At 35.0% G+C, this 144,179-nt stretch overlaps 1 protein-coding gene and 1 pseudogene across 1 annotated transcript; one reads left to right on the top strand and one right to left on the bottom strand.

The window, feature by feature from the left end:
• Nucleotides 1–55,046: 55,046 nt before the first annotated feature.
• LOC145266847 (5S ribosomal RNA) lies at nt 55,047–55,163 on the bottom strand (annotated as a pseudogene).
• Nucleotides 55,164–67,692: 12,529 nt separating this feature from the next.
• LOC145266701 (hemocyanin G-type, units Oda to Odg-like) lies at nt 67,693–137,670 on the top strand. The gene is made up of 8 exons (XM_080122626.1): nt 67,693–67,736; nt 102,532–102,629; nt 105,403–105,615; nt 115,313–115,507; nt 120,462–120,803; nt 127,330–127,719; nt 131,213–131,659; nt 137,506–137,670. Exons 2-8 carry the CDS (start codon nt 102,560–102,562, stop codon nt 137,520–137,522), a joined length of 1,674 nt encoding a protein of 557 aa, XP_079978752.1. The 5' UTR covers nt 67,693–67,736; nt 102,532–102,559; the 3' UTR covers nt 137,523–137,670.
• Nucleotides 137,671–144,179: the final 6,509 nt, after the last annotated feature.

Below are 144,179 nucleotides of genomic sequence, written 5' to 3'. Positions count from 1 at the left end.
AGGCTGTCGTTATTAGACAATTGAGGAGATGAAAGAGGCTGTGATGAGGGGCATTGACACGCTCACACAAGAGGATTTCCATGGGGCCTTCCGGAAGTTGTTGAGTGATGTAACAATTACATTGCAGCCGGAGGAGATTACTTCAAAGCGGAGTAGAGTTTCATGTATGTACTATCAATAAAAGTGCCCATACAAAAAAAGTCTGGAAACTTATTGGAGGTACCTTGTACATTTAAACGCATCTGCTCTAGTATACTGAGCAATGTTTTTTTACTTTATACCGATGATACTGTATTATTTTACTATGATCCTCAGGCAACACCAAGTAGATTTTCTTGCGAAAAATAGTATTACAAAACATGTTTTGAATTTTACTCACCGCCCCCCCCCCCCACAATGTAAACACAGAATTTTTGTGAAATGTTAAACGGTACTTCCGCTCGGTAAATGTCAGCGCGTTACTCACGGAAAAACAGTTAATTAAACTGCAGAAGCACCTGTTAAACTATACAAGTCAACAAAAGTTATTTCCCTTGCATCAGCGCTGTCTATACTCCACATGAGAGTGCCAAAGACCCTTTTAAAATTCTATTTACCTAGGGATTTGTTTAAAATAACTCTTTGCAGCTCGGAAGTGGTTGATCATTTTACGTTCAATTATTATACGAAACTGATACCCGAATAAAATTCAAAACAATTGATATCTTTATTTCTTTATTTATTATTTTTAAATTTGTTATAAGTTTTTTTTAAAGCTGTTTACATGTAATCGCTTAAAAAAGTAACTGTTAATTTCGTTTATTAATATTTTTATTATTATTATTATTATTATTATTATTATTATTATTATTATTATTATTATTAAAACTTTGTTGCAAAAAAAAATAAGTCTTACTTTTCTTTCATAACATGTCCAATTCCTCTGCAGAATCGAATTTTCTTCTAGAAAGTGTTTTGATGTGATGTTTTGAATATAATAAACTAGTTATGACCAAAGTTTCATTTCATTCCGACAAAACACTAAGAAACGGGGCCTAATTATAGTTGGGGCCCGTTTGGGGGGGGGGGGTCACCCCGTATACAGACTGATCATCCCCGGATATCACCAGGGGCCGTAACTCCTGTGACACCAGAGGTTATCTCCCTTTATTGTTTAAGACATTACAGGGTGCAAGTGGTAAATAGTACACAAATACACAATAGCATTTTTTATTATTATTATTAAAAAGCAACTTTGTGTCTAAGTTTGCTAGAGAGGTGCGGGTGCGTAATACGTAATAATAAAAATTATTTTGAAAACAACTTATGGAAGGGAGATAAATCTGGAACTCATTTTGTTACCTCCCTTAGGCCATTCACAAAGTACGGGAAAACCGCGTTTGTAGTTCTTAGAAATGTTTACACCTACGAGCAGCTTTTGAAAATCAGCATTAAAAAATATTTTTGTTTTTTTTATCTTATGCTTGGCTTAGAACATCATCATTTTGTTCGGTGAAGAATTTGTGCTTCTATAGAATCACATCTAGTTGACAATTCTATGGAAGAGGCGAAAAAGGAATCCAAAGTATACAGTACAAACTCCCTTTGGGTTCCTTTCTGCACACATATTCTGTTAGAAACTCGTCCAATATGTCATATTTGATGGGTTTCCAACCGTATTTTGTATAGTTTTTTTAATTTATTTTTTAACTCTTTTTTTCCAAACTTACCGTGTTCAACAGAGAGTCGGGCGCCATTTTTAGTTTTCCAATATACCGGTAAACACTGAACTGAATAAACATGTTACATTAAATAAAAACATTAGAAAATTATCCAGTTAGGTAGAAAAGTAACTTATCTTGCCTTTGATAACATTTATTTGTTATATATTTGTTTTTTGAAAACTTTTTCAATCTGTGTCTATAGTAATACAAACACAGATTATTATTTATTTTTTTTTTTTTAGTCCAAATTATATTGGACAAACACAGATTTTCTTTTTAGTCCAATATATATTGGACAAACACAGGGGGTTTTTTTTATCCAAATTATATGGGACAAACACAGATTTTTTTTTTAATCCAAATTATATTGGACAAACACAGATTTTTTTTAATCCAAATTATATTGGACAAACACAGATTTTCTTTTTAATCCAAATTATATTGGACAAACACAGGGTTTTTTTTTTTAATCCAAATTATATTGGACAAACACAGATTTTTTTTAATCCAAATTATATTGGACAAACACAGATTTTTTTTAATCCAAATTATATTGGACAAACACAGATTTTTTTTTTTTTAATCCAAATTATATTGGACAAACACAGGGTTTTTTTTTTTTAATCCAAATTATAATGGACAAACAGTAAACACAGATATTTTTTATCCAAATTATATTGGACAAACACAGGGTTTTTTTAAATCCAAATTATATTGGACAAACACAGATTTTTTTTAATCCAAATTATATTGGACAAACAAACCACATTTATCAAAAAGTGAAGTTACGAAGTTGTAAAGTTATTTTTGGAGGAATTAAAAAAAACACTTTTTACTAAATTCATTAAAAATTATTACTTTAAAATGCAAGTTAAAATCAAGTAAATTTATATTTAATTACATTTTTTTTATATTTTTCGTTTGAATAATCTTTGTTTTGTTTGTCAATCATAATTTGGATTTAATTGTGTTCTTTTTTATTATTATTATTTAATGATTCCAACATGCTAAAAGTGTGATTCTCCATTTTTAGGCGATTACATGTAAACAGTCTGAAAAATGAAGTGGTAAAAAGAAAATAAAACAACAAAAGAATTTCACTCATAAATTTAACGTAAAATGATCACGTCTTCCGAACCAGACAGTTTTTTTAAGAACATGTAACAACATTTTGTTTTTGTTTCTTAATTTTTTAGGTGAGGATTTGCTATTCGTCTTTTTTTTTTTTTTTTTTTTTTTAATTCATCGGACTATTGTTCTCATTTTATCATTTTCACATTTCAGTTGATGTAATCTCCGACCTTCTTCATCGAACTCGTGAATGTTTCTATCAAACCTCGGGGATTTGGACCAATTTCGAACGAAATCCTTTATTTACTTCACGAGGGTAGCATGCTCTTGTTCTGTCAGCCTAAGTAATTAGTAATTGTAGAATCGAGCCTTCAACCTTCAGGAGAATATCACTTAATTTTTCCAAGTAATCTAACCATTGTACCACGGATCTTTGTGGGCAGTTCTAGCACGAATTTACATCTGAAGAAGGTCGGAGGTTACATCGACCAAAACCTTGTGAAAATTACATTAAAGATGAGAACAGTAGTCTGAAGAATCCAAACAATACAGCCATTTTGTTTGTTTGAAATCTTAGCCATGTTAATGTTCTCGAACTTTAATATAAAATATATCATTGTTAAAAGTCATTAATCACACGCCTCCTACTTACTACTAACCCTAAGTCCGGGTGGTAAATGTGAAAAACAAAAAGTTTACCAGTGTTTTTTTTTTTTGTTTGTTTGTTTTTTTTTTTTTTACTTTGCCGCTCTCACTTGGGGTTAGTGATAAAATTGTTAACTGCTTCAAAATATTGGAATGGCTCAGAAATAGGGCATGATTTAATGTTAAATTTATATGCGCAAAACTCCATGTAAATTCTAAATTAATTGTTTTTGTTTGTTTTTGTTTGTTTTTGTTTGTTTTGTCTGTTTTTTTTTGTTTTTTTTTTGTTTTTGTTTTTTTTTCAGTGTTTGCATATAATCGCTTAAAATAAAAGAATTTCAGGTTTTTTTTTTTTTTTTCGCGTAGGGGATACTTTTAAATGTAGATATAAAAGCCAAGTACGTCCAAGGATGGAGTACTGTTGTCATATCTGGGCAGGAGCTGCTAAAAACAGCCTATCCTGCCTTGACAGAGTACAAAATAGACTTTGTGGCTTAGTGGGGTATGCCCTTTTCTCTACTCTGCAACCTCTCTCCCACAGAAGAGACGTTGCGAGCCTATCCTTGTTTTATCGTTATTTCCATGGCAGATGCCCGTCTGAACTCCAATCTCTGGTCCCCCCCCTCGCCAATCTTTCACGAAAAACACCCGTCTAGCTGAATCCACTGTGAAAAATTCCCCCCACTCTATATCTGTGCCTAAATCAAAACGCGGATTCCATGAACAAAGCTTCTTTCTTAGAACTGCACGCCTGTGGAACTCTGTTCCGTCTGCCTGCTTCCCACAGGACTACAACTTGGATGTCTTCAAGTCCAATGTTAACAAATTCCTAATGAACCGCCCTCTTAAGTAAACACTTCATCAAATCTCTACACTAACGTCATGTACTTGCAATAACCCTTATCCTTGAGTGGCTTCCGGGCCTTGATAAGTGGTGATCACTGTGTAAAAAAAAAAAAAAAAAAAAAAGATATAAGGCGCTTATGTCAACAGAAACTCAAATCTAAGGGAGATAACCATCATACACATAGCAAAACTAAGCATATTTTCCAAGGTATAATTTGGGACGCTGAAATAATCCGTGAAACAATGAAAGAATGTTATACGAAAAAAAAAAAAAAAAAAAAAGATTACACGAATGCTATAGCAGAAACCCGGAAATTGCCGAAGCAGTTTACGTAAAGGAAACAAAATAACGAAACAAGTTAATTAAATAATTAATAATAAAACAATGGGACAATGAAAGAATGTTAGATGAAAAAAAATACGCGAATACTATAGCCAAGTCCCAGTAATTGCTGAAACAGTTTACGAAAAGGAAACAAGTTAGCGATGGCGATTAAACTATACTTGAATGAGGTTTGTCCCAGAAATTCCCGAAGCAGTATAAAAAACAAAACAAAAAAAAAAACCCGAATACTTTACCTGCAGTCTCTGAAATTTCTGAAGTTTTAAAAAAGAAAACAAGTCAATTAACGAACTTAAAATGAAATAATTTAAAGTAAAAAAGTAAAAAAAATAACTTATTTATTAACTTATTAATTAACGTATTAATTAACGTTATTACACAAAATAAAAGTAAACAACCTGTTACAATGAAACAATGTTAACAGGTTGTTTACTCAAATTTAATCAAAAAATTAAATAAACTGGTACTTGTACAGTTTAATCAAGACATTAAAAAATGAAAATATCGAAAAAAAAAAAAAAAAAGGTTATATTGTACGTATCCATTTTGGACTGAAGATCCCCGGAAAAAAATTAAATTTAATTTGATCGAATAGTTTTTTTTTTTTTTTTTTTTTTTACAGCGGAAAAACAAGTTTTTATGAGAGCGCGTTGAAGAAAGACATTATGAAATTTATTGAACACGTCACGGGGAGATAACTCCAGTTAAAGCACCAACACTCCCTCCTCATCTTTAATACTAACTTTTCTTCCTAAACATCGAACCTTTTGCTCGGTATCATAAAAAAAAAAAAATTTTTTCGCTGCAAAAAAAAACCTCAAAAAACTACTTGATGAAATTAAGTGAATTTTTTTTTTTTTTTTTTTTTTTTTTGTCGGAAAACTTCGTTCCATAACGGATATGTACAATTTAAACTTTTTTCGATATTTTCATTTTTTTAATGTCTTGATTAAACTGTACAAGTACCAAGAAATTTGTTAAAAATCACCCGAAAATTCATCTCGTGTAGTTTTTTGCGGCGGAAAAAGGAAGAGGGGTATGTGATATGATTTTTTTTTTCATTAATTAACAATTTTATTTAATTTTTCTTTTTGCTTATTTATCACCGTTTCGTTGTAATAGGTTGTTTACTTTTGTTTGGTTCACGTTAATTATTAAGCGTCCAAAATTATACCTTCGAAAATATCATTATTTTTTATTATGTCTTTGCTGATTATCTCCCTTAGATTTGAGTATCTGTTGACATAAGCGCCAGGTACGTAAGATAAAAAATTTTCCAAAATAAAACTGACTTTATTTTACACAGATAAAGCGGTAAAATGAATAAGAAATGTTTATATTAAAATTCTAATCTATAATATAAACGTCACCTGTCTGTTTAAATGTATGTATGTATGTATGTATGTATGTATGTATGTCCAAAACTTTCGTCAGAGGCGACGGATTCTCACGAAATCCTTATCGTTTTGCAGTCTACCCTTCGGATGACAAATATCAAATATGTGTAAGGTAGCAGCAATCTAAAAACAGTTATACACGCATTACGTACATACATGAATGATACTGCGTGTGTATGTATGTAAGTGTGTATGTTTGCAACTATTTATTTATGTATCTACATATGCGTTTCGTTTTTGTTTGTGTGTGTGTGTGTGATTCGTTTTTTGGCACAATTTTTAATAACAGTTTCAAACATATACGTCCTACTCTTTTCCATTTTACTTCCGGTTGATTTTTTTTTTTTCACTTCGATGAATTTTGCTGTTGCTTTGAGGAAAACTAATTTTTGTTAGGTGTTTTTTTTTTTTCAATTTTAGATTTTATTTTATTTTTCTTTATGATTTCTAAATGTTTATTTTCATTGTTGTTCTAAATATTTAGGTTGACAGAAGTTTTCATATGTAATTTTCTTTGATTTTTTATGAATGGACTTTGTCCAGGCGGCAACCCGTCATTATAACACGATCTGGTCTGCGGGGTCGAATGAGTTACCAACCACTGTGTGAGAGTATGGTGTCCACGCCTCTGATCAATATCCAATACGTGATATCCATCATCTGTAAAGAGTTCAACGGATGACTACACGAATGTTGTGGGGCCATAGGATATGCCCTGTGAAGGCCAACTCCAAAAGTTTGACCTTTTTCTCCGATGAATGCTGACGCTTAAACAGTAATCTCTTATTGACAATTATGATCTTCGTCAGGACCAAATATTACTCCTGCACCTGTTGCTTTCTCAATCAGGATTTCTGGACTTTCAATGGACTTCTAGGAAATAAATGCGCCAACCATGCAGCAATTCAAGGAGAAACCTAACAGGTTCTCTGCTACTGTAGCTGTTACAAGCAACCAAAGGAAAAAAAGAAATAAAAATCCGGGTCGGCATTTTTTCTTTTCTTTTTTTTTAACAAAAGTTTTTATTAGCGTTTCTTTCCCGTCTCAATCTCACCATCGTCAATCTCACCCGGTCGACACTTTTCTTCTTCCTCCGACTGCATGCAGGCCACAGCCGGCCCATTCTCGTCCTCGACTTTACACGTCCATTTTCTTCGACGTCGCACTTTTCTTCTCATCAGCACCTTGTGTATTTTTTCTCTTTTTTATTCTCGCACACACTTTCTAATTTGCATATGCACCTTTTTCAACTGCTGCTGCTGCTAATCTCTTTGCAAGCCAGCATCCTCCGCTGCTGCTGCTGCTATTTTCCCACGAACTCATATGCACTATGTTACAAACCCTCTTCTTTATAAATTTCGACTCTCTTTCTCTACATGACCACTGAAGCCTTGTTTGTTTGTTTTTGCCAAATTTGTTGAATTTAATTGAAATTTTTATTCACAACTTGTTTGGAAGTTTGTTTGGTTGTTTTGTTTTACGGCATATCAACCCTTTTGGGGTTATTTAATGCCGAATTCAATTATTTTGGAAATAGTATTCGTGTTGCATTCACTAATTTTGTAGAAGGTTTTTATTCTTCAAGCTCTTTGTATCTTTAATCGCTCGTTTGTAGTGTTTGGTTTGGTTTGGTTTCGTTTCGCTGTTTATAGTGGATTTTATTGTTTTTGTTTCCTACTCCGCAGCACATGAATGAGTTTTGCAATGGGAGAGGGAAAAGGTTTACATTAATGTTTGGTACATTTTAAGTTAGGAAACCAGTTAGGAAGTGGGTGGGGGAGATAGAAAGAGAAAGGGGAAGAAGGAAAAGGAGGGAAAGACAGGTTGTTGTTTTTGATTTTTCGTTTTGATTTTGCAGAACATAATTAATTTTTGCAGAACATAATTAATTTTTGCAGAACATAATTAAATTTTGCAGAACATGATTAAATTTTGCAGAACATAATTAATTTTTGCAGAACATAATTAAATGTTGCAGAACATAATTAAATTTTGCAGAACATAATTAAATTTTGCAGAACATGATTAAATTTTGCAGAACATAATTAAATTTTGCAGAACATGATTAAATTTTTGCAGAACATAATTAAATTTTGCAGAACATAATTAAATTTTGCAGAACATGATTAATTTTTGCAGAACATAATTAAATTTTGCAGAACATGATTAAATTTTGCAGAACATAATTAAATTTTTGCAGAACATAATTAAATTTTGCAGAACATAATTAAATTTTTGCAGAACATGATTAAATTTTTGCAGAACATAATTAAATTTTGCAGAACATGATTAAATTTTGCAGAACATAATTAAATTTTGCAGAACATAATTAAATTTTGCAGAACATAATAAAATTTTGCAGAACATAATTAAATTTTGCAAAAGGAAGAAAAACAAAAAGCATCAATGTTATGTGCATTTCATCTCAGGAAGCCAATATCTTCAGACAGCCAGATCTGGTAGCGCCAGATTTGAAGTTTGAAAAGTTTGCGAACATATATGCATTAACTGTTAGACCAACTCCTTTAACAAGCTTATTTATAATTGGATGTGTTTATTTATATGCCAGCAGGAAGACCCGGCGTTACTCGGGATTGAATAAAAATCATATTATTTTCTTTTGTTTTACTTCATTCCTCCTCCTCCTCCTCCTCCTCCTCCTCCTCCTCCTCCTCCTCCTCCTCGTCCTTATCCTCCGCCTCCCATCTTGCCTCCCAATATTGTTGGAAGAAGATGAAGTTTGGAAAACTGCCTTATGCCTACGGTTTAAACTTCATTAAAATCGGATGTAAATTTGAAGTTTCCGAGGGGTTTTAGTCCTTATTGGTTCCTTAGAGATGGGTGCACATAAAAATTTGGCGCAAAGAGGGTAACGTAGATTCAGAATCACATTTTTTTTCTTACATAGGCGTCATCACTTATCAAGGCCGAGAGGCAACTCAAGGATAAGGGTTAAAGAGTGAACAGTAGTCAAAAAGACAATATAGTAATCGATAGTAATGGAAATTCGGTAAATTTGTTAACTTAAGTGGAACGGCTCATCAGAAACTTGTTTACGTTGGACTTGAAGACAACCATATTATAGACAGCTGGAAAGCAGGAAAACGGGAGACAATTCCACAGGCGTGCAGTTCTAAGAAAGAAACTTTGTTCATGGAATCTACGTTTAGGTTTAGGCACAGATAAAGAGTGGGGGGAATTATTGATAGTGTTTTCAGCTAGACGGGTGTTTCTTGTGCAAGTTTGGCGAGGGGGGGGGGCCATAGATTGAAGCTCAGTCAAACAGTTTCCATGAAAATAACGATAAAGCAGAGACAAACTCGCAACATCTGTTCTCTGGGATAGATGTTGCAGGGAATAGAAAAGGACATCTCCCGCGAGGCCACAAAGTCTATTTTGAACCCTATCAAGGCAGGACAAGTCCTTTCTAGCAGCTCCTGCCCAGATGTGGCAACAGTATTCCATCCTTGGATGTACCTGGTTTTTCTATAGATAGAGAATTGCATCAGCAGTGAGATATCTACTGGATCTATAGAAGTATCCCACCATTTTTCCAGCGGCCTTGGCAACAGATTTGATGTACAAGTTCCATTTAAGGTCAGGAGTAAAGGTCAAGCCCAGAAGCTTGTCAAAACTTGAGGGCTCCCCAAGACGAGAGCCATTCATTTTAATTGATGCCAGATGGGGATCAGAACGTTGATGATGCAAAGATAGAAGCTTGGTTTTAGATACATTAAAAGTAACCAGCCACTCCTTTCCCCGTTGTAAAATGTGATCAAGATCAGAGGAGAGAGAATCGGAGAGAACTTAGTCGTTTACTGTCTTAGATGTGCTACCATAGATGGTAGTGTCATCAGCAAAAATGTCTACAAATGATGTAAGGATGTGATTTGGAAGATCATTAATGTAGACCAGGAAAAGAGTTGGACCCAGGATCGACCCCTGAGGGACTCCAGCATTAATACTGTGAGCTTCTGATTTTTGCCCATCAACTACTACTCTTATGAACCTATCAGAGAGAAATGATTTAATAATTGAGAAGACATTTCCAGCTATACCATAGCTGGAGATCTTGTGAAGTAAACCTTTATGCCATACCCTATCAAAGGCCTTTTACATGTCAAGAGCAATTGCCCTAGAAAGGTTGCCTCTGTCGAGAGATTCGCTAATCCTATGAGATATAACTGTAAGCCCATCTGCTGTAGATCTATCAGAACGGAAACCATATTGTGTGTCACTAAGAAGGTTATTTTTGCTGAGATGGTTGATTACTTCTCTCTTTAACACAGATTCCAGCAACTTACTCATGACGTACACGAGACTTATTGGACTGTACTGAGAGGGGGATGAACGATCACCTGAATTCTTAAATACGGAGCATACATGAAATTTTTCAGGGTGATGGGAAGCAATTCTCCTTAAGACAACGTTTAAACAGTTTTGTAAGTATGGGCGCTAGTTCTGGTTGAAGTTTTTTTAATACTATAATTGAAATACAGTCAGGGCCGGTTGCTTTACTTGAATCAAGGTTTTTGATTAGCTTGGCAACATCACATACAGATATTTGTATATCACATAGCGTGTTTTCTGATAGAGGAGGAAATATTGGGTGTTGCTGGCCTTGGTCGCAAATGTTAGAATTAGCTGCAAAGTTCTTGGCAAAGAGTTTGGCTTAGTCTGATGCTGACGAGATTAACTCTCTATTGTCTTTCCCCAGAAATGTAACACAGCGTAGACGTGCATATGCAAATGCATACGAAATGACGTCACCGGTAAAGAAAAAAGAACTAAAAAAAAACAAAAGAGAAAGAGAACGATCACGTTAGAGACGTGGAGCACGTTCAAAATCACGTCAGAGGCGTGAGTGACGTTCGAGAGAACGTGGGTGACATCACGTAATTATGACGAAATAAATGTTGTTACAAAGAAAAAGCAAGTCGAAGTTGTTTTTCTATTCTTTGTCTGTTTTGCGACTGAATACTACAACGTGTTGGTTCTGGGACAACGGGGCACGTTTCGTAACACGATAGTACTTTACTTTTTTTTTTCTTTTTACTGTCCTACTCCTCTCTTGTTAAAAAAAAAACACAACTGAAGCGATTAAGCCCTTTCTCTCACGACAGTTTAACTCGAACAGCAATCTTAGTAAATAAGCACATTAGAAAGAGATCAATTAAACACATGACAAAGGCTGCAAATGCAAGAAGAAGAAGAAGAAGAAGAAGAAGAAGAAGAAGAAGAAGAAGAAGAAGAAGAAGAAGAAGAAGACGCAAAGAAGAAGGGGAAAGAAGAAGAAGAAGAAGAAGAAGAAGAAGACAAGAAGAAGAAGAAGAAGAAGAAGAAGAAGAAGAAGAAGAAGAAGAAGACGGAAAGAAGAAGAGGAAAAAAGAAGAAGAAGAAGAAGAAGAAGAAGAAGACGGAAAGAAGAAGGGGAAAAAAGAAGAAGACGGAAAGAAGAAGGGGACAAAAAGAAGAAGAAGAAGAAGAAGAAGAAGGAGGAGGAGGAGGAGGAGGAGGAGGAAAATGGATTCGTTTTCTGGTTAAAAAAAAAAATAAACGAAAACAAGACAAAAAAAATCAATTGCGTTCGAAGATTCTAAAATATCAAAGTTCGTCTGTAACTTCCAATTCAATAGAGAAATCGAAAAGGAGAAAGGTTTTCACAGTTTGTGGACAATGGCGTATAACTCCAGTTCTGTTGTCAGGCAATCGGTTGTTCGATAGAAGATTGCTGAATTCACACTTTCCAATAAACGAGAAAGAAAAAAGTTAAAACGTTTTTGTTTTCTTCCTTAAACGTTTAAACAGTTTTGTAAGTACGGGCGCTAGTTCTGGAGTCCATTCTGGGCCCAACTCTTTTCCTGATCTACATTAAGTATCATGACCTTTAACTGAGTAATTCAATTGAAAAAGTAAAGTGAAATCATGGCTGTAGGACAGAATAAAGTTATTCGTTTATCTAAACCTGTATATACCCGGCGTTGCTAGGTAAAAAAAAAGAGCATATTGTTGGGCGGAGGGTTTAGTCGCATACTATTTAAGATACACCAAATATCCTAAGTTGTTACAATTTTCCTGGAAATTGACTATATTTTGGATTTTTGGAAGCTTCAAACAAAACTTCTTTCTTAGAACTGCACGCCTGTGGAACTCTGTTCCGTCTGCCTGCTTCCCACCTGACTACAACTTGGATGTCTTCAATTCCAACGTTAACAAATTCCTAATGAACCGCCCCCTTAAGTAAACACTTCATCAAATCTCCACACTAATGTACTGTACACGCAATAACCCTTATCCCTGAGTGGCTTCCGGGCCTTGATAAGTGGTGACCACCGTGTAAAAAAAAAAAAAAAAAAAGTCGTTTTCGTCTATGAAATTCAAACAGGGAAATCAAATCTCATAGCTTAAAGGGAAATAATCCAGGCTATTTACTTCCGTTTTTTAAATGCAGCTGATGTTGGGTATACTAATATTTTTTTTTAAATATTTAAATTAAATGTAAACTAAATTATAAATAAATCAAATAAATCAACTTTGTATAATATTTCTAAAGAGAATACTTAAAATAATCCTATTATTAGTGTTTATTAAAACATTTAGAGCTAATTATTAAAACAGCTTTTCTTTAATGAAATATGCAAATGAGATAACCTTAAATATTGAATCTCTTTAAATAAGTCGTATATAGAGAGAAATTATGCCGGGATAAAACTGTGTAAGAGCTCATTTTCAGTATTAAAATCTATTTGTAAATATATTGACCAAAGTGGGAACGAACAGACAGCAATGCAATTTTATTTAATAGATTATTATATTACACTTTATTATACTAGTAGGACGCCCGGCGTTGCCTGATCATAAAATACGCTTAAATATGATATTTTGATTAATGAAGATTTCGTATTTATTAATATATTATATTGGACCCAATACATAGGAATTATTTTAAAAGTTTTTAAAAAAAATGACCCGTGCCCCACCACCTAGAATCGAAACCAAAACGTTTAGCTTACGATTTACTTTTTTTCTTTGACTTTAATGCCTAAGCTATGTAAGACAGGTTTTCTGCAAGGCTAAAAATTAAAAAAAAAAAAGAACCAATAGCTATTACGTTACGCATGCATATTCGTAACGCCGTCGTTCGACCATCACCTGGCAAATTCCATTTTTTTAATTTTTACAATTTCGCACCGATTTTCCCTGGCTAAAAAAACAAATATAAAGTTTCGTATGGGTTCGAATATCGCATATATTAAGTTTCATGTCTGTAGACCAAAAACTTACAGAGGAGTTTGGTAGACACAATTTTTTAAATAAATATATATATGCATACATAAATATATATAGAAAGAGGTTTGTGTTTACTATAACATATGTTACGCAAATATTATGCAAGTATAAATCATGTAGAATATGTGCATGAATATAATTGCACGTAACAGTTAACTAAAGATGATCATCCCATAAGAAAAAAAAACTAATAAGGAATTAATTAAAATGAATGTTTTAAAGAATATGCAAGTTAGTTAGATCTTTTGTAGATGAATGCAATTCCCCGACTCATGTATAACAAAGTTGTATTTTCTTTTTATATAAATAGAAAAAAGGGTTTTAATATGAATATCAATACGCAAAAAAAAAAAAATTCAAATTTATCAGAGTATAGATGTTATATTATATATATATTGTCATTGTCGGCTCTTTACAAACAGACTTATTTCTCCAACTTTACAACATGTGAAGGGAGAAGAAAAGGGGGAAAAGAAACAAAACAACATACTGAGGATGGAGTATACCTCTGAAATATATTTGTGATAAATTTCAAGCAAGTAAAATATTTGTTTATTTTCCTTATATTACGTTGTGATTTGGCTTTTAAGCGCACTTGATGCGTATTTTATTTTATTCAAATAAAAACATGTTTGAACATTTTGAATACTCTTACTAAATACAAATGCTTTCATTAGTAAAGTCAGTCTTGTTTCTTCACAGTGTAGATTCATGAACTTAAAATAGGGTGATACTTAATCAGGAGTTCCTCTTATACTAGTGTGAAGACCGAGGCAGTTGGCAGAGCGTGTGACCCCGAGACTATTTTTGCTTTTCATTATATTGGGTATCAGGTGGGTTTAACCCCGCCTCCGATTCCCAAAATTTTATTTCACAATTCCCAGAAAAACAACTTCAGTCAATTTTTGAAATTTTCAAACTCTAAAAAATTTTCTTTTCTTCCTCAAATATGTATCTCTGACTGCCACTCTCAACAGGAGGGTCAATTACCTTCACCCTCCATTGGGTCTTTACCTTTCCCCATCACTCACGTGGGAGGGTACCTACTTTTCTTGCTTCATTTATTTGGAGTTTTTTTTTCTAAGTGCCATTTCGTATGAGTCATGAATAAAAAAAATAATAAATAGTTTGGTTATCTTTTTGGGGTGATCAAATGCGGTTAATAATTAATAGACACTTGAATTTGTACCATCATCTTGTTTTTTCTTTATCCAAGGAAACTTATTATATCTCGGCTAAAATTCGGGCGACCCAATAATACATTTTGACCAGTATGAATTTGGTTAATTGCTTTGCTTAACAGGGGTGGCCTGTTCAGATTAACTTGTCAAAGGGCGCCATTTCTGACATTTTTCGAGATATCTTTTATTGCAAACGTCAATGTTTTCAGCTAGTTTTTATGGCCGTTTATGTCAGCACACATTATCATGAAAGAAAACAGATTTCTTCTTTATCAATATCCACAAATAAGTGTGTGCGTATATTAAATCAATAACAACCTTTCTTAACAATGCCCTTTCTTTCCATCATCATCATCATCATCATCATCATCATCATCATCATCATCATCATCATCATCATCATCATCATCATCATCATCATCAGAAGCAGCATTACCCTCATGGCCATTACCATCATCAACATCACCACCGTTATCATCATCGTCATTATTGTTACATCCAACGACACTGTCACAGGAGAGATCAAGATTGGGTGGGTACCCGTTCGACAAATAGAATTGCTAATGGTTTGCACTAATAACAGAAGCAACCTTGAATCGCCGGAACGCCAGTTATCGGATCGTGGTGAACTTGTTGTGGAGAGCCGACCCAATCGACCCAAGGTGAATGCCACAACTATTATCATGACCATATCTTTATACAAGGTTCTGTAGCTAGTTTTTCCCTTTTTCGTCAGATGTCGATAGTGCGTTGCTTGAGCTTTCGTTTCAAAGCCTGAAATATATGCAAAAATATGAAAACTCCTCTAACTGGAGGCTTATTATGAGGGCTATGACAACAGCATATTCTTTTCCTTGCTTTGATTCTCAGGTATATATCTATTGCTATCTTATATGTTTTTATGTAGAGTGATGTGGTTCTCGGTTGATTAATTGTGTCTGTTTCGGATATATACTCGAGAGTCAAAACGATGAAAAGAATATGCTGTTGTCATAGTCCTACTTATTATACTTTGACGTTAGCATACTGACATAATCAAATACAGGATTTGAAGAATAAGGATATAAAACGATCTTTAGTAATCCTAGAAAGACGACATTTAAAAAGATGCAAAAACTGTTTGGGTTTTTTTTTTACAAAGAAGTCACCGCTTATCAAGGCTTGGAGGCCATTCGGGGATAAAGGTTATTGCGTGTACAGTAATCAATGGGACAATATCGTAGTAATCGCTAGTAATGGAGATCTGATAAAGTTTCTTACTTAAGGGGGCTGTTCATCAGGAACTTGTTTATGTTGGACTTGAAGACATCCAAGTTGTAGTCAGGTGGGAAACAGGCAAACGGAAGAGAGTTCCACAGGTGTGCACTTCTAAGAAAGAAACTTTGTTGTTTTTTGGCCAACCAAAAAATATATTTATCTACTGATCCGGCACACATTCACACTCATCATCAGATTAAATATTGTAAAGGGGTGAAGGTGGGGGTGGGGGATTATGTGCGCGATTTAAAAAGTAAAATGGCGTAGTGAAATAATGACAAATGTTATGTTAGGGAAAAGGGGGAAAGGAAGATTTTAATAACTCCAAATCAATTTTTGCTAGATATGGATTAACAAATGTGATTGACTTATGACTAGGGCTGTGACAACAGCATATTATTTTCATTGTTTTAGCTCTTGAGTATATATCCGTTAATATCTTATATGTTTTTATATAGACGGATGTGGTTCTCGGTTGATTAAGTGTGTCTATGTCGGATATATATCCGAGAGTCAAAAGAATGAAAAAAATATTCTGTTGTCACAGTCCTACTTATGACACTTGTGTAAACTGGCGCACATTCGACGCTATTTATAAGATGTTCGGCAATAGATGAGCCAGATATGTTAACTAAATGACTTAAATTGTGCAGTCAATAAGACGAATGTGGCTTCTTTTTAATTTCTATTACTAAAAAAGAAGGGGTGACCACGGTCAAGCGGTTAACGATACGAACTGACGATCCTAGGTGTCCCAAAATAGAATCCAGTTCGTTCCACAAAACTCACTTTCACTTAGGATGTTCGCAACCTTCACGTAGTCCATCCCGTAAGTATCTGATGTTCTGCTGGAAACAATTCTGACTAGAAAGTTATCGTGGAAACCGATGCCAACAATAGAATTCTTCGAATCCATGTGATAGTGACTAAAGAGGAATAGACTATAACAAGAGCAGAAATAAAGAATAATTAATTTGAACTTATTTATTTTTCTTTACCCCCATAGCAGGGGTCTCCAAACTACAGTCCGTCAAAATCTTTAGTCCGACCTGCAGAGCTTTTATGGAAAACGTAAAAATATTCATGAAAAATTTAAAAAATGAAAATGTGTGAAAATAGTGTGCTGCTAAAAATCAATTTAAAAAAAAAAAAAAAGCACAAAAGTTTCAATTTTAGTCATTTTAACCTGCGCTAGGGGCGCAACCGGGTTTTCCCGGAAAATCCGTTTTGTTACAGTTTTACTCATATTATGTTTAATATTTGTGCAAAATTTCAAAAAATTCCAAGGCGTAGTTATTGAGAAAACTGCGGACAGACGAACAGACGAACGGGTTTTGCTCAGTCAGTTAAAGTTTTTTGAGCCACATGTTTTTTTATATGTTTTTGTTCGTATGTACGCATGCGTGAACCATTTTAGAAGAAGTTGGTAAAATGCCATGTTTCGATTTGAAACGATTAACTGAATGACAAGAAGTATGATAGTTCTGGGTGATTATGTCGAAAAAGAATTAGTTTGAAGTTTTTTTTTTTTTTTTTTTTTTAATTCAATTTTCACCCCAAACAAGGCACAGTGCCACTTTGAAGCAGGGGGCTACTATTAGGGAATTAATTAGCGGGGTCATTATGAAGGGAGAAGAGTAGAAAGATGTTTGTTAACATTACACTTGAACTTCTGCATATCATTGCAGTTGGGAAAGCAGAGTCCCGGAAGGGAGTTCCAAAGACCCGCAGTTCTGGGGAAGAAACTATTGGAGTAAAAGGCTTTCTTGCACCTAGGGATCTCCACTGTAAAGGGATGAGACTTAGTAGCTTGTCGGGTTTGTCGGGGGTAGTTACGTCGGGGAGGTACAAGTGTTTGCAGTTCGTCAGAGCATTCACCGTTAAAGTATTTGTAGAACAGGCAGAGGGATGCAACATCTCGTCGATGGGACAGAGGTTGAAGCGCAGATGACAGTTCAGGACCTATCAGGTTTGCGACTCTTTTTTGAACCCTGTCCAGGAGCGAGAGACAAGCAGCAGATGCACCAGCCCAGATGTGACAACAGTACTCCATACATGGGCGAATGGTTGCCTTATAGAGGTATAGGATACTGGCAGGCGTAAGTAGTTTTCTAGCACGGTAGAGGGAGCCAACCTTCCTTGCAGCAGCCTTGGCAATGCTCTCAATGTATCTATTCCAGTTCATATTCCCTGTAAACGTTAGGCCGAGGAGTTTAAAAGAAGTACTTTCAGGCAATGTGTTCTTGGCCATTGCTATTGGTGGTAGAGAAGGTTTCTTGTAGTTATTGAAGGAAACAAGCTTAGTCTTAGCAGCATTGAATGAGACCAACCATTTTTGTCCCCATTCCACTACGGATTGGAGGTCATCCTCTAGTGTTTCTGCCATTTTCTTGGATATGTGTTCATTTGTTTTCCCCTCATATCTGTTATAGAGAGTGGTGTCATCGGCAAATATACCCATCTCCGAAACAATATTATCAGGGAGGTCGTTTATGAATATCAGGAACAATAGAGGTCCAAGGATAGACCCCTGAGGCACTCCCGCATTTATGTCATATTGTTTGGATGTACGTCCGTCGAGGACAACTTTGATTTTTCTATTACTTAAGAAGGATTTAATTAAGTTATGAATTCTTCCAGTGATTCCATATGATCTAATTTTCCTTAGAAGACCATCGTGCCATACCCTGTCAAAAGCCTTAGATATATCAAGGGCCACCGCTCTACCCTCCCCTGTTTTATCCAATGAACGGTATATACGTTCAGAAACTACAGTTAAGATATCTGCTGTTGAACGGGCTTGCCTGAATCCATATTGTTTGCCAGTCAAGAGTTTAGCAGCTGTTAGGTGCTGGACTAGGGCTTTATTAACTAAGGACTCAAATATTTTGGCGAAAAGCGGGAGGAGGCTAATGGGGCGATAATTTAGTGGGTCAGTTCTTTCACCAGAATTCTTGAAGACTGGTACCACAGAGGCGGTTTTCCAGCAGTCGGGAAAACAAGATTCGTTAAGGCATTTATTGTAAAGTTTGGACAGAACTGGAGCAACCTCGGCAGAGCATTTTTTTAATAGCACAGCCGGGATGAGATCTGGTCCACATGCTTTAGAGGTGTCAAGGTTTTTTATAATAGCATGTACCTGAGAAAGGGTGATTTTCAAGTCGTCAAGTGTGGCGTCTGTTCGCAGAGGAAAATCAGGGAGTGAGTGGTGTACCGAGTTCAGTGTGGAGTTTGAGGCAAACCGACTGGCAAGCAGATTAGCCTTGTCAGTTGCCGTGCAAGCAACCTCATGATTGTTTGTTAGTGGGGGAATAATTGACTGTCCATTATTAACTACGCTGTTGTAGATTTTCCAAAAATCCCGGGTTCCTAATTTCTGTGCTTCGATGCGCTTTCTGGTGGTTTCAGAGTAATCTGACTTAGCTGTGTCTATCACTCTCTTACAATTATTTCTAGCTTCTATAAACTTCTGTTTATTTGAGCTGGACTTATGTCGGTTGAATCTGCGGAACGCATGCTGCCTTTGACAAATGGCAGCTGCACAAGCAGAAGTAAACCATTGGGGGGAGTGGGGCTTGCTATAGTATTTCCGTGCGGGAACATGTGTTATAAAACATCGAAATCTTCTAAGAATTGGGGTTCACCATAGATGAAGAAGAACTTGCCTGTGCAAAGAAAGGAATATCATCAACGATCCTTTGGTGGATATAGATAGAACACTCTTCCCATCGCTTGCTTATCAAGCTCGGCTTAATCAAGCAATTTACCAAGGGTCTTGGCAAGGGTGGTGACTGCTTCACTTAATGTCTCAGGCTTTTCCAGGATTGACGACGAAGAAGTTGAAAGCTGGCATCTCTAATGATCCTCAGATCCGCCAGTTCATCAGACATCCAGAGTTCAAAAATTCAATGAACAAAGAAGAAAGTGGCAAGTGCTCGTCTGAGCTCCAATCTATGGTCTCCCCTCGCCAAACTTTCACGAGAAACACTCGTTCGGCTTTGAACACTACCAATAATTTCCCCCATTCTTTATCTGTGCACAAACCTAAACGTAGATTCCATGAACAAAGTTTCTTTCTTAGAGCTGCACACCTTTGGAACTGTCTTTCGTTTGCCAGTATTCCAGCTGACTACAATCTGATTGTCTTCAAGTCCAATGTAAACAAGTTCTTGATGAGCCATTCCACTTAGGTTAACAAATTTACCGAATTTCCATTACTAGCGATTACTATGTTGTCTAATTGAATACTGTACACTCTTTAAGCCTTGTCCTCGAGTGGCCTCCGGGCCTTGATAAGTGGTGATGCCTATGTAAAAAAAAAAAGAACTGGAAGTGGGAAATGCAGTTGTTCTGGTAGTAAATAACTTTTTTTTTTGCAATAATAAGGCTAGAAACTATGCAGAACAACATACTGATTGTTAGTAAAAACCTGGGCTGCAAGATGAGCGTCAAGATGCACTACGTGTTTTCACAACATTGACCGATTTCCTGAGAACCTTGGTTCAACGAGTGACGAGAATGGGGAGAAGTTACATCACGACTTGAAAGAGGTGAAGACCAGGTGTCAGAGTCGCTGGGACGCAGTCACGATAGCTGGCTACTGCTAGAATCTGAAGAGAGACCCCCCTGCCGCTGAACTTTCGAGGAGTTCAAAGTAACAGAAGTTCAATCCCTGAAGTTTGAACAATAGTGAAACAACATACAAATTATTTGCTTTATCAATATCCACCATTTAGTTTACAGTAATCGATATTTCTATCAGCTAATCAATATATGTTGTTGACAAAACATTTTTTTTTACAAACATGTTTTGACAAAAATCAACTGATAATACCACAAAAATGTAATTTATTTTGTCACAATATCCGGGTTTTTTTTTGTTTTTGTTTTTTTTTTTTTTGCTGTTTTTTTTTTCAAATCAACTTAGCACAAAAACTTAACTTGATGAAGAAAAACAAATGCTATTTTTTTTTTTTATTCAGCAGTGCAAAGATACCCTAAACCGGTTGTAGAGATCAACACAACATTCAAAAAGTAAAAAATGTTGCTCAGTGATTTAATGCAAAACAATTACAAACTGAATTATATTCAACCATCAACATCACGTGTACTCTAATAGTTTTCTTGAAAACAATTTGACCGATCTGACTGAGAATTTGTGTGAGCCTTTGTTATGATAAGGTACAGCGAACTTAGTATTATGGTATTCGTTCGATGCAAAGCTACGAATTAATAACGATTAGTTGCCAAAATATCAAATTTATTCTCGTAGTTTCTCGAAAAATACTTAGCAGATCTGACTGAAATTTTGCACCGACCGTTGTAATATTAGGGTGCAGCGAACTTGGTATTATGGTATTCTTTCGGCGCACGACTAGAAATTAATAACGATTAATCACCATAATATCAAATTTATTCTCGTAGTTTCTCGGAAACTACTTGACCGACCTGGCTGAAATTTTGTATTGACCATTTTCATGATAAGGTTCAGTGCACTAAATATTATGGTGTCGGTCCGATACACCGTTAGCAATTAATAGGGGTTAATATTTAATGCAAAAATACCACAAATTATTCATCTTCAACCAATTGTGCATAATCACTCATTCTAATTCAATGGGCCATAACTTTTTACATGTTTTTAACGAGCAAAATGTCTGATATCTACTATTATACTACCTCCAGTCGGAAATAGTTGGTGCAGAATTAAAACTGTCCGCGTTTTAGGTTTTGTCACGCACCATTTCAATGTTTTAGGTTGTAACTGGTAGTACTTTAGAGCGTGCTTAATTGAAAAAGAACAGTTTTCGTTCTAAAAGTCATTTAGAGTTTAATCTATGCACATTACTTTGTTGACTGTTATATAATCTATTTTTAAAAATACCCGCAGTGGCTATATAAATATGGAAAATGTAGTTGATGCCAATGTGGAAGTTAAAAACAGAAGTGATAAGAGAGAATTGACAAATTCAAGACGAACAGCAGTTCTGCCAGTGTTGCCACAAAGGTCTAAAGGGTGCATCCTAGAACGAGGTGCAATCAAAGATGGTGCCACAAAATTCGGTATAGGAAAAAATACTGTAGGCAGACTTTGGTCACGAGCACCAGACAGTTCGTCCGATATATCGGTGCCAATGGATTCTTTGAGCCGTAAGTCTCTCTGTGGCCGAAAAAAGAAGGACTATAGTTCACAGTTGGAAAAAAAACACACCATTCCCTTGAGAAAAAGAACCACTTTGAGGTCTACTGCTCAAGCATGTGGAATACCTAAGAAAACGTTGATTGCAAGGATGAAAGATGGCGAAATTCGGGCACATTCAAATGCTGTAAAACCGCTTCTCACGATAGAAAACATGAAATGTTGCGTTGATTTTTGCCATTCGCAGTTGGATTCAAATCAAGGAACTTTTAGAGAAATGTTTGATGTCATACATATTGATGAGAAATGGTTTTACATGACGCAAAATGCAAGGAAATTTTATTTAGGCAAAGATAAACATGACCCTTTAAGAACCTCTGAAAGCAAGTGTTTCATTACAAAGGTAACGTTTCTTGCTGTCGTGGCTCGACCCCGTTGGGATCCACATCGCAAATGTTACTTTGACGGGAAGATTGGAATTTGGCCATTTGTGAAACAAGAGGCGGCTAAACGTAACAGCAGAAACAAGCCTGTTGGATCAATGGTAACTAAAGTCATGGATACAATCACGAAAATTGAGATTTGTGAATTCCTTGTTGAAAAGGCCCTTGTTTTCCACACGAAACACATGGCCAAGTGGATCCATTGCACAACGAATCATAATTCAACAAGACTATGCTAAGCCACACGCACACCCAACGGACCCGGTGTTCAAACAAGAATCGGATAGATTAGGGCTGAACACTGAACTGGTTAACCAGCCTGCAAACAGTCCGGATCTGAATGTGCTTGACCTAGGTCACTTCAATCCAATCCATTCAACACCAAAAGGCTCCAAAGAATATTGATGAATTAATTGAAGCAGTTGAAACCAGCTTTCAAGAATTAGAAAAATCAAAGTTGAACAACATTTTCCTGACATTACAGGAGACAATGGAACAAATAATTTTGGCTGATGGTGGCAACAATTATAGGCTTCAGCATATGTCAAAAGCACAGCTAGAAAGAAAAGGAAAAATTCCAACTTCAATTTTGATATCAGAATTGAAAAGTAAATTAACACAATTGAATAAATAGATGTTTTAGCTTTTTGCATTATTTTTTGTATATTTATTTAATCATACATTGTAAGAATGTACGTACAATCAATTGTCAATTTAATTAAGTATAATTATTTGGTTAACCTTTATTTCCTTTCAAAAGTACTGTCTTATAAAACTGGAAACTTGCATGCACTAAGTATTTCCGACCAAACTGAAAAGTTTTGTGCACCAACTATTTCCGATCGGAGGTAGTATAAAACAAACTTTGTCTGTGCATGTGTATGAGTTTCACAAAAAAACACTCGTCTAGCTGAAACCACTGTCAATAATTTTCCCCACTCTTTATCCGTGCCTAAATCAAAACGTAGATTCCATGAACAAAGCTTCTTTCTTAGAACTGCACGGCTGTGGGACTCTCTGCCGCTTGCCAGTTCCCCCCCCCCCCCCGAATTCAACTTGAATGTCTTCAAGTCCAACACAAACAAATTCCTGATGAACCGCCCCCTTAAGTAATGACACCTATCAAATCCCCAATACTGACTATTACTACGATACTATCTCACTAATTAGTGTGCACACAATAACCCTTATCCCCGAGTGGCTCCTGGGCCTTGATAAGTGGTGACCCTCTTGTAAAAAAAAAAAAGTTTGTTTGACGCACTATATCTTAGTGCCCCGGTTTTTGGTGATTGTCAGGACCGTCCCCTTGCATGGTCGTGATTTGGCTGTAGGCGAAGGAATACACAGAAATGCATCCCATAATTCCCTTCCTTTTTTTTTTTTCTCTCTTTTTCGTCCCGACAGCATGGGGTAAGACGTATATTTTTATCTCTCTGTAAATGGGGAATGGGCATCCCCTCTCCCTCACCACTAGATTAGTTAGTTTTAAAGGTGTAATGATGAAAATCAATTGTATGATCTGTAAATTATATGTTAATATTGTACCTATTTACTATGCCTTCCCACGGGACAGAGTTAGACACCAGGGTCGTTTTTTAACGTGGAGAAAAGGTATAAAAATAAAAATTGTCTCAGTCGTTAAGGATTTCTCCTCCACCGAAAGAGAACAATAAATAGAAGTGCAGCATCTGAAGAACAGATACTACACTTTGATCTTGTCCCGAAGGCCAAGATTGTATTTATTTGCTCCCCCACCGAGCAAATTAGGCACAAGGCCGATTTTTAATGTGAGGAGTGAAGGGAAGGGGAAGGGAAAAAGGGGACCAGCTCCCGAGAGGTGGGAAATGGGAGCTGGTTAAAGGTCAGGCATGTGGGGTTGCCCCCACATCCGGTCTTTGCTTGCAGTATCTGCCGGAACAGATGGTATTTATTTGCTCCCCCACCGAGCAAATTAGGCACAAGGCCGATTTTTAAAGTGAGGAGTGAAGAGGAAATAGGGACCAACTCCCCGGGGAGTAGGGGAGCTGGATAGTGATAAATGGTATGAAGGGTTGCCCCTACATTGACCAAGGTCTTATATGTGGAGTTGCCCCCACATATGGTCTTTGCTTGCAGTATCTGCCGGAACAGATACTACACTTTGATCTTGGCCTGGAGGCCAAGATGTTAATATTGTAATATATATATATATATATATATATATATATATATATATATATATATATATATATATATATATATATATATATATATATTAGACATTAAGAGGAGATTATAGATAGATATATAAATACCCGTTCACATAGACCTTTCACGAACCCAGGCGAATGCAGGCGGATAGTTACTGCATACCAGCATAGATGTATAGACGCCGCGTTTCTTGTCACATCGTAGAATGTAGAACTGGATAAAAAATCGAGGCATAGCCAATAGATTGCGCCGTGGCCCATATGGTTAGGTCGTCAGTATTGCACACTTCATGAGTGCGACGACCTGGGTTCGCGCCTATGTGGGAGCACGTCACTGATGGATGCAGTACATCGAAAACCACTTTGGGTCTGGCGTTGTCCATTGTCGATGCAATTGCTCAATTCTATCTAATTCTGGGTTCCAGCTTTATCGTGAAAAGTGTATGTGAACGGATATATATATATATATATATATATATATATATATATATATGTGTGTGTGTGTGTGCTCCTTCAGTGTTTGACACATTATGGATACCCACGTAGAGGTGCCTGCGCGTGAAATTTTTGTGGCAGGAGATGGACAATCTTCAACCAATCCTCTCCTGAGTCGACATTGTTAAATATCAGTGGCAAGTGAAGTGTTTGCACCGGACGATTGGAAACAAATGCCGAGATAAGCGGAGAGCACATATAGCACCTAGAATTCCCAAATGGTCACCCATCCGGTACAAACCAGGCTCAACGTTGCTTAACTTTATATATATTGTATACATTTTGTAGAATAAATAGTTAATTATATTTCGCATATATTACGTACGTTTTTTGTCGTGCGTCGTTTTTTTTTTGTGTGTGTGTGTCTGCCATAAATGTCTGCATTAAAGAACGAAGCTGCCCTGAGGACAAGGAAGGTTCCAGCCAGAATGCCGTCAGAGATCAAGACGTTTTCCTAGGAGAAGTAGGAGCCACATACTCACATCCAACATCTTAGGTATGATTTTCCTCTTGATACTCAGATCCTATTGACTGGCCCATCGTCACATCATCAGGGGACCGTTTCTAGGACATTTAGTGTAACACGTAAATCGGTCACGCACTAGTAACCGGCTGGACTCGGAAATGACAGCTGATTTTTTTTTATTTTACATAATTTATTTGTGTCTGAGGGTGTTCTTACTTAAGGGTTTGTATCGAAATGCGTCCGAAAAGTTTTAAAAATCGATAATCGAAAAAATCCGATTAAAGAAGGAAATCCGATTTTGACCAAAGTAAACACTTTTATAGAACCATAACATCACAAGTGCATTCGAGAAGTTTTATCACTGCACAAGCAAAAAAAAGCCTGCCGTATAAGATCAACAGTGAGTTATACGACAGGGGTGCGTTTTAAATGCATGTTTATTTTTAGAGCACTACTGGACCATGATACTTGACTTTGGTACGTTTAACTTTAAGTGATTATGTAAAAAAAATAATTTAATAAAAATCAACAGTTGGTTCTTTGATAAGACAGGGGCGCGTTCGAAATCAACACTATTATACAGCCTAAAATCACAAGTACAGTTGAGAAGTTTTATCCTCCCACGAGAAAAATAGCCCAGCCTACAAAATAAACAGTTGGTTCTTTGATAAGACAGGGGCGCGTTTGAAATGTATGTTTCTTTTAAGAGCACAACTGAACCATGATACTTGAGTTTTTTTATGTTTAACGTTAATTCAAGTTATTACGTAAAAATAATTTCATGAAATGAACATTTTTTTTATTGCATTTTCACCCCAAACAAGGCACATTGCCACTTTGATGTAGGAGGCTACTATCAGGGACATAAGCATCAGGGGTACTATGTAGGGAGTTGGGCAGCAAGATGTCGGTTCACGTTCCACTTAAACTTCTGCATGTCAGTACAGTTGGGGAAGCAGGTACCCGGAAGGGAATTCCAAAGTCTTGCGGTTCTGGAAAAGAAACTACTGGAGCAGAAGACTCTCTTATATCTAGGGATCTCTACTGTGAAGGGGTGAGATTTAGCTGCTTGTCGGGTTGGTCGGTGGTATTTACGTCGAGGGGGTACAAGTGCTTGCAGTTCGTCAGAGCATTCACCGTTAAAGTACTTGTAGAAAAGGCAGAGAGATGCAACATTTCGTCAATGGGACAGAGGCTGAAGCTTAGATGACAGTTCAGGACCTATCAGATTGGCGACTCTCTTTTGAACCTTGTCCAGGAGCGATAGACTAGTGGCATATGCACCAGCCCAAATATGACAACAATACTCCATACATGGGCGAATGGTGGCCTTATAGAGGTACAGGATACTTTCGGGCATTAGTAGCTTTCTAGCACAATAGAGAGAACCTACCTTTTTCGCAGCTGTCCCGACAAAACTCTCAATGTAATTGTTCCAACTCATGTTTCGCTTTCATAAGACAACGCCCGTCCGAAGCAAAAGTTTCTGTTTAGAACACAAATGAACGATAATACTTGACTCTTGAATTTCAAACTGACGTGATTATTTACAGATAATTTTATAAAACCAACAGTAGATTCTCTACAGTGCAATGTAGACCACAATGTATTATGGACTGTCACTGCTGGGAGCTATGTGATGCTTCCCGATACACTGCAGAGGGATAAGTTCCTAACAAGAGCAGACAATAAATCGATTTGATTAAACAATAAAAGTACGGGAGGTTGGAACATTTGTTGATCCTCATCCAATCCCGGACAACGTCATGTTCCCCTGCTAGTTTGTATATAATATTACTTTAACTAATTCGAGTTGATCAGTGGTTTTCGTTTCTGAACGCGCTCTTGTCAGCTTCTAAATTAATCAGTTTCATCTGCGGTTCTTGGAGTGTTTTAAAGGTGAACTGCGATAAACAATCGAAGTGTCCTTCAATTGTCCTGAAAATCAGTAAATCTTGTGATGAATTCCTGTTTTTTAAAGCCATCAAAACCGGCCACAGTCTCATAATGCCTCTGCAACAGCTCGTGTTTTCAACGGAATAAACAAAAGTGCTCCTCGCTGCAGCTGCTCGCCAAAAAAAGCTTTATGCTTCGTTTAAAAGCCGTTCAATTCCCTGAGCGCAATCCATAAGCAAACGCCCCTTTTGTCTTATAGTTTTATGTTCGGCTTTTGTGTTGTGTACACAGGAAATGCAAAATGACAAACCCATTCGTCACTCATCAAATCCTTTGAAAGATCACAATACACAGTGTATTTTATATAGAAAAACGGCTTTGACGTCCATCTCGTTCTTTAGTAGTTTTCGCATGTTTAACCAGCAGACATTTATGTGCGGCTTCACTTGACTTATGCATCTCAACTATTATTCGGTATGTCACCATAGAAAAGATGACATGATTCCATTTCCGTTTGATGAAAACCGGTTTACTTTTCTTTTTCTTTTTTTTTTTTTTTTTTTGTCGCAGGACATCTACTAGTTTACTAGTTGTGTACAAATCCCAAGAGCGACAGGAGCCTTCTATTATGTCTGAAAGTGACAAAACGTTCAACGAGCGAGATTGGAGATGTGCCACTGTACAACTCATGCTCTCTACCGATCCAAGTTATGACAACACGACCGTTGCCTGCATCCTCAAGTACGAGCAGCATATAGCAGCTAACATAGGCGTATGACCAAGCCGGCTTTGCGATGTGACGTCACAACAGAGAAAAAAAGGATGCGCTAGGACAGAGAATGCGGTGTTCTGAATAGCATGTGTTTGAGATACGTGGGTGACGTCACAGCAGATATGGGAAGTCACGCGTGGCCGGAGATCAGTGAACGGTAACCAACTTAGCCCCCTGATCAGGATCAGGATGAGGGTAATGTTAGGTCATAGAAAGCGGGTGACTGATTAAACAGAAATAATTCAGTTCATGGTTTCGCATTTCATTGTGCTGAGCAAAAGATACCTCTGGATACAATGGTCAAGACTATCGCCCAGTATGGGCACTGCTCGGACAGAAAGAAACTGCAACCTACTGTCTGTACAACTGCAACGAAAGCTGTGGCAGTACGTCAGACTCTTTACAGCATGGATAGGGTTTTATATCAGAACACGTCACTCGGTAAGGATGAGCAACAATGAATTCATGAATGCCTTGAAAGAGATGGATAGAAGGCAGGATACCACTTGAATGAACTTACTCCCCACTGGTTACGGCTTATTAGCGTCTTTTATAGTCTGAGTAATCCATTCTCAGGGAGTATCAGGACCTTCCACTTTATCATTTTTCAGGAAAAAAATTGCTAGTAAACAACGACGCCACTTTTTTGTAAGCCTTAACTTCTTTTCTCCCCCCCCCACACCACTTTATCGTACGCATTCTGACAATTATAGTCCATGTTTTATTTGCATATAAAAACAATCAATTGACTTTGGCCAAACTCGCCTGTTCCTTCTTCCATCGGATTATTTCGATTATTATTCCGTTAAAAAAAAACTACCTAAGAACACTGACGGGCACGTAAATTATCTTTTTGTGAAATTTTATAAAAATCGGCTCAGCCGTTTTTGAGTCCATAGGGAACTCTCTCTCACACACACACACACACACACATACAAAAACGCACACATACATACACGCACATACATACCCACACATGCACACACATACACGCACATACACATACGCATAAACGCACACACATATAAACAGACACACATGCACACACATACACACACATACACTAACATACACGCGCTTAGACACACATATATACACACACATTGGTCAAACTTGCCTGTTTCTCCTTTCATCGAATTATTTCGATTATCGATTATCGATTATCGATTATCGATACTTATCGAAGACATTCCGATAGAAAACCTACCTAAGAACACTGACAGACACATAAATCATCTTTTTGTGAAATTTCATAAAATTCGGCTCAGCCGTTTTTGAGTCCGTAGGGAACTCTCTCTTCCTCTCCCCCTCTCTCTCTCTCTCTCTCTCTCTCTCTCTCACACACACACACACACACACACACACACACACACACACACAAAGTTACTTTCTGTAATAGTTGATTAGCGGGACCTTTGGAAACTTCACAAATCTATCCTTCATTTTTGTCTATTGATGTCTCGCTTAAAAGGAACCCATGATATATTTTCATCCCATGAACGTCTGGCATGAACGCAGACTCCTACCATATTATTGTACTAATTTTGTTCAAATCTTCATTTTTTAAAAGTTTACTTCCCCACACTAAAAAAAAAAAATATAGTGCCAGAATCACCTGGCGCCACACCAAATAGTTAAAAATGGTTGGAAGAAGATGGAAAGACCAATAAGCGATAGCAGAAACCAGACCTCCACTAGATGATGCGAAAATAAATGGGGCCTTGGAGAGGTTTATTGCCACCCAAATTCTAGTGATGATTAATGGTCATTGCCAGCAAGAAGCGAATGGCCAACGGTTGTTTCGATAATGCAAATTCATTTGCAAAGGTTATCGCAAGAGTTGGAGATTACTGGAAATCTGGGGAAACTTGTTGTCGCCCAGAGTCCAGAAAAGGAACACTACCGATTGTTGTCAGTGAGTAATCTCTGCTGATGACCTGTGTGAGAACTCCTAGTGAGTACAATAATAATAATAATAATAATAATAACAATAATAATAATAATAATGATGATGATGATGGTGATAATAATGATAATGATAATAATAATAATAATAATAATGATAATGATAATAATAATGATAATAATGATAATAATAATAATAATAATGATAATAATAATAATAATAATGATAATGATAATAATAATAATAATAATGATAATAATAATAATAATAATGATAATAATAATAATGATAATGATAATAATAATGATAATAATGATAATAATAATAATAATGATAATAATAATAATAATGATAATAATAATAATGATAATGATAATAATAATGATAATAATGATAATAATAATAATAATAATAATAATGATAATAATAATAATAATGATAATAATAATAATAATAATGATAATAATAATAATGATAATGATAATAATAATGATAATAATGATAATAATAATAATAATAATAATAATAATAATGATAATAATAATAATGATAATGATAATAATAATAATGATAATGATAATAATAATGATAATAATGATAATAATAATAATAATAATAATAATAATAATTCGGAAGGTTTATAAGGACTACAAAAGATAAGACTAACGAAAACACTTGGAAATAGCTACAAAAAGGAAACCTAAAAAGGGAAACTGAATCCCTATCATGCACACAAGATAACGCAATTAGAACCAACCACATCAAAGCAAGGATCGACAAGACACAATAAAACAGCAAATGCAGACTCTGCAGACATAGAGACGAAACAATAAACCACATAATAAGTGCATAATAATGCAGCAAACTAGCCGAAAAGAATATAAAAATAGACACAATCATGTGGAGAAGGTAATGCACTGGCAATTATGCAGACGATTGCATCTTTAACACGCAATCAAATGGTACAAACTGGCAGCAGTACTGGAAAATGAAAGTCACAAGATCCTATGGGACATGTATATACAAATGGATAAACCCATCCAGGCAAGAAGACCGGATATGATAATAGTTAACAAGAAGGAAAAGTCCTGCCAGATTGTAGATTTTGCCGTTCCAGCGAGCCACAGGATTAATATCAAAGAGACGGAGAAGCGAAGCAAATATATGGAACTGGCCAGATAGCTTAAAGGGATCTGGAAGATGAAGAAAGGCAAGATAACACCACTAATAGTAGGAGCACTAGGAACAATACTGAAAAACTTTGTAAAAAGACTGGGAAAGATTGGAATCAGAGGGATGGCTGATAAGATATAATGGATAACAATAATGAAAACTGCAGAAATATTAAGGAAAATCCTTGAATGTGGAAACTAACACACATGAAATACAGACACAAACTGGACACACAGAAATGGCTACGGACATAAAAGGCAAAGGAATATCACATAGAATGATGAAAACTGAAACTGTTTAATTGTAAGACCGAGGAGAGAAAACACTAACCAGACCTCCACTGGTTGAGTGCAAAGGGGACTGCGACCTTGGGGAGGCTTATTGCGACCCAAATTCCAGTGAAGACCAATAGTCGCTACTAAAACAAAAACAATGGTAAGCGGCTGTTGAGATAATGCAAATTCTTTTGCAAAGATTATCAAAAGTGGTGGAGAGTACTGGAAATCTAGGGAACCTTGTTGTCACTCAGACTCCAGGGAACACCATAATTTTTCTAAAAAATAAATCTTTTTTGATGGTCTGTGTGACTACTGATGAATAAAATAATAATAATAAGAAGAAGAAGAAGAAGAAGAAGAACCACATCCCATCATGAGAACTAAAGCTGTATAAGTTAGCCTAACTGCGCTCCCACTATTCACCATACCTTCCGCCCTGACTACCGCTTCTACCCCCAATTTTATTTAGTGTAATCATAAACTGGTGCTACACCAAATAAGTGATGAGGGGGGAGATGGAAAGGCTGAGGAGAGGAAGCACCAAACAGACCTCCACTGAATGAGTACGAAGAGGACTGAGACCTTGGGGAAGTTTCATTGCCACCCAAAGTCCAATGATGACTAATGATCGCTACTAACAAGGGATCAATGGTGAACGGCTATTGTAATAACGCAAACTAATTTGCAAAGTGGAGGATGCCCTTTTCTCTTCCCTGCAACCTCTCTCCCAAAGGAGAGACGTTGCGAGCCGGTCTTTGTTTTATCGTCATTTCCATGGCAAGTGATCGTCTGACCTCCGATCTCTGGTCCCTCCAGGCCAATCTTTCACGAAAAACACCCGTCTAGCTGAAACCACTGTCAAAAATTTTCCCCACTCTTTATCTGTGCCAAAACCAAAACGTAGATTCCATGAACAAAGCTTCTTTCTTAGAACTGCACGCCTGTGGAACTCTGTTCCGTTTGCCTGTTCCTCACCTGACTACAACCTTGATGTCTTCAAGTCCAACATAAACAAATTCCTGATGAACCGCTCCCTTAAGTAAGACATTTTATCAAATACTACCGTACCGTACACGCAATAACCCTAATCCCCGAGTGGCTTCCGGGCCTTGATAAGTAGTGACTACCTTGTAAAAAAAAAAAAAAAGAAGTGTTGAGTATTCGAAATCTGGGTAGACTTGTTGTCAGTCACACGCCAAGGAACATCCCAGGGAATTCTTTGATGATGGACTATGTGAAAACTCCTAGTGAATAATAATAATAATGATAATAATAAATAATAATAATAATAATAATAACAACAATAATAATAATAATAATAATAATAATAATAATAATAAATAATAATAACAATAACAATAATAATAATAATAATAATAATAATAATAACAACAATAACAAGAATAACAATAACAATAACAATAACAATAATAATAATAATAATAATAATAACAATAATAACAATAACAATAACAATAATAATAATAATAATAATAATAACAACAATAACAAGAATAACAATAACAATAATAATAATAATAATAATAATAATAATAATAACAACAACAATAACAAGAATAACAATAACAATAACAATAATAATAATAATAAAAAGAATAATAATAATAATAATAACAATAATAACAATAATAATAATAATAATAGTATTAGTAATAGCAACAATAATAATAGTAATAACAATAATAATAATAATAATAACAATAATAATAATAATAATAATAATAATAATAACAACAATAATAACAATAATAACAATAATAATAATAATAATAGTATTAGTAATAGCAACAATAATAATAGTAATAACAATAATAATAATAATAACAATAATAATAATAATAATAATAATAATAATAATAATAATAATAACAACAACAATAACAAGAATAACAATAACAATAACAATAATAATAATAATAAAAATAATAATAATAATAATAACAATAATAACAATAATAATAATAGTATTAGTAATAGCAACAATAATAATAGTAATAACAATAATAATAATAATAACAATAATAACAATAATAATTATAATAATAATAATAATAGTATTAATAATAACAACAATAATAATAGTAATAACAATAATAATAATAATAATAATAATAATAATAATAATAATAATAACAACAACAACAACAACAATAATAATAATAAAGAAGGAGAAAGAATTTAGCCATGGCATGGATCGATTACAAAAAAGCGTACGACAGGATCTCCCAAGCTGGATAATAGAATGCTTAAAAATGTATAAAATATCAAGTAGAATCACCAACGTAATAGAAAATGCAATGAACACATGGAGACTGGAATTGACAGCTGACGGACAACACATAACAGAAATTAACATACAAAAAGGCATCTTCCAAGGAGACTCACTATCACCTCTACTGTTCATCATAGCCATGATGCCTTTGAATAGTATTCTGAGAAAGTGCTTAGCCGGATACAGAGGAAAAAATGAACCACCTGATGTACATGGACGATTTGAAACTTTTTGAAAGGACTGAAAAGAAGCTAGAGACACTAATTAACACTACCAGGATCTTCAGCCAAGATATCCAATTGGAATTTGGTATGGAAAAGTGCGCACAACTAGTTATAAGAAAGGGAAAACTGGAGATAACAGATGGCATGAAACTACCCAAGAAAACGGAGATGAGGGAACTAGGGAAACAAGACGTCTATAAATACTTGGGGATTCTGGAAGCAGACACCATCAAAGCAATAGAAATGAAAGAGAGAATTGGAAAGGAATACCTCAGGAGAACAAGAAAACTCCTGGAAACAAAATTATATAGCAGAAACCTAATAAAAGGTATAAATACATGGACAGTGTCACTAGTGAGATACTCTGCACCGTTAATAGGGTGGACAAAAGAAGAACTGAGACAGCTCAATCAGAAGACAAGGAAACTCATGACCATGCATAATGCACTACACCCAAAGGACGATATTGACAGACTCTACGTGAAAAGGAAAGACGGTGGGAGGGGACTGGTCTGCATAGAAGACTGTATGAAGGACACAAAAAAAGAACTAGATAAATACATAATGCAAAACACTGAAAGGATAATTATGGCAGCGAGAGACACTGAAACAAACAAAACCAAAAACAGAGACAAATGACAAAACGAGAAAATAAAAATGGGAATAGAAACAACTCCACGGAAGGTTCATAAAAATGACAAAAGATGAGAATAACGAAAACACCTGGACATGGATGCGAAAAGGACATATAAATCGAAAAACTGAATCTCTAATAACTGCAGCAAAAGATAACCCGATGAGAACCAACCATATCAAAGCAAGGATCGATAAAACACAAGAAAACAGCAAATGCAGACTCTGTGGACAAAGAGCCGAAACGATAAACCATATAGTAAGTGAATGCAGCAAACGTGCCCAAAAGGAATACAAAAACAGGCCCGACCAAGTGGGGAGAGCGGTGCACTGGGAATTGTGCAAACGACTGCATTTTGAACGTACAAGCATAAACCCGCAACAGTACTCGAAAATGAGAACCACAAAATTCTATTGGACATGGACATACAGACAGACAGACCTATTTAAGCAAGAAGACCAGATGTCGTAATAATTAATAAGAAAGAAAAATCCTGTCAAATCCTAGATTTTGCTGTCCCAGCTGACCACAGGGTGAGTATGAAAGAAATGGAGAAACGAAGCAAATACACAGAGCTAGCCAGAGAGTTAAAAGGGATTTGGATGATGAAGAAAATCAAAATAGTACCGATAATAGTAGGAGCACTAGGAACAATTCCGAAAAACTTTGGAAAAAGAATGGGAGAAATTCGAATCAGAGGAATGGCTGCAAAAAACAAGACGTCTATAAATACTTGGAAGCAGACACCATTAAATCAACAAAAATGAAAGAGAGAATCTGAAAGGAATACCTCAGGAGAACAAGAAAACTTCTGGAAACAAAATTGTATAGCAAAAACCTAATAAAAAGTATAAACACATAGGCAGTATCACTAGTAAGATACTCCGGACCGTTCACAAGGAGGACTAAAGAACTGAGACAACTCGATCAGAAAACCAGGAAACTCATGACCATGCACAATGCATTACACCCAAAGGACGATGTTGACCGACTCTACGTGAAAAGGAAAGGTGGCGGGAGAGGACTAGTTTGTATAGAAAAGTGCGTGCATGGCACAAAAAGAAGAATTAGCAAAATACACAACGCAAAACACGGAAAGGATAATCATGACAGCGAGAGACACTTAAAAAATCGACAAAACAGAAATATAAAGGATAAGAAGAAAAGAAAATGGGAAGAAAAACAGCTACACGGAAGGTTCATAAGGATGACAAAAGATGAAAATAACGAAAACACTAAGACATCGATGGGAAAAGGACACATAAGCCGAGAAACTGACTCACTAATAACCGCAGCGCAAAATAATTCGATAAGAACCAACCACATCAAAGTAAAGATCGATAAAACACAAGAAAACAGCAAATGCAGATTCTGTGGACAAAGAGACGAAACGCTAAACCATATAGTTAGTGAATGCAGCAATTTGGCCCAAGAGGAATACAAAAACAGATCCGCTCAAGTGGGAAGGGCAGTACACTGGAAATTATGCAAACAACTGCATCTCGAATGCACAGACAAGTGGTACAAACATAAGCCAGCAACAGTACTTGAAAACGTGAATCAAAAAGTGCTATGGGACATGGATATATAAACTGATGAACTCATCCAAGCAAGAAGACCGGACGTCGTAATAATTAACAAGAAAGAAAAACTCTGTTAGATCGTAGACTTTGCTATTTCAGCTGACCACAAGGTGAATATCAAACAAAAGGAGAAATGGAGCAAATACACGGAGCTAACCAGAGAGTTGTAAGGGAGATGGGAGATGAAGAAAATCAAGATAATACCTATAATAGTAGGAGCACTAGGAACAATCTCGAAAAACTTTGAAAAAAGAATGGGAGAAATTCGAATCGGAGGAATGGCTGCAAAAATACACCGACTAACAATAATGAAAACAGCTGAAATATTAAGGAAAACTCTTGAATACGGAGATTAATACAAGTATACAATATAATGAAGAAGCGTTACAGGGAATGAAGAACACTGAAGTTGCATATATACAAGTTCTACACCCTCATCACCCATCCCCTTCCATTGTCTCACCAGCATCCCCCTCTAAAAAAAGGTGATACCAAAGATCTGAGAAGGGTCCAAGAAGATGGAAAGACCAAGAGAGCGCTGATCAGACCTCTGTTGGACAAGCGCGAAGAGAACTGGGATCTTGGGGAGGCTTAGTGCCACTCAAATTCCAATATAGACCAATAGCCACTGCCAGCGAGAAATCAATGGTAAGACGCTGTTGCGATGACACAAATTTATTTGCAAATGCTATTGAAGGAGGTGGAGATAGCTGGACATCTGGGGAAACTTATTATCACTCAGCTTCCAGAGAACACCACGAACAACAATAATGAAAACAGCTGAATATTAAGGAAACCCCTTGAAACACATGACTAACACACATGAGCGGGACCAGACACACTGGGATCAAGAACCTTGAAGCCGCATATCTATCTCCCCCCTTACTAAATAACTGCCCCCCCCCTAAAAAAGAGTGAGACCAAACAGCCAAGTAGAGTCAAGGAGGAAGGAAAGGCCGAGGAAAGTGTACTGACCAGATCTCCGCTGGATAAGTATGGGGAGAACTGGGACCTTGGGGAGACTTTTACACAGGCCATCAAAGATCTCTCAAATTCCAGTGAAGACCAATAGCCACTGAAAACGAGAAATCAATGGCAAGCAGCTGTTGCGATAATGCAAATTTATTTGCAAATACTATCGAGAGGTGGAGAGTACTGGAAATCTGAAGACTTGTTGTCACTCAGCTTCCAGGGAACACCATAGGCTGTTTTCAAGGAGAGATCTTTGATGGCCTGTGTGAAAGCTCCTTGTGCGCCAATAAGAATACAGAAAATTTGAGAAACCCAACGTTGACAAGTACTTCGGCTCGTTAATAATAAAAGAAAAAAATGTCTCGTCATGATTAGACAACCAGAATATAAATAATCTCCATTTTGTAAACGACATCACTTTGTCCACGCATCTGTTCGATATTCAAATCCGGACCAAGTTGGCAAACACCTGTGCAAAGAGAAAACAAAAACACTCACAAAACCATTAACTGTCGTTTGATTTCGTAGGAAAAAAATGGCGGGTGTCTATAAAAGAAATTTGCCAGACAAAAGCGTCATAAATAATCGCAGGGGGTTTTGGCATTTGCCAACGGTCGTTATACAATATGGACGGCGACAGTGATATTTTCGGCATCGACTTTCTCATATCTGCTAATCAAGGCTGTAAACTTTATTTCTTTATTTCAAATGTCATATCATGCCGAGAATTGCTAATATTGTTTATGTTCATCTATTTGTTGTCTGTTGAACCCTGCTGTAATACAGATGTACACCAGATGAGCACCTTCTTTTCAGTTTTGATAATTAAGTATTTCTACAATAATGGATGATGTATATATATATATATATATATATATATATATATATATATATATATATATATATATATATATATAGTACGTCCAAGGATGGAATACTGTTGCCATATCTGGGCAGGAGCTGCTAAAAACAGCCTATCCTGCCTTGACAGAGTACAAAATAGACTTAGTGGCTTAGTGGGGGATGCCCTTTTCTCTACCATGCAACCTCTCTCCCACAGAACAGACGTTGCGATCCTGTCCTTGTTTTATCGTTATTTCCATGGCAGATGCTCGTCTGAACTCCAATCTCTGGTCCCCCCTCGCCAATCTTTCACGAAAAACGCCCGTCTAGCTGAATCCATTGTGAAAAATTTCCCCCACTCTATATCTGTGCCTAAATCAAAACGCGGATTCCATGAACAAAGCTTCTTTCTTAGAACTGCACGCCTGTGGAACTCTGTTCCGTCTGCCTGCTTCCCTCCGGACTACAACTTGGATGTCTTCAAGTCCAATGTTAACAAATTCCTAATGAACCGCCCCCTTAAGTAAACACTTCAGCAAATCTCCTCACTAACGTAATGTACTTGCAATAACCCTTATCCCTGAGTGGCTTCCGGGCCTTGATAAGTGGTAATCACTGAGTATATATATATATATATATATATATATATATATATATATATATGATGAAAATAATGGAAATAGTATTCCGACAAAATAGAGACATAAAAAGGAACAAACCGTATTATGTGTTCATCAACGTTTCGTCTTTATTTCGAGACTTCCTCTGGATGGATGAGATTAAGAAACAAAAAATACCAGTACAAAATATTTGAAAATGTTTCACGTGCACAGTGTGATGCAGTTCTATTTCAGAAAAAAGGAAAAAGACGTTGGAAATTCAAAAAGGAGGGGGGGAAGGGTTTGGCGCTGTTAAAGAGAGGGAAAGTTTTAGTGACTCTATTTTAACGTTTATGTTCCTTATATATATATATATATATATATACACTTGTGCCCGATATTATTCATACCCCCCCTTGAAAATTGAGTTTATTAGGTGTAACTTTGTAAGAATTTATTGTTTACGTCCATATTGATACATATTCTTAATAAACCTCTTCTGATCATTTTCGTCATTTTAAAATCCCGGGATACTTGTAATAAAAGAAATATACAACTATTTACAAAATCTGCAATGTTCAAAAATAATCATACCCCCTTATTCTTTCAGTATTAATCGAGTTTCTGACTGTTTGTTTCCTGTTTGATTCTTATTTTGAATGCTTTTATACAACCTTTGATTAATTTCATTTCGTTTTTTGCATTTTTCAGAAATTAAAATGATATCAACTGAAAACCAATAAAAGAATAAAAATTATTAGAATGGGGAAGAAAAAAGAGCTTAGTAATGATCTTAGGACTAAAATTGTGAATTCACATAAGGATGGTTTAGGTTACAAGTCAATTTCCAAGAAATTTGAGGTCCCTACAGCAACAGCACAGAGCATCATCAAAAAATTCCAGAGCCACCACACAACAAACAACTTGATTGGTAGAGGAAGGAAAAGGAAACTGTCTGCTAGAGCCACCAGGAATATTGTAAGAAGTGTTAATGCAAATCCAACCACCACTACTAAGGACATTTTAGAAAATCTGGAGTCTTCTGGCATAAAAATATCAAGGCAAACATTGCAAAGGACTCTGCATGAAAATGGTCTGAAAGGAAGAAGACCAAGGAGGACTCCATTGCACACCGGAAAACACCTTGCAGCACGTCTAAAGTTTGCTAGGACCCATGTGAATTCTCCAGAGTCCGTTTTCTCAAGTATTTTGTGGACTGACGAAACAAAAATTGAAGTGTTTGGCCATATGGATGCTTCTTACGTTTGGAGGAAGAAAGGAGAAGCTTACAACCCAAAGAACACCATACCCAGGGTGAAAAATGGTTGTGGTAGCCTAATGTTTTGGGGCTTCTTTTCGGCTAGTGGTCCAGGTAGTTTGGTCAAGATAGATGGAACCATGAAGAAGGAGCAATATTTGGAGATACTCCAGAAAAACATTAGACAGGATGCGGAGAAGCTCCATTTAGGACCAAACTGGGTCCTTCAACAGGATAATGATCCAAAACATACTGCCAAAATAGTTAAGAAATGGTTTGAGGATAATCAAATTAATGTTTTCGAATGGCCTAGCCAGAGTCCTGACCTGAACCCTATCGAAAATCTCTGGCACATATTGAAAACTGAGGTTAAAAAGCGGAAACCTAGAAATTTGAGGGATTTGGAGAACTACTGCATTGAAGAATGGTCAAAAATCAGTGTTGATGCTTGTAAAAACCTTGTTGATAAATATCCAAAACGGTTACAGGCAGTTATTAAGAATAAAGGGCATGCTATTGACTATTAGTAAGAGAGGTATGAATAATTTTGAACTAGTGCCATTATTGTTTTTCTTTGTATAATGTTTCAAACTTGCATAATTTATTTATTTGTTGAGTTTAAATTAAATGCTTATGCTTGATTTATTGTTTGAAATCCCTTTAATATTGTCTACCTTCTGGTTTGAGCAATATTCTTATAGAAATCTCAAAGATCCAAGGGGTATGAATAATATCGGGCACAAGTGTATATATATATATATATATATATATATATATATATATATATATATATATATATATATATATATATATATATATATATATAAGAAACACACATTTAAGACTAAATTATATTTTATATAAATGTATTGTTCGGCAGGGTACTCAAATAATAATATATTATTATTATTATTATTATTATTATTATTATTATTATTATTATTATTATTATAGACAAAACAAAGCCATATATTGTTATACATAGATTTATATGTCCATGTGATATGGAAAAATTACAATGTGTTATGTGCTTAGACCTTTATGCCATACCCTATCAAATGCCTTGTCAAGAGCAATCGCCCTAAAAAGGAAACCTCCGTGAAGAGATTCGCTAATCCTGTAAGATATAACTGTAAGCACATCTAGCAGAATGGAAATCATATTGCATGTCACTAAGAACGTTATTTTTGCTGAGGTGGTTGTCTACATCCCTATTTAAAAGTCCAGTAACTTTTGGTCTGTACTGGGGGGGGGGGGGAGATAACCGATCACCTGAATTCTTAAATACAGGTCATACTGATGAGATTTTCCAGGGTGTCGGGAAGCAATTCTCCTTAAGACAACGCTTAAACGGCGTAAGTATGGGAGCTAGTTCTGGTTGAAGATTTCGAGCACTATAATTCGAATACCGTCATGGCCGGGTGCTTTACTGGAATTAAGGTTATTGGGGTAACTTGGTAATATCCCGTACAGATATTTTTTTAATTTTTTTATTACATTTTCACCGCAAACAAGGCACATTGCCACTTTGGTGTAGGGGGCTACTATCAGGGGCAACAACTACTGGAGTACTATGTAGAGATTTGGGCAGCAAGATGTTGGTTCACGTTGCACTTGAACTTCTGCACGTCAGTACAGTTAGGGAAGCAGGGACCTGGAATGGAATTCCAAAGTTTAGCGGTTCTGGGGAAGAAACTACTGGAGTAGAAAGATCTTTTACATCTAGGGATCTCTACAGTGTGGGGGTGGGATTTTGCAGCCTGTCGGGTCTGTCGAGGGTGTTCACGTCGTGGGGGCACAAGTGCTTGCAGTTCGTCGCATAGCGTGTTTTGTATGACGCATAGCGTGTTTGCTGATACAGGAGGAAATACGAGTGGTTGGCGGCCTTGGTCGCATAGGATAGAATTAGCTGCACCGTTTTATATCACTTTATAGATTTCGCATGGCGAAATTAAAAAATATATAATAATGAAAGTTTTGGAAAAAAAAACTATGGTGGCCTTTACATGAATAAATGAAATCATTTAGTCCAGTAAATTTCCAAATATTTTTAACGTTTGTTTTAATGATTAAGTGTAGAATCAAATTTATAAGGGTCTAATTCTTTTTTCGTAAGCGACACATATTTGTTGCCTACATAACCCCCGAAGTTAAGCAACGATGAAGCTGGCCAATACCAGATCGGTGACCATTTTGGGAATGCTAGGCGCTGTATGTGTTGGAAACAACTCCTGCATCTAGTATCTAGTATCACGCTTGGTAGTCTTGACCCTGTTTGGCCACCAGGACGAAGTGTTTCTGGACGAGAGTGTGGTAGATGCAAGTCCCCCACACTTTAAACTAATTCAAGCGCAAGTCATAGCAAAAAGTGAAAGGAGGGGAATACGAACAACTGTTTGTAGGCCTTTATGATTCACCATAAGTAAGAAACCATCACTTAACAACAAATTGCTGAAAGAAATTATCGTATTTTTAGCAAAATACGCAATTATTTATCAATTTTTTTCTGTTTGGTATCGATTCTTAAAAACATTTCCTGTTTAATGGTATATTAGCAATATTAGGCTCACTAAGAGAAAATTATTAATTTATTTTTCAAAGATTTAAAAGTAGTGTTTTTCGTAAAAATAATGAATATATATATATATATATATATATATATATATATATATATATATATATATATGATATGTAGTTTGCTTGAAGCATTGTGTGGGATAGGTGTGTAAAAGAGATTTAGAGGGCTGTCACAATGCGAGGAATGAATTATAGTCGCTGTTGGTAAGAGGAGACGAGAACAAGTGGCGATTTACAAATCAATAAGTACATACACATATATATATTTTATATATATATATATATGTGTGTGTGTGTGTGTGTGTGTGTATTTATTCAGTTATATGGTAAAATGTCTTATTTGTAAGTCTATGCGACGTATTCCATTATTAATTTCGGAAAAATTTTCCCTTTTCAAATGGTGTGCGTAACAGGTCGATTCAAAGCATGCTGGATGAAGGGCCGGAAGTTGTGTAGCTATGTGAGGCCTCGGGGCAAATGTGAGTAGGGGATTTATGTATGGTATGATTAGGTAATTAACATATTTATTATAAACATTTATAAAATAAACGAGTGTTTGTTTTTTAAGAAATGTATTGGCTTCAAACGTATTTATACGTATTTTATTCTTCAAATTTCACTCAGCGCTTCTAACGGATATAAACAAAAAAAAACACCCAGATTTTCAAAATGCGCGACCATGTGTCACCTATCCGACTTCATTTAACAACATCACGTGGACTCTTCATCGAACTATTTTCCACTCTACATCATGTCGAAGAAAAAGAGAAAAAAAGATTGACAAAGGAGTCTTACTTCGAAATATATTTCTTAAAAAATAAACACTCGTTTATTTTATAAAAATTTCGCGTTGCAGTTTTTGGCTTCAAACGTATTTATACGTATTTTATTCTCCATATATATATATATATATATATATATATATATATATATATATATATATATATATCGATTATGAAAGAAAAGTACGCCATTATAAACTTCATTCTTCATTTAATAACAGTTAAATTTTGTATTGATTGAATAATTACTTGCTTTTTGATAGATTTTGTCAAAAAATAATTACTCTTTCCTTTTGTTACTTTTTGATCAAGGTATTTCGAAGCCTAGTGCTTTTCATCAGAAGAGGGGCAAGCGGGTGAGGTTGCAAACATTTCAATGCGATCTCTAGCTAAGGAAAAAATTACGGGGGTATAAAGGTATCTGATATATCGAGGAGTTATGGACGAGGATTAGGGTTGGGGTTCGGGTTAGGGTTGCTTAAACTAATGTAGGTGAATTTAAGCTAACTGGGAACTTGACAGAAATTTGGAAATTATAAAGAATAGAGGATATGAGAAATAGGGTATAATATAATATGGTGGAGGATGGTGACGATATAGGGGGAGACACAAAGGGGGCGGGGGTCTCTATGACGGGGTAAAGGACATTTTCAATAAACAAAAGGGATTAGTTAAATAAGGATTGTTAAAAATTATACACAAGGGATAAAAGATAATGTAAAAGTATAGTGAAAAAATGCAGGTAAAAATAAAAAGGCGAAGTAAAGAGATACAAACATAATATATGTAACATATAAATCTATAATATAAAGCTGAATGTGTGTGTGTGTGTGTGTGTGTGTGTGTGTGTGTGTGTGTGTGTGTGTGTGTGTGTGTCTGGTCACGAATAGGCTCCTATATGGTTGACTATTTTAAAAAACTGATTACATATAATGATAGAAGATGTATCGAGACACAGGAATGGGTATGTTTGATCTGGCAGAACAGTGGTTCATTAAAATTGTGGGGTGCGCGTTGGCGCATGGTCCACAAAGTATGGAAATAAAAATTAAAAAAAAAACGTTTACAAGTGTTTTTGATATAGATGTACATAAGAATACTTTGATAAGTATGTTTTAACTTAAATAGGGATGGTATAATAAAATTGTGGGGTCTGCGTTCGCTCCTGGCCTCCATAGAATGGAAATAGGCACAAACTTTAATAAGGACTTTTCATATCAATTTGCGTAAGTATACTTTGATAATTATGTTTCAGTTTGAAGAAATATGGTATAATAAAATTATGGGGTGTTCGTTCGCGCTTGGCATCAAGAGAATGGAAATATGTCACAAAGTTTAACAAGGTTTTTTTTAATATAGATCCACAGAATATTGTGATAAGTGTTTCAATGTGAACAGGTATGGTATAATAAATTATAGGGTTTCTCTATTTTATTTTTACTTTGATCATATTTTTCTTTGGTTTTGATACCCCCAAATTCGAAGCTATCTCATTACAACCCTTCCTTTCCGTAACCTATCATACTTTCATAAATCAGAGTCCATTTTCTGTAGGCTGTTTTTGAACCCAGTCAACGACGGGTACTTTTGCTAGTAAGTTATATATATATATATATATATATATATATATATATATATATATATATATATGTGTGTGTGTGTGTGTGTGTGTGTGTCTGTGTGTGAGCGCGCGCACGCGCGCGTATGTGTGTGTGTGCGTGCGTGTGTGTGTGACTACTTCATTTAATCAGTCTAGCTGTCAATAATTTTCAACACACTTTATCTGTACCTAAATCAAAACGTAGATTCCATGAACAAAGCTTCTTTCCTAGAAGTGCACGCCCGTGGAACTCTCTTCCGTTTGCCTGTTTTCCGCCTGACTACAATTTGGATGTCTTCAAGTCTAACATAAACAAATTCCTGATAGACCGCCCCCCCCAAGTAAGACACTTTATCAGATCTCTATTACTAACGATTACTACGATATTGTCCCATTGATTACTGTACACGCAATAACCCTTATCCCCGAGTGGCTTCCAGGCCTTGATAAGTGGTGACTACCATGTAAAAAAAAGATCATATAAATTAATATCCGAAGGTATAATTTTACGCGTAAATTTTCTGAATATTCCGCGTTTCATTCTCGTGAGAATTTGTCAGGCTTAGAAAGAGACAATTGTATTGACCTTCCCTTCGTTTAAAACTTTATTTTTATACGAAATAATTGACCATTTTGTTTTCTAATTTTCACATATTATGCAGCCGAGCGATCGTTCTTTCAGATAGTATCGGTTTCAACTCGGTCCGATGCGGCTAACGGAAGTTTTTAGTAGATATAAAAACATACATACATACATACATACATACATACATTCACACACACACACACACACACACACACACATACACTAACAGACAGTGGATATAATATAAAAGAAGGCATATATAAGATAATATAGACATAAAAGATAAAGGATAAAAACAAAATGTAAGAATATAGTAAGGCAGTTGTGTTATTTTGTTCTAAATTTATTATTGTCATGCTCCATCCTCAATTGTTAAGTTTCATATAAGTCTATAAGAATTAAAATACCATATTTAAGCGTACTTTACGACCAGGTTACGCTGGGCGTTCCTGCTAGCTTAGATAAATACTTTTGCAGTTTTAACAAAAGAGCTACAATTCTTGGCCTTCGGGGCAAGATCAAAGTGTAGTATCTGTTCTTCAGATGCTGCACTTCTATTTCTTGTTCTCTTTCGGTGGAGGAGAAATCCTTCACGACTGAGACAATTTTTATTTTTGTACCTTTTCTCCACGTTAAAAAACGACCCTGGTGTCTAACTCTGTCCCGTGGGGAGGCATAGTAAATAGGTACAATAATATCAGAGCGTCTTCATTTGCGCTGAAAATGTACAGAATGCCAACATCAATATATTACATATGAATGAGTCCCCTGTGGGATTTGTGTTGTTTAAAGTTAGCAGAATGAAAGGAGAAAAAGAAAGGGAAAAACAGATCAAACGAACAGAGGTCTTACCGCGCGTGTATCCGGGCGAGGTTGGGCGAAAGAGAGAGAGAAATCAAGATGGCGCCCATAGTTTTAAAAGGTATGCTCTGATGGAAGTCACGCGAAATCACGCGGGAGACATGAATAAAAGGAGTTGACAGGTTAGGTCGGAGTGAGGTAGACAGTCGACGGTTAGTGACAGTGGTAATCTCAAATCCGGCGGTTGTTGATTTGCAAAGACGATTTTTTTTTTTCTTTAATTTTGTTGTCCTAAACCAGGAACACTTCAGTCTCGCAAGTCTTCAGTCTCGCAAGTTAAAATTCATTTTATTAATTTCGGATCGTAAAGGAGCTGTCATCAGTGAGGGAAGGTTTTTTTTTTTTTTTTTTTTTTTGATTTTTTTTTTTTTTTTTTTTTTCGTAAGTAAAATATATGTGATTTCTAAATATTTTAGATGAGTATTTGTTATTCGTATTATTTGGATTATTCGGACTACCGTTCCCATCTTCAATGTTATTTTCACAACGTCTCAGTCGATGTAACCTCCGACCTTCTTCAGGTATATCTTGTCGAACACGAGAATGTTTCTCTCGAACTCGGAATTTGGACAAAATTTCGAACGTAACCCCTTTATTTACTTCACGGGGATAGCATGCTCTTGTTTCGTCAGCCATGACTGGATAGAGGTTATAAATAATTCGCAATTTGGATTTTTCGATCACCCACACTGAGAATTGAACCTTTCACATTCAGAAGAAAATTACTTTTACAATTGATTTTTCTAACAACATCGCTTTTAATCCTCTTTTTTATGTTTTTTTTGTTTTGTTTTTTTTACAATTTTTTTAAAGTAAAAGAAAATTGAATGATTCTTTTCTTTTAATAAAATGTTTGCACTTTCTTAAGTAATTTACTTGACGGGGTAACATGCTCTTGTCCGTCAGACATAACTAGACAGAGGTTATAAGTAATTCGTAATTGTATTCCTCGATCGCCAACACTGAGACTTGAACCTTCAACCTTTAGAAGAATAGTGTTTTCCTTTTTAGCCTCTTTTTATATATATTAAAACAAAATTTAAATATTAAAGTAAAAAAAAAATCGAATGATTTTTTCTCATAATATAATGTTTGCACCTATAAGTAGCTTCAAGTAGTATAAGTTTGTTTATTTTATAAAGATTTTAATGTTATTAATGTTGCTTATGCAAACTTTCTTAAGATATGTTTTAGTTGCCAAAAAAATTCTAAAAGTTCAATTTAGGTTTTCCTATTATCCCCTTTCCTATATCTGAGGTATGCAACCCCCTCGTGTCTGTCCTTAAACTGCTATCACCCACCCTTGCAAACCAACCAACTTTTGAAGACCTTCGTACGATGGCAAATTCTATTGTTAGTCTAACAAGCAAGTTTAACCTTTTCTGGATGTGTACGAAATATTTTATGTTTAATAAACCTTTTGTTAAATGCTTCGACATAGCTTATCGGCCATTTTAAAACGAGGCTGACAAATCAATATGTCCTCCAACATTGCACAGACGCTCAAGAACAAAACACTTACAGGTGATTTAGAGGCAGGTTTGCAAAAATAGCAGAACTGTGATATAGCGAAAACACTCGCTGATCGATTCAAATCATCGAAGAAGTCCAATGATTTTTATTGAATAATTAGCAGGAGGGGCACCTGACGTTGTTCGGTGGTAAAATACGCTTAAATATATTTTATTTCATGCAGATTTCGTAATTTATTATTATAGAGCTCATTCTCTATTGAATATTATATTGTACCTATGCGGCATAATCACGTTGATACACCGGTTCCCGCTAGATCACCGAAGTTAAGCAACGTTGAAACTGATCAATACTAAATGGGTGATCATTTGGGACTTCCAGGTGCTGTATGTGCTCTCCGCTTATCTCGGCATTGTTTCCAGTCGTCATGTACTTTTCCTTGCCACTGGACTCAAACAGTGCCGATTCAGGAGAGGTGTGGTTGGATATTGCGCAACCCTTGCCTCACATTTACACGCGCTACTGTCCCTACAGGGGGTATCCTTTGTCTTTCAAGACTGAATGGAGGTATCGATCGATTATATTGTACCTAATATACAAGGGACGACATGGAAAAATGGCTTTATCGATGATTAATAAATTAAAATAACGGTTATCGATTATCGATTATCAGTAATTATCGAGAATATTCTGAGACAAAAGTTAACTAAGATCACTCCCAGATTTATACACTAAATTTCTGTAAATTTTAAAGAAAATCTGTTGAGCCGTTTCGGAGTATATAAGAAACGAGCTCACGCACAGAGATAAAGTTGCATTCATATGATTGTAGAGATACGTTTTACTCATGCGTAAAAATAATAGAAATAATTCGGCAAGTTGAAATGAACATTTTGCATTTAAACTTGCCGACATATTTCTGTATGCGTTAGTCATCATTCCAAACAAAGATTTTACTCATCATAAACCATCCTTGATGTATGATTATCAAGTTCATGTGACCAACAGTTTAAGAATTTATTATTCTTCGCAGCCTCATAAGGGATGTCCTTTTCTCTTCCCTGCAACCTCTTTCTCACAGAAGAGATGTTGCGAGTTTGTCTCTGCTGTATCGTTATTTTCATGCCAAGTGCTCGACTGAGCTCCAATCTATGCCCCCCCCCTCGCCAAACTTTCACAAGAAACACCCGTCTAGCAGAAAACACTATCACTAATTTCCCCCACTCTTTATCTATGCCTAAACCTAAACGTAGATTCCATGGGACAAAGCTTCTTTCTTAGCAGCTGACTACAATATGGTTGTCTTCAAGTCTAACGTAAACAAGTTTTTGATGAGCCGCTCCATATAAGTTAACAAATTTACCGAACCTCCATTACTAACGATTACTATATTGTCCAATTTCTACTGAACACTCTTTAACCCTTATCCTCGAGTGGTCCCTTGGCCTTGATAAGTGGTGATGCCTATGTAAAAAGAAAAGTTAAATATTTGCACACAGACAGACACGCATAAATACATGTTCTGTTTTATTTATATAGACAATACAAATTATTTACCTGAGTTGAAGTTTTTTCTTTTAGATAATCTTCTTTAGTGGTTATAATTTCTTGATGTTAGCGGTAATATGTGCAACCAATTAATTCCTTTCGTTGTCTAAATTATGTTTTCTGTTTGTTTGTGTATTTGTTTGTTTGTTTTTTCTTAATCAGCTATAAATGAATTTGCGCATGCACAAAAGCAATAAAAAATATGCCGGTAAGTTTGTTTTTTTGTTTTTTTTTACACAGTGATCACCACTTATCAAGGCCCGGAAGCCACACAGGGATAAGGGTTATTGCAAGTACATTACGTTAGTGAGGAGATTTGCTGAAGTGTTTACTTAAGGGGGCGGTTCATAAGGAATTTGTTAACATTGGACTTGAAGACATCCAAGTTGTAGTCCGGAGGGAAGCAGGCAGACGGAACAGAGTTCCACAGGCGTGCAGTTCTAAGAAAGAAGCTTTGTTCATGGAATCCGCGTTTTGATTTAGGCACAGATATAGAGTGGGGGAAATTTTTCACAGTGGATTCAGCTAGACGGGTGTTTTTCGTGAAAGATTGGCTGGGAGGGGCCAGAGATTGGAGTTCAGACGAGCATCTGCCATGGAAATAACGATAAAACAAGGACAGGCTCGCAACGTCTCTTCTGTGAGACAGAGCCGGTAAGTTGAAATGAACAGTTTGCATTTAAACTTGCCGACATATTTCTGTACGTGTTATCCATCTAAATAAAAATTTTACTCGTTATAAATCATCCTTAGTGTATGGTTATTATTTCCTGTTAATTTCAGTGCTAGGTGACCACTAGTTTAAAGGTTTGTAGATTAAATATTTACACACACATACATGCATCTACTATTTTATTTATATATTTATATAGATTTATACGTGATATATACTCACTGATATTAGCCGATATTTGGCTTATTGATTCTAAATCACTCACGGGGTTTTCATGCCAGTCGAAGATATGTCCTCGGGAATCAGTTTGGCAATATCTGCATCATATTTAAGCGGGCGGGGAGCTTGCTTCTGCTGTTTTGTATAATTCTAGGGTTTTATCTTTTTTCTTTGAGAAGGGATTCAATCATTGCTTTTATTCATTTCAAACGAGCACCTGTCATATCAAAGGACCTCCTATTGATTGTTTATGTCTGTACTTACCGCTTGTGCGGTGATAATGGCTCAAATAAAGTTTAAAATGAAAAAGTCAAGTATCATGGTACAATTGTGCTTTAAACAGAAACATTCATTTCGAACGCTCCCTTTTTCATATCTAAGAACCTACTGGTGATTTTATATGTTTTGTGTTGTAAAAAAAACTTCTTAATACACTTGTGATGTTAGGCTGTGTAAGGTGTCAACTTTGGTACAAAATCGCCTTTTTCTTCTTTCATCGGATTATTTCGATTATCAATACTTATTGAAGATACTCCGATACAAAACCTATCTAAGAACACTGTCAGGTACATAATGTACCTTCGTATTAAATTTCATAAAAATCGGTCCGGCCGTTTTCGATTCCATAGAAAACGAACTCACACACACACACACACACACACACACACACACACACACACACACACACACACACACAATGTCTTTATATAATAGATAGATAGATAGATAGATAGATAGATAGATAGATAGATATCCTCTCAACTATGGGTAAACTATCATTATAGCTTGTAGAATATAAAACCCTTTGGAGCATGATCGGCGAGAGAGGTTGAGAGTAATAAACAGAAGCTTAGTAAGAGATAGATGACTGTGATTAAACTGCAAATTACGGATAATTAAAACCTTCAAAATTAAGTTTTAAACATAACTTAATCCTAAATCCAATGAATATGGCATCCATCTTGTTTGGTTAAAATATATAAGATAAATAGCCGCAGCGAAACAAATGTTGGTCAATTCTACCTTAACAAAATAATTCATCTATAGCCCTTGAGGGGTATAAGCCATTTACAACTTTTTTGTAGATGTTTTTGTAGCGAGTTCTTTTTACAGGGTGAGGGTGCTGGCCCCACGCCCAACCTTCTCAGAAGGTGCTTACAGCGCCTAGACTTCCCAAATGGTCACCCATCTGGTACAGGCCAGGCTCAACGTTGCTTAATGGATAATCTTATTTTGCTGTAATTGTTGTTGTATTTTCGATGCATCTAATTGGCATTATACAGTTCACGAGTGTGCCCTGGCTCCCGAGTTGGGAACCCCTGTTATAGGTGTCTAGCATTTAATGTCAGAGAGAGTCGTGTGGAGAGATTGCACACGTCATGGGTGATCCCGATGAGATAAGGTTACTTTGGATAATTCATCAACGGATCAATAGCCTGGCTCCAAATGTCAAAAGTTGTCGCCATTGGGTTGTTCGGTACGACTTCACGCACGACATTCATAAGGCAGGCCTGTTCACTGAAAAATGACGTAATGCCTGAGGTAGTAGCCAGTAAAGTCTGTCGAACAGTCAGACTGTCGCGAGTGAATGAAAGCTTTTTTTTACAAAAAAGCATTAGAAAAACTTAAAAGTTGCATTTAAAAAGAGAAAAATGAAAAACACGATTTGTTCTGAAACTAAACTTTATTCAATTATGAAAAAAGAAAAACAATTAATTTTAAAAAGTTGTGTCGTGTCTGCATTACAAGTAAATTAGCACCGCGTTGTCTCATGTGACTAAAATTCGTGAAAGCAATGTTTTATTGCTATGATAATGTTTTATTGCTATGATAATGTTTTATTTATATGATAATGTTTTAGTGATGTCATATCAATAAAGCATTATCATATAAATAAAACATAGCCTGGGTGCCCGGCGTTGCCCGAGTGTTTGGAGGTGAGTGTTGAGCAAAAAAGAAAAAAAAAGTGGTCGTAGGCAGGCAGGCTCGAACCCGTAAATGTGGAGAAGGGTGTTTAAAAAAAATGGAAGTAGCGTGAGGAGGGAATCCAAACAACAGTAGGCAGATAGGGTGGAGAGAGGTGTAAAAAAAGTGGTAGTAGGTAGGCTCGAACCCGTGACGCGAAGGCGGAAAAGAAAGTGAAAGAAAATCTGACGTCTAAGCCGATGTCTCCATGACGAGACTGGAAGTCAGAAGCGTTGAAATTAACTGAATTCAATCCAACGGTGACGATGACTTGCTACAATGTCGGCTACAAAAATCGACGACTCCCTGTACAAAACGGCCGAGTTTAGGGTGAAGGAATTAATGCTAATAATTTTTCGATATTTGTCGTCCGAGACGTCGGGCTTCAAAATAATATCGACCTTGTCAGGATCCATCGCCGCTGTCGAAAGTTTTTGTGAGACATACATACATACATACATACATTTAAACAGATAAGTGAGATTTAGAAGACTAGCGGGGGTACCCGGCGTTGCCCGTGTGTTTGGAGGTTTGTATGTAGGAGAGGGTGACCCTTTTTTTATATTATTAAAAAAACACGATGTTAAAAAATTGGAAAAATCAAAACAAAGCAAAACAGCAAACAAGCTTTAAAAAAAAAGGAAAAAAAAGGTGTAAAAGAGGAAAAAAGTTTAGGTAGAAAGACAGGCTCGAAACCGAAGCATCGAGGCTAAGGCGGAAAAAAATGCCCGACGCGTTACCCCTACGCCAAAGAGACATACACTTTATAGCGGATAAAATTAAACCTTTAAAAACAGGTGGTTGAAACTAACGTCAATGAAGGAACGATTTTTTCGGCACTCCTCCCTGTACAAAACTGATGATTTTAGGGTAAAAGAATTAATGTTTTTTGGCCAATTTTTCGATATTTGTCGGGCGAAGTTTGGGGCTTTAAAATGATACCTATCTGACGAAAATCCTTGGCCCGTGTCGAAAGTTTTGCGATACATACATACATACATACATACATGCATACACACATTTTCGCTTTTATATAGACTAGCGGGGGTACCCGGCGTGGCCAGGGTGTTTGTAGGTTTGTGTTGTGGGGGGTATTCAAAACAACCCTGTTTAAAAAAAAATGTTGGGCGGGTGTTTGGAGGTGTAAAAGGAAAAAAGTTTTAGTGGGAAAGTAGGCTTGAACCCCGAACTTCTGACGTAGAGATGGAAACGAAATGGAAAAAAACCTGGGACCTAGCCATCTCGGCCATGAGAGAGGAGGAATGAAAAAACGCTTAATTTAAGGTTTATAAAATGAAATTAACAGGTGCGAGAACCTTAAGTCGCGTAATGTTTGACTTTGAAACATGACGCGGCTGCAAGCTAGTTCTAGCTTGTTTTATACTGAAAAGCGAAAGATACACGGGACGCTCTAAAAATCTGGAAAAATTAGCGCGTGAAAGTCGGGCAATATAAATAGACAGGCGACCCCCGTTCGTAACGTGTAGATATTATCATTTAGACGTGATATAAAAAGTTTTAAGAAGGAATGAGCCGACCGAGAAGTCCAGCGAAAAAAGCCTTTTACAGACATACACAAAAAGCGAACATACATACATACATATATTTTCGCTTTTATATATATAGATGATGTTTTATTTATATGATGATAGCAATCTTCTGTCTGATGAGAAAATGTCATCCTGCATCTGATGCACTGCGGCGTCTTTTATGACTATAGCCGAAGCTGGAGTTGCCTTTCCAAATGCATGTCTGGTTGGTTTGCTCTGTTGCCAAGGTCTCCATCTTGGCACTGCGGACAAAGTCCAACAGAAAAGCAAGCTAACATAGTCGAACCCAGCACAGCTGCAGGAGTTGTCGGAAAAATGCTGCAGTGCTTCACCATCTGCCTATTAGAACTCCAAACCAGTTTTTTGTCGAGGTTCCCTCCCTTAGCCTTTGCCATCCACCTATTTGCCCATAGCTGGTGAATTTTTTAAAATATTTCCAATTTGGACGAAAATAACAAAAATTCACACCGTGTCACGTAGTCGTTACATGTCAACACTCGAGACCCACACGTTGTATGCAGACAGTCGCAAGGAAACAAAGACAAACAAAGAATTTTACTCGCTTTTTTCCCAGTTGAAACAACAGACATTTATCTACAAGTACTTCTAAAATATCACTTTGTCTCTTGTTCTAAAGTCTGCTCGTACTCCAATGTGCTTAACAAGACTCTGCCGCGTCGAACACTGTATTCCCCTGTCGCTCTCAGACCACGGTTGTAACACATCCATCTCTCACCTGCTCAGCCACGCTTTTTTTTTCTTTTTTATAATCTTTTTATTCCTTCTTCCTCGCTGTGACGTCACCACGCACACGACTCAGTCATTTGTATACGTTGTTGCATATGTTGCTGTTGCTGCTGTCGTACGCAGTTATGATTGTATTATGCACAAGGTGCCTTCAATAAGTTTCCAGACGTTTTTTCGTATGAACACGTTTATTGATAGTACACACATGAAACTTTAGTCCCCTTCAAAGTAATCTCCTTTGGCTGCAATGTCCTTGTTGTACTGTTCCAACAACTTCTGAGAGGCTCCATAGAGTACCTCTCATGCGAGTGTGTCAATGAACCTTGTCACAGTCTCTTTCATCTCCTCAATTGTCTCATAACGAAAGTCTTTAAGGTTTTCCTTGAGCTTAAAGGTTTCCTTCAGTCTTGACAGACTATGGATACCCACTGTAAGGGTGCCTGCGCGTGAAATTTGTGTGGCAAGAGTTGCGCAATCTCAACCACGCCTCTCCTGAGTCAAAATTGTTGCATACCAGTGGCAAGTTGATGTACAAGACGACTGGAAACAATGCCGAGATAAGCGGAGAGCACATACAGCGCCTAGAATTCCCAAATGGTCACCCATCTGGTATTAGCCAGGCTCAACGTTGCTTAACTTCGGTGATCTGACGAGAACCGGTGTGTCAACGTGATTATGCCGTATCCTTGAGCTTAGGGAATAACCAAAAGTCATAGAAAGCAAGGTCTGACTACGGGGAGGGCCAAAAAAAAAACAGTCTTGATACCGACCTTGGTTAAGTATTCTGTGATCTTCTCAGGATCAACTATAGAGAATCGAAACCTAAACGTTTAGCTTACAATTTATTTTTTCATTTGGAGTTAATGCCTGAGCTATGAAGACATGTTTGCTGCAAGGCTAAAAATTAAAACATGAACTAATAGCTATTACATTACGCATCCATATTCATAATGTCATCGTTCGACCTTCACCTGGCAAATTCCATATTTTTAATTTTCACACTTTTACACCGATATTCCCCGGCTAAAACCCAAATATAATGTCTCGTATGAGTTCAAAAACCCTATATGTGAAGTTTCATGTCTTTAGACCAAGAACTGACAGAGGGGTTTTGTAGGCAAATTTTTTTTAAACAAATATATATATGCACACATTAATGTTCATAGAAAGAAGTTTTTGTTTACTTTAATCTTTTTGCGCAAATATTACACAAGTATAAATTATCTAGAATATCTGCATGAATATAATTACACGTAATAGTTAACTAAAGATGATCATCCCATAAGAAAACCGAAAAAACTAATAGGGAATTAATTAAAATGAATGTTTAAAAGAATATGCAAATTAGCTAGATCTTTTGCAGATGAATGCACTTCCACGACCCATATATAACAAAGTTGCTTTTTCCATTTAAATAAATAGAAAAAAAGGATATTAATATGAATATCAACACACAAAAAAGCAAATTTATAGGAGTATATATATATATATATATATATATATCGCATGCAAGAGGCTCGGGGTTCGAATCTCGAGTTCGAATGTGTCTTACTGATGAGCAAAAATGAGGGCGAAACTCAATTCTTGTACTTCCGGTTTGTTGCCTTTCATGGTTCTTTTGAGCTGCGACGTTGTCTATCAATGGAAATAATTATAATCACATTCTTAAACTTCTATTGCTCATTGCCCGTTAGGTAAGTTTGTCGTGACGACATCCTTAGCGGCATCCTACATCGGCTTGGTTTATAGCTGTTCGCAACAATCACATTCCTTGTTCGAGATTAATATATATTACGCGATTCCCTTCAATTTTACTTGTGCGAATGGAAATTTAACCAATTTTCTTGGATTCTGCATTTTTGGATTTTACCGTCATTGGATATATTACCCTTCACCAGAATATCCATTCACGTATTCCCTCTGCTCCACTTTTTGTTATCAAGTAAGATCTATGACTGACTTGTAATTTCATTAAATACTTCTACAAAAAAAATCTGATCCCACATTTGCTAAATCCTACCCTTTGATGAGAAGGAAAGTATTTCTTCTAAACTCTGCGGATTAAGGACTATCACTTATTTAGTGCTTCTTTATTAAAATTAAATGTTTTTAACTCTTTTTCAAAGTGGTTTTTAACATGTTTTATTAACTACTTGTTATTATATATATATTATATATATATATATATATATATATATATATACACTAGGAGATGAATATATATATATATATATATATATATATATATATATATATATATATATATGTTTAAAGAAAAAATAGAAAAAACCGAATGAAATTATTAAAAAATCAACGTTTCGTCCCTGTTTCACAGGACATCTTCAGCATAATTGAAATAAAAATGTGATAAAAGAAAAAGTCATAGATCGTGCGAAAAAAGACAGTTTTTTAAAATCCAACCCATGTCGGGAAAGGACGATTATGTGTGCGTGTGTTGGATTAAAAAACTGTCTTTTTTCGCACGATCTATGACTTTTTCTTTTATCACATTTTTATTTCAATTATCCTGAAGATGTCCTCTGAAACAGGGACGAAACGTTGATTTTTTAATAATTTCATTCGGTTTTTTCTATTTTTTCTTTAAACATAACGTCAACCACCGCTGGTATATTTTTTCATTCCTTATACATATATATATATATATACTAGCCTGGGTTGCCAGCGTTGCCCGGGTGTTTGGAGGTGTGTGTAGAGCAAAAAACAAAAAATGGTAGTAGGCAGGTAGGCTCAAACCTGTATCGGGAAGGAGTAAAAGAGCTAGAAAATAAAACGTGACGTCTTTGGCGTTGCGTCCATCGCCAAACCGGAAGTGTCGAAGGTTTAAATTAAGGCTAGTCAATTGAAAAGTGGGGGTTGACAAAAACGCGACCTCTCCTTGTAGAAAATTGCCCAGTTGAGGGTCAATGAATTAATGTTTTTAGCCATTTTTTTTTCTATATTTGTCGTCCAAAGGGTCGTGCTTCAAAACAATACCGATCTCGTGAAAATGCGTGGCCTCTGGCGAAAGTTTTAGGCATACATACGAACGTATATAGATACATACATACATTTAAACAGACAGGTGAGATTTATATTATAGATATATACACACACACACGTGTGTGTGTGTGTGTGTGTGTGTGTGTGTGTGTGTGTGTGTGTGTGTGTGTGTGTGTGTGTGGGCTGACAATACACAGTTGAATGTTAATGTAACGTGTCCAAATATCTGAAACTTAATGTGTTCTTTTGTGAAAGGAAGACAAATAATTACTCTACAAGCAGTGAGAGAGAGGGTGGAGAGAGAAAGTGTGTGCGTGTATGTGTGTACGTGTGTGTATGTGTGCGTGTGCGTGTGCGTGTGCGTGTGCGGTTCTCTATGAGAATATATGTGTGCGCCATGTGTTTTACATTGTATGATGGCAGGCAGCGGAAGTCGCTAGAGTTTTTTCTTGAAGACATATGGTTCATAGTTCTAGTGTCAGAGGCAGTGTGAGAGCTCTTATCTCGTTGCAGTTTGTTCGGCATCATATGCTGTCCGTTCTTTCCGCTCGTATAAATCTTTAAGGTGCAACTACACTATAATAACGAAATTTAAATTTTTAATATTGACATCAAATGAACTCTACTTAATAGTCATTTTACAACAATGAATATATCCAAAAATGACGAAAAATGATACGGAAGAAAAAGAAATACTAAAGAAAACATTTTTTGATGACAAATTTCCGAAAATAAAATGTTTCATTAAAAAAAAAAAAAAAAAAAAACACCGGAGATTTCAAAAGGGAGGTAAATAGTGTGTAACTATTGCCATTTTTTTTTAAAATAAATTGTGCATTTTGCCTTGTTTCAGCATAACTAAGTTTTTTCCAAAGAAATATGGCTACGTTTGTTTTTACGATGAAGATCGAAAACTCGTGATTTTTTTTTTTTTTTAGATAATGTAGTAATATGTACTTACTTCTGGCATGCTAATAAAGTAGATATTACTTTTAGTTGAAATTGAAACAAAAAGTAAGTAGATGCCATTGTCCCCCCTCCCCACTTCGCTGTTATAGAGTAGTTGCAGCACTTGTAAATATGTAATCTGAGAATTGGTTCGCAGCGTCACCTGATTAGTTAACAAGTGACCAAGTCATCCCCATAATTCTCCGCAAAAAAATTGACATAAAATACTTCTTTACTGCTTATACTACATCTTCTTCTTCTTCTTCTTTTTCTTCTTCTTCTTCTTCTTCTTCTTCTTATTATTATTATTATTATTATTAATATTATTATATTATTAATATTATTAGTATTATTATTATTATTAATATTATTATTATTATTATTATTATATTCTTATTTTATTCTTAATATTATTTTTATTCTTATTCTTATTCTTCTTCGTCTTATTATTATTATTATTATTCTTATTATTAATATTATTAATATTATTATTAATATTATTATTATTAATAATATTATTAGTATTATTATTATTACTATTATTATTTATATTACTATTATTATTGTTAATATTATTATTATTGTTATTATTATATTCTTATTTTATTCTTATTCTTATTATTATTAGTAATATTATTATTGTTATTATTAATATTGTTATTATTAATATTATTAATATTATTATTATTAATATTATTATTATTAATAATATTATTTTATTATTATTATTTTATTATTATTTTATCCTTATTCTTATTATTAGTAGTAATATTATTATTATTATTGTTATTATTAATATTATTATTATTATTAATATTATTATTATTATTATTATTTTATTATTATTTTATCCTTATTCTTATTCTTCTCCTTAATATCATTATTATTATTATCATTATTATTTTTAATATTATTATTATTATTATTATTTTTCTTCTTCTTCTTCTTCTTCTTCTTCTTCTTCTTCTTATTATTATTATTATTATTATTATTATTATTATTATTAATATTATTATTCTTATACTTATTCTTAATATTATTTTATTATTATTATTATTATTATTATTATTATTTTTCTTATTCTTACTATTATTAGTATTAATATTATTATTATTAATATTATTATTAATATTATTATTATTATTATTAATATTATAATTATTATTAATATTATTATTAATATTATCATTATTATTATTAATATTATAATTATTGTTATTATTATTAATATTGTTATTATTATCATTAATATTATAATTATTATTAATATTATTATTAATATTATTATTATTAATATTATAATTATTATTAATATTATTAATATTGTTATTATTATTATAATTAATATTATAATTATTATTATTATTATTATTATTATTATTAATATTATTATTAATATTCTTATTCTTAATATTATTATTATTCTAATTATTATTCTAATCCTTATTCTTATTATTTTTCTTATTCTCATTCTTATTCTTATTATTCTTATTATACTTATTACTCTCCTCCTTTTATCTTTTTCTTATTTTTTCTCCTTCTTGAGTGAATTAGTTGGACTTCATCATAAAGATCTCAAAGATCGTGCCCCGAGGTCATCTTATCCAGAGGAAGTCCTGTGCATCCCAACTTTTTGTTTACCTGCAACATTGCGATAAAATAAATTTTAAAAATACGCAAATAAGTTTATATAGATATCTGATGATCTAGTATTACAAGGAATGGCGGAAGGCTGTTGGAACAAAGAGATCATCATCATCATCATCATCATCATCATCATCATCATCATCATCGTCGTCGTCATCATCATCATCATCATCATCATCATCATCATCATCATCGGGTCCTGGATATGACCTTAAACTATATCCAGTGGTGAGGCCCCAACTGGCGTGCTTTGGAGAGTGTGGAGCCATCCTTTAATTGCCATTGCTCCCAGGTCCACTCTGACCCGGAGTGGCAGTACCTGTAAGGGTCCCAACTACGGGTTAAATAGAAAACGTCTTGAAAACAACAACAATATTCTATTAAAAAAGTTTTCTTCAAAATCTTTGGATTCGGCATTAAATAACCTGAAAAGGGTTGATATGCCGTAAAACAAAAACAACCAACCAACCATCATCATCATCATCATCATCGCCATCGTCATATCGTATGAATCCAAAGATTTTATTGTTGAATTTTGTTTCCTCGATATTTTTCTTAGTCAGAATTCTTTGCAGAATGACATCAGGGATTACGGGAGGGATCACGTTAAGATTGCCAACATTCCAAGCAAATTATTTTGTGGAACGAAGTAGATTCGACATTGGAGCACCCAGGTCGTCAGTCCGTGTCGTTATCCACTTCATCACCGTCCATTCCCCGGAAAAGATCTAAACCACCGAGATATTGTTGATAATTATATGTAACGTTACACATACGTTTCCACACGGGACCCAACACGTTGTATGCAGTCTACGTCGCGTTTGAGATCAAGACGAAGAATAACCTGGACTCAATATTTCATGTTGTAACAACGACATTTATTTACAGGTACTTTCCGAGAATAAACCGTGATCGTGCTTCTTTTATTCTGTCCACTCGAACGTTCTTGCGAACGTGTTCTCGAATGTAATCGTCGGTCAGTGCACATGCTCTTTTTAGAATCTTCCCCTTCATACACGGCTCGTCATTTGCAGACGCGCGTCCGTGCTCTGTGACATATATTCCTGGACTTCTCCATCAATCAGTCAGGTAAACGGGCATGGGGGAGCGAGTCTAAAAGACATTTAATACATGATAGATTGTATTCTACAGTATGTAGAGCAAACGTTTCATGACGGTTGCTGTTGACGTTATTTATGGAACTGTCATTGACCTTGTGAATCACACGACCTGCAAACTTGCATAAAAGTTCACGATATCAGATGATTATAGTTGTTCAGATGATCCCGATAAAATGAAATAAAATTTATTGAGAGAGAAGATGGATTGGTGATCGTTGAACGTGTTTGAGTTGTGCTTGCGTTAGAATTGTTATCTTTTCAATTACGGAGACGTGTACAAACTATTATGCAGCCGTGTCGTTGTTGTCGTCAAACATATGTGATTGCTTTACAAACAAAAAACTACTCGAACATCGATGCTGATTTATAACATACCTCGCAACAAGACAAGCATACTTAGAAAAAAATGTCCTCAGACAGACTATTACGACGGACTATAACGATCACACGACTCTTCTGAAAAAATGAGACTCATCTCTCGGGGTTGGAGCTTCTGACCACAATAAGTGAGCAGGATCGCAGTGTACAAGATTCATATAACACATAAGGAAATGGCGGAAACGTAGTTTGTACTAGAATAAGGTCAAAAATGGATGGTAACGTTCAATGCTGCCTAAACTAAGCTCGTTTCCTTTAATAATCACAAGAAACATTGTCAACCACCTATGGCTAAAAATACATTACCTAAAAGCACTTCGTTCAAACTCCTCGGCTTAACGTTCACATCGAAATACATCAAGAACATTGACAAGAATGCTGCGAAGAAAGTGGGCTCTCTCTACCATGCTAGAAAGTTACTTAAGCCTGAAAGTGTCCTGTATCTCTATAAGGCCACCATTCACCCATCTATGGAGTATTGTTGTCACATTTGGTGCATCTGCTACTAGTCTCTCGCTCCTGGGCAGGGTTCAAAAGAGACCTGACCTGATAGGTTCTGAACTATCATCTAAACTTCAACCTCTGTCCCATTGACGAAATATTGCATCCCTCTCCCTGTTCTTCAAGTATTGTAACGGTGGGTGCTCCGACGAACTACAAGCCCTTGTGCCCCCTCGACGTGAATACCCCTGACAAACCCGACAAGCAGCAAAATCCCACCCCCACACAGTAGAAATCCCTAGGTGCAAGAAAGCCTTCTACTCTAATAGTTTCTTCCCCAGAACTGCTAGACTTTGGAGTTTTCTTCCGGGTTCCTGCTTCCCCAACTGTACTGACATGCAAAAGTTCAAGTGTAATGTGAACAAACATCTTGCTGCTCAACTCCTTACATAGTATCCCTGCAATTTATGTTCCTGCTAGTAGTCTCCTAAATGAAAGTGGTACTGTGCCTTGTTTGGGGTGAAAATGTAATAAAAAAACTCGTTGACAAATGGGATCAATGTTATATAGAGAGCAAAGATCGTTATTGTTATCTATAAAGATTTTCAAAATAACGCAGTTTTTCATTTTCAAGATGAAAATTTAAATCGGCAAAATATTTGGCACCGATATAAAATATCGAATTTTAAAAAAATCTACTTTTTTTTTAATTTAATTATTTTTATTGTGCAATCATTTATGTCGATTTCAAACTATCTAAATTAAACTTAAAACATTGTTTATGACCGTTTGGTACAAGAGGAACTGTTCGCTAAGAGCGAACTACGGTCACGAATTCAGAATAGTGAGAAAATATAAGACCGCCGAATGTTTTATTATTTAATCCCGTGGGGGAGGGGTGATCTTACCGGATCGTAATATACGCTTAAATATATTTTAATCAATACAGATTTCGTATTACAGAGAAAGATGTCTATTGAATATATTATATTTCAAAAGTATTTCTCTATTATATAATCTATATGAATACGGATATATATATATATATATATATATATATATATATATATATATATATATATATATATATAAGAGCAAGTAGTTTATAAAACATGTTAAAACACATTTTTGAAAAAGAGTTTAAAACATATTTAATTTTCAAAAAGAAACACTAAATAAGTGGATAGTCCTTAATCCGCGGAGTTTCGAAGAAATACTATCCTTCTCGTCAGAGGGTAGGATTTAGCAAAATGCGGGATCGGATTTTGTTTGCAAAATTATTTGATGAAACTACAAGTAAGTCACAGATCTTACTTGATAACAAAAAATAGTGAAGCAGAGGGAATTGGGTGAAGAAAAAAAGTGATTTCACGTGAATGGATAGTCTGGTGAAGGGTAATGTATCCAATGGCGGTAAAATCCAAAAATGCAGAATCCAAGAAAGTTGGTTAAATTTCCATTCGCACAAGTAAAATCAAAGGGAATCGCGTAATTGGAAAATGGTCCAAAGTAATCCAAAAGGCAGAAATCTGTGGAATAATTCACAAATAGGTACATGGAAAATGGAATGAATACCAGTAATATTATTAAAAGAAGGATAAGATGTGCGTAAAATAATGGAAGAAAATTTAAAACTCGACTGCCGAGGCAAGGCTAAATTAAGAATATATATATATATATGTGTGTGTTTATATATATATATATGTGTATATATATATATATATATATATATATATATATATATATATATATATATATATATATATATAGTTCAAAAGTTTTAAAAATGACTTGCAGCATTCCAACCGTTTTCCCAACCCAAACGGTTGGGAAAACGGTTGGAATGCTATCGACAGACAGGAAAGATTAAAAAGTAAACAACTTAATGCTATTAATAAATTTTGCGCATGCGCAAAAGTAATAGAAATATGTCGGCAAGTTGAAACTTACCCATTTTTCATTTCAACTTGCTGACATACGCGTCGTTTTATAAAGATTTTGCTCGCCATAAACCATCCATGGTGTATGATTACTATTTTTAGTTTTGTGTGATCTGTAGTTTAAGAGTTTATCGGTTAAATATTTTCACACAAACCCACACGTACATCTGCTGTTTTGTTTACATATCAAAGCTCGTCAGTGTGGTTAGACTATAAACTACCTCCAGCCAAGTTTGAAACTCGATCGTCTAGGCAACAGTCTGCGTTCTTAACCGTTACGCTATTCAATAAGATGAGTATATGTATTAATAATGTTAAAGCATTGTCCAAAGACCTAAGCTACATTCGTTTCCATTAAGAACATAGCTTAATACGCAAGTGGCGGTTTGTTTATCACTTTCCAATATGCTAAACCCAAGGTAAGGAACATTTATAGTCATCCACATACAGTATTCGCATTACAAATCTTTAATATAAATTAGATAATTTCATAATTTATCTTTTTCTATATAATAATTTAATTACGATAGGTTTGCAATGACAGATGCGAATTATACAAATTTATTTCGTCTAAACTTTTACCCATCATCTTATGTAACTTATGAACACCGTTACAGACACATTTATTAGATCTAATAAAATCTTATCTTATTTCCTAGGAGCGACATCATGATTCCCATGGCCTACAGGCAAAGTAGCTCATATTTTCCCCTCTAACTGGAAAGTCCTCCCACTCTCCTTAACAGGATCGTGTTGTTCTATAACCATTATAACTATATTGACCTGACACCGTTATTAACTGGATTGCACACACATACACTTACAACTAAAATACTGATTTTCCCCCATAACAGTCCGCCAATTGTCATTCTATTATTCTGGATTATACACAAGCATACAAAAAAAAACGAACACCGCAGCCCTAATTCACTACGACAGTTCAATCGCCATACATTTTTATACATCATTTATTTCATTTAAACTTACAGATGCCATCACGCATTACTAGAACCGGGTATTTCTATAACCATTATAACTATATTTACCTGACACCGTTACTAACTCGATTGCACACTCATACACTTACAACTACCAGTGCACTTCGCTATTCACAAATACTGATTTCTCCCCCATAACAGTTAGCCTATTGTCATTGGTTGCAACGATGATATTCTATTATTCTGGATTATACACAAACGAACACCGCAGCCCTCACTACGGCAGTTCAATCACCACACATTTTTATGCATCATTTATTCTATTAAAACTTACACATATAAATAAATGCTATGAATCATTTAATCACTTTAGAATCACACATGCCATCACCCATTACTATAAATCATTTAATCACTTTAGAATTGCACATGTCATCACGCATTGCTATAAATCATTTAATCACTTTAAAATTACACATGTCATCACGCATTGCTATAAATCATTTAATCACTTTAAAATTACACATGTCATCACTCATTGCTATAAATCATTTAATCAATTTAGAATTACACATGTCATCACGCATTGCTATAAATCATTTAATCACTTTAAAATTACACATGTCATCACGCATTGCTATAAATCATTTAATCACTTTAAAATTACACATGTCATCACTCATTACTATAAATCATTTAATCACTTTAGAATTACACATGTCATCACGCATTGCTATAAATCATTTAATCACTTTAAAATTACACATGTCATCACACATTGCTATAAATCATTTAATCACTTTAAAATTACACATGTCATCACTCATTACTATAAATCATTTAATCACTTTAAAATTACACATGTCATCACTCATTGCTATAAATCATTTAATCACTTTAGAATTACACATGTCATCACGCATTGCTATAAATCATTTAATCACTTTAAAATTACACATGTCATCACGCATTGCTATAAATCATTTAATCACTTTAAAATTACACATGTCATCACTCATTACTATAAATCATTTAATCACTTTAGAATTACACATGTCATCACGCATTGCTATAAATCATTTAATCACTTTAGAATTACACGTCATCACGCATTGCTATAAATCATTTAATCACTTTAAAATTACACATGTCATCGTGCATTGCTATAAATCATTTAATCACTTTAAAATTACACATGTCATCACGCATTGCTATAAATCATTTAATCACTTTAGAATTACATATGCCATCACTCATTGCTATAAATCATTTAATCCCTTTAGAATTACACATGTCATCACGCATTGCTATAAATCATTTAATCACTTTAACGCACATGAACCTACTAATGAAAAACCTCTATTAGAATCCTTCAACCAAGTTATAGAAACTTAAAATCTAAAAAAAATAATTAATAAAACCTGAAGCAAAAAAATAAAACCTAAATAAATAAAATAAAATATTCAAACAGATTAGTAAATGTGTCAATAAATTCACCGTCCTCACACAACTATTTTGTATCAAGAAATGTAAACAAAAAAAAATAAGGAAGGAAGGAAAAGGGACGGATAGAGTAGTAGTAGTAGCAGTAGTAGTAGTAGTAGTAGTAGTAGTAGTAGTAGTAGTCTTTACTACAATTGTTCTTATGTTTGTCAACGGGTTAAAGTTGTTTAGTTGTAAGAAAATAGCGGCAGTATAGTTGTAATAAAGAATAGTTGCAAAACATCCCCACTCTTCCAATGTTAAATAATAATTTCGAAATAATAACGCTAATATTTCAGTGCGTAGGTCAAAATCTGCAAAAGAAGCGATTTGTGTTTATTTGTTTACGTTTTTATGGGTTAATGTTTATGCGCGCATGCGCAACCGGATGTCGTAAACCGGAAAGTGGGTTACATCACTCGTTATAAGGTCATTTGAGTTTTATAATTATATAGATTTGATTATATAAATGTGTATTATATGCTGTACTGTATTTTGTTACTAATTTTTAATGCCGTATCCTGGGGTTCTACTGTACAAGCATTCTCTCCACCTGTAAACTTATTGTCAATCTGTCCACGTCATTGTTTTGTGGCAGCATCACAAGTTAAAAGTCTATACGATTTGACGTGCCACCGACAACTACTATAATCCGTGTTACAATCTTTACTTTCTTCATCTTCCATATCCTTTTCGGCTCTCTGGTCAGCTCTTTGTAGTTGTTCCGTTTCTCCATCTCTTAGATCTAAGTTAAAATTCTTACGTCATTTTTTGAACATAAATATTTTAAACATTCCTTTCTTTCAAAACATTCTCTCTAGATATCTTTTTCTACATAATATTTAACAAATGAATAATAATAATCGTCCAGATACTTGGCATTGCCCGCCACAGCATAACACAGATACTACGCTGTGATCACAGCCAAAAGGTCCAACATAACATGAGAACAATAGTCCAAAGCATCCAAATAATGCGAATAACGAATCCTCATCTCAAGAATTCGGAATTGTTAATAAAAAGTCCGTTTGATAGTAAATAATTCAAAAACGGTCGATATATCTTAAGTCAGATTAACTATATTTCAGGTAAATCCGGCACTGGTGGTCTTATATGCGCATGCGTCTCATACGCCTGCTCCGGTAATTGTTTTGGTTGGGTATAGGGGATGCTGATCTTATCTGACGCTTGTCAATCAGATCCATCCGAAAACCGAAAGACAAGTTGACATTTAAAAACACCATAACACCAATCCAGCTGTTGCTAAACACGAACAAAAAAAAATGGACAAGAGAGAAACCTTTAGTTCGGGTCGTCGCCATTTTCTTGGAAGTCTTGTTAGTTCGAAAGGGGAATCTGAAACCGTAAGTTCATTATCGTTTGCGTCTCTCGTCTATTTTTGTTTTCCTTCAGTTTTTCTTTTTTTTTTCTTTTTTTTTTCTTTTTTTTTTTTGTAAATATCCAGGATAGTTAACAATCGAGAACTCGTAAAAAAATAATTAATTAATTAATTAAAACTCCAAATAATTTATAACAAACGCAATACAATTAAATTCCATATCGACTCGTATACTTTTAACGTATGGAAACTACGCTTCCATGGATATTTCATGCAATTTATCTCTATCTGTGCTTTTTTTCTTAGCTATGAGCAAAACAAGGGAACTTGTGTTCATTTAATTGCATACATCAATTAGAATAAATATTGGGTCAGTAGGAAATAAAAAAGCGTTGATATGCCGTACAACAGATCAACCATACTAATTAATTAATTATCAACAAATTAATTAATTATTAATAATAAGTATTAACTTCCGATATAAAATACTCTCAAAAGAGGTTAAATTTATAGGAAATGCGGTAGAATTAAATTCTCTACCGTCCTGTATATATTTAACGTATGGAAAGTATTTGTAATATAAATTTCTTTTTAATTTTAAAATTTGATTACACTAACAGCTAATTTTTGACAAAATTAGAAAAATGGTTTTCAAGATTTTCGAAATAATTGCTTAACGTCGATCAACTCAATGCTGAAATATACTGGGAAAAAATCTTATCCTCGAACCTCTTGTAAACCCACACTTAATCGATCAAGTTTATCGGATTCAAGCGATAATCCTAACCGCTATATTGTTTTTCATATGTCTTATCGATACATGAACATCAAAATAAAATTCTGAAAGAAAATAAAAGCTTACAGTTTCCACGTGTTAAAAGTATACAGGTCGGTGGACAATAAAAATTATCCTGCGTTTGCTATGAATTATTTGCTGTTTTAATATTTAGGTTTAGGAGTTCTCAATTATTAACTATTCTGGACTTTATTCTTTTTTAATACTTTTTTTTATTGATAAAATTATTTAAGATTTTTTTGTTTGGGGGGGGGGGGGGGGTAAGGCTTCTTTTTTTGGAAGCTAGTCGTTGTAATTCATTACTGACGCGAATTTTGATACAATCCCTATATTCTCTGTATAATTTGAATTATTCGGACTACACTTCTCATTTTGGATATTATTCACACGATGTTTTAGCCGATGTAATCTCCGACCTTGTTCACATATATTTTATCGAACTTTAGGTGTTTTTATATCGAACTTGAAAATCTGTGCGAAAATTCCAATGGGACCTTTTATTTAATCCTGGCTTGCTCTCCCCCTTGAGCGTTATTCACACAGCGTTTTGGCCGTCTTCAAATGTGCATGGCCAAAGTATGGGATCTATATCTGTACAGAATTTCAAATAGGACATTTTACTTAAACCATGGACGTAGATTTTTCTTGTTACGTCAGCCATGACCAAGTAGAAGTCTTAAGTAATTCGCAACTGTATTCTTAGTATCGTCTGCACTGATGATTGAACTTTCAACCAGTGGGTGAGCGTCGCTTAAAACCGAGTCTAGCATAAAGATTCCAGGGTTCGACACGATACACCTGAAGAAGGTCAGAGGTTACATCGGCCGAAATTTTTTGAGAATAACGTCCAAGATGAAAACAATAATCTAAATAATAGAAATAATGCAAATCATAAATCGTTATCTAAAAAAAAAATCCTTTTTTTTACATAGGAATTACCACTTATCAAGGCCAAGAGGCCACTCGAGGATAAGGGTTAAGGAGTGTACAGTAGAAATTGGACAATATAGTAACCGTTAGTAATGGGGATTCGGTAAATTTGTTAACTTATATGGTGCGCCTCATCCGAAACTTGTTTACATTAGACTTGAAGACAACCATATTGTAATCAGCTGGAAAGCAGATAAACGGAAGACAATTCCATAGGCGTGCAGTTCTAAGAAGGAAGCTTTGTTCATGGAATCTACGTTTAGGTTTAGGCACAGATAAAAGAGTGGGGAAAATTGTTGATAGTGATTTCTGCTAGACGGGTGTTTCTTGTGAAAGTTTGGCGAGGGGGGACCATAGAATGGAGCTCAGCCGAGCACTTGCCATGAAAATAGCGATAAAGCAGAGACAAGCCCGCAACATCTCTTCTGTGAGAAAGAGGTTGCAGGAATGAGAAAAGGACATCCCCCACAAGGCTACGAAGTCTATTTTGAACTATATCAAGGCAGGATAATCCTTTCTAGCAGCTTCAGCCCAGATGTGGCAACAGTACTCCATCCTTGGACGTACCTGGCTCTTATATAGAGAGAGAATTGCATCAGCAGTGAGATATCTACTGGATCTAAACGTACTATTCAGATTTTGGAATTCTTAAATTCTATACATACTAGACGTACCCGTATCCCGTTAATTCCCACGAATACCATTTTTAATTCTGATTTTATTTCACCTGAATATTTATAAACTTTCAGTTTTCAGGCATTGTTCTTAGTGCTCCTACAGGATCCCGACAATATTTTTCGGACCATTTAGTGTTCGACTTTCCGAGTACCATAGAGTGGCGAAATTCCTTCAATAGAATAGCATAAACATATAAAGACAATACCTGTAATAAAAATGGAAGAAAATCGATTAGGTAAGGAAAAATATTTAATTTTCATCATTTTTTACAAAACATACGCGACATTATTTTTCGGACATCGTTGAAAAACTGTTAATAGTCTGTAATATCATCTTTCTTCTCAATAACCTTTATCACTCTCTCTCTTCATAATGATCAAAGATATGCACAATAACATCTCAACGTGTTTCTATTAGTTGTTTTGGGGGGCATCCAGTATTCGTTTCCATAGTTGAGCCTTTTTCGTTATTTCAGGTCCATCATAGACAAGTTGCGCAAGCATTTCCCAAACATTTTTCATTAAATTTAGATCACTTTAACCATCCATTTTTTCATGAGTTTGGACACATGGATGCTGCAATTGTCTTGCTATAGAACGAAATCATTCCTCATCTCTCTTCTTATCTTTGGTAGGGCTTTCTCGTCCACCAACTGGTTGTAACTTTCGCTGTTCTGTCGTCCTTTCAGCCACTCCAACCATATATTCCATTAGCAAAGATCATATCCCAAACCATAACTCCTCCTCCCATCTGTCGTTTGTTCAGTACAACAGGCTCACTCCTTCTCGACAAAGTACACCATCCATCGGGCCCATCAAACTTGAAACGCTTCTCATCAGTAAATATAACTTTTTAGAAGTCAATATGCTTGTTAACCACCTTTTAGCACTCTCCAGTCTTTTTCTTTTGTGTTTCTTTGTTAGTGTAATTTTTTTCTTAACCTTTGCAAACTTCAAACCAATCCTATGCAGCGTTCTTTGTACTTTTCGGACGTTTACATACAATTCACATTTCTCCTTCACTTTTCTTGCTGTAACTTTTTCTCTAGATGTCAAAAGCCGGGCCACAGTCCTCTTCATTCTCTTTCCAATCCTCTTGCCAATTGATCTTTTCCGTCCTCTCTTTTCCCGTTCGGCGTTTGTCTTCAGCATGTATTCGACCGTTGATTTCGACAGCTTCAAATCTATGGCGATCCTTTTGATGCTGAGGCCATCTTCTCGCTTCATCCGTGCCAAACAAATGACTTATCATTATTAGCATTATTAGCATTATTATTATCATTATTATTATTATTATTATTATTATTATTATTATTATTCATTATGAGCTTTAACAGAGGATTTCTCTTTCAGAACAACATGTGATGTTCCATGGAGTAAGTGACAACAAGTCTCCCAAATTTTCAGTACTCTCCATCACTTTAGATAACAATCTCATTTGTCTTCACTGGAATTTGGGTGGCAATAAGCCTCCCCAAGGTCCCCGTCCTCTTCGCACTTATCCAGTGGAGGTCGGGTTAGTGCTTTCTCTCCTCGGTCTTTCCATCCACCTGAGCCATCCTCGACTATTTGGTGCGGTGCTTGTTAATGTCAAAACGCTTTTTATGTGGAAGGGTTAACTTACAATATTATAGTTTCAGTTTTCTTGATTTCATGTGGTGTTTCTGTGTGTTTACTTTTGAAGTAGTTTCTATGTGTCTGGCTAATTCTGACAATCCGCAAAGTTAAGAATCGAATAACGATCGTCGGTTGGAAATCCTTAGCGTCACTAATAAAAAAAAAATACAGCAGTAACTGAAGTGGAAAAAAGGTCTGTTTTTGTTTGGTCATTTTGTTATTTGTTGTGTACCATGAAGAATCCCCCAGCTTGACAAAAGCAAAGGCTAAAGGGGTAAACCTCGACAAAAATCCAGTTCCGATAGGCAGATAGTGAAGCTCTGCAAACATCTTTCCGGCAACTCTTGCAGCCGCGCTGGTATCGACTGTATTGGCTTGCCTTTCCGTTGGAGTCTGCTTGCAACACCGAAAGGGGGACCCTGATAAATAGACAAACCAAGGTTCTCTTATTACTTACTCGGGCCTGCACCTGGTTAGCCACAGCAGACGCTGTAGTAACCCAAACTAGATGCAGAACGCCATTGTCTCAAGAGACAGAAGGTTGCCATCAAAGTACTCTCAATTGGATTCGTCAGTCCTCTGACTGAAATCCAATTGAGAATCTGTGAAATACTTTAAAGGTTAAAGTTCATTCGTGGAGTCCACAAAATAGCAAGCAATTAGATGGATTATGCAAGAAAAAATGGGATAAATTAATGGTGAATCAATGTAAAAAAAAACTTGTGGCCAACTGTAGAAAGCGAACAGAAGTGAAATAAAGTGAAATAAAGTGAAATAAAATAGAGGCTAAAAAAATCAAAATATTACATTTATGTACTAAATATGTTTGCATGACGTAATTTTTTTAATTTTGACAAAAAGGATTCAACCATGAGATTTTACTTTTCCTTTCCCCCACAATTAGTATAACTTTACGGTATATTACTTGCCAAACATAAGGCAAAATGACCAACATAAGCTGGAGTTATAAACGAAAATAACATGTATCCAAGACTTATGCGTGTCACTATATGCAAATGTATGTATAAGTACATATGTTTATGTAGTTATATATGTATATAAATGTATATCCATGTATACGCATATACATGTGTGTATATCTATATATGTATATTTATATACTAGCAAAAGTACCCGTCGTTGACTGGGTTCAAAAATAGCCTACAGAAAAGGGACTCTGATTTATGAAAGTATGATAGGTTATGAAAAGGAAGGGTTGTAAAGAGATAGCTTCGAATTTGGGGGTATCAAAACCAAAGCAAAATATGATGAAAGTAAAAATAAAATAGATAAACCCCATAATTTATTATACTATACCTGTTCACACTGAAACACTTATCACAATATTCTGTGGATCTATATTAAAAAACCTTGTTAAACTTTGTGACATATTTCCATTCTATGGAGGTCAGCTGCGAACGAACACCCCATAATTTTATTATACCATCCATATTTAAGTTAAGACATACTTATCAAAGTATTATTATGTACATCTATATCAAAAACACTTGTAAACGTTTTTTTAATCTTTAGATTTTTTATTTCCATACTTTGTGGACCAGGCGCGTACACAGACCCCACAATTTTAATGACTCATCATTATGCCAGATCAAACATACCCATTCCTGTGTCTCGATACATCTTCTATCATTATATGTGATCAGTTTTCTATAATAGTCAGCCATATAGGAACCTATTCGTGACCAGACACACACACACACAGACGTCCAACTTTTTATCATAGATGTATATATGTGTGTCTGAATATGTGTATACATGTGTGCGTGTATATATGCAAATGTTTGTGTTCCTCTGGAGGTTTCTGTTAGGATTATCTCACCCTTCGTCTTTGGTTAAAAGAACCTTGGCTCACAAGGCACTGGAGGTCCAGTTATACGGCGCAGGACACTCGCCGTTCATCAGAGCCCCGTCTGCGTGGCAGTGGTCACGACGGACATGAGGGGTTGATTTGTCTGGGAGAAGCACAATATGACGCTAAGACATCAGTATGCTTTAAACACACGTCCGCACAAGACCTTGACGGCGTTACAATTTTACCATCAGCGTGTATCTCGATAACAAAAAGGCTGGCTGTAGCCTAAAATGACAAACAAATATTCAATTAAGGCTGACAAAGATTCGAACGTCAATGGCAATAAGGGCTCTAGAACAACTTTGCGGGCATATGTGCAAGACTATGGGCGGTTTGACCGTCCAGCACGTGCTGCTAGTGGCACTCATGTCTGCACCATTTGTGCCAAAGAATATCTGAATTTGGCCGGGCTTAAAAGCCACTTCTGTACGGCTCACCACTGATCTGTCTTAATGCATTCATTTTCTAATTCTATATTAAGTAATGGCAATATTCGAGAACGAATTTGCTGCCATCATATATGTGTGCATGTATATATATATATACGTATATGTATATATATGCACTTGTTTGTATGTATATATATATATATATGTATATATATCTTTGTATACATATATATGTATATATATGTATATATGGATATATATGTATATTTATGCGTGCATATGAATATATTTACACATATATGCATATATATGTGTATATTTATATATATATATATGCATATATGTATAATGTTTACATATGTATATATATGTTCGTATATGTAAATATAGATATTAGTATATGTATGTATGTATGTATGTATGTATGTATGGATGGATGGATGGATGGATGGATGGATGGATGGATATAAAAAGTTCATTTCTCTTAACATTTTCCTAGCTGGTATACCATACATTTACCCACTATCTTATACATTCCGACCGAGAGATCGTTTTAAGATTCTAATCGATCTTTTAAGTGCAATGTTTTGTATCACTCTTGCACTTGGGTAATTTTTAATTTTTTTTTTTTTTTTTGTTAGTCAAGCTGATCATATAATTACTGAAATGATATCAATATTCCTAAAATTCCAGTTTCTTTTAGTGGCGTACTTAAGATCTTTATATTTCGTTATATTTTCCCTCTTAGTTTTGTTTAACACAGCACGACTGGGAACACTAACTTCTACCAAGGTTGCTTCTTTCTCTTTACTGTTCTATATCATGATGTCAGGTTTAATTGCTCCATTTTCTACGTACGTAGCTGTAGGAATTGCATAGTCATAGTGGATGGTGCATGACTTATTGCCAACTGTTTCTTTTTGTTGTATGTTTGCAGGACTTCTATATTCATCTTTTTACAGATAGTCCACTGGGGATATTTACACACTCCATTGTTCTGCATTGTATAGCAGCCATCATCCAGCAGAACCTTACAACTCTCTACTTGTGTGTTGCACTTGTTTTCATTGCTGAGACCACTAATCTTCCTAAAAGGAGTAAACGTATAAGAAAAACATTCTTCCGGTATATTGGAGAGTAAACATAATACAGCATCAAACAACCTTGAGCAATGTGTTGACCCCACTCCGACTTTACCCTCATACCACTACCCATAATTTTTGTTTATACAATCGAATCATCGTTTATCAAGGCCCAAATACCCTTAGAGGATAAGGACTAATGAATGTACTGTGGTCACTGGGACAACAGCATAGTAGTCGTTAGTGGTAGAAATTAGGTAAAATTTGACGAAAAGAGCGGCTCAAAAATAACTTGTTTACATTGGTCTTGAAGACGACCATATTGTAGTCAGCTGAGAGGCAGACCAGTGAAACAGAATTCTGCAGGCGGGCAGTTGTAGGAAAAAAAGCTTTGTTCACGGAATTTGCGCTTATATTTAGGCACTAATAGATAGTGGAGGAATATCTTAATAGTGGTTGTAAGATCTTCTTTTTAGTCAGTCTATTATAAAACCTTCGTTATCTATCAATATATCCAGAAAATACATAGCACGGTATTGGTTGGGCGATTTTTCCATTCTCTCTCTCTCTCTCTCTCTCTCTCTCTCTCTCTCTCTTGCAATGAAAGGCCATGGAGTATTGTTGGCGACTCTTTTGGGCTATTTCCATAGTATTGTTTTCTGGTTCTGATTCCTTTGTAAGACAGTATTGTCCCAAATGTTTGTAAAGTTTTGTGATGGAGGTTGTTCTGCTGGCTCTTGTATTTTATGTTAATGTACCATCATGAGGTTTGGAATCTGTGAGCTCATCAAGTATTGACCCGTGCTTACAATAGTGATACAATGCTGATGGTTAATCTTTGAAACCCCTAAACTTCCTGCTACTCTGGACAACTACAGCAAAGGCAGACATTAGTTTCTATATGTTACCCTATACAATTTCAATATTTTCCTAGTTTCAGTGCCAAGTGTCACGGGGGGGGCATGTGTGACCGGACGTGCGCGGCCCCGACAGATCGCCGACTCCCAACGTCGTAAATCATTTTCCGTTCGACTATTCCTCTTATGGCTGGATCGTCATTTTTCTCGCTGGCGAATGTTGATGGGAATACGCGTGGTTTCACAAAAGTAAAAATTTAATAAATCGAGGAACAAAGAAAGGAAAAACACTAACGCCAATGTTTCACATATAATCGACTGTTGGACCTGTGTGTGTGTGTGTGTGTGTGTGTGTGTGTGTGTGTGTGTGTGTGTGTGTGTGTGTGTGTGTGTGTGTGTGTGTGTGTGTGTGTGTGTGTGTGCGTGTGTGTGTGCGTGTGTGTGTGTGTGTGTGTGTGTGTCTTCTCCCCGTTCTATCGATGTTACATTCGTCTCTATTTCTGTTTCATAGTCAACTCTAAAAACTGTCCGACTCTCATCCACCGTGAAGGGCATCTAGTTGTCAACTAGCTGTCTTCTCTACGTTGGTATCTGAGGTCGCCCCCACCCCACCCCGGCTACCGGAAGCTGCCCTTCCCTGTTTTATCTGTAGGTTTCTATTGTCATTGTCAAATCTAAAAGTCTTGATCTAAAAATACCTACAGATTCATTGTTTGTTACTTCCTATTTATTGTTGATTGTAGGACATTTCCTATTCCTTTGTCTATTGCCTCTCAGCACTTAGTGACTCAAGTCCACCTCAGGTCCACTTGGTCTTAACTTAATCGCTACCAAATCGCGTTTACATAATCACTGTCCACATTATGTTATATTCAGACTCCTTTTATCATAATATTTTAAATTTATACTTATCTCTTTTTTCGAACTCAGTATTGCAATTGACTTTTATTATATTTTCTTAATGGTTTATTATTTCTAACTTTTTCCCTTGATTATTGATTTGTCTTTTTTTTCCTTTGTAAATATGCATCCCATACATGCATTTATATATTCACCTACTTGTACAACCACACACAGACACAGACACACACGCACACACAAACACACACACACACACATATATTTGCTGTCAATATTTTCCTAGTTTTAGTGTTTAGTCTAATTATTTTCTTTTTGTGGCGAGTCAACAATACCAAAGCTGTATGCTATCATAGGCATGGCTAGTTGGGTAATGGCAGTTACCTTATTTTTATTTGTAAAATGTGTTTTAAAAATTTCCTAACACGCCATATATATTCTCTGCCAAATTTTCTTTGATGCTGACACGTTGAATCGAATCGTCTTCTTCAATGCTAAGGTATTTGTATTGATTTTTTTTTACACAGTGATCACCACTTATCAAGGCCCGGAAGCCACTCAGGGATAAGGGTTATTGCAAGTACATTACGTTAGTGTGGAGATTTGATGAAGTGTTTACTTAAGGGGGCGGTTCATTATGAATTTGTTAACATTGGACTTGAAGACATCCAAGTTGTAGTCCGGTGGGAAGCAGGCAGACGGAACAGAGTTCCACAGGCGTGCAGTTCTAAGATAGAAGCTTTGTTCATGGAATCCGCGTTTTGATTTAGGCACAGATATATAGTGGGGGAAATTTTTCACAGTGGATTCAGCTAGACGGGTGTTTTTCGTGAAAGATTGGCGAGGGGGGGACCAGAGATTGGAGTTCAGACGAGCACCTGCCATGGAAGTAACGATAAAACAAGGATAGGCTCGCAACGTCTCTTCTGTGGGAGAGAGGTTGCAGGGTAGAGAAAAGGGCATCTCCCACTAAGCCACGAAGTCTATTTTGTACTCTGTCAAGGCAGGATAGGCTTTTTTTAGCAGCTCCTGCCCAGAGATGGCAACAGTATTCCATCCTTGGACGTACTTGGCTTTTACATAGATAGAGAATTGCATCAGTAGTGAGATATCTTCTGGAGCGGTAGAAGGATCCCACCATCTTTCCAGCGACCTTGGCAACAGACTTGATGTACGTGTTCCATTTCAGATCAGGAGTAAAGGTCAAACCCAGAAGCTTGTCAAAACACGGGGCCTCTCCCAGACGAGAGCCATCCATCACAATTGATGCCAGATGGGGATCAAAGCGTTGATGATGATGATCTACTCTTTTGGATTCTTGATATTAGTATCTCCATCAAGCTGTATAGTTTCCGTTTGAACCTGCTTCCCTGCTCTGATGGAGCACTTGGCACATTTGTTCAGACCAAACATCATTCCAATATCTTTGGAGAAGGTATTACGACCTGCAAGAGTCGACTCATGTTGGCGAATAAACTGGCATGCAGCTGAAGGTTATCAATGAAAAGCAGGTAGTTGACTATTTTGTTCAGGTCTTGTTGGCGGATCCTGATGTAGGATCCCCGGATTTTATTCAGTATTTTACTTAGCGGTAATTTTTGAAATAAAAAAATGATTAAGTTCAACATTTGCCCCCCACGCCATTTAGCCCCAAAAGTCTCCAGGGGACGTCAAATCCTGTTGAAAATGAACAAACGGTGCAGTTTTAGGCCTTAACATGTCAATCTAAGTTCCGCACCATGCAAAAAAAAAAGAAAAGAAATGACTAAGTCCATCATCCCCACCCCCGTATTTTAGCCCCAAAGGTCCCCAAGGCCTTAATATATTAAAATTTGAGTTAAGCACCATGCAAAACTGCTAAATAGCCATACACACAAAATTTTGGACAAATATGGTAAAATATCCCAAAAATGGAGTGTTTTTATTAGCCACTAAAAGAGCCCCTGGGGCACACCCAAGAGTTATCGCGAAGTATAGACAAACAAAATTATATAAAAATAAGTTAGTTACAACTTTTCAGGAAGTTTTATAACGATTCAAGGCATAATTTTTTTTTTTTAATAAGCACAAAAGTGTCAATTTTATCCATTTTAACCTGAAAGGCACACCTGGGGGGAGGGGCCGGAGTTTTCCCGAAAATCCGTTCTGTTATTTTTTTACTTATATCATGTTTAATGTTTGTGCAAAATTTTTAAGAATTCCAAGGCGTAGTTATTGAAAAAAGTGCGGACAGACGAACGGAAAAGGGTGAATTTATAGATCCATCCTCCTTTTGTCGAGGGACCAAAAACCCATTTTTTATTTATTTTAAAAGAAAATATAATTTTGTTATATATGGGTCGTGGAATTGCATTCATCTACAAAAGATCTAACTACTTTGCATATTCTTTTAAACATTCATTTTAATTAATTCCCTATCAATTTTTTCGGTTTTCTTATGGGATGATCATCTTTAGTTAACTTTTACGTGTAATTATATTCATGGAAATATTCTACATGATTTATATTGGTGTAATATTTACGTAATATTTGTGCAAAAAGATTACAGTAAAAACAAATCTCTTTCTACATATATTTAGGTATGCGTATATATATATTTGTTTAAAAATGTTTGCCTATTAAACTCCTCCGTCAGTTTTTGCTCTACAGACATGAAACTTAATATGTATGGTATTCGGACGTATGCGAAACTTTATATTTGAGTTTTAGCTGGGGAAAATCGGTACAAAAGTGTGATAATTAAAAAAAATCGAATTTGCCACGTTAAGGTAGAACGATGGCATTACGAATATGCATGCGTAACGTAATATCTATGAGCTAAGTCTATGTTTTAATTTTTATCCTTGCAACCAACATGTCTTTGTTGCTCAGGCATTAACGTCAAAGGAAAACCCATACACTAAATGTTTTGGTTTCGATTCTCGTTGGTGGCGCAGGTGTCATTTTTTTTTTTTTTTTTTAACTTTTTAAATCATTACTATATATTGGGTCCAATATAATATAATTAAAAAAATACGAAATCTGCATTTATCAAAATATTATATTTAAGCGTATTTCACGACCGGGCAATGCCGGGCGGCCTGCTTGTTATAGATATTTAAGAAATAATGTCTTATAGGTTTGTATCTAACTTCGTAGTTTTAAATTAAACTTAAATACGAAATTTAGGAAATATAGCTCTAGAATTAGAGTAAGATTTTTGGGACACTGTATGATCGTTATCTCTCTCGCTCTATTTTACAACACTATACACTTTTGGATTGCAAACGGCTTTTTTTGTTGTTCTTAAATAGAACAGAGACATCTTTTTCACATTGTCATTTGTACTCCATTGATTGCGGTTTTTGCGCGTTTCACGTCTTTGTTTACCACATGAAGAGGCATGGACGACTAAAAGACAACGGATCCTGATGCCGACTCCCCCTGAAATGTCATTAATAGCCTGTTAGTCAGGTAGCTCTGACACTACGAAATTGCCCGCGCCGCCTACCACGGTGAGGAAAAAGGGTTGGAGTTTAGACGTGGCGGGGGTCTGCTTGAAGTTTAGATAGGGAGAGAGAGTTGACAACGTTTATTTAACGTCAATCATTGGCCATATTTATTTACACTTCGTGATTTGCTGCGATGTTTTTTTGTTTTTTTTTTAATTATTTCGTTAAAAGGCGAGAGTTAAGTGATATTCTTTCTATTTCCATTTCCAAATCAGATGTAAATGTCAAACCGGATGTCTATTTATTTGCAAACAGAACATCCGTACGCTTTTTTCAAGTCCTACCGGTGTTACGTCATGACGTAATTCTGTTTATTCATAAATCGTGTGACGAAATGCTCAGCGAATGTATAAAAAAAATACTGTCATTTTTTGGAATATAAAAAAAGTGGCAATATTATTCTTGCACTAATACTTCCACAAATATGCTATGGAGTGAGGGAGAAGGAGAGAGAGAGAGAGAGGGATGATGATGATGATGATGATGATGATGATGATGATGATGATGATGATGATGATGATGATGTGCAAACAACCTCATGGTTGTTGGTGAGTGAGGGTATTCTTGATTGCCCATTATTTACTACGTTGTTGTAGATTTTCCAGAAATCACGAGTTCCTAATTTCTGTGCTTCAATGCGTTTCCTTGTGGCTTCAGTATACTCTTAGCTGTTGCCACTTCTTTCTTTGTTGCTATGGAAACCAGTCATAAAATGCGTCGCTTACCTACTGACATATTTTTACGATATTGAACACCAGAAAATTCATCATAACTTTTGTTTTACTGAACAAAAATTGAAAAAAAAAATTATTTTACAATATGGCTGGGAAGGTGATCTATAAACTGTAACAATTGTTTGAAATTTGGTCGAAAAATGAGTGAGCGGTGAAGCTTTAAAGAAGTTCTAAGTGATAAAAACTGCCATGATGTGTGGTGAAGTGTTGTGGGTGACGACAAAATGACAAGTTAATCGGCTCGATGTCCGTCACTCGTTGACTTCTTCCTTGTCTGACAGTTGTTTTTATTTACACAAACTTTAGATAGGAGTTTCGTTTTTCCATGCCGCATTCCATTGACCCTTATTAAATTCGTCCAAGGCCAAATTTCAATGACTGTTTTCAAAACTTGTCAGTTGAAGGATGTTGATTTCAAACCTTCTGCACACTTCTTTCAATTGTAATTACTTTTGATGACATTTCTTGGTTTGAAAACTTGTCATCAATATTTGCGTGTGTGCACTCAGCAATAATTCCGGCGTTGCCCAGAATACTATACAACACCAGTTCTCAGAGCAGGATGCAAAATGTTAATATATTCATGTGCATAAGGCCAGCTGTCCAATTACTGTTATCTTGTTAGTCTACCGGAAAACACCGGAAAGTATAAAAATTGTCGATTATTATGATGAAATTATAATAGTTCATTATTAAAATTTATAAAAGTATAATTCTTAGATAGAAATATGTTATCGATGTGAAAAGTTATTCCTGACTTGGACATATATTTTTTTTTTATTTGGCAATTAATAAGTATTTATTTGAATAAATCAATGCAGACAAAATAAGAAAATGTTATTTAAAAACAAAATCCATTTATAGAAAAAATTGTATTCTCTCTGTATTTCTAATATCTGTTGTTAATGCGATTAACTGTTCAATAGTGCAGCCAGTTTTTGGTTAGGTTAAACATTGTAGCCAGTGAACGTTTAGGTATTTAGCAGCGTTTGGAGAATTAATCAGAATCGGAAAATCAGAAAAATCGGAACATTTTTTATGATATCAGAACCTGAAAATTTCGTGGCTATTTTCCGATGCCAAAGACGATTCTTTTAATTGCTTCTTTTTTGTCTTTGTTCAAAATCATTTCCATTGCTGGTGAATAAATAAATATACTCATTCCAACATCACTGGCGTCGATTTATAATTTGAATTATTTCGATAAGTTTGTGGTTGCACAAGCTGGGTCTCCAATAAGAGCCGACTTGATCTTATTGAAAATCTCACTGCATAATTCGCTTCACTTTGTATTTCACTGACTTTTAGGAGATTGGTGAGAGGATTGTGAAAAAAAATTTTGTACAAAACCTTTGATAGAATCCAGCCGTCTCCTATCACTGTGAATCCATTTGACGAACTCTTCGAATAGATAACTCAGTTTGACGTTTCTGTTTTTTGTTTGTTTGTTTGTTTTAGATGAGAATTGCTTATTCTTATTGTTTGGATTCATCGGACTACTGTTCTCATCTTGAGTGTGATTTTTTACAACGTTTCGGTCGATGTAATCTCTGATCTTCTTCAGGTGTATCTTGTCGAACTCGGGAATGTTTTCGTCGAACTCAGGAATTTGGACGGAATTGCGAATTGCTCAGGAAATGTATCCGGTCATGGCTGACGGAACGAAAGCATGCTACCCGCGTGAAATAAATAAAGGGTTCCGTTCGAAATTCCGTCCAAATTCCCGAGTTCGACAGAAACATTCCCGAGTTCGACAAAATACACCTGAAAAAGGTCAGAGGTTACATCGACCGAAACGTTGTGAAAATCCCATTCAAGATGAGAACAGTAGTTCGATATAATCCAAATCATACGAATAAGTCAGTTTGCTTCTATTACGTTGACAAGGTTTTTACGGAATTTATAATTTTGATTTCAAATGATATATTGTCAAATAATTTTTCGTTATAATACATTTACTTTATATATCATTTCAAAGAGCGTTTTTTGTTCTATCTAATCATTGTAATTACAATCGTCTTAAGAAATATGTCAGAACATTGAATAGAAGATGGAAAAAAAGCAAATTCGCACAATTTTCTTATTTCAATTGGAGCTAGGTCGAAAAGCTGCTGAAACAGCTCGCGATAGCAACGAAGCGTTTTGTCAGGAACCACTACTGAACGTATAGCACAATGATGATTTTAGAACTTTCGTGGCGGCCACGAGAGTCTTGGAGATGATAAGCGTAGTAGTCGGCTATCGGATGTTTGTAACGATCAATTAAGAGCCTTAGCTGAAACCAATTCACGCATAACTGTTCGAGAACTTGCTTCTGAATTAGACATGATGTATAAAATGATTTCCAACCACTTGAGAGAGATTAGAAAGACGAAATACTTGACAAATTGATGTCTCACGAATTGAACAACAACCAAGAGAAACGTCGTTATGAAGTGTCATCTTCCCTTCTTTTACGCAGCAAGAACGACCCGTTTCTCGACCGGGTTGTGACTTGCGATGAAAAGTGGGTTTTTTACGACAACTGCCGACGCTAAGCTCAGTGGTTAGACGCCGAGGAAGCTCCATAACACTTCCAGAAGCCAGAGTTGCACCAAAAGAAGGCCATACTGACTGTTTAGTTGTCTGTGATCAGTCTCATCCATTAAAGTTTTTTTAAGCAGGCGAAACCATTGCGACAGGGAAGTACTGTCACTAAATAGCTAAAATACATCGGAAATTTCCACACAAAAAAAAAGAGTATTAGTCAACAGAAAAGGCCCAATTCTCCTCCACGATAATGCCTAATCCAACCTTGATAAATCGACCATGCAGAAGTTGAACGAATTGGGCTACGAAACTTTACCTAATCCGCCATACTCTGCGGACCTCTTACCTACTTACTACCACTTTTTCAAGCATCTCGAAAATTTTCTGTGCGAGAAATGCTTAAAAAACAAAGCCATATCAAAAACGCCTTCAGCTACTTTTTCGCCCCAAAACGCAAAAGTTTTACAAATAACATAAAGCTAATTATCAAAATAGATGTTCTTTATTGTAATATGCAAATTAAGTTAATTTTCCCATGAAAATTGCCTTTAAATAAATACCCTATACAGAAATCATGCCAGAATGAAAATGTGTGAGAGTCCATTTAAAAGTTGAAAATTACTTTTTGTACATATTAATTAAATTGTGAAGAAACAAACAGATATCAATTATATTAGATAAAATGAACAAAATGAATAATTATAAATACGAAAGTGCAGCTGAAAGGGAAAAATAAATGAATAAATAAATAAAAGATGGTGACCTGAGCAACATCAAGAATTAGACCCTCAACAATAGATTATGATACTTACTGTTTGTGACATGTAAAGATTGTTTCAATATCTTTTTCCTCTATAGAATTGTCTGAAGAGTTTGCTAGATTCAAAAATACAGTAATAACATTTGTTTATACTAATGAAACAGATCTGTACATCTATATATAAATATGATAGCGTGTGTGTTATTTTGTGTGTCACGCTTACATCTTTTTTCTTCCGAGTGACTGTCCTTTAATTTTTATGACCTATTTCTTCTAATAAATAATTTTACCAAGAATTCTTCATAAGTTTTACTTTCGGTTTGGATTATAGTTGGTGGCACTTAAGTTATCTATTTTTTTATAAATAATTTTGCCAAGAGTTCTTCATAAGTTTTGGTTTCAGTTTCGATTATAGCTGAAGGAACTCAATTTGCATAAATTAAAATATCGTATTTAAACGTATTTTACGACCGGATTACGCCAGAAGTTCTTGCTAGATTAGATAAGTACTTTTGCAATTTTAACGAAAAAGCTATAATAATATCATGGTGTCTCCATTTATGCTGACCATCCACAGAATGCCAACATCATAGGAAAGTATAATCTTATGAGAAAATAAAAGAAGATGTGTTTTCAAAAATTGTAAATTGAACTTTAATATATATATATATATATATATATATATATATATATATATATATATATATATATATATATATATATACCAGACTAGACAAACCGTGACACGCTGGGTCAGTATATGTCATGACTAACTATGGAATAGTGAGTAAACAGAACTAATGTGTAAAAGTGCAAGCGAGTATACAGAATTAATGTATAAATGCGCACAAATTGAATGCACGCGCGCGCAAAAACAAACGTGGCGACCAGTGAAAACAATACGCAATTTCGCACGCGCGCAAAAATGGAATGCACGCGCGCACGAAAACAAACATGGCGGTCAGCAATAGCAATACGGAATGCATTGACTAATAAAGGTCTTAGAAAAAAACGAAGCATCCTTTATACGAGAGGGATGTAATCCGTTGGAAAAGATTGAAAAAAAAAGACAAGGAAAAAGTACATGGAGGGAGTGTGCATTGTACATGGCCACCCTAGATTGTGTGTGTGTGTGTGTGTGTGTGTGTGTGTGTGTGTGTGTGTGTGTGTGTGTGTGTGTGTGTGTTAACAGACTTAAAAATGCTGGGAAATAATTAAGTAAGTAATATTTAATGGTGAGACCTTTTCAAGCAAATCTTGGTACTTGTGCAGAATCAGACGTAACGAACTGTTCGATCGAATTTGCTCGGAACATGACGTCATACGATCGGGTTTGACTTTAATTTAACGTAAGATTACAATGCGCCAATTACTGTTTGGCCTTCGGAACAAGATCAAAGTGTAGCATCTGTTCCGGCAGATACTGCAAGCTATGACTAGCAAAGACCAGCTATGACTAGCAAAGACCAGATGTGGGGGATACCCCACATGTCTAACCTTTAACCAGCTCCCATTTCCCACCTCTCGGGAGCTGGTCCCCTTTTCCCCTTCCCCTTCCCTTCACTCCTCACATTAAAAATCGGCCTTGTGCCTAATTTGCTCGGTGGGGGAGCAAATAAATACCATCTGTTCCGGCAGATACTGCAAGCTATGACTAGCAAAGACCAGCTATGACTAGCAAAGACCAGATGTGGGGGCAACCCCACATGCCTGACCTTTAACCAGCTCCCATTTCCCACCTCTCGGGAGCTGGTCCCCTTTTCCCCTTCCCCCTCCCTTCACTCCTCACATTAAAAATCGGCCTTGTGCCTAATTTGCTCGGTGGGGGAGCAAATAAATACCATCTGTTCCGGCAGATACTGCTAGCAAAGACCATATGTGGGGGTAACCCCACATATCAGACCTTGGTCAATGTAGGGGCAACCCTTCATACCAACAGTTACTATCCAGCTCCCCTACTCCCCGGAGAGTTGGTCCCCATTTCCCCTTCACTCCTCACATTAAAAATCGGCCTTGTGCCTAATTTGCTCGGTGGGGGAGCAAATAAATACCATCTGTTCCGGCAGATACTGCAAGCAAAAACCATATGTGGGGGCGACCCCACATATAAGACCTTGGTCAATGTAGGGGCAACCCTTCATACCAATTGTCACTATCCAGCTCCCCTACTCCCCAGGGAGTTGGTCCCCATTTCCCCTTCACTCCTCACATTAAAAATCGGCCTTGTGCCTAATTTGCTCGGTGGGGGAGCAAATAAATACCATCTGTTCCGGCAGGTACTGCAAGCAAAGACCATATGTGGGGGCGACCCCACATATAAGACCTTGGTCAATGTAGGGGCAACCCTTCATACCAATTGTCACCATCCAGCTCCCCTACTCCCCGGGGAGTTGGTCCTCATTTCCCCTTCACTCCTCACATTAAAAATCGGCCTTGTGCCTAATTTGCTCGGTGGGGGAGCAAATAAATACCATCTGTTCTTCAGATGCTGCACTTCCATTTCTTGTTCTCTTTCGATGGAGGAGAAATCCTTTACGACTGAGACAATTTTTATTTTTGTACCTTTTCTCCACATTAAAAACCGACCTTGGTGTCTAACTGTCCCGTGGGGAGGCATAGTAAATAGGTACAATGCGCCAAAGAAGCATTCATTCATTTATTTAATTGGCAAAGAATAAAAACAATTGCCATTTACAAGGGGGGGGGAAGTCAGTGGGAATTTAGGGGGCTATGTACAAAGAGAAACTATACAGAGGGAAAACAGTGTCTGTTCAAAGCCGCCTCGAAGCCTTGTAGTATGGGCTGGTTTACGACCTCATCGGATAGCTGGTTCCACGGAAATCTCACTCGAACCGATAAGGCTGCTTGGCGTCAAAGCCTCTTGAACCGTCGAAGATAGACCTTTTTCTGTTTGCCCACGGAGCCCGCGATCCGGTGGAGGGGTGAAGAACAGGTCCCGATCCAAGCCGCACTGTTCATGAGAGATGTAGGCGAGGATGAGGTCGCTTCCTACGCTTAAGAGGAAAAAGTTTTAGGCCTTTGGGTAAAATTTTGGAAGAAAGGAATCATTAAATAAAGTTAACAACATACCCTCAAACGGTCGTTCTTAACAGCTTTATACAAATTGAATATCTCCACCTTAGATCAACAGTTGCAAACGCAAGGAGATTCTCAATAGTTATTTTTTTCGTGCTCATGTGAAGACAGAAATTTGGTAATAATCTTTTTGTCTCCATCGTAAATCATATATCAGAAATCTACCTGGTTGGCGAAGTTTCTTCCACGCCCACTGTCTCTTCTCACCCCACTTTAATATCGTCTGATGCTACCGTAGAAAAGTTTTCCTAATACTAAGGGAATATCTCGGCTGTCTTGATTTAATTTTAAAAAATCGGTTGCCTAGCACCACAAGAAAAATGTTCATGAAAAGAAAAGAAGAAAAATGTTTACTTTACCTTAGTTACAAATTTAAAGACAGAATTATATATATATATATATATATATATATATATATATATATATATATATGTATATATATATATATATGAGCAAACAGTTAATAAAACATGTTAAAAAACACTTTGAAAAAGAGTTAAAAACATATTTGATCTGAAAAAGAAGCACTTAATAAGTGGATAGTCCTTAATCCGCGGAGTTTCGAGGAAATACTTCCCTTCTCATCAGAGGGTAGGAATTAGCAAAATGCGGGATCGGATTTTGCATACAAAAGTATTTGATGAAAAAACAAGTAAGTCAAAGATCTTACTTGATAACAAAAAAGTGAGGCAGAGGGTATATGGTGAAGAAAAAAGGTGATTACACGTGAATGTATAGTCTGGTGAAAGGTAAATAATCCAATGACGGTATAATCCAAAAATATAACTCCAAGAAAGTTAATTGAGTTTCCATTTTCACAAGTAAAATTTCATTTTATATATATATATATATATATATATATATATATATATATATATATATATATAATACATAAAAAGTGTTTTTTGTTAAAAATATGGAAAACACAAAAATGGCTTTCTTATTGATTTGTTTGACCCCCCAACCCCCGCAAAAAAATTGGTTGAAAAAAATATAAATTACTTGTTTATTTATTTATTTATTCACTTAAAAAATTGTTACAGGAATAAAACAGAAAATGTTACGGTAGGTCTTTGTTTTTTTATTTTCGTTATTTTTTTTTCTAGTAACTTGATTTTATTTACATGTTTTCTTCAGCATTTTCCTTGCGTCGCGTTGTTACACTTTGATAATCGGCGACTTTACGCCAATCTTTCACGAGAAACACCCGTCTGGCTGAAACTACTGTCAATAATTTTCCCCACTCTTTATCTGTACCTAAATCCAAACGTAGATTCCATGAGCAAAGCTTCTTTCCTAGAACTGCACGCCAGTGGAACTCTCTGCCGCTTGCCTGTTTCCCACCTGACTACAACTTGGACGTCTTCAAGTCCAACATAAATAAACTCCTGACAAACCATCCCCTTAAGTAAGACACTCTATCAAAACCCCCAATACTAATAATTACTACAATACTATCTCATTGATTACTGTACACGCAGTAACCCTTATCCCTGAGTGGCCTTCGGGCCTTGATAAGTGGTGACCCCCATGTAAAGAAAAAACAAAGAAAACGTCTGGTTCAAATCCCGCACAAGTCCCCAAATCTTTAAAAAAAAAAAAAAAAACTCACACACGTTTGAAGTGTGTCTACGTATTTTTAAAATGTTTGGAACTCCGTTCTCTCTTTTTTTGGCCCTCCCCTGCAACCAAACTTTTAAAAAATGCTAACGATTACATGCCGCATTTACCGAATGTGGCCAAGAAATGGGTTCTCATTTTACGTTAGGTTTATATAAGAAAATTGATCTCCCACTCTAAAATGTTAAATTTTTATTATTTAAAAAAAATGCTTTTATTTTTAAAAAAATCCTTTCTTTCATATTATCTTTAAAGGTTGTTGAGACCAGCAAAAAAGTAGATTTGATTTCTTTTTAGGAGGTAAAACATACCAAATATTTAAAACATATGTAACGTGATGAAATGGCTTTTTGTTTTGTTTTGTTTTGGTTTTCGTTACATTATAAAAACAATTGTTTTGTTTTTATTTGGAAACGTTTCCAACGTGTAATGAAAATACAACCGAAATAATTCTTTTAAAAATTTGGGACGCCAAAATCGTAATGTCTTTCCCCGTAAAATCAAAAACATCCGTGAACGTTTACATTAATTTATAAAAACTTCTATATTTATTATGATCCAACGACTGGGCAAGCTGATTTGAGTAATTTTAACGTCTTTAAACTGTCAATTGCAGAATATATAAAAGTCATTAAATCGTAAACATTTGTTTCATCTTTGTTTGAAAAGGATTCCAACTTGCAATGAAAAATACAAATCAAATTCGATGGAAAAAAAGGATTTAGTTTTGTTTTTTATTTGCATATTTTAAACGCGAAAAAATTGTCAATTGAAAATAAGCTATCGGGACTTTATTTTTTATGTAATTACCAATTGGAGCATCCATTATGATTATGATTATGATCAATAAAATTAATATCCATATGTATGTTATAAAAAACTACATGATGCGCGACTTCTGCGACAACCTATGTATATATATATATATATATATATATATATAGATAGATAGATAGATAGATAGATAGATATACATAACTACTTCATTTACTCACATAAAATTAATATACGAAAGTATAGATTTATGCGTAAACTTTAAGTATTTACTTCAAAAGTGCTCAATACGTAGGTAGAGCTAGTTAGTTAGTTATAAAATATATATGGCGATTAAGCTACACTGAATATTCCGCGTTTCATCCACTCTAGGATTCTTCAAGCCTGAATATATATTTTATAATACCCCGGATCTTATGTGTTTCAGTCCAGCGTATTAATCCACCACGCTATGATGCCATAGACAATTTACTGCTTAGTTTTTATCGTTTATCTATTTACGTAGTTGTGTTGTTGATCTTTTAAACGACATTAAGGTTATCGTCTCCACCTTGGAGATCCGGTGTTTTCTTAGAAAGTCGCCCTCTCTCTCTCCCTCTCTCTCTCTCTCTCTCTCTATATATATATATATATATATATATATATATATATATATATATATATATATGACACTCAGTTATTATCGCATCTTTCAAAACATCAAGAGTGCATGGATGATTCTGGTAAACAACAGATTTAAGATGTCCTCAAAGGAAATAGTCAAGGGGTGATAGATCTGGTGATCGAGGTGGCTACCGCACGAGACCTCTTCGCCCAATCCATCTTCCTGGAAAATTTTTATTCAGGTAGTTACGCACACAAATAGCAAAGTGTGGTCGAACTCCATCGTCGAAGTGCAAGAAAAATTTCAAGGTAGTCAAACAATAAATTCTGTAAAAACTCTAAATAATTTCTCCGGTGACATTGCTAACATTGAAAAAATAAGGGCCAACGTTTTCCTCCTCCAATATTCCAGCTAAGACAATCTTAGGGTTGGTCTGATAATGTCCCTGCTCGTTCCAGTTAGGATTCACTTCTGACCAACACCGCATATTGTGTTGGTTTACTTGCCCATTTAAAGGAAAAATCGCTTCATCACTGAATGATATTGAAGAATCCATATGATTACATACGCATTCACAGAATTCTAATCCCCTATCGTGTCATCACCATATAGAGCTTGCACAAGATGCATTTTGTACGGATGAAGTTTATGTCTTAAGAATACGATGTACTGATGAGTTGCTAATCGTAAACTCCTAATCATTTTTCTTATTGATTTCATGGGGCTTCTGACAACTGTCGCCTGAGCGTGTACGCACATCTACCGTTACAGGGCATGTCCATTGTCTCTTGGGACTAAACGAAGGCATCAAACACGCACACATACACACACATATATGTGTGTATGTGTGTGTGTGTGTGTGTGTGTGTGTGTGTGTGTGTGTCTGTGTGTGTCTGTGTGTGTCTGTACTATGCTAGTCTAGCGGCACTGATGAGTTGTGATACAACGAAAACAGTACTGTATGTCAATGACTACAAATTAATCTCTCTCTATATATATATATGTGTGTGTGTGTGTGTGTGTGTGTGTGTGCGTGTGTGTGTGTGTGTGTGTGTGTTTCTTTTCATAAACAATTGGAGCTTAAGTCTTACGTGTAATTCCGCATACTTATCTCAGCAGCAGATAAATAACGTAACGGTGAGAATCGTTGACTGTCGCCTGAGCGGTCTAGTTTCAATCCTAGCTTGAGGTAGTTGCTGGTTTAGCCGCAATGATGAGCTGTGATACAGCGAAACAGTGTGTGAGTGTGTGTATATTTCTGTGTGTGTGTGTGTGTGCTTTCTTTGAATTTCAATAATAGATTTACAAACAGAAAAGCTTTAGAAACGGCATTATGTCATTGATGTAAAATCAATAATTGTCACCTGCAAACATATACATCGGGAATTAAGTTCCATTGGTTCTTAAAAAAGAGATAAGGACAATCTTGTCAAAAACAAACAAAATAAATAAATAAATAAATAATAAGTAAATGGTGACCTTTTCAAATAATTGAATCCATTTGCAAAAGAAGATATTAATCATGGCGGACTTTAAGAATGACCTCATTCCGACGTGTCAAGCGAAACACAACAAAAGCCACATGTGTCTCTTTAACATTTTTCGCCATAAATTTTTCTTTTCTATAATATAAATCTTAATCGTCCGTATGTATGTATGTATGAATGTATCTTGCCTGTATGTATGTATGCATGTATGTATGTATGTATGTATGCCGAAAATTTACGCTACACACGACGGATCCTGACGAGATTGATATCGTTTTGAAGCCCGGAATCTCGGACGACAAATATCGAAAAATTAGCCAAAAACATTAATTCCTTCATCACCAATTGGCCAGTTTTTTATAAGAAGGGGTCGGTTTTTGTGCCGTCATTTTCGCAAATCATCGTATCGGTTCGATTATCTACGCTTAATTTCAACGTTCGAACTTCCGGTCAGCCGATGGAGACATTGGCTTAGACGTCACTTTAAAAAAAATTTTTTCCCCTTCGCAGTAAGAGTTCGAGCCTTCCTGTCTGTCTGCCTGCCTACTACTACTTTTTTTACACCTCTGCCTACTTTTGTTTTGATTCACCCCCACGCTACTACCACATTTTTACACCCCCGGGGTTCCTTACTACACTACCTACACACACCCGGGCAACACCGGACACCACCCGCTAGTCATACATAAATAATTGCTGACAAAAGTCCTTGTGTAGATATTAAAAGTAATAGGATTTGTTTTTTTGTTTAAATCCTATTTGAATAAATAAAAGATGTCCGTTCGTCTGTCCGCACATTTCTCAATAATTACGCCTTGGAATTTTTTTTTAATTTTGCACAAACATTAAACATGATATGAGTGAAAAGTAACAGAACGGATTTTCAGGGAAAACTCCGGTTGTCCCCTAGGGGTACCTTTCGGGTTAAATTGGCTAAAATTGATACATTTGTACTTATTTAAAAAAAAAAAAATTGATGCCTTGGATGTTTAGAAAACTTTCTGAAAAGTTGTAACTAACTGATTTCTATATAATTTTGTTTGTCTATACTTCGCGATAACTCTTGGGTGTGCCCCAAGGGCTCTTTTAGGGCTAATAAAAGTATTCCATTTTTGGGACTATTTTACTGTATTTGTCCTAAAAAAAATTTTGTGCGTATGCCTATTTAGCAGTTTTGCATGGTGCTGAACTCAAATTTTAATATATTAAGGCCTTGGGGACTTTTGGGGCTAAATGGGGGGGAGGCAATGATGGACTTAGTTATTTCTTTTTTTTGCATGGTGCAGAAACTCAAATTTACATATGTTAAGGCCTAAAACTACACCGTTTGTTCATTTTTACCAGGATTTGAGTCCTCTAAGGACTTTTGGGGTTAAATGGTGTGGACAAATGCTGAACTTAGTCATTTTTTATTCCTCGTTCATTGTGCACTCACGGACGACAATACATGCTTCACTTTTTTACATAGGAGCTACCGCTTATCATGGCCCAGAGGCCACTCGAGGATAAGGGTTAATGAGTGTACAGTAGTCAATGGGACAATATTGTAGTAATCGTTAGTAGTGTAAATTTGGTAAACTGGATTCTAAAGGAGAATTTGTTTACGTTGGACTTGAAACGACCATGTTGTAGTCAGCTGGAAAGCAGGAAAACGGAAAACAATTTCTTTCCAGTTTTATTTCTATGAATTACTAAAGTAAAGTGTAACGCCATATAACGTTACAGAAGTGTCGTTAGGCGGCTATGAGAGCGTAACTTGATTAAAGCGTCTAATGTATATTATTTATATAAAATGTTTGTCATATGTATGAAATGACTGGAAAGGCAATGGAAATGATAACAAAAAAAATCTCTACGTTAGTCGATATGTGTCAAATGTCTACGTGTCCCCACCTCTGAGAACAAGACGCCATTTGATTGAAACTGAAACGAGATAAGAATAAGATATAAATTCGCTTGATTTACACGGTGATCGAAAATGGCTAAAAGGCAAAACAAATATGGCGCGAAAGTATGCGCTAGTGATCCTCGTTCAATCCATGACAAAATAATCAAACGTTCTCTTTTCCTTCATAAGTTTTGTTTTTCTATTTCAATGTTTTTAAATGTTTTTGTTTTTTTTTGTCTTCGATTTCTAGTGTTTTTAGGCTTCCAAAGAGTTACATGTATAAAAAAAAATACAATATATATATATATATATATATATATATATATATATATATATATATATATATATATATAGTATTTTATAAAATATATATGGCGATTAAGCTACACTGAATATTCTGCGTTTCATCCAACTATAGGATTCGTCAGGCTTATGCGCATAAGCCTGACGAATCCTATAGTTGGATGAAACGCAGAATATTCAGTGTAGCTTAATCGCCATATATATTTTATAAAATACTAACTAGCTCTACCTACGTATTGAGCACTTTTGAAGTAAATACTTAAAGTTTACGCATAAATCTATACTTTCGTATATTAAATTTATGCGAATAAATGAAGTAGTTATATATATATATATATATATATATATATATATATATATATATATATATATATATATATAAACGTGATCGTGTCCTTTATGAGTTTTTTTGTTTTGTTTTGTTTTTCTATTTCAATGTGGATGTTTTGGAATTTTTGGCTTCGATTTCTAGTGCTTTTGGATACGATTTTTAGACTTCCGAAGAGTTATATGAATAAAAAACAAATACAATGTATATATATATATATATATATATATATATATATATATATATATATATATATATATATATATATTAGTTGTTATTCTGTTCGCGAAACGGACCTTAAAATTACGTGAATTTAAAAGAAATATGAAATAGTCATTTAAATTTATATATATGTATGTGTGCGTGAGATAGATAGATAGATAGATAGATAGATAGAGAGAGAGAGAGAGAGAGAGAGAGAGAGAGAGAGAGAGAGAGAGAACGAATCACGTTGATATACCGGTTCCCGTTAGATCACCAGAGTTAAGCAACCTTGAGCCTGGTCAGTACTAAAATGGGTGACCATGTGGGAATTCTAGGTGATGTATGTGCTTTCCGTTTATCTCGTTGTTGTTTTCAGTCGTCCTGGACCTCACCTTGCAATGGACTCAAGCAGTGCCGACTCAGGAGAGGTGTAGTTGGAGATTGCGCAACCGTTGACTCACAATTGTACGCGCATCTACCGTTACAGGGCATGTCTATTGTCTCTTGACACGAAACGAAGGCATCAAACACACACGCATACACACACATATGTGTGTGTATGCGTGTGTACTATGCTAGTGTAGCGCCACTGATGAGTTGTGATACAACGAAACAGTACTGTATGTCGATGAATACAGATATATTTTAAGCCTCCCCCCTCTTTGGGTAGAGCACTGTCGTAAATAATCTCACCAGCTACTTAATTGGCTGAAAATGCGAGACTCGCTGTTTGTTTGTAAATAAACGGTTTGAGCACTATAAAAGTGGTGGACGAATGTTTGTTTTAAATAGATATTTCTCGAGGTTATTTTCCGTGGGTCAATGGGTAGAACTGCCGACTTTCAACGTTCAATCATCGGCTTGGGAGAGGTGTTAGTCTAGCGGCACTGATGAGTCATTTATACAACGAAACAGTACTGTATGTCGATGACTACAAATTAATCTCTCTCTATATATATATATATATATATATGTATGTGTGTGTGTGTGTGTGTGTGTGTGTGTGTGTGTGTGTGTGTGTGTGTGTGTGTGTGTTTCGTTGCATAAACTATTGGAGCTTAAGTCTTTTGGACAATGTTTACAACATTGTAATTCCGCATACCCATCTCAGCAGCAGCCAAATAACATAATGGTGAGAATCGTTGACTGTCGCCTGAGCGGTCGAGTTTCAATCCTGGCTTGAGGTAGTTGCTGGTTTAGCCGCAATGATAAGCTGTGATACAGCGAAACAGTGTGTGAGTGTATGTATATTTCTGTGTGTGTGTGTGCTTTCTTTGAATTTCAATAATAGATTTACAAACAGAAAAGCTTTAGAAACGGCATTATGTCATTGATGTAAAATCAATAATTGTCACCTGCAAAAATATACATCGGGAATTAAGTTCCATTGGTTCTTAAAAAAGAGATAAGGACAATCTTGTCAAAAAAAAAAAAAATAAATAAATAAATAAATAATAAGTAAATGGTGACCTTTTCAAATAATTGAATCCATTTGCAAAAGAAGATATTAATCATGGCGGACTTTAAGAACAACCTCATTCCGACGTGTCAAGCGAAACACAACAAAAGCCACATGTGTGTCCTTAACACATTTCGTTATAAATTTTTGTTTTCATACATAAATAATTGCCGACAAAAGTCACCGTATTGATATTGAAAGTAGTCTGATTTTATTTGGTCTTAGACGTTTTTTTTTTGTTTTTTTTTTTGTTTTTTTTTTTTTCAAATTGAAATTCCCTGCATCTGTTGCGTGTTCAAATCACACATCTGTGTCGCCATTTTTATCGGAGCATATTTTAGCATGGACAGTAAGACAAACTTCTGTAATTTTTTGCAATCTGTATATATATATACATACATATATGCATAAATATATGTATATATATATATGTATATATATACATATATATATATACATATATGCATAAATATATGTATATATATATATATATATATATATATGCATACGTATTGTATACGTTTGACGCCAAAACAACGCATTATTACAAAATAAGCAGACATTTATGTTGTTTGAAATTTATATTGAAATTCATAAATATATTTCGAAGAAAACCTTCATCTTCAGTCTGTCTGTCTTTCTTTCTTTTTTTAATTTTAACTTACTTCGAATATAATGAATATATATAAATCCCCTGCAAAAAAAACTTACCTATAAAAACATACTAATCAATGGGTACTTCCATTCTTCATTGTTAAGAATTTATCCATATTTATATTTTATATTCCATGTACTTTTTAAATAAAATAATTTTTTGAGCAAGGATTCAGAAATACCGCGACTTTAAATTGTCATATCAGATGGTCACAGAGCGGGTTTGTCTCCCTTTCTTCCAGTTGAGAACTACGGTGGCCTAAAAGCGCCATAATTAATCTTCCCTTTCTATTTCTGACGTGTTAGTTCATATGGGTCACTGCCGCTGCAAAAATGATCGCATTCACTTATAAGTAAGTTTACTTTTATAAACAAACCACTCGACAAATTTTCCAATTTTTTTTTTTGTTTTGTTCTCTTAAAGAAATACATGAGTTTTTGATTTAAAATATTTTATTTGTTCTTTATGGAATTAATTTTTTTGGTATCTAAAATAAAACAACATTGAATGAAATAGAAAAAAATTATAGTAAGTGCTTAATATTTACTGGACAATATTTTCAAAGTATGAGGTTTCACTTCAAAAAATCAACGTGGTTTTATTTAAAAAAAAAAGGTTTTAAACTTTTGACTTTACAGGTAAATTTTCACATAACTATTCCTTTGTTTTTGTTTTAAATTAGATTATTTTATTTATTGATCTTTTATCTTCAATTTGTGATATATACACCTTAAACCCGTACCGTGAAGGACGAAAAGAACGGGGGAAAAAACCTGACGTCTTTGTCGTTACGACCACCGCCAAACCGGAAGTGACGTAGGTTTTAATTAAGGCAAGACAATAGAAAGGAGAGGATGACTTTCAAAAATGTCGGTGAAAAAAGCGACCCGCCCCCGTAGAAAAGTGCCTAGTTGAAGGTGAAGATATTAATGTTTTTAGCCAATTTTTCGATATTTGTCGTCTGAAAGCTCGAATTTCCAAACGATACTGATCTTGTAAAAATTCGCTGCCTCTGTCGAAAGTTTTAGGCACACATGCAAACATACATACATACATACATACATACATACATACATTTATATATTGGTAACTAAAATTGTCGAACCAAACCGATTAAAAAGCTTGCCCTATCTCTGAATAGCCTTTATGTGTGTGTTAAGCAAAAAAAAAAAAAGAAAAAACTTGTAGTAGGAGGGCAGGCTCGAACCCGTACCGTGAAGGAGGAAAAGAACGGATAAAAAACCTGACGTCTTTGCTGTTACGATCACCGCCAAACCGGAAGCGACTTATGTTATAATTAAGGCTACATACATACATACATACATACATATATACATACATACATACATTTATATACTGGTAACTAATAATTTTCGAACAAAACCGATTAAAAAGCTTGCCCTATCTCTGAATACCCTTTATGTAAAATTTCGAATGTTTAGACCAGAAAGTGCCTGAGTAATTTGGTAGAGACCGCAGAGGTCAATTTTTTTAAAACTTTGACACCTATTATGAACCTTAACATTTATTGTTTGGAGCTCAAATCAAATTATTAAGTTAGATCCATGTGCAAGGAACCTATATCTAAAATCTCAAGTGTTTAGACGCAAAATGGTCGGAGGAGTTTGGTAGAGTTCTCAAAGATCAAATCGTTGAACTTTGACTCTTTAATAGCCAAATTTCTGGCCGAAAACGGATTACAAAGATTTCCCTAAATCTCAGTACCCTGCATATCAAATTTCGAGTCTGTAGACTTAAAATTGACAAAGTTATTGCGTAGGGAAATGTACACACACAGACACGCAGACAGACAGATACACAGACACGTTCACTTTTATATATATATACTAGCATTTCAACCCGGCGTTGCCCGAGTGTTTGGATGTGTATGCTGAGCAAAAAAAAAAAAAACTGTCGATTTTTTTAATTTGACCCCTATTATGACCCCTTAACATTTATTGCTTTGGGCTCAAATCAAGTTATTAAGTTAGATCCATGCCCAAGGAACCTATATTTAAAATTTCAAGTGTTTATACGCAAAATTTCTCAAAGTTCAAATCGTTGAACTTTGACCCTTTAACAGTCAAATTTCTGGCCGAAAACCGATCACATATATGTATTTTCCCAAATCTCAGTACCCTGTATATAAAATTTCGAGTCTGTAGACTAAAAATTAACAGATTTATTACGTAGGGAAATGTACACAGACAGACACACAGACAGACATACAGGCACGTTCACTTTTATAGATAGATAGATAGATAGATAGATAGATAGATAGATAGATTAAATAAAAATATATACGTATACATAAATATATATGGAAACAATTTTATGTTTACTGTAAGCTTTTTACGCAAATATTATGCAAGTATAAATCATGTAGAATATCTGCATGAATATAATTACACGTAATAGTTAACTAAAGGTGATCGTTCCATAAGAAAACCGAAAAAACTAATAAGGAATTAATCAAAATGAATGTTTAAAAGAATATGCAAATTAGCTAGATCTTTTGCTAGTGAATTGTATTTTATTTTTAAATAACGAGAAAAGAGGTTTACCTTTTTTCTGTTGTTCTTGGCCTTCGGGTCAGGATCAAAGTGTAGTATTTGTTCCGGCAGATACCGCAAGCAAGGACCATATGTGGGGGCGACCCCACATATAAGACCTTGGTCAATGTAGGGGCAACCCTTCATACCAATTGTCACTATCCAGCTCCCCTACTACCCGGAGAGTTGGTCCCCATTTCCCTTACACTCCTCAAATTAAAAATCAGCCTCGTGCCTAATTTGCTCGGTGGAGAAGCAAATAAATACCCTGTTGTTCTTGGCCTTCGGGCCGGGATCAAAGTGTCGTATCTGTTCTGCAGATGCTACACTTAAGGTAATTATTATTTTTGGTCCCAACCAGAGTGCCCCTTTTGCCTTTTTTTCGGGGATTTGGTTTAACCCCACATTAAAAACGACCTTGTGTCACATTTTGCTTTAGTGGGAAGGCAAATAAATACTAATAGAAAAGAGGTTTTTTAATATGAATATTAATACACACAAAAGAAAAACGAATTTATAGGAGTATTGATTCAGTATATATATACATATATATATGTATATATATATATATATATATATATATATATATACATATATATATGTATATATATATATATATATATATATATATATATATATATATATATATATATAATGGACTCTCCCGTCGATTTCGATTAAGTTGCTCAGAAATCCAGACAGATGATTTGTTTATAGTGGTGAAGGCTTTGTGTAGAACCAACCTCTCTTTTTGATATTACTGCCAACCTCCGTCGGTGCAGATAACTGCCATATGACAGAGTATGCAGTAGACCGCAGGTTTTTACGTCAGAGTTTCAGTTATTAGTCTTTCTCTACATAGGAACCATCCAGAGTTATGCATTTCTCCCATCGTTTGATGCAGCTCTGGAGACCGTTTTTGTAGAATACCCCAAGTTGGTCCTCCAACCACGACATAACTTCTGAAATCAAGGCTGCATCATCTGGGAAATGCTTTCCTTTCAAAAAACAACTTCATGGCTGGGAAGAGGTGAAAGTCAGAGGGTGCAAGGTCAGGAGAGTAGGGAGGATGGGGAAGGATTTCATAACCACACGCCCGTGCTTCTGATCTGACGACATGCAAGTTGTGGACGGGAGCGTTGTCCTGCAGGAGGAGGATACCTTTGCTGATCTTGCCCCGCCTCTTGATTTTCATAGCTTCCCTTAATTTCCTCAAAAGTGAAGCATAATAGGCTCCTGTAATTGTGGTACCCTTTGTCAGGAAATCTGTCATCACTACTCCGTCCTGGTCCCAGAAGACTGTGAGCATGACCTTGCCAGCGGAGGGCTGCACTCTTTTGTCTTCTTTGAAGGTGGTGAGTCCAAGTGCTTCCACTGCATTTACTGGGCTTTGGTCTCTGGATCATATTGATGGATCCTGTGTAATCAATCTTTTGAAAAACTTTGACTCATCTTCTGGGCACATCTCCAAATTCATCCTCGAGCACTCGACGCGTTCTCGCTTCTGGAATGGTGTGAGCAACCTGGGAATCCATCTGGCAGACACCTTATGCATATGCAAGTGATCTTGAATGATAGTTTCCACACACCCTGTACTAATCTTGACATCTTGGGCTATTTGGCGAATAGTAATGCGCCGATTTTCCAAAATTGTAGCCTCAACTTGACGGACAGATGCCTCATCAATGGCAGAAAGGGGAGCGACCATGTCTGGGAGCTGTTTCCACAGACTTCCGGCCATGTTTGAATTCACGATGCCAGCGTTTTACAAGGTCATATGATGGGGCATTATCATCATAAGTTTCTTTCATTTCATCAAAAGTCTCTTGTGGTGTGCGTCCTTTCAAATACAAAAACCGGATCACTGCTCGACGTTCAACAGGCTCCATTTCACACCTGACTCAGTTCAAACACCTGTAAGACAGAAACCACAATTAGTTCAGAGCTGTAATTTGCCACATAACCCGTAGAGACATAAATCATTGCACATGCAAAATTTCAGCTAGATCAAACAACTGGAAGTTGGTCAGGCGCATTACTTATTGCACGCCCCTCGTAAACAATACCCAAATAATAACAGGTATTTCTTTGCGTTCAACTTAGACTTCCAATTTTCGCTCTAAACATTTGAAATTTTATATAAAGTGCATTAAGACACGGGGCAAGCTTTTTAATAGGTTTTTAGTAGAAAATTTGTCTGCCAAGGGGTCAAAGTTCAAAAGATTTGACCTTTGCGATCTCTAGAAAACTATTCAGTCAATTTTGGATCCAAACATTTGAAATTTTGCATTATTCAGACAGGCAGCAAGCTTTTTAATCAGTTTTGGGGCAAAAATTTGGCTGCCAAGAGGTCAAAGTTGAAAGAATTTACCTTTACAGACTCTACCAAACTCCTCCGTCAAATTTCAATACCCCTTATGTCAAATATCGAGTCCGTAGGTTGAAAATTGACAGAGTTATTGTGTAGGGGAAATTTACACACACACACACACACAATTTTACTTTATATATAGACGCATTATTATTATTATCTCGGTTGTTGATTATTTCATTTTCGAAGATAAATTTCTTGTCGTTTTTTGTTTGTTTGTTTGTTTGTTTTTTGTATAAATTTGTGTATCGTTCTTACACAAGGGTTGTTAATTTTCTGTATCTTTTTAATGGTATTATTATTGCGTTTATCATTAAATAAATATTGGAAAACAATGAGTCGACAATACTTTATTTGTTATTTAAATGTTATTTGATTTCATTTGATATTGTTGATTACTCTATCATTCCTGTTAAATAATCGATATGTCTAAATACAAGCGATAAAGACTGATGTTGCTGAGGTGTTGAAGAGGTACAGTAAACGTGTGACCAATGTATGGGTAAATATTAATTGCATTTATGTTTGACTATTCTGGGAGTCTATGCGACTGCTATTAGAAGATTCAACGCACGAATACGGCGTTGGGGTTTGTAAATATCCTTGCGTAGATTGCAAGCCGGTCGTATCGCATTCAATGGATTTGAAAGAGAAGTCAGAAAGACAAACCCGTTCTGAATTTCGGCACCTACGTGAAATGAGTTTTCTTACTTCCCAGAGTGCAGGAAGACATTTCTTGCAATTTTGGAGAAGTGGGTATATGCATGTTAATGATTCCGCGTATTAATATAAAGCTAGATTTTTACACACACACACACACACACACAAATTACCATGTTATGATTGTTTAAATTCGTTTTTTTTTTAATTCTATTCTCTTTTTCAGCTTTTATCTTTGATTCAGGCTGACCGAAATGCTTTGTTTGGTTCTGATAGTTCTAACAGTTCTTCTGCCTCAACGAATCGATGGCATCAACGAATGCAGTAAGTTTGTTAAATATCTATTAATTATCTACCGAAAAGTCATTTAACAAGACTCTATACACTTTGGCCACGAGGTACAAAAACAACGTAACCCGATCGATTTGCAAGAAATTAAATAATTGTCTGATGTACTAAAAAGTTATTTGAATAAGAAAGAATAATGCGTCGTGGACACTGGTTCACTTTTATTACTTCCCTCAGAAAAATTAAGAATCCCTAAATCTAGATTAAAGAACAAAGTAGACTAGACACTCCAGCCATGGTTGAGCAACTATCCAACGAAAAATATGCACTTCCATAAGCTTCCAGACTTTTTTCGTATAGGCACTTTTATTATTATTATTATTATTATTATTATTATTATTGTTGTTATTTTTATTATTGTCATTATTATTATTATTGTCATTATTATTATTATTATTATTGTTATTATTATCAACTCTGGTTCCCTTCAAAGTAATCTCCTCCGGCTGCAATGCACTTGTACCGTTTCAACAAATTCTGGAAGGCCCCATGGAAGTAATGTCAGCGTGTCAACGACTCTCGTAGCGCACCTTCTTTCATCTCCTCAATTGTCTTATAACGACAGCCTCTGGGGGGGGGTTGAGCTTAGGGAATAACCAGAAGTCACAGGGAGCAAGGTCTGAACTATATGGAAGGCGATGAACTATACTGATTCCCATCTTGGTCTAATAGTTTGTGACAAGGATAGAGTTGTCGACTGATGTATTCGCGCAAATATTCCATATCTTCAGTTCCTCACAGATTATTTTGGGTACAGTTCCCACGCTGACATCAAACGTTACAATTATTGTTTCTATAGATACATGACGGTCCTTATCTATGAAATTCTTTATTTGGCCGATCAATTCTGGTGTTCTGACTTCCTTACTCCTTCCAGTCCTCTCATCATCCCTCACAGACTCCCTGCCTTCCTTAAATCTTATGCAACTCAAAAACTGATGCTGGATTTATGCAAGATGGTCCAAAAGCTGTATGAAGCATTCCATGCGTTTCTATGGCATTTTGTTTTCTAAGTTTAAAACAGAATTTTATTATACATCGTTCTTCTGAAGTGTCCTCACGTCCAGATTTCATTTTTTGGAATTCACCAGCTGTGACAGTCAGGCTTTAGTAGGGTGTATTTCAATTCCCGCTGTGGCTGTTCATTTGAACCTGAAATCATAAAAATTGGTCAGTCATCTTATAATGTACACAGCAATAGCATATTGAATTTTCAAGAGTCTGCGACAATTTTAAGTGCTTGTAAAAAATGGCTGTGCAAAAAGGTCTGGAAACATATTGAAGGTACTTTGTACAACATGCCCTGTTCTAACGTTACCATCTCTGAGTACGATTCAGTTTGCAGATTAAGGCTATTCTCTAAGTTCACACTCGTTAATAATCGCTACTGCCGTAGAGTCTACAACATGAAACACTCCTATGCATTACCTCCGCCTTTTTATGTAAACATTGAGAACACTTATCAGCAATTATTATGTTTATTGTGTTGTTTTCAATACAAAAAAAAACAAATAAAAATGTAATAAAATAAATGAATTCAGTTATTAAAACAAAATAATATATGCATATATATGCGCACGTTTGTACATGTGTGCATGCGCATGCGTTCATGTGTGTGCATCTGTGTATACGTACATATACGTAAGCGTGTACGCATATACATATTAGCGTGTACACTTTGGAAGGGGAACTACTCGAAGTACACGAAGAATGAGCTCCCTTAGACCATTACCATCACCACCAAAAAAATAGTACACGACGCTAATACAGCATTCATTAAGAGTATACGCAAAAAATTAATCATGTATATATATATATATATATATATATATATATTAAAAAGAAGCTACAATAATTCCTAACAGTACTTAATATCCATCAAAACTCGTATCCTGAAAATTGATTTGGCAACCAATCTGCGACACTGACTTCCGGAAATAAAGAAATCTAATATATAAAAGGCTATATGTTTGACTGTCTGTCTCCATATTTTCAAACTCTATCTCTTCCGAAACTAAAAGTCGCAGAGCTGCGCTAGGGGCCTCAAGTTATTGGATTTTTTTATGAACCGCCCTTTTATGGATCTTTAGCTGGTTTGAATAGCTTTAAGGGATCAAAAAATAGGTAAAAATTTACAAATTGTTATACATCTTGTACATTCATCTTAGTTTATTTTTAATTTTTAATCAGTTCATATACGTGTCACGTTGGTACAGTGGTAACGTCACCAGCTTTTGAATGCTACAGTTTTGCTTTTGGCTTCGATTCTAGCTGATGGAACCTGAATACTTTTATTTTTACTTTTGAAATCACGACTCTATAATAATATATAGGAAATCTGGAGAAATTAAAATATCATATTTAAGCGTATTTTACGCCCAAGTAAAGCCGGCGCCCAACCGCTCGCAAGTAAATAAATAAAAAGAGAACAAGCAAAGAAAAGCTTCGCTCAGCAGTTTTATACGTTTCGTTTTATTTTCTCCCTTAAAGAAGAGATACTATTCTCGAAAATTAGGAACATCAACACCTACCATCTTGTACGACACATTATGTTGGTGAATAAACGTAATATATTTGAAATTTATTGAAAATTCCTTCTAACATTGTCATTATTCTTTTATATGCTACCTCGTGTCCACGGTGTTTCCTATGAACTGCATTGATATAGCCTTCAAAAACAACTCCTTTCACACTACAGACAATGTTTTAAGCAAACTACATCATTCTTTATTGTTTCTTTTTAATCCAGTGTGCGACTTTGTCAGCAGCATTCCCTTTGATGTCAAACCATTCCGGGTTGATCGTAATTGTTATTTTACTTTGGAAAGCATGAGCGACTTCCTCGGCGCGAAGGAAAAATGTGAGGAAAACTACGGCCAATTGATAATATTCCGAAGTTCCCAGGAAATCACAGCCGTTCTTCCGAAGGTCCAGTGCAACTCGACTAAATGTCCATATCAGGGTTGGTGTTAATTTTTTTTTTTTTTTTTTTGAACCATTATTTTATTTGACCGGTTGCTTTCACGGCATATCAATTAGTGATATAATAGAGTGTTGACCCCCAGACATTCATTTTAGGAGAGGACATCCAAATAAAAAAAAACAAATCTCTACTATTATATAAAAATCACTGAGACAGACAGACAGAGATAGAGCGAGTTCCTTATAGGTTCCGAAACGACTGAGCCCATCTTTTGAAAATTTCACACAAAGCTAATTCATATGTCTGGTAGTGTTCTTAGATATGTGTTGTACAGAAATTCGTCCTATAAGTATCGAAAAGCGACAAAAAAATCCGATCTTAAAAATATCTTTTCTCTCTTATAGATAAAAAGAATAATTTTTTACAGAAGAATATTTTACGTTACACCGGTCAAAAGAGATAATAAAATCTTAGCAAATCATTTCTTCTTTAAAAAAAATAAACAGATCTATTATAATCTGAAGATATAGCTTTGTGGTAGATCATGCCCGGGCGTACTTTATCATTTTAATTTAAGTTTTTTTTTTCTTATTAATGAGTTCAATTTTGGATAAGAGAAGAGGAACTATTGAAAATCGACGCAAATCATTTCTTCATTTGCATGTTTTAAAACTAAACATTAATCAGAAGTGACTTTTCCAGGGCATTCATCATCAAACCCAAATATCAGCTGATATGATATTGTAAACAAACACAGACGAAATTTGATGAATGATATTATTATTATTATTATTATTATTATTATTATTATTATTATTATTGTCATTATTATTATTATTATTATTATTATTATTGTCATTATTATTATCATTATTATTATTGTCATTATTATTATTATTTTATTATTATTGTCATTATTATTATTATTATTATTATTATTGTCATTATTATTATTATTATTGTCATTATTATTATTATTATTGTCATTATTATTATTATTATTATTATTGTCATTATTATTATTATTATTTTATTATTATTATTGTCATTATTATTATTATTATTGTCATTATTATTATTATTATTTTATTATTATTGTCATTATTATTATTATTATTATTATTATTGTCATTATTATTATTATTATTATCGTCATTATCATTATTATTATTATTTTATTATTATTGTCATTATTATTATTATTATTATTGTCATTATTATTATTATTATTATTATTATTATTATTATTGTCATTATTATTATTATTGTCATTATTATTATTATTATTATTTTATTATTATTGTCATTATTATTATTATTATTATTGTCATTATTATTATTATTGTCATTATCATTATTATTATTATTATTTTATTATTATTGTCTTTATTATTATTGTCATTATTATTATTATTATTATTATTGTTATTATTATTATTGTCATTATTATTATTATTATTATTATTGTCATTATTATTATTATTATTTTATTATTATTGTCATTATTATTATTATTATTGTCATTATTATTATTGTTTTATTATTATTGTCATTATTATTATTATTGTCATTATTATTATTATTTTATTATTATTGTCATTATTATTATTATTGTCATTATTATTATTATTATTGTCATTATCATTATTATTATTATTATTATTTTATTATTATTGTCATTATTATTATTATTATTATTGTCATTATTATTATTATTATTTTATTATTATTGTCATTATTATTATTATTATTATTATTATTATTGTCATTATTATTATTATTATTATTATTTTATTATTATTGTCATTATTATTATTATTATTATTGTGATTATTATTATTATTATTGTCATTATCATTATTATTATTATTATTATTTTATTATTATTGTCATTATTATTGTTATTATTGTCCTTATTATTATTATTATTATTATTGTCATTATTATTATTATTATTGTCATTATTATTATTATTATTATTATTGTCATTATTATTATTATTACTATTATTGTCATTATTATTATTATTATTATTATTATTGTCATTATTATTATTATTATTATTATTTAATTATTATTGTCATTATTATTATTATTATTATTATTGTCATTATTATTATTATTATTGTCATTATTATTATTATTATTATTATTATTATTATTATGGTCATTATTATTATTATTATTATTATTATTATTATTATTATTATTATTATTATTATTATTATTATTATTATTATTATTATTATTACTTTATTTTTTTATATTTATTTACATATTAACTTATTTATGAATTTTGCGAATTAGTCGACCGGGCAAATTATTCCTCGTAATATATAATAATCAATAGAGGACGTATTCTATAATAATACATTCGCAATCTGCATAAATTAAAATATCATGTTTAAGCGTATTGTTTCAATTTATTTTATTTTATTATTTAATTATTTAAATTATCATTTTTAAGCGTATTGTACGACCGGACAACCGGGCAATAGTTTTAAAATCTTGATAAATCAAGTTGTAGACATTTAATCATTATCATCGTAATCATCATCATCATCATCATCATCATTGTTTTTGCGTCTATTTATCTTATTCTTAAAATTATTATCACCATTTTATGCTTCTTCGTTATTTTTAATCTCATTTTTTTTCTTCGAATTATTTTTATTCTTAGCAATTCTTTCTCATTTCTATACCAAGTTGTGCAGTTTGTTCTGCTTTATTATTATTATTATTATTATTATTATTATTATTATTATTATTATTATTATTATTATTATTATTATTCACCTCCTTTCTTTATCTGATTTCTCCATGATATCATGATCTACTTACAGCTACATTATAATAATCCTTTTTTCTTATTAAAAATATTCTCATTTTATGATAACTCGGATATTCTTTTTGATATATATATATATATATATATATATATATATATATATATATATATATATATATAAACAACTTTTTACATAACAGCTTTTTGCATACACTTAGCATAATTCGATTTTTACTCTATATAGAATAATGTTTGGTTCGGTTTGTGATACGGTTCATAAGCATTGTCGTTAAAATTTAGAGTTATATTTAACAAAAAATTCACTGTTTTACAATTGCAGTCAAGTGTTATTTATAACTTAAGTTTATTAAAATATTTTAATTTTCTTTCTAGTTTTTTTATATAATCCGATCGCTTGAATAAACTAAAGATAATCCATCATCTGTATATACCCCCCCCCCCATTTAAACCCAGTATTTTTTTTATATATCTCCTTAGGTATCTACAGACCAACCAGCTCAGTTACCTGGGCTGCGTCTGGATGTCCCATCGTAATATCAAAGTGGTTCTCCTTCTTTGTCTATAATTCATCATTACAGCTAATTAAGATTTTTCATTGCTAGTTTTATCATCTCTATTTCTAATTTAGTTACATCTGTTTCGCTTTCCACTAATTTCAGTTCGTTCTCAAATATTTTAGGAGTTATAGAACCAATCGATAATCCCCCAAAAGAAATTCGAAATTTATGTTGTATCTTAGATTTTAAAGTGTGTATAATCATGTCTAATATATTTTTACTAAATCAGAAAAACATGGTGCAATTAATCCAATGCTAGATTTATTGTTGAATTCAGATTTGTGATATTTTAACAAAAACTGAGGGTTAAGTGGTGTATATATTTCTATTTTGTCCTGAATTTTCATTTTTTCATATATTTTTAAATAAGTTTATGTTATAAACAAATTCTTCCGTTGCCCCTTTTATATCTTTTATTTAGTTCACCCAAAATAGGTTTGTTATATGTTTCGAAGTCTATATATGTTCATCATTTTATAATGTTCGGATTGTCTATTATTATTTTTAATTCTTTGTTTATACTTTTTGTTTAAGTATTTTTCCTTTTTTTTCACTCTCAAACTCTTAACAATGTTCAACATGTCTGATTCAAATTTTCCAGTGACTGTAACTGTGGTGAATATATCATAGCTTCATGTATTATGTATGTATGTATGTATGTATGTACGCATGTATGTATGTATGTATGTATGTATGTATGTATGTATGTATGTATGAGTATATAGGTGTATATAGGATTATGCATGGGTGTGGTAGAAGAAAGAAAATATATATATATATATATATATATATATATAAATTACTGCAATTTTTTTTTTTTTACACACTGATCACCACTTATCAAGGGCCGGAAGCCACTCAGGGATAAGGGTTATTGCAAGTACATTTGGAGATTTGATGACGTGTTTACTTAAGGGGGCGGTTCATTAAGAAATAAGTAACATTGGACTTGAAGACATCCAAGTTGTAGTCCGGTGGGAAGCAGGCAGGCGGAACAGAGTTCCACAGGCGTGCAGTTCTAAGAAAGAAGCTTTGTTCATGGAATCCGCGTTTTGATTTAGGCACAGATATAGAGTGGGGGAAATTTTTTGACAGTGATTTCAGCTAGACGGGTGTTTTTCGTGAAAGATTGGCGAGGGAGGACGAGAGATTGGACTTCAGACGAGCACCTGCCATGGAAATAACGATAAAACAAGGATAGGCTCGCAACGTCTTATCTGTGGGAGAGAGATTGCAGGGTAGAGAAAAGGGCATCCCCCACTAAACCACGAAGTCTATTTTGTACTCTGTCAAGGCATGATAGGCTGTTTTTAGCAGCTCCTGCCCAGATATGGCAACAGTATTCTATCCTTGGGCGTACTTGGCTTTTATATAGATAGAGAATTGGATCAGTAGTGAGATATCTTCTAGAGCGGTAGAAGGATCCCACAATCTTTCCAGCGACCTTGGCAACAGACTTGATGCACGTGTTCCATTTCAGATCAGGAGTAAAGGTCAAACCCAGAAGCTTGTCAAAACACGGGGCCGCATCCAGACGAGAGCCATCCATCACAATCGATGCCAGATGAGGATCAGAGCGTTGATGATGTAAGGATAGGAGTTTGGTTTTGGATGCATTAAAGGTAACCAGCCACATCTTCCCCCACTGAACCACGCGCTCGAGATCAGAGGAGAGAGAATCAGAGAGAACTTTGTCATTTACAGCCTTTGATGTGTTGCCGTAGATGATCGTGTCATTAGCATAGATGTACAAAATTAAATTTTGCACATTTTGCAGTAATTTATATCCCTGCTTTTTCTTCTGTAGAATTTCCATCTGCATCCTTATCCAGTATTGCGACGCTGTTCTTACCGTTTTCCTTTTTATTGTTGCAGTGATAGATCCTCCATCTGATTTTTTGAATAAATTCATTTACTGATTGGGTCATATTCATTAATTTTGACTTTAATTTTTATTGGTATATGAACATTACCGAATTTTAATGTATTTTAAGATATTAAAATTTTGGGGTTTAAAAATGTTGATAAGGTGTATATATATATATATATATATATATATATATATATATATATATATATATATATATATATATATATATATGAGCAAATAGTTAATAAAATATGTTAAAAAACACTTTGAAATGAGTTAAAAACATATTTAATCTGAAAAAGGAAACACTAGATAAATGGATAGTCCTTAATCCGTAGAGTTTCGAAGAAATACTCTCCTTCTCATCAGAGGGTAGGAATTAGCAAAATGCGGGATCGGATTTTGCATGCAGAAGTATTTGATGAAACAACAAGTAAGTCAAAGATCTTACTTGAAAACAAAATAAGTTAAGCAGAGGGAATATGGTAAAGAAAAAGGTGATTACACATGAATGGATAGTCTGGTGGAAGATAAAAAATCCAGTGACGGTAAAATCCAAATGTAAAACTTCAAGAAAGTTAAAAGAATTTCCATTTGTACAAGTAAAATCCAAGGAAATCCCGTAATTGGAAGAAGATGGTTCATAATAATCCAAAGGCAGAAATCCATGGAATAATTCACAAAAATATGTACAAGGAAAAAAATAATATTAATTAAAGAAAAATAAGATGTGCTTTTCACTCTACTTCCAAATAAAAAAAGATCTGGGAAGAGAAAGGAGAAAAAGATGATAAAGTTAAATATAAAAAATAAAGGGAAACAAAAGTCAAAATGACCCAGACAGGAAATGTTAAAGGCGCGAATATATATATAGGGCAAAATAATATAGGTCAACTGAAATGTACAGGTCATTACTTAAAAAATGTCAGCAGGAGTTGTTAAGCGACACTAAAAGGAAAATAAAATAAATAAATATATAATAAATAAATAGAAAATAAAGAATGAATAAATAAATAAAAAATAAATAAAATATAATAAAAAATAAAATATAATATATAATATAAAATAAAATAAAATAAGAATTAAAATAAAAAAAATAAAAATTATTTAAGGGGAGAAGATGGCCGGTATCTGCAATTTCAAGGAAAAAAAAGTAAGTAAATGCATATAGTAAAATTTAAGTAAATATACATACAAGATATGAAAATGTGGGTAGATTTATATATTGGTCTTTATTAAAACTTTGAATTGGACACCTACACATAGAATGTATTTTCCAAGAGCTTGGACTTATACATTTATTGTGGGTCTAGGTTGTCTGGATTGTCTGCACGTACACACCCACCTACACACACTCACACGCACACACACGCACGCACGCACGCACACACGCACGCACACACACACACACACACACGTTTGTTTATTTTTTTCAAAAAACGCTACTGTAGATTTCGTTAATTGATATATACAAACATATACTGTTGGAAAATTAAATAAAATGAAGTAAAATAACTAAATAAACGGAGAATATTCTTTTGATCATCATTTACTTAATTTTTTTCTATTCTTGTTTAAAAATATTAAAATTTATTAAAGTATTCGGATTGTTCTTTTTCTTTCTTCTTCCACGCCCATGCATACTCCTATATGCACCTATATAGTCATACATACATACATACATACATACATACATACATGCGTACATACATACATACATACATACATACATACATACATGATGATTGCAACGTCTTGTCAGACGAGTGCCACTCCCTCAGACATTTAAAATCCATGAGCCCAAATGTCTGAGGGAGTATCTACACAAATATGATGTTAAAGAGTCTTAGCTTTGTACGACAGCTAAGTCTCTCTCTCGGTTCAAAATGTTGAGATCCAGCAACAAGCAAGAGCAAGATAGCCAGCAACAAATTAAACTGCAGACCAGCTTAATGCGGGTATTGGTCTTCCGCTTTATGGTTTTTTAAATCAGAGATTTGCTTCTCCTAGAAATGTTGCCTTCACCACGGCTTTCGGGAGCCCTCTCTACCCCAATACACATATACACACACACAAATATACACGGTGCTAGTTGGCCGTTGCCCCAGAAAAAGAGTTCATTTGCCCTTTCGAAGGTTTTGTTTTTAATTCTTCAGGGAGACTAGCCGCCTCCTCACCAAACAAGTCTGGTGGGGGAACCAGTTTAGTCGCCGGTGACCCGACCATGAGGCAGGGAGTACTGGGTTACATGGTACCAGTAGCATATGACATGACCTGACATACATGTATGTATGTATGTACATGCGTACACACATACATACATACACACACACATACATACATACATACATACATACATACATACATACATACATACATACACACACACATACATACATACATACATACATACATACATACATACATACAGTGCTAGGTATAGGGTGAAAGCATTGTTTTTTAATTAGAAGCCATCACAAAAATTGGAAGCTCGATATGCCGGTTAGAGAAATCAGAGGTTAATAACGTTTAATTTTGGAAATGAAACTGAAAGATGTATTGCAATGCTTAAACGAGGAGTTGAATAATAGTAAAAACAACAACAACAATAGCAATAATATTAGTAATGTTAATAATAATAATAATAATAATAATAATACATACATACATACATACATACATACATATGTATATATATGTACATATATATATACATTACTGATAATAACAATAATAATAGTGATAATAATAATAGTCATAATAACGATGATGATAATAATAATAGCGATAATAATAATAATAATAATAATAATAATAATAATAATAATAATAATAGTAATAATGATAATGATAATAATCATAGTAATAATAGTAGTAGTAATAATAACAATAATGGCGATAATAGGAAGAAGAATAAGAATAAGAATAATGATAATGATCATAGTAATGATAATAACGACAGTACTAATAATAATGATATCATTATTATTATTATTATTATTAATAATAATAATAATAATAATAATAATAATATTAATAATATTAATAATAACAATATTAATAATAACAATAATAATATTACTACTAATATTACTTATAATAATGATAATAATGATGATATTAATAACTATTATGGTAATAATAATAATAATAATAATAATAATAATAATAATAATAATAATAATAATAATAATAAACTCAATCTTGTATATCTTCATAGAGGGGTACTATAGTATATAGGTTTTGTGAGGGGGGATGGGGGGCGCACCTGTGTTTACACCTGTGCATTTGTGTGCGCACGTATGCGTGCTCAGAAAATGGACTTAAATATATATCGGAAGTTAAAATGTGTGGAATCTGAAAAAATAAAATAAAATGAGGTAAAAGACCTTACGTAAACAAAAACTAACTTCTAGTGGGGGATGCTAAGCTGTTCTTCCACCGTGCATACTCATTCTGCCCTCCTGTGCCCTGTGGGGAAATGTATTTGGTAGGTTTCTATTTTTTATGAAAAGAGTACTCATTTAGCGGTTCCAAATCTTTGAGACCGGAGATGTGGGTGTTAAGTTTCAGAATGAGTTTCTTTTCATGTTGCCTTCTTTTTCTGTGTGTCCGAAAGTTGGAGGCTGTAAATACGCATTGCATATTGTCTATGCTGTAGTCTGGGAGGGTGTAGTGCATTGCTATTGTGTGCTGTGCGCATTTGTCCCTAATTGTTTGTTTGTGGTTGTTGAAACGTAAGCGGAAGTCTCGGCCTGTTTCTCCATCGTAATTACCCTTTGTGCATCTGGTGCAATATATTATGTAAACCACACGCACACACACACACACACACACACACACACACACACACACATATATATATATAGATATATATTTATGTAAACTACATATATATATATATATATATATATAACTACTTAATTTACTCACATAAAATTAATATACGAAAGTATAAATTTATGCGTAAACTTTAAGTATTTACTTCAAAAGTGCTCAATACGTTAGTAGAGCTAGTTAGTAAGTTATAAAATATATATGGCGATTAAGCTACTCTCTCTCTCTCTCTCTATATATATATATATATATATATATATATATATAGAGAGAGAGAGAGAGAGAGAGATAAAGTTATAAAAATATATATGGCAATTAAGCTACACAGAATATTCCGCGTTTCATTCTCGTGAGAATTCGTCAGGCTGTAACTTAATCGTCATATATATTTTTATAACTTACTACCTAGCTCTATCTATGTATTCAGCACTGTTGAAGTAAATACTGAAAATTTACGCATAAAATTTTATTTTCGCGTATTAATTCATGTGATTAAATGAAGTAGAAATGTGTGTGTGTGTGTGTGTGTGTGTGTGTGTGTGTGTGTGTGTGTGTGGAGAGAGAGAGCGAGAGAGAGAGAGCGAGAGAGAGGGAGTCTATCTGAGTTTGACTTAATTTTAAAGAGTAGATAAACACACGTTTGTATTTCTATTCTCTCAACAGCGGCGCAAAGTTATTGGATTAATGCGTACAGCGGAATGTACATTCGAAAGGATTTGAGATTCATCCAGATTCCCAAAGAAATCTCCAAGAAGCACATCCCAGATATGGTCACGGACGAAGGCATAATGTATTCCCGAGAACTGGAATTTTTCTCGTATAGCACCATATATTATGCGAAACCTTTCTGCAAAATCAGTGAGTTTTTGTTTGTTTGTATGTTTGTTTTTTTGTTGTTTTGTTTTTCTAATAAAATAATTGTTTATAGTGTATTAGGAATGGTTAGGGAAAAAATATTACCGACTCCATGGCAGTCAACCCCAAGAGAAGAGTAAAGGGATGCAGAACAGGGATCACGTTATTGTCGGCATCATTCTGAGTAGATTATATGAAACGGAAACGCCAAATGATATCGAAACGCTAAGGCAATAAAACCGCAGCTGCTGACAAGGCAAAACAATATTTTTCGTTTATTAATTTTTTTACGGTCACTTTTGTTTATTGAATTTTTAGGTGAAACTAAAGAATGTATAAGAAGCCCCCGCACGGTAAGAATGGCTTTCTAAATAATAACGTTATTATTTCAGTACGGTCCGTACACTGTATAAGTACCTTTTTTACGGTATCTTTTGTTTATCAAATTGTTAAGTGAAAATACAGAATAGATAAGAATGGCTTTCTAAATAACAACGTTCTTATCTCATCACGATCCATAAACTGCACAAGTACTTTTTTTGGTTAAAATTACCATATCATGACTTTTCGATAATAGTTAGTTTTACCTTAATTTTTAACTGGACAGCTTTTTTTTTGCGAAGAAAAAAAAAACACAATTTTCGTTCGGTACTTTTTGGCAATTTACGTAATATAATGTAACCCACGTTTAGATACGAGCCCCAACACGTTGTAGCAGTCTACGTCGCAAAGGAGGCCAAGACGAAGAATAACTCGAACTCACTTTCTTCTGCAACAACGATATTTATTTCCTTATTCTCTCGCTATAATTGATGTCTCGTTACTGCCGTGACGTCTCCCACATCTCTGACGCACTCTCGAACATCATCCACGTCTCTAACGTGATTTCTCTAAATTTTATAGCCTGTTTCCTTACAGAGACGTCATTTTGCATTTCGTATGCGCGCTCTGTTACAGTAACCTGTACGGAATAGGCCGACGATAACGCGGTTCCTATTTTGTATAAGAAACTGAAATTATACTACTGCATTTGAATTGATTATTACCGGCCCATTTAAAGTCACAAGAATTATGTAGACTATTTTTTTCTATGTCTAATAATGTCATGACAAAGCCACAGGACTACATACCTCCGCCTGACAATGTAAGTATGTGTTAAAAGAAGGTTTTGCTTCCTTCTATTTATTACTTATTAAATTGTTCTATTTTTAATTTACTAATTCGTTTTCCATTTACTGTTTCGTGTTATTTTTACTACTACTGTTATGTGTATGTTCTTATTTTTATCTTTTATGACCTCACCAACTCGCTGATGGGAAACAAAGTATGCTTACATAACTTTCTATTTCTTAAAACTGCCTGTTGTTATCCTCGACGGTCGTGCATCTAAACAATACAATATAAATGCGGTAGTGCCCCAAGCGTCTATCCTTGGACCTCTGTTGTTCCTAATATTCATAAATGACCTCCCCGACAAAATTGCCTCAGAGATGGGTATATATTCTGATGACACCACACTCTATAATAGGCATGACAGGAAAACAAATGAATGCATATCTAAAGAAATGGCAGAAACACTAGAGGATGACCTCCAATCTGTGGCGAGGACAAAAATGGATGGTCACGTTCAATGCCGCCAAGACAAAACTGGTTTCCTTCAATAAATACAAGAAACCTTCTCTACCACCAATAGCAATGGCCAACGACACTTTATCTGAGAGTACATCTTTCAAACTCCTTGGCCTAACGTTCACAGGAAACATGAGTTGGAACAATTACAATGAAAGCATTGCCAGGGCCGCTGCAAAGAAGGTAGGCTCTCTCTACCGTGCTAGAAAACTACTAACACCTGAAAGTATCCTGTACCGCTATAAGGCCACTATTCGCACATGTATGGAGTATTGCTGTCATATTTAGGCTGGTGCATCTGCTACTAGTCTCTCGCTCCTAGACAAGGTTCAAAAGAGAGTCGCCAATCTGATAGGCCCTGAACTGGCATCTAAGCTTCAGCCTCTGTCCCATCGACGAAATGTTGCATCCCTCTGCCTTTTCTACAAGTATTTTAATGGAGAATGCTCTGACGAACTGCAAGCACTTGTGCCCCCACGACGTAAACATCCTCGACAAACCCGACAAGAAGCTAAATCCCACCCCACACAGTAGAGATCCCTAGATGTAAAAGATCTTTCTATTCCAGTAGTTTCTTCCCTAGAACCGCTAGACTTTGGAATTCCATTCTGGGTCCCTGCTTCCCCAACTGTACTGACCTGCAGAAGTTCAAGTTTAACTTGAACAGACACCTTGCTGCCCAAATCCCTACATAGTACTCCAGTAGATGTTACCGCTGATAGTAGCCCCTACACCAAAGTGGCAATGTGCCTTGTTTGGGGTAAAAATGTAATTTTAAAAAATTAAAAAAAAAAAAACTATAAAGCAATTAAGCTGGGATTCCCAATACTAAATCTCCTTCCCCATCAACTTATCAAAATGTATGGCCTGAACATACTTGTTCAACTATCCCCATTTCCTTCTAAGGGGAACACCTATATCCATCCGGACAGCAAAGAAGGCTGTCGCCATAATCCTCAAATCTTACGGCCCACGGCCAGTTCGTTACGTGTCAACGGTCTCCATCCTCTCATCAACTCACCAATCACCACGGTATTACACGATTCTACCGTCTTCCGCCTCAGCTACGTAGAGGAAACATATATCTCTAAGTCTGGGAATTGCAAACCGGCTTTATTAACCCGTAGCACGCGGGGCCAAGGATGTTCGCACATAAGCATCACTTGCTTAAGCTGGTCCGTACTAGCATCATCCGATTTATTACTATGCAATAGAATGTTGCTAAAATAATAATTTCGTATTTTTGTTTTAATGGGCGTGCCAAATCGTTTCTAAATTGCAAATTTAAAAAGAGACTTCCCCACACCATCTGTTATTTTACGCACGCATATATACATATAACAGAGAGAGAGAGAGAGAGACAGACAGACAGACAGACACAGCGTCATTCAGGTAAATTTATTTCACACACATGAATATATTTCTTCTTTCTGGTCATTTATTTACGGTCTTATTAAAATAAACAAATAAATTTGTATTAAAAATAACAAACCGTTAATACGTATTTATCTTAACTAGCGGACCCCGTGGAAATTCTACAGCGACATCGTTCATATTTAATATATTGCTGCTGGGCATTCTATTGACGTTCATCGTGAATGGTGACCATGCGATATTATTGTAACCCTTTTGTTAAAACTGTAAAAGTATTTATCTAAGTAATCTGGTAAATGTAGTGTCAGAATATATATGGTTATTACGGTTTGTCTCCAATATCCTTATAGCAGTCTACGACATATTTCCATTGTATGGATGCCCGGCACAAACAGAATCCCAACGATATAATTATACTATCTTTAGACAGAACAGATACTACCCTTGAATCATAGCCATAAAACCAAGAAGGTATATTTTAGTTTTATGTACGTCCTAAAAGTAGTATTAATTTTTATTTTTATTTTTATTTTTTATTTTTTATTTTACGTTGCGTGTTTGGTGATCGGGAGATCCTATTTATTAAAAAGGGGGATAGAAGGTGATAACTACGGCTATGACAAGATATTCTTTTCATTATTTTTACTCTCGGGTATATATCAGTTAATATCTTATATGCTTTTAGATACAGTGATGTGGTTCTCGATTGATTAACTGCGTGTAACTGTGTCGGGTATATACTCGAGAGTCAAAACAACGAAAAGAATATTCTGTTGTCATAGCCCTAATTATCACTAGGGCTATAACAAAAGAATATTCTTTTCGTTGTTTTGACTCTCGAGTATATACCCGTTAATATCTTATAAGTTGTTATAGAGACTGATGTGTTTTACTGTGCCGAATATATACTTGAGAGTCCAAAGAATAAAAAGAATATTCTGTTGTAACAGCCCTGGTTATAACATACTATGAACATTAAATTAACGCATATCTATTTAATAATTTAATGTTTGTAGTGTGTTATCACTTTTTATCCTCCTTTTTAAGAAATCGAATAATTTATAACCTGGAAACCGTGACACACATACGTACGTACGTTAAAGGTACTACGGTATTAATCTATAATATAAATATCACCTGTCTGTTTAAATGTATGTATGTATGTATGTCTGCCTAAAACTTTCGACAGAGGCGACGGATTTTCACGAGATTGGTATTGTTTGGAAGCTTGATTCTTCACGCGACAAATATCGAAAAATTGGATAAAAACATTAATTCCTTCACCCTCAACTGGGCACTTTTCTACAGGGAGGGGTCGCTTTTTTCGAAAGTTATCTTCTCTTTTCCATTGACTAGCCTATTATAAACCTTCGGAACTTCTTGTTTGGAGATGAGCGCAACTGCAAATACGTCACTTATTTTTCACTTTCTTTTCCTTCTTCGCGGTACGGGTTCGAGCTTGCTAACTACTCCTATATTTTTTTTTTTTTTTGCGCTTGCTTTTTTTTTTTTTTTTTTTTTTTTTGCTCAACCAACACCCTTATTTATACACACCTCCACTTTCTTTTCCGCCTTTGCGTCACGGGTTCGAGCCTACCTGCCTACTTTTTCTTTTTTTTCCTTTTTGCTCAACACACACCTACAAACTCCTGGGCAATGCCGGGCACACAAGTTAGTATATAGATAAATATTTGTATGTTTATATGAATAAATGCGGATGATTTTGTCTTAAAAGAAATTTAACTTTGGTTTCAAGTATTTCAAAGTGAGAAATTTGCGAACCGATATTGAACAAAACCATATATTAAGTCGATGCAAAAATAATGTTTTTATATTTGTAGCTGAACATAAAAAAACATTATTTTTGCACCAACCTAATAGTATAGTAAGTCAATAAAAAAAATATTTAATGTCGTTATTACATGGAACTAATAATTTCATCATCTTTCCGCAGATTGTTTGGAACGGTCAAGTGCGAATCGACTGTCGGCCTTTGAAGTCGGCGAACTGCAAGAGGCGATGACCAGCCTGACCAAAGAATCCTACACACTGAATCTGAACGTGATTCTCAAGTACTACAAATTCAATTTAAAAAATAAAAAGTTCATCTACGACCACAATTCGGACGTCTTCTTTCACTGGAACCGCCTCTTCGTGCTAAATATCGAGCGCCTTCTGCAAAGGAAGCTGAACGCCTCTCTGGGGGTACCCTACTGGGATTGGTTAAGCCTCAAGTTGCCTGATATCGTTCTTGAGAAAACCTCTGCCAACAACCAACGGAATCTTTTCAGGGGAAGTACGTACGCCGGCAGCCTCACAATCTTCTTTTTTTTGGAAGAGTCTCGAGACTAACGTAAAAAAATGAGTTTTGTAAAAGAAATTTAAAAAAAAAAAACAACTTTGGTAGAAATGCACAGCGCGTGAATAAAACTTTCACCCATTTTTATATTTTTCTTTTGAGATACGATATTCCCTCGAATATCACGGTAGATAGGGACCAAGACCACCTGTGATATTTGAAAAATTCGCGAAACAGGACGAAACCATTGTTTTTACCTTATTTAATTGTTTATAGGCTGTTTAAAACCATCTACAGCACACTATTACAGTTCAATACTGTACATGAATACACCTTTAACACTAGAGGATTAAGCAAGTACGTAGATGCAACAAGTTAGTTAGTGTGGCAATACATGTACAATGCATACATATGTTAAAAAAATCGATTTCTTAAGAGAAATTACAAATCCATCAAATAAATAAATATTAAAATAAAATTTTAAAAAATAATAAGTATTTATGGTAAAAATTCGCGATAGTAATATTTTGAAAAACCCGTGAAGTAGCGAATCCGTTATAATCGAACCGCGAAGTACCGAGGATTTACGAGGATTTACTCTTCATATATATATATATATATATATATATATATATATATATATATATATACCGAGGATTTACTGTATATATATATATATATATATATATATATATATATATATATATATATATATATTTACGAGGATTTACTTTCATATATATATATATATATATATATATATATATATGAAAGTAAATCCTCGTAAATATATATATATATATATATATATATATATATATATATATATATATATATATATATATATATATATATATATATATATATGAAAGTAAATCCTCGTAAATATATATATATATTATTTCGATTATAACGGATTCGCTACTTCACGGGTTTTTCAAAATATTACTATCGCGAATTTTTACCATAAATACTTATTATTTTTTAAAATTTTATTTTAATATTTATTTATTTGATGAATTTGTAATTTCTCTTTAGAAATCGATTTATATATATATATATATATAGATATATATATATATATATATATATATATATATATATATATATATATATATATATATATATATGAAAGTAAATCCTCGTAAATATATATATATATATATATATATATATATATATATATATATATATAGTCTTAAAAATAATAGGCGGAAGTTTCTCGAGAGCTCTTTCGGCTATCATCTCGTCAGGAGAAAATCGATAGCAAACTAAATAATATTGTGTCGAAAAATAAAGAGTTCTAATGGGGAACTTATTAAATATGCCAAAAGTACGGGGACACTAAATAAATTTATTTACGTTTAAAAAATTAAATAAGTTGACGGTGAATCTTGAGACGTATATTAGTAATCGTCATCAACTTTGGTCCGTAGTGAAGGGGTTCCTGTCCTTTCGCAAGTATTTATCTATTGGTGATCAATTTGCTAGGCAAAATGCTTCCAAAGACAATAGTAAACAACTTGCTCTTCTGGTTCGCAGAAGATATGGGTGTGAACCCATTAATGGAAGCAAACATATTTTCAATTTTTCAAAAACTGTTCTTACAGAAATTGAAAATAGAGTTTTGTCTAGGGGTTTAGATTTTTGTATTCCCCCTACGAGTATAAATAAAGAGAGAACACTTTCTGCCTTTGAAGTTTTGTTCTCTCAACTTAGACATAATGTGCCGAATTCCCCGGAAAAAATTGTTGGGATGAAATCTAATTTAGTTGCCTTAGCTCACCGATATAGTAACATTCCTGTCGATCATAGCGACTTTGTCTGGAACATAACGCAATTTAAAACTATGAAAGCGTTAAAGTCTAATACTGATATTTATATGTGCAAACCAGACAAAGATGCGGGAGTGGTGATTTTGGATAAATCGGACTACGTTGAGAAAATGGCAGTTATTCTCAATGACGTTTCGAAATTCCGTAAACTCGGCCCTGTCGAGTTGACGGATAATACTTGCAAGAACGATGTTAAAATGCAAAGACGTCTACTTGCATTATTTAAAAAGGTTTTTTGCAAGAATGTCTATGACAGGATCAGGCCCTCTGGGTCACAACGTCCCAGAATGTATGGTCTCCCCAAAATCCATAAGCAAGGTGTTCCACTGAGACCTATTTTATCAATGGTTGGTTCAGCACAACATTCTTTGGCTCAGTGGCTTGTGGAAATTCTGCAACCTGTGCGCGAGTTATACACCACGCATTGTATCCCAGATTCTTTTCGGTTCGTTGATTGTGTACGTGAGCTGGATTCAAATGCAAAGACGTCTTTTATGTGCTCATTTGATGTCTCTAGTCTCTTTACCAACATACCGTTGGATGAGACTATACGCATATGTACCGACGCTCTCTATGATGGTCGCCTGGCTGCTCCGCGGTTTTCTAAAGAGATTCTTATTGAACTCATTTTAATGTGTACTAAATCCGTGGAGTTTAGTTTTTGTGATATTATGTACTGTCAGGTTGACGGGGTTCAATGTGGAGTCCGTTGGCCCCAACTTTAGCGGATATTTTCGTCGGGTACCATGAATCCGTTATGTTTAATTCTACAACTAAACCCACTGCATATTTCAGATATGTTGACGACACTTTTGCTATTTTTCCATCGCAAAGTGAAGCGTCGATATTTTTTAATAGGTTGAATTCTTTACATGGGGCTCTTAAGTTCACTATGGAAAGTGAGAAGGACAATTCGCTTCCTTTCTTAGATGTTCTTGTCGAACGCTCAAGGGGGGGGGGCTTTCTCACTACAATTTATAGAAAGCCGACATTTACTGGCCTATATGTGAACTGGTTGTCTTTTGTACCTAAATCACGTAAGGTCGGCCTAATTAATACTTTGGTACATAGAGCCCTCATGATTTGTTCGCCTAACAGATTAGATGTTGAACTCGATAAGATCAGGGAAATATTCATCAATAATGGTTATCCTGTTGACCTTATTGATGACTGTATTTTCAAAAAGGTTGCGTATTTTAAATCCCCTAAAATGTTTGGACCCTTGAAATGCCCGGTTTATTTGAAATTACCGTGGATTGGGGAGGGGAGTAATAAAATTTCCAAACAGATTCGAAGAAGTATTTACGACTGCTTCAATTCTGTGTCCTTGCGTTTGGTATATACTACGAGACCTGCTTTTTCGTCTTTTCGCAAGGATAGTTTGCCTTACATCCAAAATAGTAATATTGTATATCAATTTAAATACCAGTGCGATACTGGTTATGTTAGGCGAACATCCTTGCACCTTTTGACTCGTATAAACCAGCATGTTCCATCGAAGATCAGACAAGGGAGGATGGGGTCTGGTGGTCTCCCTCCTTCTGCAGCCTTGGACTTTGCTATTGGCCAGCATTTGGTTGACAACCCGTGCTGTGCCGATAGATATAAAATAGATTGGTTCGAGGTGCTACATAGAGCGGACTCCAAAAACCATTTAAAGATTTTGGAGTCTGTCTCTATTGCGGTGCGTCAACCTTCTTTGTGCCGGCAAAAGGAAACATTCAACGCATTGTTTCTCTTTGGGGAACTTGGAAGTTTTTCTCCCGTTTTTTTTTTTTTTTCTTTCTTTTTTCCCTCGTTGTGCCGATATTTTAATCGTTTTTAAACGTAAATAAATTTATTTAGTGTCCCCGAACTTTTGGCACATTTAATAAGTTCCCCATTAGAACTCTTTATTTTTCGACACAATATTATTTAGTTTGCTATCGATTTTCTCCTGACGAGATGAAAGCCGAAAGAGCTCTCGAGAAACTTCCGCCTATTATTTTTAAAACTATATATAAATTCTGTACCTCTAAACATATATATATATATATATATATATATATATATATATATATATATATATATATATATATATATATAGTAATGTGATTGATAATTTAAAATTCAAATTAGAATTAAAAATTAAAAATCTGTTTCATAAGAAGAAACAACAACAAAGTCAATAATTTGTACGATCGTTTCGGAAACGATGTTTTTATTGTGATAGACATTAAGCCACGGACAATAATTTTGACATATTGTTTTTTTAAACAAAGTCTCCTCATCAGCAAAAGTATTGGGTATTTTTTTTTATATGTAAAATACACCATAAATAGATCTAGCAATTTTTAAGTAAGGTAGATGTATCTTTTAATTGTTCGCCTTTTGAAAACCGTAATTATCGTCAAAGCATTCATTTGGATGTTGATTGTAGCTTATAAATGTACATTTATGAGCTACAATCAATATCCAAATGTACATTTATAAGCTACAATCAACATATATCAAGTATAAAAGCCATTCTCTGAAACTCCGTGGAATAAGGAAAATTTTCAGTTTTTAATTTTTATTCCTTGTCGAATAAAAATTTTTTGTTGCAAATTCTAATTTACAGAGTTTAAATTCAATTTCTTATCTCAATGCTCTTTTTCGATTATTGAACTTTTTCATCTGGTTAGGATTGTCCTATAAATATTATTTTGTAATCGCTTTAAGTTTACAGAATTATTCAGTTTGTAAACTTAATTTTTTTTTTTTTGATTTGTCCTCAATTAGTTTTTCGTGGTGCATACTCTCTTCTCCAAGCCTAACATAGTTTGAATTACCTACTAGACATCATCTTTTGAGTGTCTTCGTTCTCTCTGAACAAGAATTTGTCAGGACAACCTGACGTTAGAACACTTCACCTTACAATTAAATTCTGATCACGTATTCAAAACTAGCAGGCCCCATTTCCTGGCGTTATCCAGGAGAATTTTTTTAAAAACGTTTATAAAAATATTAATATTAATATATATATTTGCTTAAAGTTTACAGAATCATTTTAGCTTGAATGTTTTTTTTTAAATTTGTATATAGATAGATAGATAGATAGATAGATAGATAGATAGATAGATAGATAGATAAACTGGTCATCATATCCAGTTTTGTTCGTAGATGAACAAGAGATCATCGTGCCCTCCTGCTGACATGCATGAAGTTCATCTAACATATCTCTTATACTATTATATAAAAGGAACTATTATTATATACAGTAGGTTCTTTGATATGACAGGGGTGCGTTCGAAATAAATGTTTCTGTTTAGAGCACAATTGAAGCAGGATACTTGACTTTTGCATTTTAAACTTTAATTCAAGCTATTACATATAAAAATAATTTTATAAAGTCAACAGTAGGTTCTCTACAGTGCAATGTAGACTTTAATGCACTGTGGACTAAGTAACTGCGGGGGGGCATGTAAAGCTTTCTCCAGATGCACTGTGATGAGTCCCCAACTAGAGCAGGCAATCAATCGATTTGATTGAAAAATGGGGTATTTCAGTGATTTCGATAATATAAAAATATGGGAGTGTGAAACTTTCGTTGATCATCATTCAATCCCGGGCAACGTCGGGTACCTCTGCTAGTATATTATATTTTTGTGTTTTTCTATAATTTTCAAATATTTGATGAGCATTACAGAGTGGAACGATAAAACTGTCGCCCTAGAAAAGCGACATGATTCTATTACCGTTTGATGAAACCCGGTTTTCTTTTTCTTTTTTTTTCTTTTTTTTTTCTTTTTTTTCTTTTTTTTTTTTTTTTTTTGCAGAACATCTACTATTTGGCCAATTGTGTACAGACCCAAAGAGCGATAGGAGCCTTATATCAAGTCTTAAATTGACACAATGTTCAACGAGCGAGATCGGAGATACGCCACTGTACAACTCATGCTCTCTACCAATCCAAGTTATTACAACAGGACCATTGCCAGCACCCACAAAATGCATCGCTGGATTGACACGAATAACAGGGACGTGCCCAAGGTGATGAAAACAAAGTTTCCGGCCACAGTTATGGTCTTTGGTGTAGTTTTAAGTGAGGGCCACATAATGCCACCTCACATCTTCGAAGTCGGCTTGAAAGTCAACACCAAAGTGTACCTGGATGTGCTGAAGCGCGGCTATCTCCTGGTGCAATCGGCCTCTGGCAAACCCTGGGTGTGGCAGCAGGACTCGGCATCAGCCCACAAGTCCAAAGAGACCCTGACTTGGCTTCAGAAGGAATGCTACGACCTTGTACGCTTTTCTCATTGGCCTCCCTTTTCCACCGACTTGAACCCGCTGGACTACCTAGTTTGGTTATACGTCGAGAATATCACCAACATGACCTCCTACAACACCAAAGCCAGCCTGAGCGCCGCTATCTGCCGAGTATTCACCGAGCTCCTGCTGCCCCTTGTGGAAAAGGCATGCGCCCAGTTCCGGACACGTATCGAGGGGGTGATTGAAGCTGAATGCTACTACATTGAATAGATGTCAGCTCTACTACATAATCAAGTTTCCTGAATTGATTTTTTCAATAAAAGTTTTAAAATAAAGCTGTAGTGTTGTTTTCTTTAGGGCGACAATTTCATCGTTCCACGCTGTACTTGATGAAGTTATTTGGAATCGGTAATTCCTTTTGCACCGACCTAATACATGGATACTCGTTTCCTTTTCAGTTCCTGAATATTTTAGGTTCGGTGAAAAGTTCGTTCATCGCAACCCCAAACTCGAGGAAGTACTACAGAAGAGCAAGTGCCGCCTCTGGTCCGACCTTCGGATGGCGTTTGAAATGAAGGACTTCTGCCACTTCCTCCAGCAGTACAGCGTCGTCATCAGTCGGGTTTTGTGGTTGGTCGGCGACGGGGAGGTGTTTTCCATCTCCAACGTCAACTACGCCATCTACGACCCGCTCTTATTCCTTATCATGTCCAATGTCGACCGGCACTTTACCATATGGCAACACATGAGGCTAAGGGAAGGGCGCAGTGCCAGCATCAAGGCTTGCGGGCCGAAAGATATTACCAAAGACCCACTAGTACCGTTCAACACGGAAGAAACCTGGAGTAGTAAGTTTCATTAGTTATGTCTCAAGCAAAGGTGCATGAGTTATGTCTGACGCGTAATTAGTCGTCTCAAAATGTAGAGGAAAAGTTAGACATAATATTGGTTTGGGGGAACAGCCAACTTCCCAAAATGTGTCACTTTCTGGGTGTTTAAGTGTACTTATTTTTGTTCATCTCTCTCTCTCTCTCTCTCTCTCTCTCTCTCTCTCTCTCTCTCTCTCTCTCTCTCTGTGTGTGTGTGTGTGAGTGCATAAGTTTATATATATATATATTTACATTATAATTATATATATAATTATATATGTATAATTACATTATAATTATGTATATACATAATTACATTATAATTATGTATATATATAATTACATTATATATATATATATATATATATATATATATATATATATTTCTGTGGAAATATATTTTATTTCCTTATAATATGTACCAATCCTTATTTAAGAAGCTCAATGTAATTACAGAGCAATATAGTGAATAAATGACAAAAGTCTATATTCCAAAGTCCATGATGTTGACCATCTTATAATTTATTCCTTTAATTCAGTTGACCTTTACAATTCTTGACAGTATCTGTTTCGTAGCGCAATATCAATCATTTAATTATTATATCAATCAGTGAATCTATTTTGCCCTTAACTCATCAAAAGAAATTGCAACAATCAATCCGTCAAAAGGAAATCAAGTGCGTTTTGACATGATTAAAATCCGAAAATTGGAAGAGAAGCTGTAAATATCTAATAAAACGTTTCCATTACGCCATTTTGAATTTCACAAATTTTTAGTATTTACTTCAACAGTGCTCAATACGTAGGTAGAGCTATGTCGTAAGTTTCATTCTCGTGAGAATTCATCAGGCTTATGCATAAGTGTGGCGAATTCTTACAGTAATGAAACGCAGAACATTCTTTGTAGCTTAACTGCCATATATATTTTCATAACTTATATATGCGCGCGTGTGCGTGCGTGTATGTGTGTGTGTGTGTGTGTGTGTGTGTGTGTAAAATAACCCAGGCATAACCATTAAACGTGCCAATGAATCTAATATATTGGCCATAATGCTCACCGAACCATATATTAATAAATTAAAAGAAATTCTATCCGATACATCTAAATTTTTAAAAGATACGGAGAAATCCTATCGAACAACTCAAAATAAATATTAACAAATTAAACACATAAAGAAAACTACCCGTTTCGTCCTATTATTTCGCAAATACCTACACCCGTTCACAAACTCACAGAAAAAAAACCCTATCAACTAATTTTGCCGTATGTATCCTCTAGTTACAGAGTTGCCCCAACAATGAACTTCTAGCTTCACTAGACGTTGAAAGTTTTTTTTACAAACGTCCCTGTTCACGAAACTATAGAGATAATAATTGATAATATATATAACTAGCAGGCCGCCTGGCATTGCCCGGGTGTAAAATACGCTTAAATATGATATTTTCATAAATGCAGAGTTCGTATATATATATATATATATATATATATATATATATATATATATATATATATATATATATATATACAAAGCTGAATGTCTATGTGTGTGTGTGTGTGTGTGTGGTCACGAATAGGCTCCTATATGGTTGACTATTTTTAAAAACTGATTACATATAATGATAGAAGATTATCGAGACACAGGAATTGGTATATTTGTATCTGGCAGAGCAGTTGTTCATTAATATTGTGGGGTCTGCGTTCGCGCCTGGTCCACAAAGTATGGAAATAAAAAAATTTAAAATTAAAAAAAAAAAACGTTTACAAGTGTTTTTGATATAGATGTACATAAGAATATTTTGATAAGTATGTTTTAACGTAAATAGGGATGGTATAATAAAATTGTGGGGGCCTGCGTTCGCGCCTGGCCTCCATAGAATGGAAATACGCACAAACTTTAATAAAGACTTTTCATATCTATCTGCGTAAGTATACTTTGATAATTATGTTTCAGTTTGAAGAAATATGATATAATAAAATTATGGGGTGTTCGTTCACACCTGACCTCCATAGAATGGAAATATGTCACAAAGTTTAACAAGGTTTTTTAATATAGATCCACAGATATTGTGATAAGTGTTTCAGTGTGAACAGGTATGGTATAATAAATTATGGGGTTATCTATTTTATTTTTACTTTATCCATATTTTGCTTTGATTTTGATACCCCCCAAATTCAACCCAAATTTACAACCCTTCCTTTTCATAACCTATCATACTTTCATAAATCAGAGTCCATTTTCTGTAGGCTGTTTTTAAACCAAGTCAACGACGGGTACTTTGCTAGTATATATATATATATATATATATATATATATATATATATATGTACCGTATGTATTACTGTATATTGGAAGCAATATATAATAATGATTAAAAAGTTAAGAAAAAATTGACTCGTGCGCCACCACCGAGAATTGAAACCAAAATGTTTAACTTTTACTTTTAACGATTTACTGTTTCCTTTAACGTGAATGCCTGACCTATGAGACATGTTTACTGCAAAGCTAAAAATTAAAACATGAACTAATGGCTATTCTGTTACGCATGCATATTCGTAATGCCGTCGTTCGACCTTCACCTGGCAAATTTCATTATTTTAATTTTCACAATTTTGCACCGTATTTTCCCCGGCAAAAACCCAAAGATAAAGTTTTACATGGATTCGAATATCCTATATATTACGTTTCATGTCTGCAGACCTAAAACTGACAGAGGAGTTTGGTAAACAATTTTTTTAAACAAATATATATATACGCATACACAAATATATGCAGAAAGAGGTTTGTGTTTACTATGACCATTTTACGCAAATATTACGCAAGTATAAATAATGTAGAATATCTGCGTGAATATAATTACACGTAATAGTTAACTAAAGATGATCATCCCATGAGAAAAGCGAAAAAAAACTAATAGGAAATTAATTAAAATGAATGTTTAAAAGAATATTCAAATTAGCTAGATCTTTTGCAGATGAATGCAATTCAACGACCCATATATAAGAAAGTTGTAGTTTCTTTTTAAATAAATAGAAAAAGGCACAGTTTTTATATAAATATCAATACACAAAAAAAAACAGAATTTATAGGAGTATATATAATCCCACTCTCCCCGCACTTAAAATAAAACTAGAATATATATATATTCAGAAAGTGTGAGAGTATATATATATATATATATATATATATATATATATATATATATATATATATATATATATATATATTTCTGCTCAGTTGGTAGAATGATCGCCTAGCATGCAAGAGGTTCGAGTTTCAAATCCTGAGCGCGGATATGTCTAACTGATGAGCCCAAATGAGGGCGAAACTCGAGCCTTGGACTTCCGCTTTGTTGGCTTTCATGGCTCTTGTGGGCTGCGACGTTGGTTCGGCTGTGGAAAATGATTATATATATATATATATATATATATATATATATGGTCTTTTTATTTATTTTTTGTTTTGTTTTGTAGAACTCGTGAGAGAGAACGCATTTCCAAAGGCTGCCAATTCCATCTCCCATTTTTTCTACCGATATAGAAACTTAGAAATCAGCAAATACGCCAGGAAACTCGACCGCGTATGCCACGTCGAAAAGAGGAACTGGTACCTCTGGGTTAAAATCGAGTTCCACCAAAGCATTCCCTGCTCAGCAGAAATCAGGGTTACAATTGCAATCCCCCCGAACAACCGACACCGAAACTACAGCAACATCTACGAATACAAGTTCTACATCAAAGACCGCCTGTATTTGAAGAACAAACGAAAGTTCACCGTGTGGGAGGACGTCTCGGACCTGTTGGATAAATATCCGCACCTGAAGGACAACTACCGCATTAGCTTGAACTTCCGGTACGACAAACACTGCAATCGATATTTGATGAAAAGGAAAGAAAGATATTCTGCGACTTTTATTACGGGTAAGTCATTTCAGACGATGATATTTAAATGAGTAATTTTTTTTTTGCTTCCCCCACTGAGCAAATTAGGCACAAGGCCGTTTTTAAATGTGAAGAGTAGGGAGGAGGGGGACCAGTTCCTCCGATAGTGACAATTGGTATGAAGGCTTTCCCCTTCATTGACCAAAACCGATTGCTACAAGAGAAATGATCTGATATGTGTGGTATTCAAATGAGTATCCGATGGAAATGAAGTGTGACTACCGTTTTCATCTGGACTGTTATTCCCACAGCGTATCAGCCGATGTGGTCTCCGACCTTCTTCAGGTGTATCTTGTCGAATGCGGAAATCTGTACAAAATTGTTGGAACTGTGTGACCTTTGCACGTGACCTTACACGACCTTGAACCTCTGATCGCGGCCCAGTTATGATCTTAACCCTGGGTCGATGCCCAATTATGACTATCCTAGTCACCGGGTAATTAATTATGTCGACTGGGCAAACAGGTCTGCCAACCGTTGGTACGTCGCGTCACCCAGTGAGTCCACTTCAAGGCGTTGGAGGACTCTTCTCGGTTGCACGGTCCTCAAGGCCTGTTCTTCTTGATCGTCTAGTTGGTCGTCCTGTTGACTGGGTGTTCGTTGACGGGAACGTGGTCACAAGTGGCAAGTAAAAAAAATGAAGTTACATGGAACAACAGCACATCAGCAAACAAACTCCGGAGGTTGGTTGATATATAATGTATGTAGGAAATTCATAAATGATTATCTACAGACGTATGTACAATTAAAGATTAAATGGAAGCAAGCAATTAGATTTGTGAATGAGCTTCTTGTTGTTTAAATACTCGGTCGGAGTCGCGGACCGTTGGAATTATCGTTAAGGTGTTCTGGTTGGTCTCTTCCTAGGTCCTCTGAATTCTATTAAGTTGCAAATTGAGCTCTCTGGCGACCAGCGAGGGGGAGAGAGAAGTTGGGTGGCTGGATTCCTCTGCCGAGACCTTTATCTCTGTCTCTCTCTTCTTCTATCTCCTTCTATCCGTCTCTATCTCTTATTAAATCGAGTTTTACAGATCTTATATAGTAAAACCCTTGAATAATGACGACGCCTATGTTCTTCTTCGACCAATCAAATTGATTGATAACAATCCACCTGATTCCTTCTCATTGGTCAATTTGGCCTGTGGCAGGTATTATTTTTCCGCCCCCAATTTCCAAAATCAAATTGACTCCTCCCCAACTTGCCTGACCCCGCCTTCTCGATAATGGTTTTTTCCATATTATCAACTGATAATCAGAGGAAATATTATTTTTTAGCTTGTAATAGATCACCAGCTTTCATCTATTAAAAAAAATCCGTTTGATCTTCTTTCCCCTTTTGAATTATTTGTTTTGTAAAAACATCCGTGTGATTTTTAAAAGAAATATTCTTTACATGTCAGAATTCCTCTTAGCGCCCAAAACAATTTGCCAAAAGACATTTTTAGATAAGTCATATTGAAAAACAATTCATGTCGAACCTTGGGCTGACGTCATTAATTCTTTTATCAGGCCTGATCTGTTTCGTGTGTGTGTGTGTGTGTTTTTTAGATCAAAAACGATCCGACATTTCACCTGTCAAACAACACAGTTCAAGCCGACCGACATGTCAAATCTCTGTTTCGGAATATTTTGTGTTTAGTTCAAACGCGAGCGTATTTTGGTTAAAAAATGTTTTAAGTAATCTTTCGCTTTGAAGCTTAGCATGCGATTTCTATTTTTTATCCCCCGACCGTATGATATCTCAACAACAAGATTTTGACACATAAAAATATTAACTAAAAAAAAAATTTTTTTTTCTGTAATCGGTGTTCGCCTGGGATTGAATATTACATTCAACACAAAAAAAACGTCACATCGACCCTACTGATCTGATGTGGCCCCTCTTTGGTGTTACAACTGTATAACAAATGCATTACAGCCAAAGGAGATTACTTTGAAGGAGACTAGACTCTCATGGGTGTACTATCAAGGAAATTACCTAACCAAAAAAAAAAGTCTGAAAGCATACTTTACCAATTAGGTATGACATATTAAGGCACGACAAATATATGACAAATACACGGTTCGCCCCCTGGAATTTATGTTAAACATATTAAACGTTTAAGCGACAAAAAATAAAACATTATATATAAAAATAACTTCATAAAATCAACAGTAGTTTCTCTACAGTGCAATGTAGGCTACAATGTATTGCGGACTAAGTAACTGCGAGAAGGACTAAAAAATGGACGATGTCATTGATTATGATGACAATAAAATATATGAGTGTGAAACATTCGTTGATCCTCGTTCATTCACGGGCAACGTCGGGTCTCCCTGCTAGTCATTGATAATTTGAACGGTGATCAAGTCTAATTACTAATTCTTACATTTCAATCTTTCGGTTTTATTTTAAGCGCAAAAAAGTCTCTATCGCACCGTTTCAATGTTTCTGAATTTTTGAGATAAGGATTTATGAGTTTTATTATTTCGATTAATCGGATTACTGGTCTCATCTTGAGTGTTATTTTAACAACGTTTTAGCCGGTGTAACCTCCGACCTTCTTCGGGTGTATCTTGTCGAATGCGGAAATCAGTATGAAATTTATAGGCTTTACTAATTATGTATGATATATTAAGACACGACAAATGTACGACAAACGCGCCGTCTGTTTCCCGGAAATTAACGTTGCACAGATTAAACAATTAAGTCACACACACACACACACACACACACACACACACACACACACACACACACACACAATCGACATTTAAAATATTTCAAAAAAATATGATTTATTTTTTAAAGAAAATGGGTTTATAATTATGCACGACAACTTAAGACATAACAAATGTACGACAAATACACAATCCATTCCCCTGGAATTAACGTTAAACCCATTAAATGTTTAAGCCACAAAAACTAACATTTCAACATCACAATAAAATATAATTTCTGTTTGAAAAAAAAAACGGATTTTACTAATTATGCACAAAAAATTAAAAAATTAAGGTACGACAAATGTACGACAACTGCTCCTGCTGATTTTCTATTCGCGTGATATTTTGACACGGTATTCGAGCAACTGAGGGTGTCAAGAACAACGAGAAATCGATTTTAATATTTACGAACTGACATGCCGCTTTATTTATTTATTTATTTATTTATTTTTGCTTAAAATCTTTGTAAAAAAATAAACAAGTTTTCTTTTGTTGGGGGGTAGATTCACGAGAGATTTGGGAAAATTAAATTTTCGATTGATATATTTACTTTTCATTGTCAATTTATTTTTGTAAATATTTACTATTAAAAATAAAAAACACTTAATATAAAAATAAATACCGTCGTCCACGAACCAACTCACGTTGTGTCCAGATTCAGTCGCAAAGACTAAGACAAAGGATAGGAAATAACTCCAACTCGCTTGTACTTGGTAGCAACAACATTTACTTCCTCATTCTCTCTTTACCGCTGTGACGACCCTCACGTGATCACGTCCTTCACCCCTCGCACGTAATCGCGAACGTTACCCACATCTTTAATGTGATCGTTCTCTTTGTCTTTTTATGGTCTTTTTCCCCCTTTCCTTGTGACGTCATTTCGCATGCATATATATTCGCGCTGTTACAAGTATTTATGATTATAAAAAGTAAACAATTTTTTTTTCTTTTAACTTGACAGAACATTGGTTTCTTTCTTTATTAGTCTAAGATATTTTTAATATCCCCCCCCCCACTAAGTCTGAAAAGAAACTCACGCGGTGCCTTTAATAAGTTTCCAGACTTTGTTATACAGACATTAAAAATTGTAGTAGACTTTTGAAAGTTCAGTATGTTATTGCTATACATCTTATGTGATGACTGACCAATTTTTATGATTTCAGGTTCAAATGAACAGCTACACCAGGAATTGAAATACATCCTACTAAAGCCTGATTATCACAGCTGGTGAATTTCAAAAATGTAATCTGAACGTGAGGACAATTTAGAAAAATAATATGCAATAAAATTGTGTTTTAAACTTGGGGAAAAAAAGGGACACAAAAACGTATGGAATGCTTCAGATTACTTTTGGACCATCTCGCATAAATCGAACATCAGTTTTTGAGTGGCATAAGAGAGTCAAGGAAGAGAGGGATGATGAGAAATGCGGGAGGAGTAAGGAAGTCAGAATACCAGAGTTGATTGGCCAAATAAAGAATTTCATAGATAAGGACTTTCGTGTGTCTATAGAGACAATGTGCACAGTCTGATGTCAGTGTGGGAACTGTAACACAATTATTCGCAAACTGAAGATGTGGAAGATTTGCACAAAGTTTATCCCAAAGGATGCTCCATCATTGGCACAGACTATTTGACCAAGATAGACATCAAAACAGTTCCTTGCCCTTCCTCTAGTCCAGACCTTGCTCCCTGTGACTTTTGGTTATTCCCTAAGCTCAAGGAAAACCTTAGAGGCTGTCGTTATGAAACAATTGAAGAGATGAAAGATGTTGTGCTGAGAGTCATTGACAGTCTGACACAAGAGGATTTCCATGGAGGCTTCCAGAAGTTATTGAAACGGTACAGCAAATGTATTGCAGCCAAAGGAGATTACTTCGAAAGGGAACTAGAGTTTCATAGATGTACTATCAATAAAAGTGCCCATATGACAATAAATACAGCATTTGACGAATCGCTTTTATTATATAAAAGGAACTTTGTGTGTGCGTGCGTGTGTGAGAGAGATAGAGAGACAGTTCCTTATGGACTCCTAAACGGCTGGTCTGGTTTTTGTTTTTGTTTTTGTTTATTTGTTTTACAAGTGCACTATGTGCCTGGCAGTGTTTTTGTTTCGGAATATTTTCGATAAGTATCAATAATCGATAATCGAAAACATTCGATGAAAGAAGAAACAGACGATTTCGACTAAAGTCAACACCTTACACAGCCTAACATCACAAGCGCATTTGAAAAGTTTTATAATCGCACAAGCAGAAAGGCTCGACATATAAAATTAACAGTATACTCTTTGATATGACAGGGGCGAGTTTGAAATGAATGTTTCTGTTTATAGCACAATTAAACCATGATACTTGGTTTTTACATTTTAAACTAAAATTCAAACGATTATATAAAATAACTAGCGTGGGTGCCCGGCGTTGCGCGGGTATTTGGAGATGTATGTTGAGCAAATAAAAAGTGGTCAATTTTTTTAACTTTGACCACTATTCTGACCCCTTAAAATTTATTGTTTTGGGCTCAAATCAAGTTATTAAGTTAGATCCATGTCCAATGAACCTATATTTAGAATTTAAAGTGTGTAGACCCAAAATTGTGGGAGGAGTTTGGTAGAGTTCTCAAACGTCAAATCGTGTAACTTTGGCCCTTTAATCGCCAAATTTCTGTCCGACAACCGATCACATAGATTTTATCAAATCTCAATACCCTGTATATCAAATTTCGAGTCTGTAGACTGAAAATTGACAGAGTTATTGCATAGGTAAATGTACACACAGACACACAGATACACACACAGACAGACAGACACTTTCACTTTTATAGATATATAGATTTCATAAGTAGGTTCTGTTGTGAACTAAGTAACCGGGGAGAGAATTGAAAAATGGTCGATTTCACCGATTTCGATGACAATAAAAAAAATAGGATATTGGAGCATTCGTTGATCCTCATTCATTTCCGGGCAACGTCTGGTCTCCCTGCTTGTAGGAACATAAAATGATCTTTAATTGTTTAGAAAGATGTCGTTAAAAAAAAGAACGAACAGTTTGGCCAACCCAATACTTTTTTATTGTTTTCTTCTCTTTATTGGTTATTTAATTATTTTTTTTTTCTTTTTACAGAGGAAGAACAAGAGTGACCACCTTAAAGTCTTTATCAAAGTTCGAACGGGAAACAAATCGTAATTCGACCAGGACTCTTACAAAGAGTGGGGTCATTGTATCTTGCTTATTTTCGCCTATTTCGCTTTATTAATTTTGTCGATTAAAACTGTTGACAAAATTTCATTGAAAGCCTTGTGTTTTTTCTTCTTCAAAGAGATTCTGTACATGCGTAGTTGCCACTTCCGGTCATTCGGACAGGATGTACAATATTGGAAGTTTTAGATCTAGTGCGAAAGTTTGTCGCACTCACGGTGAAGCCGAAAATCTTCTTCCTGATAACCAGCTGCCGGAAGAAGTTGTATCTGCAGAGTCACTCAGTACCTTCAAAGCCAGAGTAGACAAACATTGGAGGAATCATCCGCTTCGCTTTGACCACAAATCTAGAGATGATGTGAATTAAGAGACCGTAATCTCGGGTGTCTAGGTCTGTGTTCCTTTTTACCGTATACTGTATTGTATTAAGTATAAATCTCTCATATATACAATGAATATCTTCTTCCTATTTACTTGCCTTTCCATGGGGGCAGAGTTAGACACAAGGTCAGTTTTTAATGTGGGGGAAAATCCAGTTCCCAAAAAGGGGCACTCTGGATAGGAACAAAAATAAAAAATTGTCTCAGTCATGAAGGATCTATCGATAGTTTACAATATATTTTAGTATAATTTTGTTCGACCACACTTCTTCTCTCAACGTGTGGTAGACGTGTGGAAACAGCGGCCGGAAGCTGTAATCTCGGATGTATAGGCATGTGTTCCTTTTTTACTCTATATTGTATTGTATTAAGTATACACTTATACTCAAAATACATGTTGTTTATTTTATTATTATCTCGGATACATTATTCGGGCAGAGATGGTAAGATACATATATAGAGAGATAGAGACATGTAGTATGTCCAACTGATGGGGCATTATGGCTAGCTCTTGGCTGGTACTAAAATTCGAAAAGTATGGTAACATGATTTTTGGATAGCTTACAACACTTCTAGGTGTATCAGAATTTTTTGGGAATTTTTGACAGCCCTAACACGAAACTGCGAATAAAATATTTAAAAAAAACTCGTAATTTCTCATTTAAAAGTGGGTTGTTTATTTTCTTTATGGATTATACTCCTAAAATAAACTATTAAAGTTGTATAAAAAGTAATAGAAATATTATTTTTTATTTAAAAAAAACAGTAATGAAATCAATTGAATTTTACGAGTTAAGTATTTTTCAATTTTTAAACTTTAAAAATCTATCAAAATTTTTCTATTGATTCAATTTTTACGATATTTTCAGGGTCAATGTGATTTTTTGGATAGCTTACAATACATTTTAGTATAATGCTACCATTCTCTTAGTAAATCCAGCTTTACATATACAATCAGGAGCAAACGCCGAAATATCTGCTTATTTACACCACAAATCCCGCTCGCATGTATATTACAGAAAATTAAACAATGCAGCTGGGTTTGTTCGAGCACACTTCTCTCAACATGTTGCGAATGTGTGAAAACAGCTGCCGAAAGAAGTTATATCTGCAGAGTTATTCAATACCTTCAAAGCCAGAGTAGACAAACATTAGAGTAGGCACCGCCAAAAATGGCCGCAAAATCAAGTTGTTGTTGTTTTTTAAAACTAAATTACATTTATTAAAATCCATTATTTCTGAGTAACTTTTTTTTTCCAGAAAGATAAAACCCTGAATTTTATCATATAGAAAACAGAATAATGTAAAACTTTTTCTACTATTTTTAATTCAATTTTAAATGTTAAATTTTCCCAAAAAGTTAACAATTGACATTTTTTGTCTTGCACAAAAAACGTATTTAAATATTTAAAAAAAAGGGGTTTTGAAATAATTTATTTATTTATTTATTGTCTAACTAAGATTTAGGATGATTTTCTAAGAGAATATGCAAAAATATTATAATATAAGTACCTGAATTTCAAATAATTCCACTTATTCATATAGGTAACCAAATATTTCGTGTCGACGTAGAGTTCAGATCGACTCTGTTTACGTTTTCTTTTGATAAGAAGAAAACTATGGAAGACCAAACAGGCCAAAAAAACTTATTTTTCAGTGACGAAAATTTCAATGTATTATTAAGATGAGGCTGGCCAGTACCAGATGGGTGACTATTTGTATGAGTTTGGTTTTTAATGTGTATGTGTGTGATTGCCAGGCTCCCCAAAATGGGGGGGGGGGCAATTTAAAGCAGAATAAAAAAAAATTATTTCAGCGCGTTTGGTCCACCGTAGTCGAAAGGCGGCAAACGTTTTCAAACGAGATCGAAAAAAATGATGCTATTTTTAACACAAAGGGCACAATATTTATCGAATTTTTTTTTTTTTTGTATCGATTATTCAAAGCATGCTCTGTTTAATAATGGCCATGCATTATTCGGCTCGCTAAAAAAAAATTGTTAATTTATTTATCAAAAATTTTAAAATGGCTTTTTTCGTATAAATATTAAAATAAAATTTTGTTTGTTTTGCTTAACTTAAATTAATTATTTTACTTAACATATTCACCGAATTTCACACTTCAAAACTCAAAAGCGGGATAATTAAACACAATCGAAGTTCTGATATTCAGACGTCAAAATAAGGTATGCAAACAATTTTTTTTTTTTTTTTTTTTTTAATCTATAATTCTGTCCCTTACAACAACACAATATGTTTTGTTCAGTTTCAGATGATTATTTTAAGCATATTTGTTCCCACTTCAAAACAAGGGGGGGTTTTGTAAGCAAAAAAATATATATATATAAATATCGTTTATGAAAAATAAGTACACTGTTATAAAGTTCATTCTTCTCCTAATAATCGCTGAAAATTTCGTATTGATCGGATAATTACCTGATTTTTGATAGATTTTTAAAAAGACGGTCCGTCAAAAAGTACTGACCTGCCCCCCCAGTTTTGGCGGTGCCTACATTAGAGGAATCATCCGCTTCGCTTTGACCATTAATCTAGAGATGATGTATATTGAGAGACTGTAATCTAGAGTGTATAGGCATGTGTTCCTTTGCCCTGTGTATCGTATTGCATTTTATTGTATTTTATTGTGTTGTCTAACGATTCAGGGAACCAACACAAGAACAGCAGAGTGCGTAGCGAGGAACATAGGACAAGTAATAACTCGACTTCTTTTTTTCTTTTTTTTTTTTTTGAACAACGACATTTATTTCCTCATTCGCCCGCCCCGCACGACTTCTCATTATAGTTGTAACATCACCCACGTTTCTAACGTGATCGTCTTCTCTAGCGTCTTTTTTTTCTTTTTTTATGGTCTTTCTTTTTTCTTTTTTTTTTTTCGTGACGTCATTTCATACACGGCTCGGTATTTGCACATGCACCTCCGAACTCTTTTACATTCCAAATTCATTCAAGTTTACAAAATCGGCTCTTTACATTTTTGAATTTTTGGTACTCTTGCAGAATTTGTACCCGGATTCTCGGGATTTTCTGTCAATTATGGCTCGGGTTCGACCGGCAATCACCGGATTAAGCCGAGCGTTGTTTAAATGTTGAAACACTAAATCGACATTTTGCTGTTGTTGTTGTTGTTTTGCATAAAAAATGTAATTTTTAAAATTATTTTTGGGTAATGGTTGGGGGGATTTTTTCTGTTTATTTTTTCAGCATCTGTCGACAAAAATAATTTGTAAATTTTCTTGAAAAACTTGTCTGTACTTTCACCCAACAATTTACGGTTTTCATAAAAAAATAGAATCGAATGAGAATTTAAAAAAAAAAAAAAAAAGGCAATTGTTCACGCGAAAGTTCAAGAGTCTTCATATAGATGTCAACCAAACATCAACAATTGTTCTCCTTCCTTTTTTTTTTTTTTTTTTTTTTTTTTTTGTCTGTGTATGTGCATGCATGTGTATTTTAGATCAGGTGACGGGAGAAATGACAATTCGATTTAGGGACATAGCATGCAATGAAAATGTCTTTCGGTTCACTACAAAAATGAGGTCTCTCCCACCTCTTACATTTACGCGTCATTCTCCTCGTCTTTCTGTTACGTCCCTTTTTCTTCTTTTTTTTTCATTTCCTGACAATGTCCAACCTTACAGCAAGTGCCATTGTTTCGGCTACCATCTCGGATATCTCTTTTGCAGGTGGCGTTCCCACCTGGGCCTCGGCCTCCTCTATCGGAGGCTGCAGCTCTTGTACTCTGTCTTGATCTAGACATGGTGCACTCATTGGCACCCCCTCTTCACTCAGGTGCTCGTATTGTCCGTGTCTTAGTTTTACTCCACCTTTTTCTATGTTCTATCCCAGGCCACTATGTTAACCATATCCTCACCCCCACTTGGGTTCTGTTCACCTACAGGACATAGTTCTCTGAGCCTCTGCCCTCCCGACAGCGTGACGCACCCCCAGTGCAACATAGCACTGCAGGACCTATCTAACGAGGTCCACAGGCAACCTTTAATCATGCAGTAGCTCAACCTGTATTTTCAATAATACGTCTCTCAACCCTCCCGGGGCCACTATGCTGGGGTGACAGGTTTTCCGATGACAACACATCTAACTGCGCGCATACATGTTCTGAGATTAATATCAGGGACGCACCCACCCGCCACGGCCAACAAGTTAAAATATGTCTACACCAGATAGTCCAGTTCTTACAGTTCTGTCATTATGACGTCAATTATTTTACTCACTTCTTCTCTAAACATCTGCACCTGAAAAAATAATCCTCTCAACTGGCCCTGACCGTGGTCACCTCCACCCTGGTGACATTTGGCACAGACTCACTATTTTCGCCAACTGTGCCAGCACTTTCGGATCGCTCTCTATCGTTTCTAATTTCTCCTAATTGCTTTTACCTCCCTCAGACACTGTCCCAATAATAAATCGAGAGCTTTTCCCTCTATGGGTAGCACGGACATTTCCTGCAACGAGAAGGATGAGAATTCGGCCTCAGTCGTAGGTCCCTTCCTAACTTCTCTTCTTTTTTTTCCTTAGTTATCTCCTCGCCTGCTCGGTCCAACCACATCTCACCGGACCAACTTGGCTTCCTAATCCTGGGTGCAACTCTGCTCCACTGCAATATCACCACTGCTTACTCGAGCTGCCACATCCCTCCTCGGTGGATTGCCCTAATGAAATCCAATCCTATCCACACTGCAACAACCGAAGTCAGCGAAACGAAAACGGAGTAAATGTGGTACTATGGTGGCTGCAAGGACCCGAGCCAAGCATGTTGTGGTCAAGTCGCATCTCCACAGCGATTCACCTATCTCTGAGTGCTTCGAGGTCAGTCTACCTCACTGTCACACAGTCAAAATTTGAATTGCCCTCAGTACCGTCGGTTTCGAATCCGACTGAATTGCTGAAAAACGTCTACGTCAATAGTTTGCCTACAGCGGAGCGATCGAAAGAATAGATAACATTGAGAACACGATATCTCTATTTCTTTTGTATCCGCCTTTAAAAAAAAATCGATACAACACCGGTACCGTCCGTTTCGAACTTCTTTCAGGCCGAGTATTTTCCCCCCGTCTCCCACTAGCTTTCGTTTAACACTCGCATTTATAATTCATCTTGAGGTCAATTTTCCTTTCTTTTTTTTTTTTTTTTTTTTTTTTTTTTTTTTCTAAAAGCAAAAAGTCAAAACAACGATTCCTTCGGCACCTCAACACAACGTCATTGTCGGATGCTATTTCTCATATAATTCATTTCACCAATTACTAAAATGTGTAATATCGACCGACCTTGCAGGTCGCGCCCTTCAAGGAAACTCAGCGAACGCCTCGCTATCGCACGAGACACTCTATCCTTTTCTTTCAATTAATCTCTCCAGGTGCGAACATCACGCACCTGATTTACTCGCAATGAAAAAATCCATCTAAAAAATAATACATCACCTTTTGCGCAGAATTGAGTGTGCCACACTTCACTCAGTGATGCTAATAATTATTTCCAATTATTTTCATTCAGTCTTGCGGCCTCTTTGGCCCTTATTTAGGAATTTAAGAAATCCTTCCTGACTGAGGCAAAATTCAAATTCTTCCAAAAGTCAGTTCAATCGCCGAAATTAATGCTTCTAATTATTCTCAACTGAACTCAACTAAAATTTGTTCCGTTAGTAAGTGAAATTCTCCCAGACTGGGGTAACAAAAACATTTTTTTTTTTTCAAAAGATTCCGATATCCAGCTAAAATGTTTCGTCAAAGTTCACGAACTGCTCAATTACTTAAGCCTCCTCCCAAAAGTAAGTGCCGATAACATCAAGTGGTTCTCTTGACAGTCCAAAACTGCCTCCCCACGATTTAATTATTACAGTTTTCTTTCAACTGGGAAAATCGCAGGCTTCGACAGTTTAAACCCCTACAAGACACTTTCGCTCAATACGCGACTTTCTCGTGCTAAATTACTCTCTCTGTTTGCCAATTTAATCACTGCGAGATACTTCTAAATTACTTATCGCTCTTCTCCGTTTTAGCCCTCAGCTACCTACAAAGTCGGTCCGCAACACAATCTGCCAACAGTGTGAACACATGGGGGCCCTCCATGCATCCACAGAGAAAACAATTGCGCCACATTTCAACCAGGAGATGTCGCTGCCAAACTCCAGTCTCTGTCCTACCCACTCCCACTAGTCCTTGGTGGAAGGACGTCACACTAC

Source organism: Euprymna scolopes, chromosome 41, assembly GCF_053919585.1.
Source record: "Euprymna scolopes isolate OS-2025 chromosome 41, ASM5391958v1, whole genome shotgun sequence".
Lineage (NCBI taxonomy): Eukaryota > Metazoa > Mollusca > Cephalopoda > Sepiida > Sepiolidae > Euprymna > Euprymna scolopes.
Note: the sequence above shows the minus strand (reverse complement) of the source record. Positions and strands in the feature narration are given on the sequence as shown.

Bases quoted from the DNA above. Each gene is read 5' to 3' on its own strand.
- LOC145266701 (XM_080122626.1), top strand. From the start codon at position 102,560: ATGCTTTGTTTGGTTCTGATAGTTCTAACAGTTCTTCTGCCTCAACGA. The intron at 105,616-115,312 runs GTTGGTGTTAAT...TTCTCTCAACAG, and splicing joins GACTAAATGTCCATATCAGG to CGGCGCAAAGTTATTGGATT. The intron at 127,720-131,212 runs GTAAGTTTCATT...TTTGTTTTGTAG, and splicing joins CACGGAAGAAACCTGGAGTA to AACTCGTGAGAGAGAACGCA.